This window comes from Zingiber officinale, chromosome 5B (genome assembly GCF_018446385.1).
Source record: "Zingiber officinale cultivar Zhangliang chromosome 5B, Zo_v1.1, whole genome shotgun sequence".
Taxonomy (NCBI): domain Eukaryota; kingdom Viridiplantae; phylum Streptophyta; class Magnoliopsida; order Zingiberales; family Zingiberaceae; genus Zingiber; species Zingiber officinale.
In genome coordinates, this window is record NC_055995.1 from 91,515,110 (window position 1) to 91,658,108 (window position 142,999).

At 39.0% G+C, this 142,999-nt stretch overlaps 10 protein-coding genes and 1 long non-coding RNA gene across 20 annotated transcripts; 6 read left to right on the plus strand and 5 right to left on the minus strand.

The window, feature by feature from the left end:
- The first annotated feature begins 13,449 nt into the window (after window positions 1-13,449).
- On the plus strand, window positions 13,450-20,921 carry LOC121986830 (receptor-like protein EIX2). The gene is made up of 4 exons (XM_042540764.1): window positions 13,450-13,553; window positions 15,748-15,923; window positions 18,370-18,392; window positions 18,491-20,921. Exons 1-4 carry the CDS (start codon window positions 13,450-13,452, stop codon window positions 20,765-20,767), a joined length of 2,580 nt encoding a protein of 859 aa, XP_042396698.1. The 3' UTR covers window positions 20,768-20,921.
- A 763-nt stretch (window positions 20,922-21,684) lies between these two features.
- On the minus strand, window positions 21,685-58,626 carry LOC121984987 (protein PTST homolog 3, chloroplastic-like). 6 transcript variants are annotated; one of them, XM_042538204.1, is made up of 12 exons: window positions 58,408-58,622; window positions 58,194-58,313; window positions 56,263-56,399; window positions 56,027-56,191; window positions 53,935-53,972; window positions 53,800-53,850; window positions 53,671-53,724; window positions 52,613-52,732; window positions 51,997-52,121; window positions 50,116-50,167; window positions 48,904-49,033; window positions 48,504-48,750 (listed from the first exon to the last, which is right to left on the minus strand). In XM_042538204.1, exons 1-11 carry the CDS (start codon window positions 58,539-58,541, stop codon window positions 48,941-48,943), a joined length of 1,089 nt encoding a protein of 362 aa, XP_042394138.1. In that variant the 5' UTR covers window positions 58,542-58,622; the 3' UTR covers window positions 48,504-48,750; window positions 48,904-48,940. The 6 variants fall into 6 exon arrangements, with proteins under 6 accessions (XP_042394139.1, XP_042394138.1, XP_042394140.1 ...); XM_042538205.1 differs by lacking the exons at window positions 48,504-48,750; window positions 48,904-49,033 and adding an exon at window positions 21,685-21,809 and having other exon boundaries at window positions 58,408-58,624; XM_042538206.1 differs by lacking the exon at window positions 48,504-48,750 and having other exon boundaries at window positions 48,903-49,033; window positions 50,058-50,167; window positions 58,408-58,623.
- Window positions 26,027-26,333, minus strand: LOC121984988. The gene is made up of 3 exons (XR_006113047.1): window positions 26,288-26,333; window positions 26,141-26,194; window positions 26,027-26,059 (listed from the first exon to the last, which is right to left on the minus strand). It is a non-coding gene; the product is annotated as an uncharacterized LOC121984988 (long non-coding RNA).
- Window positions 58,627-59,414: 788 nt separating the features above from the next.
- Window positions 59,415-60,426, minus strand: LOC121984992 (cyclin-dependent kinases regulatory subunit 2-like). Of its 2 annotated transcripts, none has more exons than XM_042538213.1 (4): window positions 60,317-60,408; window positions 60,147-60,221; window positions 59,966-60,026; window positions 59,415-59,876 (listed from the first exon to the last, which is right to left on the minus strand). In XM_042538213.1, exons 2-4 carry the CDS (start codon window positions 60,197-60,199, stop codon window positions 59,706-59,708), a joined length of 285 nt encoding a protein of 94 aa, XP_042394147.1. In that variant the 5' UTR covers window positions 60,200-60,221; window positions 60,317-60,408; the 3' UTR covers window positions 59,415-59,705. The 2 variants fall into 2 exon arrangements, with proteins under 2 accessions (XP_042394147.1, XP_042394146.1); XM_042538212.1 differs by having other exon boundaries at window positions 59,419-59,876; window positions 60,344-60,426.
- A 146-nt stretch (window positions 60,427-60,572) lies between these two features.
- LOC121984990 (protein MIS12 homolog) lies at window positions 60,573-65,252 on the plus strand. Its single transcript, XM_042538210.1, has 7 exons — window positions 60,573-60,780; window positions 60,886-60,940; window positions 61,945-62,064; window positions 62,588-62,677; window positions 62,747-62,885; window positions 63,621-63,740; window positions 63,858-65,252. The coding sequence occupies exons 1-7, from the start codon at window positions 60,659-60,661 to the stop codon at window positions 63,917-63,919; spliced, it is 708 nt and encodes a 235-aa protein (XP_042394144.1). The 5' UTR covers window positions 60,573-60,658; the 3' UTR covers window positions 63,920-65,252.
- Window positions 64,473-65,168, plus strand: LOC121984991 (brassinosteroid-responsive RING protein 1-like). Its single transcript, XM_042538211.1, has one exon. The coding sequence runs from the start codon at window positions 64,473-64,475 to the stop codon at window positions 65,031-65,033; it is 561 nt and encodes a 186-aa protein (XP_042394145.1). The 3' UTR covers window positions 65,034-65,168.
- Window positions 65,253-66,437: 1,185 nt separating the features above from the next.
- LOC121984989 (heat stress transcription factor B-2b-like) lies at window positions 66,438-67,894 on the plus strand. Its single transcript, XM_042538208.1, has 2 exons — window positions 66,438-66,901; window positions 67,018-67,894. The coding sequence occupies exons 1-2, from the start codon at window positions 66,620-66,622 to the stop codon at window positions 67,663-67,665; spliced, it is 930 nt and encodes a 309-aa protein (XP_042394142.1). The 5' UTR covers window positions 66,438-66,619; the 3' UTR covers window positions 67,666-67,894.
- Window positions 67,895-73,994: 6,100 nt separating this feature from the next.
- LOC121986831 (AAA-ATPase At2g46620-like) lies at window positions 73,995-75,665 on the plus strand. The gene has a single exon (XM_042540766.1). The coding sequence runs from the start codon at window positions 73,995-73,997 to the stop codon at window positions 75,414-75,416; it is 1,422 nt and encodes a 473-aa protein (XP_042396700.1). The 3' UTR covers window positions 75,417-75,665.
- Window positions 75,666-76,649: 984 nt separating this feature from the next.
- On the minus strand, window positions 76,650-81,804 carry LOC121984995. Its single transcript, XM_042538220.1, has 6 exons — window positions 81,541-81,804; window positions 81,259-81,471; window positions 81,086-81,165; window positions 77,324-77,399; window positions 77,129-77,254; window positions 76,650-77,003 (listed from the first exon to the last, which is right to left on the minus strand). Exons 1-6 carry the CDS (start codon window positions 81,685-81,687, stop codon window positions 76,878-76,880), a joined length of 768 nt encoding a protein of 255 aa, XP_042394154.1. The 5' UTR covers window positions 81,688-81,804; the 3' UTR covers window positions 76,650-76,877.
- Window positions 81,805-81,974: 170 nt separating this feature from the next.
- LOC121984993 (probable metal-nicotianamine transporter YSL9) lies at window positions 81,975-85,893 on the plus strand. Of its 2 annotated transcripts, XM_042538215.1 has the most exons (9): window positions 81,975-82,326; window positions 82,424-82,576; window positions 82,711-83,152; window positions 83,262-83,434; window positions 83,750-83,847; window positions 83,928-84,062; window positions 84,150-84,339; window positions 84,424-84,538; window positions 84,624-85,893. In XM_042538215.1, the coding sequence occupies exons 3-9, from the start codon at window positions 82,729-82,731 to the stop codon at window positions 85,556-85,558; spliced, it is 2,070 nt and encodes a 689-aa protein (XP_042394149.1). In that variant the 5' UTR covers window positions 81,975-82,326; window positions 82,424-82,576; window positions 82,711-82,728; the 3' UTR covers window positions 85,559-85,893. The 2 variants fall into 2 exon arrangements, with proteins under 2 accessions (XP_042394149.1, XP_042394148.1); XM_042538214.1 differs by lacking the exon at window positions 82,424-82,576.
- Window positions 85,894-86,029: 136 nt separating this feature from the next.
- Window positions 86,030-89,095, minus strand: LOC121984994 (probable methyltransferase PMT17). 3 transcript variants are annotated; one of them, XM_042538216.1, is made up of 6 exons: window positions 89,015-89,095; window positions 87,697-88,361; window positions 87,411-87,621; window positions 87,034-87,331; window positions 86,500-86,967; window positions 86,030-86,417 (listed from the first exon to the last, which is right to left on the minus strand). In XM_042538216.1, exons 2-6 carry the CDS (start codon window positions 88,354-88,356, stop codon window positions 86,192-86,194), a joined length of 1,863 nt encoding a protein of 620 aa, XP_042394150.1. In that variant the 5' UTR covers window positions 88,357-88,361; window positions 89,015-89,095; the 3' UTR covers window positions 86,030-86,191. The 3 variants fall into 3 exon arrangements, with proteins under 3 accessions (XP_042394150.1, XP_042394153.1, XP_042394151.1); XM_042538219.1 differs by having other exon boundaries at window positions 88,893-89,029; XM_042538217.1 differs by lacking the exon at window positions 89,015-89,095 and adding an exon at window positions 88,785-88,911.
- Window positions 89,096-142,999: the final 53,904 nt, after the last annotated feature.

A 142,999-nucleotide genomic window follows, 5' to 3' on the forward strand; every position in this document is an offset into this window, starting at 1 on the left:
AAATTTAATTTAAAAGAACACATGGTAGCTAGGAAAAGGTTCAGACCTTTGTACAGTGGAACCTCTAGGTTTTCCGAGTAGCAACCAACACTAACATCCCAGTTAGGACTTTCCCACTGTCTGGCTTCACTCACCAGGACTTTCCACACTGCCTAACATCCCAGTTGGGACTTTCCCACTGCCTGGTTTCACTCACCAGGACTTTCCACCTGCCTAACATCCCAGTTAGGACTTTCCCTCGTGCCAAGCTCCCTGCTTGGACTTCTCCGTGCCAAGTCTCCATACTTGGACTTTTCCAGTGCCAAGTCTCCATACTTGGACTTTTCCCATGCCAAGTCTGCACACTTGGACTTTTCGCGTGCCAAGCTCCCTGCTTGGACTTTTCCAGTGCCAAGTTCCCTGCTTGGACTTTTTCCGTTGCCAAGTCTCCATACTTGGACTCTTTCCCGAATCAGGTCAACCAGGTCAACCTTGACCTACGGTTGCACCAATAATCTCCCAAACATCTATTCTTGTCCCATATCAAGAATACAACTCTTCCACGAGTGTCAAACATCAAAATACAACTCAATTAGGTCAACCTTGACCTAAGGTTGCACCAACAATCTTCCTAAGTCAAACATCAAAATACAACTCGAGTCAGGTCAACTCGAGTCAGGTCAACCAGGTCAACCTTGACCTATGGTTGTACCAACAAGAAGGACTAGAGATTATATGCTAGTTTACCAAGCAGACGATCTGCTCCCTGTGGGTTACACGGATTCAGATTTCCAATCAGATAGGGATAACAGTAAGTCTACATCAGGCTATGTATTTACTTTAGGAGGTGGAGCCATTTCATGGAGGAGTGTTAAGCAGAAATGCGTTTCGGACTCAACCATGGAAGCTGAGTATGTAGCAGCCTCTGAGGTAGCTAAAGAAGCAGTATGGCTCAGGAACTTTCTAATGGACTTAGATGTGATTCCTGGTTTGCCCAAAATCATCACAATTTATTGTGATAATAGTGGTGCAGTTGCAAATTCGAAGGAACCACGAGCTCATAAGGCAAGTAAACATATAGAGCGCAAGTACCACCTGATACGAGATATCGTGAAGCGAGGAGAAGTTGTCATCGCCAAGATTGCATCAGCAGATAACCTGGCAGATCCTTTCACTAAGGCCCTTCCGGCGAAAGCTTTCGATCGGCATGTGGAGGGAATGAGAATAAGATGTATGGTAGAAGATATGGCAGCTTAGTCATTAGTATAAGTGGGAGATTGTTGGAGTGTATACTGAAAGCCTAAGCTTTTGTAAACATTTGTTTTGAATAAAGAATCACATTTGGTCAAATTATCTACATTTGTTTGTAGTTGTTCAATTAATTTATATTGTAGATAACATAGCATGTGGTGTCACATGCAGAAGATAATGTTATCAGTACATTATAAATTATAAATAGTAGCTCACGACCAAAATGGAAAGGAACAAATCATTAGAAGGTCGTAGTGTAATTAGGTATCAGTTTATCTTCACTGTATAATTACACTAGTACACTTAGAGTGTATTGAGTAGGACCATTTGAGGTCGTTTCTTTTATACTGACTTTATAAAGGAACAAAAACCTCAGTTATTATGGAAGTGTGTGCTCTTAATCCTAATATAATAACAAGCATATATATTTGATATTTATTTCTTTAATTTATCAATGGGTGAGATTTAGTTCGATGAATCAATAAGCCCGATAAGTTGGGAAATGATATCACTTATAGTTTGTGTTGTTGATTATAGAAGGAAACTGTGTCCTAGAGATACTAGGTTGATAATGTCCCCAAGAGGAGCTCATAAGGATTGTCATGTTAAACCCTGCAGGTGGACTTAGTCCGACATGACGATAAGGTTGAGTGGTACTATTCTTGGACTTAGATATTAATTAAATGAGTTGTCAGTAACTCACTTAATTAGTGGACATTCGATATCTTAAACACAGGGAGACTAATATGCTCATAATAAGAAGGAACCCAAAAATGTAATTTGGGATTGGTGCGGTAGTTCAATAATAGTTCTCTAGTGGAATGAATTATTATTGATAAAATTAAGTTGTGTGTTCGGGGCGAACACGGGATGCTTAATTTTATCGGGAGACCAAAATCAATTCCTCCTCTCGGTCCCTATCGTAGCCTCTTATTTATAGAGTTCTATACCCACCTATACTCACCTTCTATACCCACCAATAGGGGGCCGGCCAAGCTAGCTTGGGAACCAAGCTAGGGCCGGCCTAGGTGTCGGCCCTAGCTTGAACCCAAGCTAGTGGGGGCCGGCCAAATTAAATTAAAAAGGGATTTTAATTTTAATTTTTATTATGTAGAAGAAATAATTTATTAAAGAGAATTGAAATTAAAATATCTCTCTTGTAAAAGATCTACAAAAGATTAAAGAAAGAGATTAAATCTCTTTCCTTATTTGTAGATTGGTGAGATATTTTATTTTCTCTTTAAAATTATCCACATGTTGATAAAATTAAAATTATAGAAATTTCCTTTTATCAACCATGAAGAGATTTTTAAAGAGAAATTTTATTTTTAAAATTTCCGGAAACAAATTAGGAAGTTTTAATTGTTGATTAAAACTTGTCTAATTTTTTCCTTCATTGATGTGGCCGGCCATAAGATTTCAATTGGGGAAATTTTATTTTATTTTTCTCAATTAAATCATGTCAAGGAAATTGAGGAAATTTTATTGTAATTAAATTTCCTAATTTGCCTAGGCCAAGGAATATAAAAGAAGGGGTAGGGGTGCCTTCATGAGGTACAACCTCTATTATTTTCTCTCCCTCTTTTGTTCCTTGGTGTGGCCGGCCATCCTTTCCCTCTCTTCCTCTTGTGGTGGCCGAACCCCTCTCTTTCCTTGGAGCTCTTGTGGTGGCCGGATACTACTTGGAGAAGAAGAAGAAGAAGAAGAAGAAGAAGGAGAGGAAGCGAGCATCTCTTGGAGCTTGGTTAGTGTTTTTGATTTTCTTCCTTGGTGAAGCTTCTTTCTTTGTGGCCGAACCTAGCTAGGAGGAGAAGAAGGTGGTTGGTGGTTTCTCATCTCGGAAGATCGTTGCCCACACAACGTCTGAGGTTAGAAGAGGATTACGGTAGAAGATCAAGAGGTTTTTCTACAAGGTATAACTAGTAATTTTTTCTTTCCGCATCATACTAGTTATTTATGGAAATAATACCAAATACAAGAGGCTTACGTTCTAGAATTTCGAATATGTTTTTCGATGTTGTGTTCTTTTGTTTTTTCTTTTCCTTGTGATTAGATTGTTCTCTTCGGTTAACCTAAAGTTATTTTAGGAAATTAAATATTAGATTTCTATAAAAGGTTTTGTCTAGTCGGTGGTGGTTGCTCCCATATCCAAGAAGGCCATGTGCCTCGCCACGTCAGTACTGGGAACCGATTATGGAAATTAATATTTAATGGAATTAATAACTTAAGGTGATTTGGGTCGAACGTGTTAAGTTCCGCAGGAGATCCAAGTCAAAACCTAAAAGAACAAATAGATTAAGTTTTGGATCAAACGTGTTAAGTTCCGCAGGCGATCCAAAATTTAATTTAAAAGAACACATGGTAGCTAGGAAAAGGTTCAGACCTTTGTACAAAATTTTGTACAGTGGAACCTCTAGGCTTTCCGAGTAGCAACCAACAACCCTAACCCTAACTTTTCTCCTTGCCTTTGATCCGCCTCTTGACTTGGAAATACTCCAAGATCCTTCAAGAACTGGCGATCTGAGCTTTGAGAGCACTGTCGAGAAGCTGGCGAGAGATCTGAGATGAATCGGGGAAGAACTACTGAAGGAGACGCTCGCCTGCAACTTAAATACGACGCAACGGTCGGATTCTGATCGATTTGAAAAATCCCATCGATCGGGGAGGCTTTGGATCGATTCACGGATCGATCCAGAGCGCCTCTGTGCTCTGGAAAAATGCTTGGATCGATCCACGGATCGATCCAGCGCTTATCGCGCGAAGCAGCAGCGTCCCAATCGATCGGCTGATCGATTGAGACCTCTGGATCGATCCACTGATCGATTCAGAGGCTCTCTGTTCGCTAGGAAAGGCCTGGATCGATCCACTGATCGATCCAGCTCTTGGTTTTTGCCCAAAACCAAGTCCCAAGCCTCTCAAACCAACATCCGGTCAACCTTGACCTGTTGGTACATCATACCTAGCATCTGGTCACTCCCTTGACCTGCCAGAACTCCCCACCAAGTGTCCGGTCAAACACTTTGACCCACTTGGACTTTTCTCTTCGTGCCAAGTATCTGGTCACTCCCTTGACCTTACCTGGACTTCCACCAGATGTCTGGTTAACCTTGACCCATCTGGATTTCCTCGTGCCAAGTATCCAGTCAATCCTTTGACCTACTTGGACTTCCCAACACCAGATGTCCGATCATCCTTGATCCATCTGGATTTTCCCTTGCCTGGCTTCACTCACCAGGGCTTTCACCTAGCTTCACTCACTAGGGTTTTCCATCTGCCTAGCTTCACTCACTAGGGCTTTCACCTGGCTTCACTCACCAGGATTTCCTTCTGCCTACCTTCACTCACTAGGACTTTCCATCTGCCTAGCTTCACTCACTAGGACTTTCACCTGGCTTCACTCACCAGGATTTCCTTCTGCCTAGCTTCACTCACTAGGACTTTCCAGTCAGGTATCCGGTCACTTTTGACCTACTTGACTCTTCTTCATTCATACTGATCAGTCCCTGATCAGAATCTCTCCATATGAACAACTGCACCTGCATTGTTCATGTGTCTACATGTATTGTCAAACATCGAAACTATGACAAACTATGACCAAGACTCAAGCTTGGTCAACTCAGTCAACCTTGACCTAAGGGATATTGCACCAACAATCTCCCCTTTTTGATGTTTGACAATACCTTTAAGTTTGGACCATTCTGAGTTAAGCTAATCTCATAGCCTTAACTCCATTCATGCCAAAGTATGAATGTTGGTTCCCTTCATTCTCCCCCTATGACCTCCCCCATAGGTAATGAATGCCTAACTTAAACCACACATTCTCCCCCTATTGGCACACATCAACCCGTCTTTGAGCACACATCAACCCGTGCCTCAATTCTGGGCACACTCCAACAAATGCCCCATTGTTGAAACCTCTCCCCCTGAAGAGTTGCTCATCGTTGTTCACAACTTCACTCGTTGTGACCAATACGATAATGAAGGACCCATTCCCTTCATTTTCAACCAATGCTCGCCCTGGAGTATTAACATGGTCTAATAACCCAAATGAAGGTCCCATACCCTTCATTTATCCTTAACCCTACATTCTTCCTCAATGTAGGCAAATGTCCATCCTTGAGCATTATCCACTTAACGGAAGGTTAACCACCTTCCAAGGTTCATAAAAAATAATTTTCATGCCTTTAAAGAGTCCCTCCCCCTAAAGACATGGTGGTAACTTCTGTCATTGCACAAACAATGACTTGGAATCCCTAATCCTTTAGGAAACCCAAATTTAGAAGCTTTGAGGTTCAAATATTCAAAATTTGAAACAAACCTCACCCTAGACTTCAATATAGTCTTCCTTAACCAATCCATCCTTGTTTTCAACACGAAAATACCCTTTTTATGTATACAAATGTATTTTGAGGGGTTTGGGATGGTTACCTAGACTAACATAGGTTCAAAATGCTGAAATCAGGCCTTGCCAGCCAAAATCAGCAACTTGGATCGATTGGAGTTGGGTTCCAATCGATTGAACCTTGCTGAATCGATCCACTGATCGATTCAGGAGGGTTGGATCGATCGGTGGATTGATCCAGACGGCTTCTGTTCGCAGAAAGCCTGCTCTCAATCGATCGCCCGATCGATTAAGATCCTTCAATCGATCGGGTGATCGATTGAGGTCTGAAAGTTGCTGAAATTCAATTTCAGTCAACTTCAGAAACCCCTAGAAAATTCTACAAAATTCCAAAAATCGTGAAAATTTGTGTAGACATTGTTTAGAGCATATATTATCATGGAAAAATATATTTCTATGAAAATACTTCATGTTTTTCAAAGATTGACACAAACTTGAAAACTTACAAAAACTTTAGTGTTTTCTTCAAGTTTGTGTCTAACTATTCAATGATGATTACTATCAAAAGATAGCTTTCACCAAGGTTTTCCAAAATTATTTTTAAAAACATTTTCAAAACCAATATCCCACCATGTTCCTTGGGCTTAATGCACATGACTTGTACATTAGCTTTCCCAATGATGGGAAAACACATAACTATGTGTTTTGATGAACCTAAAACTCAAAAGAATGCACTAAATCAACATCTTGAGTTTTGTTCATCTTCCTAACATCTCACTTGTATCTAATGTGCACTAAAACACATACAAGTCACCTTATAGTCCTTGTGAGATGTGAGATTTTGGTTTTGCCCTATTCTAGGGATCATGCATATATATATCTAGGCATTTTAGAGATATTAGGCATCCACCTAGGATGTCACTTGTTAATAAGTATTGTTAAATGTCATTTGTCCTTAATTACAAGGAATTAAGCTTAATGCATGAATATGTTATGGCATACATCAAAAAGAAATAATTTTTCAAACGAAAATATCCTATAACTACATGATGTATTAATGTCATGACATGGTATTTTTTGGATTTTTAATAATAAAACATGAATGCAAAAATAGACATGATGTCATGACATATGATGGGCAAACAATCATGGCAAGGTTTAGCATAAATAAAATATACCTAGATTGCCTATCTAAGTATCCTTAACCACTTAGCTATCTCCACTTGTTTTAACTTAAACCGTTAAACCTAGATTGCCCTAAATGCTTAAAAGAAATGCCAAAACCTAAATTGACATATCTATTTCTCTTGATTTGTTTATGCCATCCTCAAATGTTGGCATATTCCATTTTTCCTCAAGAGTAATCACATAAATCAAGGCCCGGATTGCCTTAAATTTCTAAGAGAATACCAAAATCCCAACTTGGTATTTCTCTAGATTTTCCCAATTTATGTCATTTTAAGATAAAATCAATTTTTCCACCACTAGGCACATTTTACTCTTTCAAGGAGTAAATAATAATTCCATTTTATTTTCAAAGGTTAACAAAAACCTTGAAAATGCTCCTTGAGTGTCAATTTCCTCAAAGTTGGGTTAACTACCCTTCTAATCGGAGTTGACACACTCTAACCCATTTATGGGGTAGAGAAGATGCTCCTAGGAACCCAACACCTATTGGTGCTCCTTGGATGCTCTAGGTACTCACTAGGGATAACTTCCCTAGATACCTTCCTAGTGACCTTGTTGAGTTTATTAGAAGACTTAGTCACATTTTCTAGGTCAACTCTAGGGATAGCCTCCCTTGTGGCCTTGTTAGTGACTTTCTTAGACTTCTTAGAAGTCTTAGTCACTTTGGTTGCAAAGATACTTCTAGGGATATCTTCCCTTGTATCCTTGACTTGACCTCTAGACTTAGGGTTTGTTCCATAACTATATGGAACCCTATGATAACTAGGCACATCCTTTTTTGCTTTGGGTTTGTATCCCAAACCTCTATGGCCATTTGATGGCTTTTGTACCCCTAAACCTAGGTTATGCTCATTTTGCCCTAATAGGATATTTTCCAATCTTTTTAGGGTCTTTTCTAATTTATCAAGTCTTGACCTCAAGACTTGATTTTCCCTCTCTAAGTCCTTAGTATTTAATTTTTCATTTGATCCATGAGCATTTTTATTCTTGGGCTTGTATCTATTATCCTTAGTGTTCTTGCCCAAATGTCTATCTACCTTCCTAACCTTAGGTTGGGTAGTCTTGGCATGTAGGGCCACATGCTTTTCCTTAATGCCCTCATGCTTTCTATTCTTATGGTAAATTGCATTAAAATGATAAAAATTAGAACTATCATGCTTTTTACCATAACGTAAAGGGGTAGACTCAATAAATGTTACCTTCTTCTTTACCTTGGAGGCTCCCCCTTGACTAGTGCCTCCTTGAGCCTTGACCATCTTCTTCCCCTTGGGCCATTGACTTCAGTAATGCCCTTTTTGTTGACACAAGAAGCACACAATGTGCTCCTTGCTCTTCTTTGTCCCGGGGGTGGTCTCCTTGGGCTTCTCCTTGCCCTTTTGTGTCACTTGACCCTTCTTCTTGGCCAAGTTGGGACACTTGCTCTTGTAGTGCCCACTTTCCCTACACTCAAAACATATTATATGATTTTTATTTTTAATTGAAACATTTATACCTTCTTGTGTAGGGATGACACTTGCTCCTCCATTTGATATTTCTTGAATTTTGGAGGTGGCACCATCTTCTTCTTCTTCACTTGACCCGGATGTGGAGGCCTCTTCTTGCTCCGGGTTCATTGATCTACACTCCCCCTCAATCCTAGAGGTGGAGGCTTCATCATCTTGTACATTGAACAAGGAGTATGCTCCCTCCTTGTTCTCTTCATTGCACTCCCTTGAAAATGAGGCTTCTTCTTGGACTTCTTCTTCGGAGGTTGAGCATCTCTCAACCTCAGAGTCCTCCTCTTGGTCTTGCTCCAAAGAGTCACCCTCTCTGGATTCTTCTTGCTCTTGTACAGTGGAGGGGATCTCTTCATGAAGTTTGGCCAACTTACTCCATAATTCCTTTGCATCTTCAAATTCTCCAATTTTGCAAAGGATGGTGCTTGGCAATAAATTGACCAAAAGCTTGGTCACTTTGTCATTGGCCTCACACCTTTGGATTTGCTCTTGGCTCCACTTGCTCCTCTTGAGAACTTTGCCCTTTGAGTTTGTTGGAGTCTTGAAGCCTTCCATAAGAGCAAACCATTGCTCTATCTCCATCATAAGAAAATTTTCGATTCTTGATTTCCAAGAATCGAAGCTCGTGGAAGTGTATGGTGGAGCCACCCTCGTGTCAAATCCGAGCCCATCTCGGAATTCCATTGTAGAAGTTGAGCTTTTGAATTTCTTTGACTTTGACAATTTTGCTTCAACTTCTTCACCCTCTAGCTCTTCTTGTTATACTTGACCCTTCCGGCGATGATTCCGGTGAAGAGCGGTCTCGCTCTGATACCACTTGTTGGGACCGAAAAGTAGCTAGAGGGGGGGGGTGAATAGCTCGTCGCGTGCTAGATGCTCGTCGTTGCTTGTTTCTTCGAAGATGTGCAGCGGAAAATACAGAAACAAATCACACAACGCTAACAAGGTTGGTTTACTTGGTATCCACCTCACAAGAGGTGGCTAGTCCAAGGATCCACACCTACTCACGCACCCTCCACTAATAAAAACCTCCTTTTCGGTAACTACCGGAGGCGGAGAAGCCCTACAAGACTCTCAGTACAAAAGAAAGGGAAGGGATACAAGAATACAAGCACAAGCTTACAATAAGCGTAGAAAACCCTAACCCTAACTTTTCTCCTTGCCTTTGATCCGCCTCTTGACTTGGAAAACCTCCAAGATCCTTCAAGAACTGGCGATCTGAGCTTTGAGAGCGCTGTGGAGAAGCTGGCGAGAGATCTGAGATGAATCGGGGAAGAACTGCTGAAGGAGACGCCCGCCTGCAGCTCAAATACGACGCAACAGTCGGATCCCGATAGATTCGAAAAATTCCAATCGATCGGGGAGGCTTTGGATCGATTCACGGATCGATCCAGAGCGCCTCTGTGCTCTGGAAAAATGCCTGGATCGATCGCGCGAAGCAGCAGCGTCCCAATCGATCGGCTGATCGATTGGGACCTCTGGATCGATCCACTGATCGATTCAGAGGCTCTCTGTTCGCTAGGAAAGGCCTGGATCGATCCACTGATCGATCCAGCTCTTGGTTTTTGCCCAAAACCAAGTCCCAAGCCTCTCAAACCAACATCCGGTCAACCTTGACCTGTTGGTACATCATACCTAGCATCTGGTCACTCCCTTGACCTGCCAGAACTCCCCACCAAGTGTCCGGTCAAACCCTTTGACCCACTTGGACTTTTCTCTTCGTGCCAAGTATCCGGTCACTCCCTTGACCTTACCTAGACTTCCACCAGATGTCTGGTTAACCTTGACCCATATGGATTTACTCGTGCCAAGTATCAAGTCAATCCTTTGACCTACTTGGACTTCCCAATACCAGATGTCCGATCATCCTTGATCCATCTGGATTTTCCCTTGCCTGGCTTCACTCACCAGGGCTTTCACCTAGCTTCACTCACTAGGGTTTTCCATCTGCTAGCTTCACTCACTAGGGCTTTCACCTGGCTTCACTCACCAGGATTTCCTTCTGCCTACCTTTACTCACTAGGACTTTCCATCTGCCTAGCTTCACTCACTAGGACTTTCACCTGGCTTCACTCACCAAGATTTCCTTCTGCCTAGCTTCACTCACTAGGACTTTCCAGTCAGGTATCCGGTCACTTTTGACCTACTTGACTCTTCTTCATTCATATTGATCAGTCCCTGATCAGAATCTCCCCATATGAACAACTGCACCTGCATTGTTCATGTGTCTACATGTATTGTCAAACATCGAAACTATGACAAACTATGACCAAGACTCAAGCTTGGTCAACTCAGTCAACCTTGACCTAAGGGATATTGCACCAACAGGTAGAAGGACAAGAAACTTCACCCTCTGTGGTCTTGGCTCCCAGGCCAAAGTGACATTTGATCGTTTGAGGACTCCTAGAAACCGTGTTGGTTCCTCTTCTTCTAGTGAGATGCAGTCTTTAAGACACAAAAATGAAGAACTACGCACTCAACTGAAGGCAATGGATGAGAGGATGACCTCTCTAGATCAGTGGAGAGCCGCTAATGAGAGGAGGACTGATGAGGAGTAGAGGAGAGTCGAGGAGGATCGTATCAGAGCCGCACATGATGCGGATAATGATGTTCTCTTTGCCCATATGTGAGCGATTGTGGCTAATTTCGCCCACACCCAGACACCACATGGTTTTGAGTCACAGGAGACTCAAGACCCATCAGACCATGGTGATTAGCTTGCTTTGAGGTTTGTTCAACTATAATTTAAATTTTTATTTATCATACAAGTTAAATGCAAAATATTTTTAATTGCTTTATTCTAATTTGCTCATTTCTAAATATTATATTACTATATGTTTCAGGCGTCAAGGTGTACATATTCATCACGATCATCATCTTCTTTTTGTCTAGGTATTTTTTTTTACATGTAAAATTTACTATACATATATGCAATATTTTGAATTATACATCAATTTGATCATAATCTATTGTATTTTACTTTCTGTAGGATTTTATACAATTAGTTGTTTTTGGAGAATTTGTTATCATGGTATGGATTTATATATTTGAGCATGTAAACATTTAGATTTATATATGGATAATAGATTTCTGTTATTGTGTTTGTATTTTGTTTAGGTTATGTTTTGCTTATATTATGTTTGTTTTTATATGTTTTTCTATTCACAATACTATTTGTTTATTTGTGATATATGAATTACCTTAATTGTGATAGTTAGTGTGTATGTATGAATTGTTAAGATTTGTAAACTGTGATTGTATAGATTATTAGTATGTGTAAATTGTGATTGTATGTACCATCGATTGTGATGATTTTATATGGATATGTAAATTGTAAACAGGGTTGATTCTGAATACAAATGGTCTCTTTTATTTTTTTTCTGACGGAATACTGACGGAATTCCTATTCCGTCGGTATTGTGTTCTGATAATTACCTACAGAAATGACAATTTCGTCGGTAATTATCGACGGAAATAGAAATCTCGTTGGTAATTACCGACGGAAAAAGTAATTCCATCAATAATTATCGATAATCACTGACGGAATGGTCGTTTTCGTTAGTAATCCCTGAAACTAATCTCCGACGGAAATACACCTCCTTCGGTGATTACCGACGAAAAAATAATTTCCGTCGGTGAAGCTGGTTGCGACTAACAGTATACCCGGTGGTATTTACCGACAGAATATTTTATTCAGTTGGGAAATATACTGACGGAATTTGAATTCTATCAGAAAATAAGGTTCCGATGAATATTCTCGCAACAGATGTTTTCACGTCGGAATCTGTCGGTATAAGGGTTTACCGATGGATTTCTGATGAAAATATTCATTGATAAACTCGAGAATTTTTGTAGTGCGTGCACGACAGGTCATTTGCTGGACCAGGCCGATCAAAAGAGTAAAAAAGCCTTCAGATGAACAATACCCGAAGGCGTCTTTAATGCTGATGGAAGGCACCTTCGCACTGTTCATGGAAGGCGCCTTCCATGCCTTGAACGGGATCAGATTTCTTGGGTTGGAGGCGCCTTTAATGGTTATGGAAGGTGCCCTCCAAACCCTTTATATGGATGCTCACCCAAAGCTTCAAAAACAACACTTATTCAAGCTTCTACACATCCAAAAGGCTTTCCAACTGCTCCGAGCTCCTGCTACGACTCTACTGCGAAGTTGCTGCACCCGACTACTGCTCTGAGGATTTTGGATCAGGACCGGTAGACCGACACACGAGCTCATTCACATCAAAAGTTTTGGTAATGGAATTATTTATTTGTACTTAATTACTGTAAAAGAACAAGTGCATGTGTTGCACTTGTTCCGGCTTTCTGTACTCGTTTTCCTCTTCCGGAGGTATCGGAAGAGGCTTTTAGTAGATTATCCGTCGATAGGTCCACGAGACCTGGGTCTTGGAGTAGGAGTCATCGAAGGCTCTGAACCAAGTAAACTGACCATGTTTTCTTGTGTTTGTTATTTTCAAATTTGTAAGTACTTTCCACTGCATGTACTCGTGTTTTTAAAACAATAAAAATAAGTTTTTGAAAACCACATGATTCACCCCCTCTCACATGTGTATCGATCCTACAATTAGTATCAGAGTGAGGTTCTACTCTGAATTGGTGCAACTACCAATCAAGCCAGGGGGAATCAGTTCATTTACAGATTTTAGTTTTTCTCGTTGGGTTTTAACTCGAAATTGGTGCAACACCACTCGAGTTCTTCGATATTTCATCTTATTTCTCAAACTCTGTTAATTCAAGACCAAGTCTTAGTACCTTCTTTAGTCTTGTCTTTTCAGTAATCAAATGGCCAAAAATGAAGGGTACAACATCGTTCGTCCCCCACTCTTCAACGGGGATGATTTTTCATATTGGAAGAAATGTATGGAGGTGTACCTAAAGATTGACTTCGACCAATGGTTCAACGCCACTAAAGGATACAAGGCACTAATCGACCACAACACTGGAATTCCAATAGACTCAGAAAATTAGAATTCGGAAATAAAGAAGAAGGCCCAGATCGACTTCAAGACACTCAACACAATCCAATGTGGATTAACAAAGGAGGAGCTAAATCACGTCGGCCCACATGAAAACGCCTAGGAGCTATGGGACAAGCTCATTGAACTACACGAGGGAACCAACGATGCAAAGGTAACTAAAAGGGATTTGTTTTTAAATAAAATATTTAATATTAAAATGCAGGAAGATAAGACTACTAGTCAGCTACACACGAGGATAAAAGATATCCTCAACAGGCTTTACACAATTGGCCATCAGATGAAAAACCGAGACTTGATCAAGTATGTCCTAAATGATTTTCCTTGAAATGCACTGTGGGTATCCATTGTGGATGCCTATCAAATTTCAAGGAATTTATCTAAATTGAAATTAGACAAACTTTTCTGTGAATTAGAGCTACACGAACAGACTAACGCCAAAATCGAGAAAGATATTGCTCTTGTTGCAGGAACGTCAAGAGAAACCAGAACTAAACCAGAACCTGAAGTCGAGTCTGACCTAGATTTAGATAATGAAGAATACCTGGTGAACTTGGTAAGAAAATGTTCACCAGGAGAAAGAAGAACTTCACCAAAAAGAACCTGTAGAAGATAAACTCCTCATCTAAATCCAACAACAAGATAAACATTACATGCTTTGGATGCAACAAGAAGGTGCACTATAAGACCGAATATCAAGAAGAAGAAATCCATTAAGGCAACCTGGGATGAATCGTCCGCCAAGGAATCAGACAACGAAGAACCAAGGCACAACAACTACCTCGCACTGAAAGTTTCGATGAGGTAGAATTTAATTTAAGCAAAAAAAATTTTAAAATCATTGCATGCTTAAATAGGAAATTAACTATTTATGAAAATCAAATAAGCGAACTAAGTAAAGAAAATAAATCACTTAATGAACAACTAAACTCAACAACTAAATCGATTCAACCTGAAATCCTGACTCAAGTTGCAAAACTCGAGGAGGACAATTCTAGGTTGATAAGTGAAGTACTTAAACTAAAACAACTACTAGAGAAATTTATAACAAGATCAAAGTATCTCGACATGATACTTGGATCATAAAGAACTGCGTGCAACAAGTCCAGACTCGGATACAAGTCCAGATCAACCAACAAAATCTTTATATCCATAGTAAACCAAAATAAAAATCAAAATAAAGCTTGGGTTCTGAAAGCGTGTCTAACCACGCAAGTAAGACTCAATCAATTTTATGTACCAAAAAATGAAATCCTCCATCTAAAATCAAATCCAACTAAAACTAAACCTAAAAAAATAATTCAAAACCAAACCAAAATAAAAAGGTAAATTCTAAAATAAAATTAAATAAATCAAACCTAAATTTAAAAGATAAAATAAGGTCAAACTCAAACAAACAAAATGAATTCAAATCAGATAACTTAAATTACCATCAAGTTCACTATAATTATAAAAGTAATTGACACAAATCTAAAACTTAAAACCTAGCCAAATAACTTAGGGGGAGGCTCCAAATTAGTTGGCACATCCAAAATAATAGTTTACCTGTCTGGGTAATTATGATTAGTCAAAAAGGGACCAAAGTTTAACTTGAACAATGGTACTGGTGAAGTTTTAGATGATAGTAGGTTAAGGAAACTCTGTCTATGCATGTCTAGGAAGATATGGCTTCGACTTGATGAATTTAGGTTAGTAGAATTAACTGAAGCTACCCCTTACGAATTCTAACTGGTTAGACCAAAGTTTTGTTATTAAGTTCAGTGGATAGGACTATTTAGAAAACCTCGAAGGCATGGTTCCTCTAATGATATCCAAGTGACTCATCATACCCCAGAAGTTTATCTGAAGAATGTCTACTTGTTAAATCTAAAGCTAAACTTGAATCTAACACAAGTTAATCTAAACTCTGAAATTTAACTTAACTCATCTCACAAAATCATAGGATTTCCTCAGTGAAAACATAGATCGGTGAGATGAATAAGGATTAATTAAATTTAAATTAAATCAAATTTAAATTAAATTAAATCAATTTTAAATTAAATTAAATCAATTTTAAATTAAATCAAATTAAATCAAATTTAAATTAAATCAAAATTAAATAAATTAAATTAAATCAAACTTAAATTAACTAAAATTAAGTTAAATCAAATTTAAATGAAATAAAATTAAATTAAACGAAATAAAAATTAAAAATTAAAACAAATTTACTCAATTTAAATAAAATAAATCAACAATAAACTAAATTAAACTAAATTAAACTAAATTAAAATAAATTAAACTAAATTAAAATAAAAATAAATTAAACTAAATTAAATCAAATAATATTAAAATCAAATCAAATCAAATTTGATGTGAGCGAGTGATAGTTGCTTAACACTATCATTGATTGACAACACTTCATTGCTCATGAACCCATATAAGGGCGTTGTCATGGCCTGCAACTTGCTCCGATCGATTTGTAGTTGATCAAACATCTTCTTAAATATAATGTTCACAGAGCTATTTGTATCTACAAAAGTGAGGTGAATATCATAGTTAGCAATTACCGCTTGGATGATCAAGGCATCGTCGTGAGGGACTTCTATTCTCTCCAAATCTTGAGGGCCAAAACTGATCTCTGGCCCCTCTGCTCTCTCTTTATTACATCCGACAACATGGATTTCCAATCACTAGGTATGTGACTTGCAAGCACAGTTGGAATTACCGTCGGTCGGACCTCCTGTGATCATACTGATGTCGCCCTGACCGACGTTGCTGTGATTCTCTTCTTCCTAAGCTAACGAGCGTGACCACTTGGCTAAGGCTCGGGCAAGCTTCTCGTAATCTCTTTGTTGGGGATATTGCGGATGTTGGTTGGATGTCAGCCTACCCTCATCATGTTATCCTCCCGATCGACAATGATGGTGGCGATCAGGAAACGAAGATCGACGACAGCTTAGAGGAGTCGGTTGTTGTGGTCGTGGTTTAAGATGATAATAATCGTTAGTATTGTGAGTCGTTGAGCGGTGATAAGAGTAGAAGAGTGGCTTCCATGGTTGAGAATCAGAGAACTTCGGTCACTCTGCCTCCGCATGATGGACTGTATGAGCTCTAGGCTCCTAATGTTGCTGAGCGAGGCCCGCTCGGGGCCCCTTTGACGACTACTGCTCAGCTCTCCGTGACCACTGCCAGCTCAAAAATCACTTCTTTCTTCCTTGCTGACTGAGCCTTTTCGACATTAATGTACTTAGTAGCCTATCCGAGCAGCTGGTCAAAGTCTCTTGGGGGCTTTCAGATGAGAGATCGAAAGAAGTTGCCATCTGTAAGTCCCTGGGAAAAGAAACTTACCAAAATCTCCGGGTGGCCGATGGGATGTCCATGGTCACTTGGTTGAATCTCTTGACCTAGGCCCGCAATGCTTCATTGGCCCTTGTTTCACATTGAACAAGTTGTCGTTCGTCTTCTAATAGCGACGACTGCTTGCAAAATGCTATAAGAAGATTGTTCGGAAGTCTTTGAAGCTGTAGATGGATCTGATCGGCAAGCGCCTGAACCACCTCTATGCCAATCCAGAGAGCATGGTGAGGAATACTCGACATTTTACTCCGTCGGTGTATTGATGGAGTGTGGCCACATTATCAAATTTGGTGAGATGGTCTTTCGGGTCTATCACCCCCGTGCACTCTCCGATTGTTGAAGGCCTATAGTGAGGTGGAAATTGATCATCAAAAATTTCTTAGGAGAACTGCTTGTTGACCCGCTTGGGAGAGTCGTCGCATCGACATGCTTTGCCTTTCTACCCATCCCGGATGGGTGCATTCTTCGAAGAGGATCCCTGTGTCCTTTCTGCTCGACCCTGCTCTTCCGAGGGCGTGCGGAATAACGCCCGGTGATATGAGATTGGTGTGTTTGGTGCTTCCCGAAAGGTACCAGTTGGCCTGTTGTTTGGCTTGTAGCTAGCGGGGTCTTTTGCTCGGTCTCTCGAGTCAACTTGTTGGTCTGTCGCCGACATGGCTTGATCGTTCGGCGCTCGGCAGTCAGCTGTTATTTCTTACTGTTGCTGCACCATCTTTACAGCTCGGACACTTATCAACATTTCCAAATCTTCTTGGGTCAACTTCACAATGGTGAGTCATCCAACGTCCTCCATTTTCACGTTGCGACTATAGGTGAAGTTCCCACAGAGGTGCCAAATATGATTCTGTGTGAAAGCGGAGAAGATAGCAAGCTGGGGACCTAGCTGTGGGGTTGACTAAACGGTGACTCTGCGTGGTCTTGCAACATAAAAGACATTAATACCGAGCCAGGAAGGGGTTCTCGGTGTTGACCCTCCGGCGCTCAAGTCAGTTCCCAGCACAGTGGAGAATAATAAGAATATTGTAGCAAAGAATGTGTTGAATTGTAAAGTTGCGCATACCTCCTCCTGTAGATGAGAACCTCCTTTTATAGTGTCACTATAGTGTTTACGCACGTATTTCAAAGTGTATACACATTTTCCAAAGCATCTTAGGAAAAGATAAGTTAAAAAATATCCCTGATACCTTTTCTTAAGCGAGCACACAAATTTCTGATGTGACAGACTGGAAGCTTCTAAAGAATAGTCTGGTTGTTGAACATGTTCTGTTGTTACTGGCACAAGTCTCCAAAAGGGTATAATAAGATACGCAGCTGGGTTTGTTTGACTTTTCTGTTGTCGGAGGGCTGCCTTTCATCCGACCGACCATGACGTTCAGCCGAGATGAGGGTCCGAGGATTTACGTCTTGTCTCTGATCATCGTCGCTGGCTCCCATGGCTGACCGTCCGAGCAACCATGTCCGACTAGCCATGCATCCTGTTCGGTTCACTACGTCCAAACATTGGATCTATGTTTTTATTATTTTTACGTCGATCTTCCCTACTTTGATCCATCATCCATGGAGCCCTTTTTCATGGCACAATATCAAGGACCAAGTCAAGTCTCTCATTTAATGTGAATGAAATGAACTGCCAATGCTCATAAATTGCTGACAAACACCAAGTCAAGTTGCTCATATTTTGATTGCTTTTCCTGTGAATGAAATAGACACCAAGTCAAGTCTCTCCTCTTTTGATTGCTTTTAACGTGACTGAAATGGACTGCCAATGCTCATAAATTGCCAGGCACGCAAGTCTCTCATCTCCGTGTAAGATCATGACTTCCCCTGCTGATGCTACTGCGCCCAATCCTTCTCTGTCTCTCTTCTTGATCATCACTCTTCTGTTTCCCTCTAAATCCATGCAGCTCTGCATCGAGAAGGAGAGGGAGGTCCTCCTCGGCGTGAGAGCTGGCGTCCCCGATGCCGATAAGCAGCTGCCTCCATGGAGGGGCCACGATTGCTGCAGTTGGGAAGGTGTCGGCTGCAACAACATCACAGGTTACGTCGTAACACTTGACCTCTCTGTTTGTCCTGTAACTGAACCCAGAGCTCCTGCCAAACTACACTCTTCATTATTTGATCTGAAGCATTTACATGAGTTGGACTTAAGTTGCAACAACTTCCATGGAGCTCCACTTCCTGGGTTGATTGGATCTTTGACTATGTTGAAATACTTGCATCTCTATTCTACTGCATTTAGTGGAAAAATTCCCCACCAGCTAGGCAATCTCTCCAATCTTCTTTCCTTGGATCTAAGTCATAACTATATCAGGGAAGAGATACCAGAAAGTATTGGAAACCTTAAAAACTTGCAATTTCTGTACATGTCTAATAACAAAATTGTTGGAGCCATACCTGGTGCCTTGGGCAGTCTCTGCAATCTGAGTAGAATCACTCTGTCTCATAACAGAATAACAGGGGAGCTTGTTGATTTTTTTGAACAACTATCTAGATGCAAAAGCAGATTGACTTTCATCGACCTTTGTTCCAATCAATTGAATGGCTCAGTTCCAACATCATTGGGAAAGTTATATGCATTAGAGTACCTAACTTTGTTCTCAAACTATTTCGTCGGAGTCCTCACGGATGCTCACTTCGTCAATCTCACAAGTTTAGATGTATTGGATCTATCTCAGAACAATTTGTCAGTTGAGGTCAGTGAAGATTGGCTCCCTCCATTTCAAGCCAGTGGAATATATATGTTCTCTTGCAACTCGGGACCCAGATTTCCTTCATGGCTGCGAAACCAAACAAAATTTCAAAGCTTGGACATATCGAATAATGGAATATCAGGCGCTTTGCCGGATTGGTTTAGACTTTCTTTAGAAGGTTCCAGGAAATATATAGCATTAAATTTAGGTTACAATAACTTCGAAGGCTTGCTTCCAAACATACAATTCCAACCAACTGTGTTCGATCTCTCTCACAATTCTTTCTCAGGTTCTATTCCAGAAAGCTTGGCAGCTCAGTTTTTCATTGTGTCCCACAACAAACTAAATGGCAGCGTCCCATTCTCCATTTGTGCAGCAAAGATTATGGAAACGGTAGACTTCGCCAATAATGATTTATCCGGAGCACTCCCAGATTGTTGGGACAATTCATCAAGATTGAGCCTCATTGACATTTCTAACAACAAATTATCCGGCGGCATCCCCAAAACATTCAAATTTTTAGCCATGCTTGTATCACTGCGATTAAGCAACAATAGTCTATCTGGTACAATTCCCTCAGCCTTGCAGCACTGTAAAAAAATCAAAGTTATCGATTTTAGCGGGAACCACTTGTCCGGTGCCATACCGAGTTGGATCGGAAGAAGATTGTTGTCCTTACGAGTCCTTTCTCTGAGGTCCAATAAGTTCACTGGTGCAATCCCATTGCGTCTATCATTGATCCCTTCCCTCCAAGTGTTAGATCTTGCTCACAATCTTCTCTCTGGCCCTTTACCTCCTTATTTTGCTAATTTTAGCTCTAGAAACCACGATCTAGCAAAGCTCAATGGCCTTCATTTGGAGAACATCATCTTTAAAATCTTTAACGAGGATAACATTATCTTAATTGCCAAGGATTTAACACTTCATTTCACTTCGCTTGCTCTTGTCACTAGCATTGATCTCTCTAATAACAATCTCTCCGGCCCAATTCCTAGAGAGTTGACAAATCTCCGTGGCCTTCACTTCCTCAACTTGTCCTCAAATCATTTCTCAGGAAATATACCAGAAAACATCGGGTTCATGAGTCAACTAGAATCGCTTGATCTTTCGAAGAACCAGTTGTCAGGACGAATTCCTTCCAACATCTCTGCTTTAAATTTTCTCAGCGTCTTAAATTTATCTTATAACAATCTTGTTGGAGAAGTACCAGCAGGCTCTCAGCTTCGAACCTTTACTAACTGGTCCTACATTGGCAACCCTAAGCTTTGTGGGGAGCCACTGCAGAACAAGTGCCTTGTCATTGATAACGGAGTAACAAAAGAAGAGGGCATGCATGAAGACGATGAGTATGAAAGAATATGGTATTTGATTGGATTTACTCTTGGATTTGTGTTTGGCTTCTGGGGTTTCATGGCTACAGTTATGATTAAGAAGAGCACAAGAATTAAATGCCTTTTGCTTATCGATAGGATTTGTGTCTACTTTGCATGAGCACTTGTAATCGAAACTCAGTCTTAAATAGGTCTGAATTATAGAATCTATGTAATATTTAGCTTTCAAGCCTAATTTGTGTGTGAATTTTGCTTAAAGGTGGTGAGCAAAGATTATTTATTGTAAATGTTAGATACTACATGATTACGCGATAAATTCACATAGAACATGGGTAATATAGGTAAAAATCTATTATCAAGTTTATTAATTCTTTGAAATATTTTTGAGGTTCGATAATATCAAAATGCTTCATATTTGGTTCAGTAAATTATTTAATTAGTAATTTAGTTGAGTACAATAGATATTTTTACCTTAGATAATGGTATTGTGATAATAAAATGCATTTTTTAGAGGTAATATTAACAAATATTTGAGTATTTTTTTTAAAAAAAGTTATTAAATAGCAGGTATTTTGAAAATTACCCAAAATGTCGATATAAGCAAATGAGCGAGTCGGTGAGGGCGTTGAAACGAATGAAGTATCAAATTTGACTCCTCGGAATTTTCTGATCCTAGATCAGAGTAGCAAAGGTCGTTCCAGTTAACATTTTTGTACTTACTACTCAGGAATGTGAATCATCTTTTCTACTCGGCTTTTACAATATATAATTATCTGTCAAAAATATAGATCCAATATATTAACGATCCTCTAATACCGATCTCACGGATATAAAGAGAGATATAAGTACACACATGTTCAACGGAGCATGGACTCCGACCTCTCTGTTTTACGAATCCTCTGTGCCAATTGTAGTCTGCATCCAGCAACCAAAGAAGACATCGAATCTATGAGTTGAAAATAACAAACAAGAATTAATGCAAATATTTTTCTCAAACTAAAAAGATTAAATTCTACTGGCCAACAAGAAAAGGTTTTAGTTTTATGAGAATTTTGGCTTAGCATCAAATTACCTCAGTTTAGTAGCTAGTCGAGCTGCCTCATTGGCCTCTATACCTTAAGCACATTATTGACTATGCCGCCGCTAGTAATGATTTCTCGCTGATAGTCTATTTGCCAATGGTCATCAACAATAAACTTTATCTCAGAAGAAATGATCAAGCTGTTATGACATATACTGATGAGAAGAAGAAGAATGATGCCATTAACTGGATGTTTGTCAAGAAACAACACGCAAATGATATACAAAAAATATACATCATAGCGATATGTGAATTTTCTGTACTTCGAAGATTTGTAACCGAGTAGGTCACAGTTGAAGCACTCCACAAAGAACTTCTTGCTTGTGAGTCCTCTAGATCCCATCTTGGAAGACTTGGAATTCTTCCGCCTCGAGTTTTGATCATACTCCACCATGTTGGCTTTTACAGAAACCTAAGAGAATAGCCTTCTCTCTGATCTCTTATTGTCTTCTTCGATACGAAGTATAACAAAGAGTTCCTCCACATTCATCTTATTCTGCTTGTGCTTCAGGTAGTTCTTGAAATCCTTCCAGTTGGGAAACAACTTCTCAATGATTGCTGTCATTGGAAGGTTTCACTCAGAACCATTGCTTCTAAGTGGATCTTGTGCACGATCACCTGAAGCTTCTAGACTTGATTGATCACAGTCTTGGAGTCAGTCTTGTACTTCTTCTCCAGGGACTTCCATAACTTCTTAGTCGTTCTCTTCGTTTTATACACAACTTATAGCAAGTCAGTAAGTTGATGATGTAGTTTCTGTATAAGTACTTGGAATGAGTCAATTCCTCCATTGCACTGATGGTTTGACCATCAAGATCCTCAGTATGCTTTAGAGGGTCCTCGATCAAGAAGCAAACTAAATTAAGCATAGTAAAGTAAAAGAGTATTTTCTGTTGCCACATCTTGAAGTTCAACCCAGTGAACTTCGCTAGTCTTTCCCCATGATTGATTGGAACATTTCTAATAGGAGAGGGGGCCTTCACATGTTGAGCCTATTGCATCTCAACCATTTCCGTGACTATCTCAACAAAAATGAATATGTTTCAAGATTGTTAAACAATCAGCTAAAGATATTAGGGAATTTTGGTTGAATTGAAATTACACAAAATCAATGTCAACTTATCTGTCGATATGAACTAAACAGATAATCTCAGGTTGTCAGCCTTGAAAGTTAGGTCAAGCTGCTAGGTTATCCGGAAGATGCTTCGTATCTTCGAATCCAAGTCCCAACAAGTCTAAGTGGCAAGTCGAGTCGGTTGAATGTCAAGTCGAGACGCAAGTCGTCGCAGTCGATGTCGAGTGCAGCTAAGTCGGGATGAGTTCTCTCGATTGGTTGTCGAGTGGAAGTGATGTGCTTCAGTCGGGAGGCAAAGACTTCAAGTGCTACCCTCAATCGAGAAGCAAAGTCACTGAGTCAAGAGACGATCAGTAAGTCGGGATGCAAAGTCGTCGAGTCAGGAGTTGATCGACGAGGGAGATGTCGAGGCCTACACTCCATATAGTTTCCTTGAACTAGATTTGCCCCACACTTTCGGCTATGCTTCGAGATTCTCTCGGGTCATTTGTTTCCTACGATACAACGACAGACCGTGATCTCTACCAAGCACTGATGGATTACGGTGAACTAAGATTGTACTTGACTGCTATCACGGGTGAATCTGTCAAGCGGGTGCATGACAAAGGTAATTCGCGAAGTACTCACAGTGGGCAGCTCATTAGCCCAACATTCTTAGGTTAACCACTCATTAAGGAAAATTTGTCTGTTAATTTGCCAAAGTTGAGACTCGATCCTTAGATGTCTAGAAAATTGAGAAGATACCCTGTCGTTGCACTATTGCTCAAGGGCTTGTTAAACATATATTGAAGAATAAGAATTAAGCCATTAAATTGATGTTTGTCAATAAGCAACACCAATAATGCGTTGGGAATACAATCAATGTTCTATATTGGAAATACATGAACATGATAAGTTTAAAAGATGAAAGATATCTTAATTGGTATGAAGCCTTTTAGGTAGAGTCCAAAAATAAATCTATAAGTGTGTAGGCTCAAAGTGGACAATATCGTATCATTGTGGAAATATATGAATTCTTTTGATCATAACAAGTGATATCAAAGTCATGGTTCAGATCAGATGCCATGTGGAGTGACATTAAATGAAGTTGAGGGGAGGCCCGGAACAGGTCAAGAGTGACCGGATACTTGTGGGGAGGTCCGAAGTAGGTCAAGAATGATCGGATGAAGTCAAGAGTGACTGGATATATGAGGGGAGACTCGAAGTAGGTCATGAATGACCAGATGCTCGAGGGGAGGTCTGAACCATAAGAGTAATAGTAGTCCTCGTTTAAAAGAAGGATTGTTAGGAATATAATCAAAATCTCACATTGAAAATAATGAATTTAAAAGAGTAAAAATATATAATGTCTTAATTTTGGGTATAACTTAAAAATAAATTCATAAAACTTAGATCTAAAATAGACAATATGATATCAGAGCCCTATGTAAATCTTTAACCACTACAACAAAAACCCTTATAGACATCGGTTTTCCACCGGTGTCTATTTCATTTTCGACCGATGTCTATGAAGCCGATGTTAAAAGTCTGCCATTTTAGATATCGGGTTAAAACCGGTGTAGTATCACTTAACGACACCGGTCTTCGAATCGGTTATTAACCGGTGTAGTATCACTTAACGACAACGTTTCATCAACGGTGTAAAACCGATGTAATAGTATGTTAATAACACCAGTTTTGGCAACGGTAAATGACCGATGTAATATTAGTTAATAACACCAATTTTGGCAGCGGTAAATGACCGATGTAATATTAGTTAATAACACCGGTTTTGCAGCGGTGGAAAACCGATGTAATATGTATATTTTTTAATAGCACAAATTTGATTTCCGAAACAATGAAAACCCGACAATAATAAAAAAAAAATACACAAATATTCACAAATTATACAAATATTCTTCATTCAATAATATCCATAAAATACACAAATATTCACAGATTATATAAATAATCTTCTTACAACAGTATCCATAAAATACCCAAACATTCTTTTTACATCAAAAGCTAGCTAATAGATATCAAAATCAAGGTAGAACATTCTTTTAACACATCAAGGTAGAACCGCACTTCAAATGTAATCTAGCATACATTCAGCCCACTTGAACCGCACTTCATCAATTTCAACTCTGGAGTACTTGAGATTTGTAAACTGTAAAAACACATAAATAATATATTAGTAAATCAAGACCAAAAATCATAGTTGAAAAAGCAGTAAGAGCACCAGGTAACAAGATGAGTAATTGGAATGCTTAAAAAGAGAAACATTCATCAATTATCTCAACCACAAATAAATAGAAAGAAGAATCATAGATGTAAGATACTGATATAGTCCAACACCGGCACAAATTCAAAGAAGAAATTACCTATCTTTGTAAGCTAAAGCCAAATTTGCATGGGCTTCAGGCATAGTTGGTCTGATATTCACAGCACGTATATAATCCTGAATTGCTTCAGTAACTCTACCAATCTCCTTAAATGTGTTCCCTCTATTGACAAGACCATCAGCAGCAGTCTGCGAAGAACTAGCAGAAAGCAGCAATTCTCATGATTGAATATCCACACAGGAAGCAAAGGTTGAACTAGCAGTGTAGCTGTGTAGGTGCTGCCTAGTATCTACCAAATTAACAAAATTAGCCGAAGTATCTTGCCAATATAAACAGACAAAAATCTCATGATTGAATAAAGAAGAAATAAAAGCGAGAAGTGATTTTTACAAAAATTCCACATAGTAAACTGGAATTCATATCCCTAAGAAAAGTTTGATCCAATAAAATATTTTAAACTATATTTGTCAAAGCCAATGCACATGCTTCCCCGCTAAAATAAGAGGTAGTTGCACTAAATGGTCAATGACCATCCATCACTGATGATCCTTCTCACTTCAATCTCATAGCAGTCTAGATGGCATTCTAACTGTATCCTGTTAAAACATAAACGTGCTGTAGCCAACTTTTTGACAAAAAACCAAGCATGATTGCGAGGGCGTGATGGCAATGAACATGTTGTTAGTACATGATTGCAATGAAAAAGACAGATATAGTACTCTACCTGTTGCTTGTATATAATAGCCAAGTTGTTGAAGGGTGCAGATATCCCTGTTGTAACTGCTAAAGTTGCCTTATACAATGATGCAGGAACACTCATCATGTTGCTGCATGAAGAGAAGTTTCATTAAGGAACAAAAATAAACTATCCGCACAGTTGCCATCAAACATTTCTAAAGCTTACCAATCCATGTATATGCTGCCAAGGCTTGACAATGCTTGTGGATGGTTAGGTTGTAAAGCAAAGCATGACTTGGGAAAAATTATTAAAATGAAGTTATTCAACAAGGAAAAAAAATTAAGAGAATAAAAATCTCCAAATTAAAAAGTCACCCTATAATGTCCAGCGTCTTTGAGAGCATGTCCAGCGTCTTTGAGAGCATTCCCCTTTTAATGTGCAAGAAAGTCGATCATTAACTAACCTGGCTCACCATCAAGAAAGATACCACATTTTGACATATTAGACCATTATCAACTTACCAGATTATTGTAAGCTTCAATAAAGGTAGAATCACAGTTGATAGCTTGCTTGCAATGTTCGAAATTGCGCCCTAGGCGGCCGCCTAGGCGCTGTGCGGCAAGATGCCGCGCCGGAAACCAGCGAGGCGGAATCCCTAGGCGGCTGGGCCGCCTAGGCGGTCCTCGGCGGTCCTCCGCGGGCTTCGGCGAGTTCGGCGGGCTCGGCGGGCTCGGCGGGCCAAGCTTTTTAAGGCATGTTAAATCCGTTTTTAGGTATTTGCCAGGCGTTCGTAGGCGTTCGTTTGTTTCATCGCCCCGGCTGTTCGTCTTCCCTAATCGCTCCCTGATCGCGTTGCTTCCGGTAAGTTTTTGTTTCCGTTCATTTTTGTTTCATCGCCCGTTTTTTGTTTCTCAAATCTTCGTCGCGGCAACACCGGACGCATCGCAGGTGTCAGACGCTGCCGGAAACTTCGGCCGACGTGTCGTACGCGTCCGGCGAAGTCCGGTGTTGCTTCGAGCAACGCCGGTAGAGTCGCGATGCTTTTGGCTGTGCCAAAAGCTTTCCGCGCGACGCTACCGGCGCCGCTGGAAGCAACGCCGGACTTCGCCGGACGCATCGGACTCGTCCGGCGAAGCTTCCGGCAGCGCTGGAGCCCTCCCGCGAACCATCGGTGGCGGCCCGTGGCATCCGCCGTCCGCGCCGTCATGCGAGTCGCGAGACTCGCGAAAGAGACGCGTTTTTAGCATTATTTTTTTATTTTTTATTTTTTTATTTTTTATTTTTTTTAGATTTAATAAATTAAAACAATTCATAACTCCTAATGGGGATAATTTTAATAATAAGGTTGAGTTCATAAACCCTAATAAAATTAAGATCCCAATTAAATATATTTAAAATTTATCTTTTTTATAATAAATATTATTAATTTATATAAAAAAAATTTAAATATATAAAATTATATATAAAATTCTAATAACCATTATTAATTTATATAATCATATTTAAATATATAAATAATATATTTAATTTTTTTTAAATAAATAATATTAAATATTAATTTATATATTAACATATTTAAAAAATTATAATAAATATTATCACTTATCACTTTATCAGATTTAAAAATATAAAAATATTTAAAATTAAAAAACATATAATACATATTAATAAATTAATAAATCATATTTAATTATTTATAAATTATAAATTTTATATATTATAAATTTATATTAATCGGATTTATACATATTAAAATTTTAAAATTTTTAATAAATATTATTAATTTATATAAATCATATTTATAAATTTTATATATTATAAATGTATATTAATCGGATTTATAAATATTAATTATTAAAATTATATTAAAATTTTTAAAATTCTAATAAATATTATTAATTTATATAAATCAGTTTTAAAAATATGAAAATTAAATTAAAATTTTAAAAATTCTAATAAATATTATTAATTTATATATAAGTATATAACAGATTTAATAATATAAAAAATATATTTAAAATTAAATTTATTTAAACAAATATCTAATAAATTTTAATATTAATTAGATTAAGATATATAAAAAAATATTCTCAGACTTGTTAATGACTTAATGTTATATTTCATATTTTCATTATTTTATATTGTATATTTGTATGGTATAATTAAATTTTATTATCATATTATGTCTTGTTATATATAATTTTTTTTCCCTTCAGATTATTTGTTATCAATGGCAAGCAATCCATCTTCGACAGCATCTGTCACTCAACCCGAATCCGGAATTCTTAGAAGAAAATCAAATGACATCGGATGGGAGTTTGGAATATTGATTGATCCTAAGAACCTCGACAAAATTAAATGTAAGTTATGTGGAAAAGCAATGTCAGGAGAAGTGTATAGGATAAAGGAGCACATTGGAAATATACCTGGAAATGTATCGGGTTGTCAAAAAGCATCTCAAGAAGACAAAAATAAGTGCAAACGGGCTATTTTAGAAGGGAGGAACAGAAAGAAGAACAAAATAATGGAAGAACAAAGTTGTAGAGCAGAGGTGGCTATTTCCGTAGATGAAGAAGAAGGTCTTGAAATTGAAGGGATGGATCGAGTTAAAAAACCTCTTCCACTTGGCCCCATGGATAGATATGCATCGGCAATTGCTCCAGAAAATGCAGGCTCTAGTGGAAGTAAAGTACTTCGGCAAAAAAATATAAATGAGGCTCTTTTCAAAGAGAGAACTCAACAAGTTCAAAATATGTTGGGAGATGGGTTTATGAAAATGGAATCTCATTCAACGATGTTGATAATGATAGCTTCAAGCAACTAATGGAGGCAGTGGGTCAATTTGGACCAGGATTCAAGCCTCCAACTCAATATCAACTTAGGGAGCCACTATTGAAAGCCGAAGTTGAAAGAACAAAACAATTGCTGAAGAAACATGAAGAAGAATGGGCAAAGAATGGATGCTTGATCATGACAGATGCATGGAGTGATAGAAAAAGAAGAAGCATCTTAAATTTGTGTATTAATTGCAAGGAGGGTACTACATTTTTAGAGTCTAAGGAGTCTTCAGAAGAGGCACATACAGCTGAACTTATTTTTGAGTATGTTGACAAGTGTGTTGAACAAGTAGGAGCTCAGAATATTGTTCAGATTGTTACAGACAATGCCACCAACAATATGGCCGCAGCTAAATTGATGAGAGAAAAATGACCCGGGATTTTGGAGTTCATGTGCAACTCACACTATTAATCTCATGCTTGAAAGTATTGGCAAACTTCCACGATATAAAAAGGTGATTGAGCAGTCCAAGGCTTTTACCATTTTCATCTATGCTCACCATAAGACTTTATCATTGATGAGAAGTTTCACGAAGAAGAGAGACATAGTCCGACCAGGAGTTACAAGGTTTGCATCAAATTTCCTCACATTGCAAAGTTTGATTGAAAAAAAAACTAGTTTAAGGGCCATGTTTACAAGTGATATGTGGGAGAAATGTAAATGGTCAAAAACAAACAAAGGAAAATTGGCTTACTCTACAGTGATGAGCATGAGTTTTTGGAATGGTGTAACACTTTGTTTGAAAATATTTGCTCCTTTGGTAAGAGTTCTTCGATTGGTAGATGGAGATAGAAAGTCATCGATGGAATTTCTATATGGGGAGCTTCTTCAAGCTAAAGAAGATATCAAGGTGGCTCTGAATAATGTGGAATCAAATTATCAACCTATCATAGTCATTATTGAGTCAAAAATGAAGGATAGATTTGATACATCATTGCATACCACTGCATTTTTGTTGAATCCTTATTTTTACTACAAAGATAGTTCGATTGCTCTTTATGAGGAGGTCGCGATGGGGATTTTTGAATGCATGGAAACTTTGCATGCCAATGAGTTAGATGTACAAGATACAATTATTAACAAGGAATTTCCAAAATATAGAAATAAGACTGGGTTATTTGGAAAAACATTGGCAGCAAAAGCATGTGAAAAAAATGATGATACATTTGATCCATGTGCATGGTGGAGTACATACGGTGCTCACACACCTAACTTGCTAAGGGTGGCATTGAGGATACTTTCATTAACTACAAGTTCATCTGGGTGTGAAAGAAATTGGAGTACATTTGAAGGAGTAAGTTTTAAACTTTCAGTCTACTCTTTAATTAAATTAGTTATAATTTTTAACGTCTATACTGTATATTCAGGTACTAACTATCTATTTTTTTAGATTCACAAAGAAAAGAAATAGGTTGGATGCCAACAGGTTGAACAATCTAGTATTTGTCCAATTTAATGCTAGATTGTTGAACAAACAAAAAAGAGAAAAAGAAAGAAATGTTGATGTCCTTCTTGCAAAAGATGCTTCAAATGCACAAGGTTGGATTGTGGATGGTGGGGAAGATGATGAAGTTGAACTAGGTTCCGGGCTCACTTGGCAAATGGTTGATGAAGCAAGTGGAGCAGATGAAAATCTACAACCCCGAAGAAGCTCCAGAGTGAGAGAACTCCATGAAAATGATTTTGAATCCGAAGAAGAAGACGAGGATCACAATAATGATATTGAGTTTGTGTCCGATGAAGAACAAGTTATTGAAAATTATGGAGAAGAAGAAGCAGAATAAATATGAGTCTATGAGATATTATTAGTTGTGTAATTTTGAACTCATTTTGTTAAGACATGATTTATGTTATTTAACAATTATATTTTGCTTAGTGGTTACTAGTTCACAATGCATTGTAATCTTGAATTGAACTATTGCTACTATTTTCCAATGTTCTACTGTTTACTATATGATTATGATAACTTACTGCATGTTCTTTTTTTGGTATTGAAAAGTATGTATTTATTTCAGCATACATAGTTAGATCTTCATTGCTATAAAATTGTTTAAGACAACATTTAGATTTACAAATAACATTGTCCACAGGCCACATGAAACAAGGGATACCGAGGAATCCGCCTAGCGGCGCCTAGTCCCCGCCTAGGCGGCCTAGGCGCTAGGCACTGGTCTGCCGCCCGATTAGCGCCTAGCGAATTTTAGAACCTTGCTTGCTTGTAATACAGAATTGTCATGTCAAGTTGACTTTGTTCATAATAGATGCCAGCAAGGTTTCCTGTGTCCAGATATCCCCAATGCATAGTTGACATAATAAACTCTCTTCAGAGCATAGTTTGCAGCAAAGTTATCCACAAAATCAAAAAGAGATTAACAGTCCAGTGGAAAAATAGGAGTTATTGAATCACGTAGCATATTCCAGTGAAAGTATTCTGCAACAGTAATGTTATGAAGAACCTGAAATAAATAGAAAATGATTAAGAGTTCACACAAACAAGAACTACACATAGTAAATAAACTTCTCTTCTTTTGTATGCAAGTCAATAACAAATCATCATGTACTTCAAAAATCTACAATATCCACAGTTAACAACAAATTAACCATGCTTTTTTAGCGCATAACTTGTGGTAGAGAATAATACCACACAACATCCTACCAAAAACTATTATATGATTCCTCAAGTCAAAGATGTCACAATAGTTCATATTTATACTCTATCAACCTGCATCCACAAGACCTACTAAAACAATGAAGAATGGCAATAAACCATTTGTCTTCCAAAAAAGAAGCAACTCAATCAAGACTTCAAACATCGAGGCCTTGTTCAGACTCCCAACATCATTAGCAGCTAACCGAATCACAGCAATCAAAGCTAACCGAATCACAGTGTTAATGCTAGTAGAACAATTATCAGCTGGTTCGCAGGAAGTGAAGGCTGTTGCAGCCCGTGAACTCCGATTAATGGCAAAAACAGGGAAGGAGAATAGGTCTTTCATTGCAGAGGGTGGAACAATCCCAGCTCTCTACCGGCTTTTCCAGTCTACAAATCCAGTTGCTCAAGAGAATGCCCTAACTGCAATATTGAACATATCTATTCATGATGAAAACAAGAGAAAGATTATGGAGGAGAATGGTTGTTTGGAATTAATAGTATATGTTCTGAGATATGGGTTAACTACTGAGGCAAGGGAGAATGCAGCTGCTACATTGTTCAGCCTCTCTGCTGTCCATGACTTCAAGAAGATGATTGTGGATGAGCATGGTGCTGTTGCAGCACTAGCTGATTTGTTGATGCAGGGAAGCCCAAGGGGAAAGAAATGGGCTGATTGTCTCAAGCAAGAGAGCAGTGCATCCTAGGTAATTCTCCAACCAAAAGTAAGACTAATTCACAAATTCTGCATAACACACAAAAAAAAAGTATTGCAGAACATCTGGAAGCTCACTACTCTGAAAGTTATGTAGTGTGGTCAATAATAATGAAAATCCAGTGGCATCTCCAAATACTCGTTGTGCTGCATTATTTGCTCCAAGGATACACCAAAGTGAACCTAACATATCACATTTCGCATCATTTTGAAGTTTGTATTGAGATCCAGAAACACTTGTTATCATATCACTCTTGAGAATCTCAATTAGTGTGCCTAGCTCTTCTGGATGAACCTGGTAAGATATAAACTTCAACTTATGAGATGAAAGAATCAATTTGGGTAATATTCCAAACTTATGTAAAGAATAGGGTAATTAAGTTCCACATGGAAACATTCATCCTTTTAAGAAGAATCAGATACTAATACATACCTGAAGAACATCTTCAATGATCAAACAAGATAACAGCCGAAGAACACCAGCTCGGTGGTGATCAGATATCAGGAATGGTAGAATGATGCTGCCCCATTAGATGCTCGAAATGCTTGTTGGTTGGCTTCAGCTTTCCTCAACAAAGAAAAAAGACAATCCCATGCTATCAATATCGTACCCTCATCTTCAAATACAGAATATTTTCCTGAACCAGAACCTACCGGTTTTGGTGAAGAAAGAATAAGATCTTTGTTGTCGACGTGTTTCTTGAAGTTTGCAGTATTTGAGTTGGTCCCTAAGCCACTAGAAACCGTGTTTTGCTGCTCTGGACCAGAAAAATACCTATCCTTGATGAGCTGGATCACGGGGAAGAAGAGGAGGTTCTCGTAGACTCCGTCGAAGATGACGCAGCAGCAGAGGCGCACGTCGCCGCGGACCTTGGAGGCGAGCGAGGCGAGCTCGACCTTGAATCCCATGGGAAACTTGAGGAAGCCGTAGGGGTTGGAGGGGTTGTCGGGAGGGCGAGGGTCCTCCTCCTGCTTTCCGTCGGCGAAGAGAGATCCGTACTCGATGTCGGGGTCCTCTCCGCAGTCGAAGGGGTCGAGCCAAGGGTTCTTCTTCTTCTTCGCGGTGGTGGCGACGAATCGGAGCCGTCCTCGCTGAGGATGGTACGCCGAGGAAGAGGATAGGGCATGGGTGTGGATTGGGGAAGGGAATGTGTGGGAGATGGGGAAGGAAAAGCTACAGAATGAGAAGAAGGTCTCCTCTTCTCACCGGAGTTGGAGGGGATGCGGTGTGGTTGGATGGAGAAGGAAGGGGCGTCGATCTAGGAAGGGGAAGAGGGAGATGAGGTTGAGAGAGATGGTCAGTTTAGGTTTAGGTTTAGGCTGAGAGAGATGGTCAGAGGAAGGGGTGCGATATAAGTTTAGGTTTGGAGGGAACTTTGTGTAGTGTTGCAAATTTTGGCTAGTGGAAAAATTAAAATATTTTATTTTGGTTCATTAACACCGGATTTTAAAAACCGCTGTTAAAACTGGTGTCTATTAACGAAAAAATGACGCTCATAGACATCGGCTAAAAAACCGATGTCTATGAGCGAAAATCTGCGCTCATAGACACCGATTTTTGGAAAAACCGATGTAAAATACTCAAAGACATCGGTTTTTACTTAAAACTGTTGTTGTTCCACCGATGTCTATGAGGGTTTTTCTTGTAGTGAACGTAAGTTTCTAAAATGCAAGTTTACAAAGTAATGCAAGTTTACAAAGATGATGATGATGATTCACTGTAATAATTTTCACAAATATAAAAACTGACGTATAAAAAATTATAAGAATTTTAATTATAAGAACTCTTGTGTAGCTATTATATGCTTAGAATATCATGTTGCAAAGAAAAAATAATCATTGATCCCCATGAACGTCGTAAAATCCAGGATAAAATCATAATACTGCTGTCCATAGAAATGGTTTCCTAGCAATAAAGCAGATAAATAAGATATATATGTTTTAGAAATTCTAGAGCATACAATTGCAGACACGACGAAAGTAGAGAAGTTGAAAAAGATGTTAGTGTATGGACTGATATATATATATATATATATATATATATATATATATATACTATGGATAATTATTTTATAAAGATAAATATTTATTATTAATTATTTATTTATATATATATATATAATTAATGATGAAATTTTATGGATTAATGAAGATATTAATTTAAAAATAGTTCTTGACCGGATAGATATCAAGAGGGAATATGGATATCTAGATCAACAAAAAGTATGACTAAGTCAAGATAGACTGAGGGATGGATATTCAAGTTATACTTGGGGTGCCTTGAGTTTAAAGGTACGTTGGACACGACCTGATTAAGAGACCACATATTAAGCATCATTGGTCATTCCTCTTATAAATGAGGGTAATTGATCTTTTGACTTGAAACATTCATTTATTCTATATGTATAGTTATGTACTTTGGCACCATTAAAAGCAGTCTTTAATCGGATTATAATTAATACGGTAGTTGAGTGTATGACAAAGCATAGAGAAAATAGTGGTGAGTCAATAGAGGATTCATTGCTCTCTTAAATTAGAAGTTAACATCCTAGCCGCTTGGTAGAGATATTAGTAACTCAAAATCCATGGTCATGGGAGGAATGATTTATCATTCAAGAGAAGTCTATTATATCTTAGAAATCAAGTAAAATAATTAATTTGGTGTTCATGCACAGTGCGCCAAATTAATTGGGATGTAGGATAGATGAAGAGATTGAATTATACAGTAATCAGTTCATGGTAATTTATAGTTTATAACTAATATTTTATCACATTGGGTGGCTAAAAATTATTGTTAGACAATTATCTTAGTCTATGTATGGATTTACACTACCTTTGTGTATAAAATCTTGAGGGTCGCACATATAGCACGTAAACATAAATATTATCTATAATTGTTTATTTTAGCGAATACTAAAATTAATCAATTTTACTATTTTTGAATTAGAATTATTAGATTATTAATTAATTCTAAAATATCAAAAGCTATAATAGATCAAGATTAAATATGGATTTATTTGATCCAAGAAGAGAGAATGAAGAATTCGAATAGCCACAATTATGATGATTAATGGAGAATTTGAACAACCATACTATGATGATTAATGGAGAATTTAAACAATCACAATCATGATGATTAATATAGAATTTGAAGAGTCATATCTCTTCATCTTCCTTGGAGGCTATAAGTAGTCATCTTTAGAAAGTTCTTCATGGAACTCTCTCTCTCCACTTCTCATTTGAAGATTTTGGCAACCTACTCCTCGAAGGAAAATCTTCAGATCCATAATGCTTCCAAAAGGTTCTATTGATCCATGAGACTGGCACCTAACGGATCATGTCAAGTTCATGATCTAGTGCATGTTGATACTGCTAAAGGAGTCACACATGAGGCTCTCATTTGCTTGTGATATCATTCACATCTAACGAGGACTATGAGATATATTTTATTTCATATTATTTTGTTTAAAACTATATGTACCATGAAGAGATCCATGATTTAAGGAAAACATTTGACGTTAATATATGTATTCCGTTGCGCTCCGATTCCAATAGTAGTATTAGAGCAAAGTTCGTGGTTAGATCATAAAGTATGAAATCTCTTCTTCAAAAAAACAAATTTTGTGGAATCAATGTTTCAAGAGATTTCAAAGAAATTTTAATTCCTTCATTTCAAGTTATATATCTTAACATTTCATGATAGAAATAAATTTTGTCCAACAATCTGTAAAGAAATGCATGTTGTAATTTAGATATAAATTCCTTATGACATAATTATATTAACATGTTAAAATCTCTAAGGCTTATTTGTCTTAAAATACTATCGAGGATTATTTTGAATAATAAACCAAGAATCAAGACATAATGGAGCTAAGTCTCGTAATGAGATAGTATGAATGCACAATAAGTTAATTTAATGGTGAAACATTTTTTAATAATTATAAAATCTTTTAAGTATATTAAAGTCAAGATTTGTTAAAAGTCCTCCACTAATATAATGATAGTTAGAGTTTTTACATAAGTTGGTACAACTCAGCCGTGGACTTATGTCAAAACATATATAATTTATCATAATTATTAGTGGGTTGGCTTAACTTGAATTCTTTGACTTGTTTAGCTCGGCTAAGATCAATTGATTTGAGAGAAAAGTGTTGAGAATATAAGACTCGATAAGAATATACTAAAAGTTATATAGATTTGTGATTTGCAAGTTAAGGTCTACTTGATGAATATAATGTAGCATGTAGGTACAATTCAAATGTGTGCATACTATATGATTTCGGGTTTCAGTCCTACTAAGAATTGTTACCAACCAATTTTTGATTCTAATAGTGGGGGTTGTTGGACTTGAATAAAATAATAGGAGTCATAAAAAAATTTTATTAAATATTTTCTATAAATACTAAAACTCTATTTTAAATTATTATATTTTATATGGCAAACACAAGTACCTTTTCAATGCGAAATATTCTTGAGAAAGAGAATACCTGTTGGTGTAGTTAGCACTAACAATCAAACTCATGTTTTGATGTATGATAAAAGGTTAAAGTTAGGAGTTGTGTTCTAATCCAATTACCAAATGTATAGGATTAAAAGACTTGATAGGTGTTGGAGCAATCTAGGTGCCCTAGGTTTTGATGTTTGAGCAAAGGTTTAAATTAGATTTATTGTTGTATTTGATATGCATTGTGAGTGTGCAAGATATAAGTATAACAAGGAGAGTCCAAGTGTGATCTTGGCAAAGGAGGAAAGTCCAAAGGTGAGTCTTGACAGTGTAAGTCGAAACATGTAGTCTTGGCAACATAAATCCAAGTGTAACTTGGTAATGTATGAAGTCCTAGAGGCATGATCTCTTGGCAAAGGAAGGCCTGACAATAATGACAAAGCCAATGGAAGCTCCAGAAGATAAGACGCGAAATATGGGGAGACATCCGAGGGACGCGAGACAAATGGAGAAGGCTAGAAAGCCAGGTCTAGGTTGTGTGAGTAAGAACGAATGCATGAGAGACTGTACCCAGGATAAAATTCTAGATCACTATAGCAGTTCCTAGAGCGCTCCTGTATCACTACTGCAATGTTACTATAGCAGTCGACTGGTGTTTTCATCAATCGACTGGTATCGAGCTGTTAGCTGTAATAGTTAAAATTAACGAAGGCTAGTCGACTGTAAGTATAACAACGACTGGTAGCGGAAACATTGCTTGGATGTTTCCATCCGAGCTCTATTTAATGGAGCTTGAGATGCTTGAGCAAGGTGACTAAATAGAGGTGGTTAACCCATATTAGTAGTCTTCCTAGCTCTTGTGTGTAATCTGTGTGCACGTGATCAAGGTCGTGACGAGGTATCTCCACCCATAAGGAGATCATGCTAGCCAAAGGTTTTTTGGGGATTGATTCACTAACGGATTGAGGTTTTGTCCATCTTACAAACACGTCATAGAGTAGGAGCAAGTTATCTCTAAACCACGTAACCAAATGTGTTAAGGTTTGCTTGGTTTTCTTCTTTGTATTATTTAGGGTTTAGCTTTATATTTGTTAGTATTTTGTTTTGTATTTCCGCTGTATACTAACGAGTATAGGAAGCAACGATTTGGATGATGAGCTATTCACCACCCCCCCCTAGCGGAATCAAGGTCCCAATAATTAGTATCAGAGCGGATCGCTCTTCTATGAACTAATCGCCGAGGGAGCAAAGTGCTAGAGGAAAATGAAGTCCGAAGGACCTTTAGGATGGGATATCCGGATCCCACCTCCATACGAGAAGGACTTCAAGTATTGGAGGATGAGGTTGGAGACGTGGTTCTAAATAGAGTGGAACCATTGGATGGCATTGGAAGAGCCATTCAAGACTCCAACAAACAAGAAGGGGAAATGCCTCCGTCCTTGGTATTGGACTGAGGAGCAAAGGGAGCAAGCAGAGGCAAATAAGAAGGTAATCAAAATTTTAGTAAAATTATTACCTCTTAATGTTTTGTGTAGTGTAGGTGAGTACAAGAGTGCTCATGAGCTTTGGAGCAAGGTGATTACACTCCATGAAGATTCTACACAACTCCAAGGAGCGGAGGAACCCAAGAAGAAGAGTTCATTGGTCCAAGGGAATGACCAATCGGACATTGAGGAGCGCTCAACATCCAAGGAGGAGAAGAAAGATGAGGAGGTATCATCCATATCTTCAAAAGAGGAAGAAGTGGAACCGTCCACATCTTCAAGTGAAGAGGAAGAAGAGCAATCTGAGGAAGATGAGATCTTGGAAGCTCAACCCTCCACCTCAACTACCAAGAAAAGCACAAAGGATCACATCAAATGCTTTGAGTGTGGTAAGATATGGTACTATAAGAATAAGTATCTTTCACTCAAAAAGGTAACGGAGGTAATCCCTAAATTCGGTAAAATTACTTTAAGAACTAATGTGGGTTGTAGGAATAGAGTCAAGGAGAAGAAGTATTGGTTGCTACTCGGAAAGCCTAGAGGTTCCACTGTACAAAAATTTTGTACAAAGGTCTGAACCTTTTCCTAGCTACCATGTGTTCTTTTAAATTAAATTTTGGATCGCCTGCGGAACTTAACACGTTTGATCCAAAACTTAATCTATTTGTTCTTTTAGGTTTTGACTTGGATCTCCTGCGGAACTTAACACGTTCGACCCAAATCACCTTAAGTTATTAATTTCATTAAATATTAATTTCCATAATTGGTTCCCAGTACTGACGTGGCGAGGCACATGGCCTTCTTGGATATGAGAGCAACCACCACCGACTAGACAAAACCTTTTATAGAAATCTAATATTTAATTTCCTAAAATAACTTTAGGTTAACCAAAAAGAACAATCAAATCACAAGGAAAAATAAAACAAAAGAACACTACTTCGAAAAACATATTCGAAATACTAGAATCGTAAGCCTCTTGTATTTGGTATTATTTTCAAAAATAACTAGTATGATGCGGAAAGAAAAAATACTAGTTATACCTTTTAGAAAGACCTCTTGATCTTCTACCGTATTCCTCTTCTAACCTCGGACGTTGTGTGGGCAACGATCTTCTGAGATGAGAATCCACCAAAGTACCTTCTTCTCCTTTCTTCAAGTTTCGGCCAAGCACAAAGCTTCCAAAAGATGAAGATCTTTTTCCACCAACCAAGCTCCAAGGGATACAAGCTTTCTCTCCTTCTTCTTCTTCTTCTCCAAGTAGTATCCGGCCACCACAAGAGCTCCAAGCAATTTTTGAAGGTTCGGCCACCACCAAGAGGAAGAAAGAAAGAGAGGTTGGCCGGCCACAACACCAAGGAAAAGAGGGAGAGAAATAATAGAGGTTGTTCACCATGAAGCCTTCTCTACCCCCTCTTTTATAATCCTTGGTCTTAGCGAATAAGGAAAATTTAATAAAAATTTCCTTAATTCTTTTTCCATTGAAAAGGAAAAATTATTTAATTAAAAACAATTTTCTTTCTCAATTCTATTTGGCCGGCCACACCAAAGCTACAAACAAGGAGAGTTTTAATTAATTAAAACTTCCTAATTTGTCTCCAGAAATTTATAAAATTTCTCTAATAATTTAATCCCTTCATGATTGGTTTAAAAAGGAAATTTAATAAATTAAAATCTTTCTTATAAATATGTGGATAAAAAGAAAGTTATCTCTAAAAATTAAAATCTCTTTTAATCTATAAATAAGGAAAGATATCAAATCTTTTCTCAATCTTTTGTAGAAACTAATAAAAGAGAATTATTAATTTTTAAACTTTTTTTTAAATCATGAACATGGTTAAAAAGGAAAGTTTTCTTAAAATTTAAAATCCTCCTTTAATCAACAAATAAGGAAAGATTTCAAATTTTAAACTCTCTTTTAAACATGTAGATGATTTACAAATAAGGAAAGTTTTTACCAAAAATTAAAACCATCCTTTTAAACTACAAATAAGGAAAGAGATTAATCTCTTCTCTTAATCTTTTGTAGAAAGCTATAAAAGGAAATTTTTAATTTTTAAACTCTCTTTTAAAATCATGATATCCACATAAGAAATAATTTTAATAAAAATCCTTTTAAATATTCTAGTGGTCGGCCACCTAAGCTTGGGACCCAAGCTTTGGCCGGCCACCTACATGACTCATCCACTTGATCTTGGCCGGCCCTAGCTTGGGTTCCAAGCTAGCTTGGCCGGCCCCATTGGATGGGTAAGAAGGTGGGTATGCGGTGGGTATAAATCTCTATATACTAGAGGCTACAATAGGGACCGAGAGGAGGAATTGGTTTTGGTCTCCCGATGAAATTAAGCATCCCGTGTTCGCCCCGAACACACAACTTAATTTCATCAATAATAATTCATTCTACTAAAGAACTATTATTGAACTACCGCACCAATCCCAAATTACATTTTGGGCTCCTTCTTATTATGAGCGTGTTAGTCTCCCTGTGTTTAAGATATCGAATGTCCACTAATTAAGTGAGTTACTGACAACTCATTTAATTAATATCTAAGTCCAAGAGTAGTACCACTCAACCTTATTATCATGTCGGACTAAGTCCACCTGCGGGGTTTAACATGACAATCCTTATGAGCTCCTCTTGAGGACATTATCAACCTAGTATCTCTAGGACACAGTATCCTTCTATAATCAACAACACACACTATAAGTGATACCATTTCCCAACTTATCGGGTTTATTGATTTATCGAACTAAATCCCACCCATTGATAAATTAAAGAAATAAATATCAAATATATGTGTTTGTTATTATATTAGGATTAAGAGCATACACTTCCATAATAACTGAGGTCTTTATTCTTTTATAAAGTCAGTATAAAAGGAACGACCTCAAATGGTCCTACTCAATACACTCTAAGTGTACTAGTGTAATCATATAGTTAAGATAAACTAATACCTAATTACACTACGACCTTCCAATGGTTTGTTCCTTTCCATCTTGGTCGTGAGCTACTGTTTATAATTTATAAGGAACCGATAACATGATCTTCTGTATGTGACACCACACACCATGTTATCTACAATATAAATTAATTGAGCAACTATATTTATCATAAATGTAGACATTTGACCAATGCGATTCTTATTTCTAGATTAATGTTTATACCAAAAGTTAGGCTTTTAGTATATACTCTAACAAGAAGTACATTAGGGGTTTCACATGTGATGAGTGGGGGCACTACCACACGAAATGCCCAAGGAGAGGAGAGCTCAAGAAATTGGCGCACTTGAAGAAATTGGAAAAGAAGAGGAGCTTAAGTCAAATAAGAGCTTCAAAGGTAAAAGGGAAGGTAATCCCTATTTTGAAGTTTAATTTAAGTTCAAATTCTTTCATACTTGTTAGGAATATTAAAAATTATGTGTCCATGCATAATTATGGATCTAGGTACAATGATAAGAATAGGGTTAACACGGTAGATAACTCTAGGAAATCATGTAAGGTTAGACCTAACAAGAAATAACCTATCTTGCCTAAGGAGAGGAAAGTGATTGAAAACCTAGGCATTAATCCCAAGAAGGAGAGACATATGCTTAGAAGGTCGGTAGGTCTAGGAATGTCCAAAGTGGATGAGTTAACTCTAGGGTTAGAACCCTAGAGTTGAAAAATCAAGCCTTGAAGTCAAGGCTTGAGGAAATAGAGAAAATCCTAGACAAGTTCATTATTGGACCTAAAGGAGTTTACATATGTTTGGGTGGTCAAAGACCCAAAAATATCAAATTGGGTCCCTCCAAGGCCAAGAGGATATCAAGTGTTAGGGTGGCACATGACAATGGCAAGGGAGGAGTATCAAAGGCAAGGGTGAATCATCCAAGGTCCATGATAAAATATTTGCAAGGGTCACATATGATTATGGAAAGGATGAGGTGCCCAAGGTTAAAAAAAAAAGTCTACTAAGGTACACCATGTGGGTGTAGTCATGGTAGATGAGTCACCTAAGGAGGTGATTAAGATTAATATTACTAAAGTTAGGAAGAGCCTCTAGGACCCATGGTAGATGGGTTATCAAATGTGTCAAATGGTTAGGAAACAGACTTAAGTCTTTAACCTAGTGGGTTGGCACAATTAGGATGATATCATGCATGAGTAGATATGCATGTTTATTTACATTGTTATTTTATTTATGTTTCCCTAACTTAAAGGGGTTACCAAACATCAAAAAGGTGGAAGATTATTGGAGCAATCTAGGTGCCTTAGGTTTTGATGTTTGGACAAAGGTTTAAGTTGGGTTTATTATTGTATTTGATATGCATTGTGAGTATACAAGATACAGGTACAACAAGGAGAGTCCAAGTGTGATCTTGGCAAAGAAGGAAATTCCAAGGGTGAGTCTTGGCGGTATAAGTCGAAACATGTAATCTTGGCAACGTAAGTCCAAGTATGACTTGACAATGGATGAAGTCTTGGAGGCATGGCCTCTTGGCAAAGGAAGACCTGACAATAATGACAAGGTCGATGGAAGCTCTAGAAGGTAAGGCATGAAGGATGGGGAGGCATCTGAGGGGCGCGAGGTTGATGGAGGAGACTAGAAGACTCGGTCTAAGTTGTGCGAGCAAGGACGAGTGCATAAGAGACTATACTCAGGGTAAAATTCCAGGTATTGTAGTATTATTGTAGCGCTACTATAGCATTACTATAGCGTTATTGTAGCAGTCGACTGATATTTTCATCAGTCGACTGGTATCGATTCGTTGGCCTGTAACGATCGAAATCCATGAAAGCCAGTTGACTGGTAAGTATGATAGTCGACTGGTGGTGGAAACATTACTTGGATATTTCCATCCAAGCTCTATTTAATGGAGCTCAGGATGCTTGAGCAAGGTGATAAAATAGAGGTGGTTAACCCCTATTAGTATTCTTTCTAGATCTTGTGTGTGATCTGTGTGTGCATAATCAAGGTTGTGGCTAGGTTTCTCCACCCACAAGGAGATAATGTTGGCCGGAGGTTTTCTAGGGATTGATCCACCGATGGATTGAGGTTTCGTCCACCTTACAGACACGTCGTGGATAGGAGCAAGTTATCGCCGAACTACATAACCAAACATGTTAAGGTTAACTTTATATTTGTCAGTATTTTTATTTTGTATTTTTACTGCATACTAACGAGTAAGAAGCGACGATTTAGGTGACGAGCTATTAACCCATCCCCATTCCCCCCCCCCCCCCCCCAGCTTTAGCCGCGTTAAGGTCCCAATAATAGGGACCAAACACTAGGTTGAATTTATTAGATTGGTTTCATCATTATTTTTAAGATTTAAATTTTTATTAATTAAATTATCTTTATTTTAGATAGAAACTATAGATTATAAGTTGACATTATCTAGATTATCAAATATTTTATTAAGATATTTATTAATTTTAGCTAGATCTATTTCTTTATTTTTAAGTTTTAAATTCAAATTTATCTTAATGTTTGAATTAATTAATTTATTTGAATTGATTTGGTCATTGTTCTATTTGACCTAGTCAAGGTTGATGTTGATTTGGTCAAGGTCTTAATTGACTTGATCAAAATCTAGATTATTTTGTAATTTTTAATTTTTAATTAAATTTGAATCATGCAAATCTAGATTATCATGAAAATTTGAATCATGCAGCTCGTCAACGAAACTCTATCTCTGAAAGTTTATCCTTCTCCAGGCGCAAGGTAGCTTACTTGCTTTCGATCTTCTGTGTCCGATTCTTCGGAGGAAGAATTGTCTCAGGTGGCTTGGAGTGCCTTCTTTCTCTTTGTTTTCTTGGATTTATCTTCCTTTCGATTCGGCCATTCATGCTTGAAATGATCCTTCTTGATGCACCAAAAGCACATGATCTTTGCCTTTGCGTCGTTGGATGTTGATTTGATTTATTTTTTCTTCTAGTGAATATTTTTCTTACCATATTCACTAGTTGTTCTTCTTCGTCTGTTTCTGAGTCAGATTCATCTTTTGACTTAGACTTGACTCTAGTTCTAGTCTACGTTTCCTTTGATGAACCTGTAAGAAAAGTCACATCTTTCTTGACCTGTTTTGAATTAGTCTGTTCGTAGAGTTCAAGTTCACAAAACAACTCATTTAATTTTAATTTATTTAAATTCCTCGAAACTTTATTGGCATCTACTATAGATGTCTATAGTGCATTTTGAGGGAAAGAATTCAAGGTATACCTTTTTACATCCCTATTCTCTAATTGGTGACCAATTAGGTGGAGCTCATTCAAAATGTTCTTAATTCTTACATGTAGGTGAGTTGTTGTTTCTCCATCATATATCTTAATATTAAACAGAGTATTTAACAATAAGTCACGCTTCATTACCTTTGCATCACTTGTGCCTTCATGTAAGTCGATCAATTTTTTCCAGAATTCCTTAGTGTTTTCGAACTGTCCAACCTGGTTAAGTTCTTCCTTGGTTAGTTTGCATTGAAGAGTGTTTTAGTTTTTGAGTCAATTTGGGTCTTCTTGTCTTTTGGATTCCATCTCTCAGGATCGAAAAGTACTTTAGTTGGTTCGTCTATTGATGCTTTGTATTCTCGTCGAATGATAAACCATTGATAGATATCATTTTTTAGGTATACCTACATATTTTTCCCTCCAGTAGGAAAAATCATCCACGCTGAAGAGTAGAGGACGAGCAGTGATGTAACCTTAGTTTTAAGCTATTAGAAAGAGAACCTTGCACATAAAAAATAAACTAATAAAGAAATCCCAAGACTAGGTCTTGGATTAGTAGTGTGAGAGATGATAAAAATAAGAAGACTCGATGGTATTGCAACAATTCAGAGTATTTTGCAATGAGAAAACTTGTCCAAAAGAGGTGATTGAGCCAATATCAACTAGATTGAAAAGCTTAAAATTGAACGAGGCTTAAAGAAAAAGAAAATAAAAGAACCCCCTGCTCGATTGGTGGTTGCACCAATTCAAAGTGTATCTTGCTCTGATACCATTTGTAGAATTATTGCATATGAGACGGGGGGTGAATCACATATATTTTAAAAAAAATAATCTTTTTCGATTTTATAAAACAAGTGCACAGCGAAAGAAAATAAAACACGAGAAAAAGACAAGACACAGGCAGTTATTTGGTTCGGAGCCTTCGGTGACTCCTACTCCAAAACTCATGATCCCTAAACTGTATCGATGGGCGATTTATTATACATCTCTTCTAAAACTGTCAGAAGATAAAATCAAGTACACAACAAAGAATAGGATAGTGTAATAAACCTACACTGCCTAAGCAATAAAATAACCAACTATAATTAAATGGTAACCGATACTTGGAAGTCGAAGTGGAATGCTCATGTGTCGGCGTTCGGTTTGTTGGCAACAGTCAGATATAGCGGAGCAGTAGCACGGTAGCAGCACAGCATAGTTGGGGTCGCAAACTGATCCTAGTAGCTCATAGAAGAAATATGTCCTTATTACTAGTTGAATAGGCCTTTTAAGTAGTGTTGAGGGTGCCTCCAACTTCCTTGAAGGTGCCTTCAATCACAAAATTGATCGCCAAAACTTCGGTTGCGATAAGTCGGGCAAATTAGGACTTCTATCCACTCGAGGGTGCCTTCCAGGCGCTCCAAGGCACCTCCAAAGCACTCTGAGGTGCCTCCAGCGCACTCTAGGGTGCATCCCCACCGCGAGAACTTTATCCTCAAAGTTCATCCACGCGAGGGCACCTCCGCTAGATCCGAGGCACCTCTGCGCCACTCCGAGGTGCCTCTGAGCACCTCTGAGGTGCCTCAGATACTATTCATTCGAGATTGATTTTGCACACTAACTCATGCAATGCATGTTAGTCCAAATAACAAAAAATAACTTGCAAAACAAAGTTAGCATAATAAAATAAAATGATTATTTATTAGATCATGTATTCCTAAAACTAAGATCTAATCATGGTCTCGGCTTAGACTTCTAAAATGGATCTAAGCTAGACAGACGCCTACAGTCCCACTAGGACTCATCCTCACTGGATCACTCTCCTCTAATGTTTACCTTACTTACCATTGCAAACTTATTTGACACTTAACCCACAAGGACTTCATGCCAAATGCCCTATTTGGACTTCAACCAATTATCAAGTCCCGTGGACCCAACTGGACTTCCTGTCATATATCAACCTATCTGGTCTTCCCGTGACAATTATCAAGTCCTCCAGATCTAACTGGACTTCAGCATGGTATTAGGTCTCATCAAGTCTTTCAGTCCTGTACACTTAATAAACAGGTTAGAAAATACAACATCTAACTTTAATTCAATTGTCATTTATAAAAACCTGAGTTTGATCATTGGTTCTAACTGCACCAACAAATGATTCTATCCAACTATCATAAACACTCGGCTGACTCCCAATAAAGATAACATATGTTTTCTTCTATATTAAATTGATCATTTAAAATCGGATTAGAGAAAATTACAACTTAAAATAAAACGACTCATCATTGGTTATGAAATATGGGAAATAATGTTTGGCAAATTTTTTGTAAATTTTATAACTAAAAAAATTAAGATTCTTACTTTATTATAAGAAAAGGTTTTTTAGATTGTCCAAATAGCTATTACACATTGTAGTAACTAGAGCTCGTACTATAGCTGCTTCACATTGAAATAACTAATTGTCCAAATAGATGCTACACAACTAGCTTGTATGTTGTAGTACAAATTTTAATTAAAAAAATATTATACATAGCTGAAAAACGGACAGTGGAGTATAAAGGCTTACAGTCGAGAATAGAGAGGGGTTCTAAGTAAAACAACGTGAACTTTATTTGTAGTGGTAGTTTAGGGAGCTTTCAGTCAGTTTAAGAATAAGCATGTGACTGTAAATTATGCTTAGCTTGCAGTGTCTTTATTTTATTTTACTTGCTAATAAGAGTGGATGATGATGATGATGATGATGATGATGATGATGATTATTGATGATGAGCGCGGAACAGGACACACATTTTAAATAGAGGAAGGAGGGTGGGAGAATTAAAAAAAAAGAATACTAATAATAATTATCACATGGCCTACTTTCACATGAACGAGGTCAGATCCTTTAGACCGTAAAGTACGATCCAGAGGATAGACCACTTCATTTATAGGTAAAAATTCATGAACCTTACTTATTATATAGATAGGGTCCAAAAAATTTCACCTATCAATAACCCCTAATTCAAGAACCGATCAAAGGTTGTGGTCCAAAGGATCCCATCCCACGTGAACGCCTCTGTCAGTCACGAATGTTGGGCGTGTAGTATTCATGCGCAGCATAATATTATAATATTTTACTCCGAAACTCGTGTTCTAATAAAACACAGCTGTACATGTACAATATTTTAGCCAAATATATTTCTAAAATTAAAATTGAAATTTATTTTGGCATCGGTAGAGGAAAAAAAATTCTAACAAAAAAATATTTAGACAATTTATAATCTGGAGCCTTAGGATGACAATGTTGGAATAAGGATGATTTTAAGCTGTGTTTGATTTAAGAGCCTAGAGATGGGAGGATGAATTTATTTTAAATTTTTATATTTAATTGGTGAGAATAGAATTAAAATTTTAAAATTTAGGTATTAATAAAATTTATCTTTTTTCTTAGATTTTGATGGGAATGAGAATGATAATTAAATTTTGGATGAAAATACCCTTAATATATTTATTCCATTTTTTTATATCACTCTCTCTATTTATTTTTTTCATCATATTTTTTCTTTCCTTATTCTATTATTATTTTTTCTTTCTCATCGTACTTTCTTTTTCCTTAATCTCTATCATCATATACTAACATTTTCTTTCTTTATTTTCTCCCATCACACTTTCTCTCTTATTATACCTTCTCTTTCCTCATCCTCTCTTACCATGTTTTCCCTCCTATCAGTACTCTCGGGGCGGTCTAGTGGCTAGCGCATAAGGTATCACCATGAGGTATGAGGTTCAAATCTCGACAAAGTCAAAGTAAATACTTTCCTTATGTGTTATTCGTTATTCCAAAGGCTAGTACCGCCCATGATTTACCTCCTCCGTGTTGACCCTGGACGGGTTGGCGGGGGCACTGGGGACAAACGTATTCACCTTTTGCCACCATGTTTTCTCTCCTATCACTCTCATTCCTTATTTTTTTTATCACACTTTCTTTCTTATCATACTTTCTCTCTCCTCAATCTCTCTCATCACACACTCTCTTCATTCTCTCCCATCATACTTTCTCTCTCATCAAATTTTCTCTCATCCTCTCTCATCATGCACTCTTCCATCACACTTTTTTTTCTAATTTTCTTTAATCACACTTTCCCTCTCTTTATTTTTTTCCCATTATATTCTCTCTCATTACACTTTCGCTCTTATCATATTTTTCTCTCACATTCAACTTTCTCTCGTATCTAATTTTTTTTCTTATTTTCTCTAATTATAAAAAAAATAAATTTTTAATTTTTTTCAATAAAAATATTCAACTAATCAAATATTATTTTTAAAAATAATATTCATACTCATATCTATTTTTATTCTACAATATTAAGATTCTTATTCCCATTCCGATTTCAAGAAGAATCAAACACTATCTTAATGTCATTGTGAATTTAAGTGGAGAACAGGATTAGAAAATCAATTCTTTAGACAATTAAATTCAAAAATATGAAATGTGTGCTTGTTTGAACCGTCTATTGCGTTGGCCAGTTAACATTTTTGTACTTACTACTCGGGAAAATGCATCATCTTTTCTACTGGGCTTCTACAATATACAATTATACTTCAAAATCCTCTACAAATTACTGCCTCTAAAGACAGCAAGGAGCATGGGCTCTCTGATCTCTTTTTTACTAATCCTCTATGCAAATTGCAGCCTGCATTCAGCAACAAAGGAAGACATGGAATCAATGAGTTGGAAGGTAACAAACAAGAATACAATGATTTTTTTTTAACTAAAAAGATTAAATTCTATTGGCCAACAAGAACGGTTTTAGTTTTATGAGAATTTTGGCTTAGTATCAAATTACCTCAGCTTAGTAGCTAGTTGAGCTGCCTCATTGGCCTCTATACCTTAAGCACATTATTGACTATGCCGCCACTGGTAATGATCTCTCGCTGATAGTCTATTTGCCAATGGCCATCAACAATAAACTTTATCTGAGAAGAAATGATCAAGCTGTTACAACATATACTGAAGAAGAAGAATGATGCCATTAAATTGACGTTTGTCAAGAAACAACACAAATGATATACAAAAAATATACATCATAGCGATATGTGAATCTTTAACATAAGTTTCTGAAATGCAAGTTCACAAAGATGATGATGATGATGATGATGATGATGATTCACTGTAATAATTTTCACAAAGTGGAGCCTAAATGTGCATTTAGAAATAACCACAGCTTCTACTGATAGAATAGGCAAGAACGAATGCTTAAGTAGGTGACTAACAAGTACCTGAGTTGCAATGCTGCTGTAATGAAATCCTAAAAAACAATACCGAAACAATTGCAAGATTCCAAACAATAAATGATTTTGTAACTTGATTAAAATAAGCAACATTAATGGAAAAGGCTCCTTACTGCCAATTTTCAATACAAGCGTCTGTCAACCCAGAAGTGCAACAGCCATTTCAAAGTCATTTTAAACATGATGATAGGGTTCTGTGAAAAGGTATCAAGTCTCTTAAATTCCAACCAATACCAATGCATAGACTGGTTCGTCTCAAACAACTTATCTGTATTCCCAGCATCAACATAACCTGTGTTTTTACAACCCCACGTGAATTCACTCAGGAACTCAACCTCATATTAACTACTATAGCACATCACTCAAGCTCCACTCAAAATCAGGGGCTGGGCACTAGCCCATCTTCATTCTTGTTCCAAATGTCGCCTTGTTTTGTTGTACTATGTTATAAAAACTAAGCTCTGCTTACCAATCCATACAAAAATGAAGAATATCTAATTGACAAAAGGAGCGTGAGTTAATAGATGATAAAAGGGCAGCCCGGTGCACAAAGCTCCTGTTATGCGGGGTCTCGAGGAATAATCCATTGTAGGCAGTCTTACCTTGCAAGGCTGTTTCCAGGATTCGAACATGAGTTAATAGATGATAGCGGGAAAAAAAACTGAAGTATAAAAAATGTAAAAGAATTTTAATAAGAACACTTGTCCACCTATTCTATGCTTGGAATATCATGTTGCAAAGAAAAAAAATCATTGATCCCCATGCACCTCATAAACTCCAGGATAAAGCCACAACACTGCTGTCCATAGAAATCGTCTCCTGCACAATAAAGCAGATAAATAAGATGTATATGTTTTAGAAATCCCAAAGCATGCAATTGCAGACACGACTAAAGCAGAGAAGTTGAAAAAAGTATGACACTCTACACATGGGTAGAAATTTCATGTCCTCGGGTGGCACAATGGAAATTTACTAGGTCCAGATAAATTACCAAAAAAGTATCTAACTAAGTAGAAGGGATTAGAGGAGTTAAAATGTAAAATCAATACTAATTCATCTAGGCATGCTTTGGCAAGTGCCCAAATGAGTCAACTATTGGTTCAATACTGTATTTAAATCTACCATTTTTACTCGAAACCCCAACACAAAATGATATAAGGTACTTAGTCCAAGTTATCAAAGGAGTAGACAAGTTTAATAGTAGAGACGCCAAACATATTCAACTGAGGTGGATTTTAGGTGATTTAACTTGAGATAAATAATTAAATTTAGAGGCATGAACTGAAAACCACTTGATTTTTTCCAATAGCTTAACTAGAGCTGTCTCCTATGGACAAATTAATAAGTGTTCCCGAAGATGATCATACCACTTCACAAAGAAAAAAACATTTTGCAATAATTTGAAAAACAATCATCTAAGCACATTTAGACTATGTTTTTTCTAGGAAAAATTATAATAATTAAAATAACACCATAAGTAAAACATTATATTTTTCAAAAAAAAGCAAAATTTAAGGCTGAAAATATATCACTGAGATATACATAAAAGTATTACTTCAAAAACACCATGAGACACACTTATGATTGCTCACTTCATTGCTTTCCTTGTCAGTGTATAGAGAAATAGAGAAATTAATATTTAGTTTTACACATTATTTGAATAAGCACAGCTTTAATATTGCGGATAAACAAGGTTCAAAATTTTGAAATATGCTGGAGATTTGGCTGTGTTTCGATCACATATTGACATTTTGATGTGTGGTGCATGTGGTGAATTGGAAGTGAAAGGATGAAGGTGTTGAAGAAGAAAAAGGATAAGATAACACAACTATATAATTTGAACTTTGTATAAAATTTTAACATAATCCTCTATGTGCAGAAGCTAAAAAAAAATAAAATCACCTTAATTTATCTTGACCTGTCTTATATCATACCAAGGGATGTAAGTGTTGCCACAATACAATACTCATCAACATGGTTGGCACAAAGGTACAAGAGAGAGAAATTGTTTGTGTACCAAGCAATATCAAATTTTGATAATTTTTCAATCGATATATTTCAACTATGCCGCTTGGAACGGTATGAGATTTCAAACCATACAATAAACACAATATTTTTATTGTAGAAAAACACACTCTTCAAATTTGCAAGTTCAAAATATACCTGAATCAAAACAAGCTATTTTGAAGTGCTTTTTTTGTAAAACAAAGCTCACCCTCTCTTTCTATTTCATGTATGTGCATAAAGTAGGAAACTATTGTTTCTTTGATCAGGAATGTCAATAAATTATCGCATACCAGATACCCAATTCACTTTTTAAAAAAATTGTCTCGAGGGCCTTGTACATTGAAGAGTCAACATCAAATTCTACTGAGAATTTCTAAGCTGTTTCCATTCACCTAAAATAAGCTGCTTGGACACAGGCATCTGTCACCTTACTTCATGAGAATTGAAGAAAAAAAATCTGATTAAAAAAGATAAAGCCTAAAGAAGTACGCTACAACAGCATATCGAAAGAATGTCACTAAACTGACAAGAACACATTAATATGAACAAATTCACAAGGTTGGCCTCATCAAAAAAAAAAACAGCATATCTAAGAATGTAACATCTTATTTAAAGAGCTCATAATAATGCTGATTACCAACCTGGATCCATGTGGGTTTATGTGTTCAGATGAAGGATGAGGATTCATTCTGACTCTGTGCTGCCAACCATTGAAACTACCAGCAACTTCTATAATTTCACCATCTGTCCAGTAATCTATATGAACCTATGTTAATAAAACTATGTTATAGCATATCAAATATGTATTATAAGAGAAAAACTGCTTCTTTCTTCTAAGAGAATGTAGTTCATGCTTATCAAGCTTCTCAGAAGGGCTTAACCTATTGTGGCATGAATTAACAAATTAACAGTAACATAAACAAATCTTAGCACATTCATCACATTTGAAGATAAAGAATATAATCAAATAGGCACACACCATGCTGCTGGTCACTTAGAGCACCGAGGAACATTTGTAGTATCATCAAATAATGAAAAGTTTGAAGTTAGTAATTACATTTGCATTCTATGATGGGTTTGGGCAAATTACATTCCAATTGAAGCAATGCACTGTTGCATTTGAAAAAAGGATATGGATACCTGAACAATTGAAAGAGTAAAACATGCGTGCTTATGTGGCTTTTCATTATTTCCATTATGGCTAAGGATACATGTAAGGTAAATGAGAGAAATAGAAGAAAGATACAAGGCAGAGACCTCAATTAGTTCACTTAAATTTTCCTCAGCCATATGGAGCTCCATATCTTTCTCAGCTATCTTTCTCTTCATATCACCAAGCTCAGTTGTTCCCTTCGCATAGAGATTATTTAATGCAATCTGATAAAAATAAATGAAATTCCTCTATATCATGATTTAAAAATCTCCAAAGGAAATGGAAATTGCAATTGGATTGTCAATAAAAAACTGGAACTGAACTTTGGAATAAAGCCATATTGTGTGCATGTATAATCACAAAGTATCTTAAAACCACACTGATACTGTAATAGTTCCATATTTGAAAGAGATTTTATTTGCTATATACTAATAAATTGGGTTCACTGGATTTTGTTGATGGCACAAATGATGTGCTTGGAATATGAGAATGTTTTATTTGAAGTTGTATTGCTTTACGCAATCCTTTGAAGGGATATATCGGCAAGCCAAAGAAGTTGCTAGCTGGCTTGACAGTTATGATAGGACCAAATAGATCAGTGTCTGAGTTTTACGGAGTGATAACTGGGACTGGCCATCTGGAATGGCCAACTTTTCTATCTTGGATCTTCTAGAACTCTAATTGAACACTCTTGAGTTAACATTTGACACTCCTATTGACTTGGATACTTGTATCAGAGCTTCCAACATAGGTCTGCATAGTGTATGTACTTAATCTGGGATTTATAGTTTTTTTAAAGGAAACAAATTGTAATAAACTGTGATGATATTCACTATAGGAAATTCATTCCAGTAGATACACCTAGCATATTAGTTGCTGATATTCCCTAACAAATTTGTTTAAAAAACTCTCATCTCCTAAAGAAATGTGATGCCTCTGACTAAATAAATATTCTGCTCACATATTCTTGATATCCTTAACAAGTAATTATTCTTTGAAGTGATTTTCTGAAGCTTTACCAAACTAATCTTTTAATAACAAAGTTTCTGTGAAAAGGTAAACTAGGTTCACCGGCAGGAATGAATTTCATTTAGTGTGGAAGATATGAACTAGGAAGACTGGAAGAGTATTAACAGAATACTTTACTGAAGTATTTTAGTACATTTTCATCTTCAACTTGTTGCTTTATTTGTGAAAGCTCCACTTCATTTTGCTCCTGAAAAAATTTCAGCAGAGTGATCAATATTGCAAAATCAATAATTCAAGAGAAAAAAATGGTAAATGATCTTACCATTAAATTTTTTAGATGATTAATTTCATTCTGAAAGTCTTGTTCATAAGCCTACAGATTAGAACAAAAGCAATTACACGGTTAAACATCAATTAGCTACGTCAACATCAAATCAATAGATGTAATTGAAACAACCTTGAAAGTCAAATTCTGACATAACTCACTGTCTTCACCTGTGGAATCATAGGTAAGAAATTGAAATTAACTCTGAAACACACAGAAAGGCCAAATAAATGGAAATTTATTATATTTTCAACTTTTTCATAGTGACAGTTTCAAATTTATTGGGGAAAAACTTCCACGTTAAAAGAATAACTTTTTATAACAAAAGTCGCAGCTATTCAGTAGTTCAGGTCTCACCAGTTATAATTCCAAGCATATTTCAGTCAGTCCTTTAATCGATGAAAGTTAATTGCAGCAAAGGAACATCTAGAACTGCATAGCATATTAAGAGATGCATAATTCTTGAAGAAAAAGGTCTACATATCTGAGGTTGATAACCACAGACAAAGCAGACTCTGCATAAAAGTTCCAGCTTACAGATTCCTGTTCTTTGTTTGGAACAAAAAAAATTATATCATATTGTTGATATGTCATCCGACAAGGATGTTTGTCATGTATAATAGTGTGCCTGACATAGAATTAATCATGAGCATGAAGGTTTAAAATGCACCAAAAAAACACATTATAACTTATGATCATGGTGACCAACAATGAGCCAATTACCATGTCATACGTTATGGTATGAGAGCCTTGAGCCTACTATTATCTTTGTCGACTAAACTATCACCCAACTGACCATTAAAGACATCATCTTCTCCATCTCCACCTACATCATTTGGCCCACCCTCATAATTTGATATCAAGGCCTCCTACACGACCAATGTCAAGTTATTGAGTACTCTATATAATCGATAGCAATGCATGTTATTGTTGCCTCCTCTTAGTGAAGTCAATTATGTCACACATCACAAATGGGAGATGTGCACATGCCATGAGCTGAGGGCAGTAACTGAAAGAAGTAAGGAATGACACTCTCATATCATTTGTTTATCAATAGCTCTTATCAACCTCAATGTAATCACCTTAAGCAAAGGTTTCTTTAGCCCTCTAAGCTCCTTTGGTGGATCTGTCGTCGCAGATCTAGTGACATCCCTATACTTAGATCAATCTTTTCTGCATATCTTCTCTGCAATCAACTCAGCATATCTTGAAGAGGTTGTGAATGTCTTTTCAATGAAAATAGATATTGGAAAGAAGTGAGAGTGATATGAGATGTTATCTACTGATTCTAATCTTGATGGTAGCCTTAATTGATTCAAAGTTCTAATGGTTATGGTTGTTACTTCCATGCCATAGTGCCTCGAACTTTGACATGGCTTGAGGCATTTCAACTACTCCTTTTTATCCTAAAAAGCAAGGTCGCCTTGCATCCTTGAACTAATAACTATTCTTTAGCTAACCTATGTCTCAAGTGAGATCACAGCAAGTAACAAGCCAACCAACTGATTTAGGTTGTTATTCACTTCCTTTGCGGTGAGTAATCTCCATAGGAAATGGCAATCATAGACTCACAGGTGTTTATCCTTCCTTTAGGTAGTGGATCCTTAGTGTTCTAATAGGATCATAGGATCCTAAAGGTCTGGATAGAAATCTTAACATTGATGTACTGAATCCCTAAGGCAGCTAAGAATAAGTTGAGTTCCAATCGTACAAATCTTAGACAATAGGATATATCATCCGTCTAGGAGTGTTGATTAATTAACATAGGTATAGTACCGACTCAAATGTAATACTCATTAGTACACATCATTAATTGCAAAATTCTCTTTAAGTATATTAAGTATATAGCGTTTGGTGTAATGAAGGTTGAGTTGTAATGAAATTAAGCATGACAAACACCAATAACACATGTAGCCATTCCATGTCATTGTCAATGTGTTAAATTCAGAAAACAGAGAAGGTTTGAATTTATTGATTACTTATAAGTTCAAATACTATTGTTATAATCTTTTGTGGAGTGAGTAATGAACATGAAACTTTGCGAGTATTTCATTTGTTTATATTTTTCTATCAAGGTTGAGGCCCAAAAAAATCCATTTGAAAAGGCTTGAAATAGTAAGTGTGAAAAAAGAAAAAGAAAGAACAATTTCAGACAACACCCTAAACCAAAGATATCGAACTCTCAATTGACCTCTTGAATAGAGACTACAAGCCTGATGCATACCTCCTATTTTGTCCAAATCTCCAATTTGAACAAACTTCGCTGCTTTTGGTAACAAAGATTCTTCTGAAACATCAAGAATTACCCCATTTGAATCAATCATGTCTTTCTCCAAAGTGTTTGATGAGTACGTGCAATCAATAGACGAGTTTGTGTCCTCTAGATCTCCTAAGGTTTCAGGTTAATATGAGTGACGAAAAGAAAATTAGAAAAAATAACCAAAATGGATAGAGAAAGACCTGCAGTTTTGCAAATCTTTGCAGTCAAAGAATCTTTAAGTGAACTTTTTTCTGAGTGGTTCTTCCCATTTGAATTCAATAGAAGCTCTGTGATTACCTTATATCCTCTACGCCTCACAATATTTGCAAGATCCGTCCTATTGGAATTACAAGGCATTTACTTTGACATAATTATCTTCAACAGAAACTTCTCTTCTACAGCAAGCTTCTTAAGAATGAACAGAGACCACCAAATAATGCATGGGAGCTATGTAAGTATAGAAATGCAAGGAACTTCTTAGATAAGTAGGCATTTATTTTCACATCAAAGTAATAAAAAAATGATATATTAATTTGAATATTACTAGTGATACAACCCTGCATAGAACATAAAGAAGGGTTAAGATTCATGTAGCCAGCCCAAATACTTAGGACAAATATGGCTTGATAATGATTTACATCTGAACATGCATGAAATAAGTTTTTCGCTTCTAGTTAATACAATGCTTACAGTACAAAGGGGAAGTTTGTTTGTTTAACTAAATTCACTTGCATCAGGTAAGATAAATTCAATCATACGACTGATTGGTACAGGTGAGAAATTAATCCCGACAAAGTTCAAAATCTCAAATACCCATCCTTGGTTGAACTAGTACATACCTATAGCACTTGGTGTGCAAAGGTGGTTGCAGCACAGAGAGTCAATTACATGTCTCATTTATATATATATATATAAATAATAATAAAATGAAACAAAATAAATTACTAGTTGTTTTCTTGTTTCACTAACTTATATAAGTACAGATATTTTGAGCTTATAGTTAAAATATATTGTATTATTTTTTGTTCTAACTTGCAATTTAATAGTCTGCTTTTATTTTCCTTGCCGGAAGAGTCATTTATGGTTTCTCATTCTTTGCCCAATTGTTCCTAGTTTTTACCCACTCTCGACAAAATTTAAGTATTTTAGTTTACTCTATAACAAAAATGTATGGAAACTCATAAGTTTTACTATTCTCATATGATAGTTATATAGACTAAGTTTTAAGTGTGTGGATCAGAGATTATTGGGTGTGATGGGGTGGGTTATAGAAATGGGTTGCTAGGGTGTGAGTGCAACATCCTTACTACTGGAACAAATTTGAGAATTTTAACTCAACTACTCAAGTGACTATATTTTAATATTAGAGCTTTATGATCTCTTATGATAGTGCTTGTAAAATTTTTACATACAACATATTTATATTATTATACAGATCGTGAAGAAGTAAAAAAGGTAACATAGGCATTTTTACAGTTGGATCTAGGGACAGAATGCCCATTCTTGATGGCATACCAATACACACATGTACTGCCAACAATTGGATGCTATATGTGCCAATATTAGATAGGAATGGTGTGTAATACATATTCTGCTCAATATGGTACTAGATCTAAACTATGTCACAAATTACATCAACAAGAATGATGCTAATAATAAACATCTACAACTCATGTTGATCCATGTAGCATTATATAATCATTAATACTCAATCTATATAAATCACTCTTAATTTAGCTAACAAAGTTTCTTTGAATCCATTTATTGCTTCCATTTTCAACTTTAATCGATCTAAATTATCTAACTATAAAATATATAGATCATCTTTGAACATGTACATATATGTTAGCTTAATGTGCATACCATCTTACTGATTTTTCTCATTTTATCATATCTTAAAGCTACAAAATTAATAAAAATCATAAGTGAGATTTAAGCACACGCCCTCTTTCAATGAGGGTAAAGCCAACAACAAATCATCAACAAAAAACTAATATGAGACAAAAACTACAGTAATCAATGCTAAAAGTGTTCACTAAAAGCACGTTCTAAAGGATCAATTGACGACAACCATAAACCAGTTAAAACAAAGAGAAGCAAGCGAAGGGGAAGAAGAATAATGACACCGAACCTTCCATTCTCCCTAAGCTTGCTCATCGATGGCGCGCGATCCTCAGGTAGTCCAACAGAGGAGTTGAACTCCCGCAGCTCATCGCAGAGCTCCTCGTTGCTCTTGATCGCCCTGCTCCTCCTGCGAAACCAGGTGAGAAAACCCATCTTCTGCTAAAATGACGCGGTCCGAGAAAGGTAAATTACTTGAAAAAAAATAGAGGAAAACTGAATACCTAGATCTTTTGGCAAAGCAACAGTGCGCGAGGGTCCTGCGAGCTAGGTTCGGCGCGATCGTAGGGAGATAGAGTTGTCGGCATCTGGGGAGGGAAGGGAAGGAGAGGGCGGACGGCAACGGCGCGATTGCCATGGGAGCAGGTGAAGCATTTGGCGGAACTGATAAGTAGAAGGGTTCGGGTTTTGGAGCGCATAAAATGAGTCGGTGGGCGCAGCATCGAATTCGGAGGAGGTTACGATGGTGGGGACGGCCGCAGGGAGAGAAAGGCAAGTGTCTTTCTTTTTTTCTCCTAAAGCCAACCAACCGCAGTGTTAGTTACTTTGTTTGCTAAGTTTTTTTTTATTAGGAGTGGGGACTCGTTTTGGCATTGCAGTGCCAAAAGCAAAGAATCGCCAAATTCGGTTGAAAAGCCGATCCCATATACCAATTGAATCCGTTACCTTTTTTGGCATTGCTACTTTCAGATGGCCTGGCCCGTGACAGAACGGGTCGGTGCGTCAAAAATCTATCATTCGATGGGATTGCGGATTATTTATTTAGGTCAGTCTGTTAAAATTTAAAAAATAAAAATAATGAAAAATCTTTAGTAAATAATAATTTCCAAAATATATATACATCTGTAATCCGTGTAGACTCGCCGATTTAGATTCCTCTTTCAATAGATTAATAAAATTTTAACAAGTCGGGAAAGTTAGTCGGTCCAAATAGGTCATTGAGCCAATTAGTTTAGGCGACCCAAGAGACTAGGTGCATTAGTCAATTCGAGTAAGCTCATCAATTATAGTGATTTAAATAGTTTAGTTCAGATGAGTAGGCAAATTCAATCAATTAAGTTGGTCCACTTGAGCAATCTAGTTAGTTAGTCCCAATGATACTATCAATTTGAATAGCTTAGTCATTATGTTCGACTACTCAAATGGGAATATCAATAACTAATTAAGAAAATTACATATTTCATAAACCAAATTAACAGTTGCTTAATTGTATTCTCTTATTTTTGTCAAATTTTTTTCTGTCTTTTCCATTCTATAGAAATAGTTATTATGCATCATAACACATATAAACAACAAGGAATGCAACAGCTAAAGCATGATGATAGAAAGGATGTAGTGCAAAACTAAAGTTGGTTTAGACTCAGTTTGCAGGTATCAGCAGTCACCTTTTCCAACTCACAAACAGATACTAGAAAGTAACGCGAGAGATTACTCGCAATGAGTTCGAGGACCAGTTTAGAAAACCCTCAAAAGTAAAGAGAGCTTCTCGGTCTATTGTTTACCATCGGAAGCACGGACGCCGTCACTTGGGAACGAATTGGGTGGGGTAAGCGATGGGCGCAGCCTGGGTGCTCTGCTGCTGCTGCTGGTAGTTGAGCGGGCGCCGGAAGAGCATGATGTGCGGCTCCGGGCGGTGGATCGCGTAGTGCACCCATCCCCTGCTCTGCTGCACTCCGATCGCCCGCCACTCGTTCTAATCACCGATCATAAGTCAAGTGCACCCCAAAAAAAAAAAATTTGATTTGACAGATAGGTCTAGCGTTCAAACAGCGTTTGACTAACCTCAGACAGGAGGCGGCTCTTCGGCAGCATTTTGGCAATCTCGGGTGGTAGAACCACATGCCTGCAGGCGACAAGGAACAACCCGTGAGAAAGGAACAAAATCCACAATTATTCGCGAAGGAATAAAACAATCAGATTATAGGTGAGTAAGATAACTAAAAGAGGGAAAATAGATGGCTACCTGTACTCGTAGATGTCGTCGAAGTACTTCTCGGAGTACTGGATCTGCCTCATCTCGATCTCCCTCTGCGATATACTGCTCGATTCGATTGGAGAACAAGAGAAAAGAAATCCGATCAACGATTAGAATTTTTTTTAAAAAAAAAAACTGATTAAATGATCGATATCTACGGGAAAATGAGAGCAGTTGAAGCAAACCCTAGCAATGAAGCGAAGAGTGATAACCGGATCGGAGAGGGATGAGCACGGGGGGAAGGAGAGGAATTGAGTTCTAGGGTAGTAGGGTTTATATGGAATTCCGATGAGGAATTCAACGGTTGTGATTTGATCAGGGAGCCTCATTTGGAATTCGAAGAGCAACGGCCTCATTAGGCGTCAAACAAAACCGGTTCGATGAACCGGTTGCAGCCATGGTTCGGTTTTTAAATCACTGATTTTGAAACCGTATCGTATTGGCCAAGTCAGTTCCCTCGATTTGCCCGACAGAGACGAGGGTTTGAAGAAGGGAGATCCATGGAGGGAAGCGAGAGCGAGGTGGTGTTCGGAGCCTTCGACCTCAATCCTCAGCTATTCCTCAACGAAGTACTCAACGCCGTCGACGGCAAGTCCGATTCCGCCTTCGATTTGTGTCTCCAGTTCTGTCTCCTGCCCTTCGCTCCCCCTCTCGTTTTCCCCATTTCCCGATCCGTCGCGTTTCACTTCTTCCGATCTTGAAAGCTCGCTTCTTTATTTCCTTCCAGGCAAGCAACAGAAATCGTCCGCGGTGGCGCCGATCGGTCCGAAGAGTTGGTCAGGGTAAGTGTGTTGAGTGCCTGCTTAACCGTAAGTCTCGTGTTTTTTTTCTATGGTGCCGGATTGCTTTACGTTTTCAGCCGTTCGTGAGCAAGGTTAAATTTTGTGCAATTAGAAAACCTGCTACCTTATGCGGTAAATAACCTTGCTCGTTGGGATTTATGAAATGAAAATCAATGCACTGCTTGGAATTATCTGGGTTAATCTTCTTTCAGTTCAGAAGTTTGACTTCATCGACGTGTCTGCTTGAGTAATTAGGAGCCTTCTTGTAAAACTTATGCTTTCTTGATATAGTTGATACAAATTTAAGAACTAACAAGTTGTATTTACTTTGATTGGCTTTGATTTTATTCACTAGTTTTTTGTGTGATTCTTTTCTCTGTATCTAACGATTCTAAACATGTTTTTGTGTGATTGCAACTGTTAGTATGCCATTTGAACAGTAAGTGCCTATAGGCTTGATGGTACTAGAAGCTATATGATCTGATCTACCAAAGGCTAAGATTGTTTCTAATAAATGTCCATTAATCTGACAGTTAACTTTTCCTAGGATCACACAAGAAATGAAGTTGGTTCCTGCGGTTTGTGTCATTCTTTGCACTTCAATGATGTTCATGTTTAAAATAGTTTCTACTAAGATTGCTTTGCAGCATCTACCTGATCATGTTGTTTTATATTTTGATTATAATAACTTATACAACAATGGTGGAGGTTTAGGGGAATTTATGATTCAGAACAAAGTATCCACACTCCATTCTGGAAATACCAAATTCAATCTCCAAGCCTATGAAAATAAAGTGGTATTAAAGCAATCTTATCCTCACTACTTCCTGTTAGAGTGACTTCAAATGTCCAACTAATAATCAACTGAATAATAGGATGTGGTAATACATACCTGGTAATACTTTTGAAAAGCAAAGTAAGAAACTAGATGAATTCAATATCTTCAGCAGGAAGTTTGTGATGATGTTATTGTTAATTTTTATGTATTTTCATTTTATTGATAGGGTGTTTCTTCCCTTCAATACTTGATGAAAGGAGTTTTAGACAAGCGTATGAGCATGTGGGAGAAGTACTGCCTTCAAACTTGTTTTTCTGTTCCAGATGGATTTGTGTTGCCCAATTCTGTAAGTCTTCGAATTTTATGTTAATCAAAGTTGAGGAACTAAACTCTGTTATGTCAAGTGTCTTTTCTTCAATCGATATCCACAGTAATCAATAACTTAGATCCTTTTCTTGGTACTATTTATGCTTTGTTGTCATTTATGCACAAGTATCATTTCTTACAAAGGGCTTGTTTGTGCTTCAGCATGTCTTAGACACGACATTTCATATATCAGCTATTCTATTTCTAACACAAATCCCAAGCTTATCATGTTGTCTTCTTAATTACTATTGCAATTATGTGCCTATTATTTATGATCTTTGTATAGTTGCTGTCCTATCGGCAGGAACTCATATGTCCATTAAGATCTTAACAATAGCCATGAAATAAAGTAATGGGATTGTCATTGATACCCTTTCTTTCAGGATTATACACAAACCATTGGATCATAAATCAGATGCATTTGCTTCTGAATTTTATTTTGAATTTTGTCAAATAAAAATTTGATATAGTTAATCTGTGTCTACTATTTGATCTAATTACAGAAAGAATCGGTTGTCACGCTGCTTCGGGAATGCTGCCCTGACGATGAGCTTGATTCTGAAATATACTCTTTAAGAAACAAACTTGCAGCTGTAAAGAACGTGCCATCTTTTTTTTTCTTATTTTCTTTTGTTTCAAAGTGCTAAAATTGACTTCATCAGGCTGGGAGGGAATTCAATGGACTTGGTAGAGAGATGAGTTTGTTGGAGCAGAAGTCAACTGCTAGCAAAAATTTCAATGCTACTGTGGCTGAAGTGCAACACATGCTTGAGGAACCCTCTGTGCATCACATGTTTCAAGGTTTTTACCCAACTCATTTAGATTCTTTTCACCAAATTGCTTTTGCTTGCTACCACTTCATCCTCTCTCTTCTTGTATCAATGCTCTCATCTTTGCCTATATTCTTTCTTTAACTTTTAAATGTTTTGTTACGGAAAGGAAAACAATATATAAATTCTATGAATGATCAAGAAAGACTTGTAAGAAATTTTGACAGATTACTCGTATCTTTTATGATTGTCATACTAATGACACCAGAAACCTTGTATTCCTGATTGTAGATTCTTTCTTGTTGTCGCCTGTGTCAAAAGGAAATGTGTTGCATTAGATCTGAACTTAAATTTTTTCCTTCAATTAGATCTCGTGAAATCACCCTAGGGGAGAACAGTGGCAGAATCTAGCATTTGGATTATAGCGAGAATTGCTTAACTTAGGCATTTCGATTAATATTTATCATATGTGATATTAATGTCTGAAATTTAACAAATATCTATTCATTTGGAAGTTGAATATACTTGATCGTGTGCACTTGCATTGCAACTTCTTGGTTAGGAGTGGGACTAAACAACCATTACATTCACTTCAATTTGCAAATAGTCACAAAATTAATATAGTGAGAAATGGTGTGGCATGTAATGACTGATACCTTTTCCATCAGTGTGCTTCTTTAGTGTGTGGAGAGCTACCTTGCATTACTTGGCTTTTGATTCTTTTACTCTCTTCTTATATCCGACAATCTATTTGCCATTCTTACAGAGTTAGCAGAAACTGCATCCAAACTGCAAAAAAAAGTGGCAGAAATGCATCGTGAGAGGTCCAACAACATGAAGATGCCAAGTTTTTCCAGCCAAGAGAATCATATGGTTCCTTACAAAGGTAATTTAATAGCCCTGTTTTTAAACCGGACTTAACCAGCCAGTTCAAGGTTAATTCGATCCAACTTAAACAGACCTTGCAAAATTCACTGAGGCACTAATTTGCATGGTTTTGCAGGGCTGCCTGCAAAAATTGAAGATATTCAAGAGATCGTAAGCATTCTAAACACTCAGTCATAGATTTCCTGATGTACCTGTTTGAACCTAATATATGCATCCTAATGCTTGTTTTAGATTTTGCAACATCTCAGAAAGTGATCTAACGTGTTACTGACCTATTATCTCAAGCAGTTATTATTGTTCCTAGTCGGTCATTAGACTTGATGATTATGAGAAAATCTCATTGTATCATTTTCTTTCCTAATTCTCTGTTAAAAAGTTGATATATTCATGGTGTATACTGGTAACCATCAAAGCAAGCTTAAATCATCAAAACACTAACAAGAAGCAGACACAAACAAAAAGATGAATTGTAAAGAAACCTTGATTCCTGGATCTGGTTTCTTTTCCTAGGGACACCTTTCCTCCTCCTCAGGCTTTAAAGCATCATCAATGGCACCAACTCATGTCTTTTGATTATCCTAATCAAAAACATTCTTCGGTTTAAAAACATGTAACATTCATTACGTCATGCATTCTCATTGGATTACTACAAATCTACCCATAAAATCTATTTATAAGTCAAACCACAGCTCGCCAGCAAGCGGAAAACGTAGAGGACGAAGAAAGAGACATGGGGTTCCCCGTCGGCGGCTACTCCGAGCTGCTCCTCCCTCGGACGCTCCTCGGCCTCACCCTCCTGCTGGGCTACCTGCGCCGCCTCGTCTCGGACGCCTTCAGCGCCTGCCTCGGCGTCCTCCTCCTCGACGACGGCTTGCGCGTCCGCCGCCGTCAATCCACAGCGCTGGCCGTCGACCGGGCGCTCCCCGCGACGCGATACGACGGTGACTGCGACGGCCGCGGCAGCGGCTGCGCCATCTGTCTGTGCGAGTTCGAGCAGGGGGAGGCGGTGCGGAAACTGAGCGATTGTCGCCACGTGTTCCACCGCGGCTGCCTCGACCGCTGGGTGGAGCATGGCCGGAGCACCTGCCCCCTCTGCCGTGCTCCGCTGTTCAGCGACCTCGCTTGGGACGCCGCGCCTCACGCTTACCATGACGACGACTGCGACGACTTCGCTCCCACAACTCGGGCCATGCTTCTCCTTGATCAACTCTTTTCCGCCTCGTGGTTCAATTCCGCAGCCGACTATGCTTTGGACAGAGATTTGCTCGAACCCACAAATCTAAGCCTTTAATTCCAATTAAATTCAACAAAACATAACAAATAAAATTCGTTCAAAAAATAGAAAAAAGCTTTGGAAATAAGTCATATTTCAACCTGCAAGTTCTCTCCAGTCTGGAGTAAAATAAGGAATCGGTGTGTATTTTCATATCGATCTTCTAGAAGCTCCAATAAACTGTTGCAAATCGTACTTGTACCCGATTTGTCTAATAAACAGGTTTTTAGAAAATAATTAGGGAATTACAAGCCAAGACAAACGCAGCAGCAGCAGATCCGCCCGTCCCTCTCGAGATCTGCTGCAGGCGACGGGCCACCAACCGCCAGGCGGCGTGCACCGACGCGTTCCATTCGCTGGACAAAACCTGTTTCCTGTTGGAAACCACGCGGATGGTCCCTGGACGGCGCGCTTCGGCGTGGAAAGCTTCTAGATCTCGCGCCCCCTTCCATACTTGTTGACCCTGACGGGCCACGTGAACCGACGGGTCGGCACGGCAGACAATTCCACTATGCCCCCTAGATTTATGGATTTTTTCATTTCACTCTGAGAATTTAAGAAAATAGCAATTTTTGCCTTACAAACTTTAGATAATTTATCCAAAGTCTTTACTATCAACATAATATAAAAAATTTGGGTGCAGCGGCGAAGGCATAAGATCGTGGTTCAATTCTCTCCTGGATTCGATTCTTTGTTGGGATATATGCTTGGATTTGGCGGAAAACTCAAATCGGTCTATGGACCGAAAAAAACACTTGAATTTATTTTCACAAACAAAGTATTTGATTCGGCTTTGAAATAGTTTTATAGGGATGATGAAACTACGTAAGTCAACTGTCGGCATACTTCCTGAGACATTTTCAAAATTTATCTTTAAGAACGGATGAGAAATTTCCGTACAGACGGAACCTTGATTATAAAAATAATAGAATTTGAAAATAAATGAAATTATTTATTGTAATAATAAATTTGTAGTATATTTTTAAAAATACAATAAAAAGTCATAGAAAAATATTTATTACTTTATTCACATTAATAATAGATTTATAAATTTAATCTTTAAATGGGCATACATTAACATATTATTTATTATTTTTTATAAGATTAACCAGCTTAGTACATTAATAATTATTTAAATTTTTTATTTGATTATAAATAAGTTTATTTAAGAAAGTGTATTTCATTTATAGCATTATTTAGATTGCAGATCAATATTTCTAAATTATGAGGATTAAATGAAAATTTTAATAAATTTTGAGGAGCAAAAAGATGGTACGTTGGTACAACGGCACCACCGTAAGGCGTAAGTATCAGAATAAAGTAACCTTATTCCGTTTGACTGACACGTGTTCGTTAGAGCTGCGGTTACTAGAAGGGAACCTTCTCGAAACGTAACTTTCCTTTACGCCTCTTTCCCTCGGTTTCGTCGACTCCTTCTCTTCCCTTCCATTCCAATTACCATCCTTATCTGATTTCCCTTTCCCTCTTCCTCCTCCTCGTTCTTTCGTTCTTTCTTTCTTTTATACGCGCTTTATAGTTTCTCCCCTTTGCGAAGCTTCTAGAATCTTGGGTTTCCGATCCAGCAGTTCCAGTGCGGCGATCCCATGAATCACCGGGCGGAGTCATCGCCGACGGCAGCGGCAGAGGAGGAGTCTCCGCCTCCTCAACCGCCGGCACTCGAAGGGCAGCAGCGCTCCATTCCGACGCCTTTCCTCACTAAGACGTACCAGCTGGTGGACGATCCCTCCATGGACGACGTCATCTCGTGGAACGACGACGGCTCCACCTTCGTCGTCTGGCGGCCAGCGGAGTTCGCCCGCGACGTCCTCCCCAAATACTTCAAGCACAATAACTTCTCCAGCTTCGTCCGGCAGCTCAACACCTACGTGCGTCACGGATCTCATCCCCTGTTTCGATTTGATTTGATTTTTCTCGATCGTCTCTCCTCCGATGGATCGGTTTGAGATTTGATTCTGATGGTGGGTCGATTTTTTTATTTTAGGGTTTTCGGAAGATCGTACCAGATCGATGGGAATTCGCCAACGAGTGTTTCCGCCGCGGCGAGAAGCGGTTGCTCTGCGAGATTCACCGTCGGAAAATCTCGCCGACGCCTCCAACGACCGCGGCGACTCCGCCGTCGGCGCCGCCCCCCATGAACCCCGTCGGATCGCCGGTCAACTCCGGGGACGAGCCGATTATCTCCTCGACCTCCTCTCCCAGCGGCGTGCATGTTCCCGCCGCCGAGCCGACCGAGCTCAAGGAGGAGAACGACAGGCTTCGGCTCGAGAACAAGAGCCTGTGCCGGGAGCTGTGCCAGATGAAGAGTCTGTGCAACAGCATCTTGCAGCTCATGTCCAGGTACGCTCCCAGCTGTCGGCACAACGCGGCGACGAGCAGCGGGGGCGGAGATGGATCAACCTCGGCGGCAGCAGAGGAGCTGGACCTGGCGTTGCGGGGATCGCCGATGGAGGAGGACGGGGAGGAAGAGACGGCGGAGTCGGAAGCAGCGGCGAAGAAGAAGATGAAGGCGGAGGTGTGCTCGACGAGCACGAGGCTCTTCGGCGTCTCGATCGGGTTCAAGAGGAACCGCGTCGAAGGAGGCGCGAATTCGAAATCGTCGCCGGACACGAAGAAGCTCGGAGATCAGTAACGGCATTGGACGGTCGCCGTTAAACGCCGACTAGTCAAACGGCAACAGCACGTGCCCGAAATGTCCAGGTCACGTGCACGCCGAAGGCACTTACGGGAGTTTTAAGATTTCTATAAAAAAAAGTTAAATTAAGAGTAATTTGCGAGGAAAGTGATTTTGCGAGGAATTAGTTAATTGTTCTGATGGACAACATTTGTCATAGAATGATTGTGTGTTTATTGTATGTAAATTGCACTGACGTGATCGTAGTTTCGCAGGTCTAAGTTTAGAACATTTGAGTGGAGAATCTAATAAAGTGGATTCTTCGAAGGACTATTTAGAATATCTATAAATATGATTAAACAGTAAGTATACTCAGTATGTTTGGAGCTAGATTGCTTGACCCTGCTACATTTAGTCGTTTTTGGTTGAGTATTTACAGAATGGTTATGTTTGTGGTACAAAGCATTGGATGAGGCTGATGGGATCGAAGTGGCTTGGAATCAGGTGAGAATTGATGGGAGATCGAACATTTGTATTCTGAAAGATTATCTGCTAATGTCATTAAAGCATATGAATTTTCTCTCTTGACTTGTTTTGTTATGATTCATTTTTCAATTGCTAAAGTAATTTATCGAGAACGGTGATATGGAAAACATTGGGGGTCATCCCTGTGTAGTCGTCAAGTCTCGAGTTGAGGTAGAGGTCAAAGTTTGTAAAGATTAAGATTTGTGAAGAACATTGGGGTGGACTACAGATTGGTCCATCTGAGAGACTCCTAATCGGATCCTCTGAGTCATTGGATCGTACTTCTTTAAGACTCCTGATCGGATTGTTCGAGTTATCAGGCTCTACTCCCTTAAAGGTAGATCTTCTACCTTAACAGTCCTCTTAATGTATGTCCCACAAATAGGGAGGAAGATAAATATAGGTACACAAATATTAGGCGTATAGTAGAATAAACCTCAGGTTATTGATTCTTGAGAATCAACTTCTGGCTATTACGTTAGATATATCAAGCGTTCACCGTCTACGCTATGTCCTGGGGGCTCTACTCCTTTAAAACTTTCAATCGGGACATGCTAACTCGTTAATCGAAACTGGGCTCCTTTATTGATCCACCATTCCCTTAGATGGGTCAAGCCCTAGAGAGCCCAATGCTATAATTAATGCTCCACGTGTTGTTGGAAGCGTGTGGAACAATATATTGATATAGATATGGAATACTTGTAATATATGAGCGATGTGATTGCTCAATACTATAAAAATACAATGATAAGATATGTTCCTTACTTTGATATGATATTAAATCATGACATTTATTTAATGTGAAGATTACAAAGTGTTATAAAAAAGTTTCATCCCGGCTTACACATTTTCTTCCACCTCGTTAAATTGAGCGTCGGAGTGATTGTGCCAGGATTCTCATAGTTTGTTTGCTAACGTTTCTTCTTCCTTCCCCTTTAGTGTTCTCTGTAGCCTCCACCTTCGCAAGGTCTCCTTCTTCCAGTCAACACTCCGACCAACTCATTGATGTTTTAACCAAAGGCGGAGGCACACTAGGACTCGGGGGGCCATGGCCCCCCGGCCCCCGCCCCGTCTTCGTCTATGTCCATCTATGTTCTCCTTCGTCCATATCTGTCTATGTCTGTGGTTGAGCATGCCTTTCTTTATGCCTTAACTACTGCACTAATGGTTAGTAGTCATCCGTGATTTATTTCCTCTATGTTAGTCTAGGAACGAGTTGACGAGAGTGATGGGTGAACGAATTACCTTTTTTCACATATAATTTATTTTTTTTACAGAACTTTTTACTTATCATGTGATGTTTATTCAATTACATATATTTAATGACATTATATTACACATTAAGAACGGTATAAACATTATATTTTATTATATTAATGATTATTGTCATAAATTATTTTTAGCTCATGAAGTTAGAAAATAATTAAAAGATATTATAGAAGAACTTAGGATAGTTTTCTTAAAAGAGAATACAAATCCTTATGAGAATTTTAAGAGGGTAAACTATGAGAATAATTTCATTGAAATAATTTGCCTAAAACCAAATGATACAAGAAAGAGTTTTGTTCAATACTTATAAGAAATATGAAACTTCTTAAGTAAATTAATGAAAAATGAGTATCACATTTATTTCATAGAACTTTGGTTCCAAAAAAAAATTCTTATGTTAGACGAGCAATCAAAATAAGTTTATATAAATTCATAGCACTTACTTCGCGCATAAAGAAGACTTTTGAAGGTTTTCACGTGTTCATAGATTTTGATCAAATTGAGATGATTTTTTCCTCATTAGGTGGATTGTGGGTCGTTCACTCTATTTTTATGTGAGTTTTACTCCTTTGGCACTTGGTTGTGTCCATCGAGTTCTACGTACTCCTTTGGTGGCTGAAACCTCTCCAGGACCCTAACTCCGTCATTAGCTCCGTCCGTTTGCTTGTAGGCACCTTCCGTCTCCTCTCTCATCGTCTTAACCATGCGGCATTTAAATACAACATATAATAATTATTTTCGTCACTTAGGATGTGGCCCCCTCAAATCTAATATCCTAGATCCGTCCTTGATTTTAACCTTCAACGATTTCAGACGGGATCAAAATATTATATTACTTGAGCTCTTGAAAGATCCATTATGTGATGATACCATGAAAAAAACTTTAGGAAATCATGTTCATGCTTCCAAATCTACCTTCAAGGCCCTTGTCTGTGGATGTTAACAATAGAATCAGAATTGGGGAAAACTAATAGAAACAATGAATTCAGGCTGAAAGGAGAGTCAAATAATAACACACTTCAATGTCGCTAAGATTGCTCACTACAAAGACACATGATATGAAAATTTTAGGCTTGTTAATTTTCTTTTGAATTGTTGTATTTTCAAATAAGTTTCGATCATCTCCAATGGTGTAACAGTAAGGAGCTCAAGAAATTTCTCAAATATTCATAGTTCAAATCTCAACTATGATGTATTATAGGAAATTATCTTCGAGTAGGATGAAAAATTTAGGACATTGGTTGTTAGACGAGGAGTCACACGTACTTCCAGATTTACTTGGTAGTCGGTCTATGGGATCGGGTCATCCACCTCTAAAATTAATTCGACCAAAGGCTCATATACCTGAATTATCACATTGATGATTATCATGACTAGACATGTTCCAACGGTTGAAAATGTGAATGAAAAAAGGTAGAAAAAAATGAGATCTCATTGTGTGGGGGGAGTTTAAGTACATATTGAGAGTTTTATGGTATTATGGTTGATTTATAATGTATTACAAGCATTGAAGTTATGAACATATATATTAGGAGAGACTCTCATGCGCATCCGTGCAAGGGGTACAAATGCAGGTCCAGAACTCCATATTATACTTAACCAAAGGTGACTTATGTGCGAGTATGAGCTGTGTGTGTCGAATGTCAAATTGGTTAAAGTAAAATTTACCTAAGCGAATCAATCAATATTTTGCTACTTGAATCATTTTTTTTCTTGTTGTTCAAATGTAATTGATGCATTAATTTGTGATCAATGCAGAATCTGTAATTGTCGACTGAAACAACTTACCAAATGCAGGCGTCTCAAAATGACCTTTATGCGACTATTTACTTCAAGGCCATGAGATATAGAAAATAATTAGTAGACGCAAGAGCAAAGATATTCTTTCACCTTTGTTCCCTCAATTTTTTCTCTCTGTCCTGCATTTAGTTCAATAGAATCTCCGTAATAACATTTGGGTATACACTTAGTTTGTCATTACCAACTAGTGTTTGTTTGTCCATGTAGTCTTCCTGTTGTATGTTATTCGAAAAAATCTTCATAATAGCGTTCGAGTACACACTCCGTTCGTCACAACCAACTAGCACTTGGCTATTCACGTGGTCTCTGTGGTATCCAGAGAAATAGACGTCTAACGTAATCTCGAAGCACAACCAAAGCGGTCGAATCTGTTTTAAAGAAATTGCATCAAATGTAGGTCTCAACATCTACCTTTTCCGACTCGGCGCTCAGGCAACAACAACTCATTCAGACTTGGCAATCGGATGATTCGATTTCTCGACTCGACGACTTACTCAAACTCAACTGACTCAATAGTCAAGTGATACTACGATTCAAGTGCTCAACACTTGGTTGATTTGGCACTTAGCCTACTCAGTACTCAAGAGTGCTCGACATCTCACTCGAGCTAAGGAAGCACTCAGGGCATTCGAACCTGGCAGCGATGACCCACATGGACAATTTCACTCAATAGTTTGGTCAATGGCTAGGAGATCAACTTAAGCACTCGACAACAATAAACATATCTTTTTTTTACTGATAATTTAAGTCATCTGGATAGATAAATCTAAATTATTTTTCTTGTAATTTCAATTAAGAAAAATTTTGTAACTCGGGCAATATTTCCAACACTAACAATTTTTATTATGAAAATTTATAAAATTATCAAACGCTTTTCGTTAGAATTTTAGATTCATGCATCTCTTTTGCTCTTACCCGTAGGGCTATAAACGAGCCGAGCCGAGTTGAACTTTGGGATGTTCAAGCTTATTTGATAAGATAACCGAGTCGAGCCGAACCGAGCTTAAAATGAACCAAACTTTTGAAATGAGTGTTCAAGTTTGGCTTGATTTATTTTTTATGAGCTTGAGCTTGTTTGAAGTTTGACTTGAGCTTGGTTCGAGCTTGGTTCGTTTAGATATTTTCAAGCTCTCAATTCAAGCTTGTTTGATTATTTGAAACTTTTAATTGTTTGATTGGTTATTAAAATTGATAATTTAATTTTTTTTTATTTTATTGTTTATTTAGGATATTGAAAAGAGTTTTTTTTTTTTTATAAATATGGTTCTTGAACATTGTTCACGAACAATGTTCACGAACGTTGTTCACGAACGTTAACGAGTTGAACACATATGTGTTTAAGCTTGTTTGTTTACATTAACAAACTGTTCAAGCTTGTTTGTTTAATTAATCTTATGTATATTGAACGGACATAAACAAGATCTTACCAAACCGAACACCAAGTTTATTCATAAATATTTGATTCATTTACAACCCTACTTACCCACGTAATTGGATTTAGATTGAGGTGCTGACTTGGCTCCAACTCCAATTGCAATTTTTGACTAGTAGAAGACGAGTCAACGGTTTTGACATTAAAAAAATTAAAAGAGAAGAACAATAAGAGTCCGATTAATGGTTTGGTGGTATTGACTTAGTCTAGTTGAACAGGATCAACAACCCGCCAAACTCCTCTCATCAAGTTCCTTAATTGGCCACCTGATTTTCGAAACACTGCTTACTTTTTTTTTAAAATCAAATTGAATAAAAAATATTACGTTTCTATTTTCAATTTTTTAAGTAGAGTTCAAAAAACAAAATATTATGTTAAGTATATAAACTTGCCTAAACCAAGTTCTAACTTCACATTTGGGAAATTTTTAATCCCAAATGAGATCAAATAGCCCAACTCCCTTACCCACCCTCCGCGAGGTTTATCTCTAATATAACTCATAATTGTCCCCAGGGCGTAGCGCAGACGGTGGGCATATGATATCTCTGACGTAATGACTAGAATCGATTCTCAGGAACTGACGATCTGAGATTTACCCTGCCATACGTCTATGGTAACGAATCTATCTTTTTTCTAATACAACTCATAATTAATAGCATGAGATCGTGATCGAATCCTCGCCTTACCTGTTGGCACTGATGTGGGATTGGCTACATGTTATTCCATACTTAGCAGGCAAAATTAAAAATAATAAATTTTGTCCAAATAAACACATCCAAATCTTAGAATAAATATTTTATTTATTTAATAAACTCATTAACACCTACTTGTTTTATTTTATATGGAGAAATATTGGCAAATAAATAATATGCGTGTATAGCAGCGAGTTGGTCGATTTCTCTATCAACTCAACCGTGATAAACACCATCATTAACAATTTAACATACGTTACGTTACGTGCCACCAGAAGTAAACAACCAGGTGGCCTCTCCTCCCATATAAACACCATCATTAACGTACGTGCCACCAGAAGTAAACAGCCAGGTGGCCTCTCACTCTCCTGCCTTGTAATTCCTCATCCGCCACCGCCATCGCCATCGCCATATCCACACTACGATTACGGAATGGAAATGTGTTCGAACCGGACTGGTGGTCTATAATTAAATAGAGAGGGTTCGGTTCGGTTCGGTTCGGTTCGGTTGATTTGACCCGGTTCAATTGGGGGAAGCGAAAATGTCGGTCCCGCAGGTCCTGTTTAAAGCCTTGCACTGATTACCAAAACGAGAAAAAAAAATCCTCCAATCTGCCAACAGCCGCCGCGATGATTCCGCGCGATGCCCTCCTCGTCGCCGCATTCTTCTTCGCCGGCTTCCTCCTCCTCCTCCGAGCGTTGCTCTCGTTCAAGTCGCTTTTGTACTGGTTCTTCCGGTGCCGGAGGTGGGTCGACGAGCGCACGCATGACTACCAGAATTTTCGAATCCCTCGCTTCGACGACCGGGGGCTGGAGAATCCGCTCCACCGCCACGCCGCCGCCTACGTCGCCTCGCTGCCCTCCGTCGAACGCGCACCCGCTGCGGCTGTCTTCTCCGACGCCAACAAGGGCAACGAGTTTTCCTTTGTACCGGTAACGGGATACGCGGTCGGTGACTCCTTCCGCGGCTTCCGCCTCTCCTGGACCGTCGACGACGCCGGCGGCCTCCTCCTCCGCCTCCGCCGCCAGGACCGCGCCAGCGTCTTCCGTCCCTACCTCGGCCACGTCGAGTCCGTCGCCGAGGAAATCCACTTCCGCCGGCGCGAGGCCATGATCTTTACAAATTTTGGTCCGAACTGGAAGTCGGCGTCGCTGTTCAACCATCCGGCGACGCTTGATGCGGTGGCCATGGACGCGGAGCAGAAGGCCCGGGTGCGCGCCGACCTAGAAGCCTTCCTCAAGGGCCGGGACTACTACCACCGCCTCTGCCGCGTCTGGCGGCGGAGCTACCTGCTTCACGGCCCGTCGGGGACCGGTAAGTCTACCTTCGCGGCCGCCATGGCCAATTTCCTCGGCTACGACATCTACGACCTCGACCTGGCGGCCGTATCAAGCGCCGGCGAGCTGAAGGCGCTCCTCGCCGCCACGAGACCCCGGTCGATGATCCTCGTCGAGCATGTCGAACGCCACATCCATGTGAATAGCGGCGGAGAAGGAATGTTAAGATTCACAGACAGGATCGGCGAGGAACGGGTGGTGGTGTACACTCTGACCGGCGAGGGAGTCGCGGCGGCGCTGGAGCCGGAGTTGACGGTCGACGTCCGCGTCCACTTCCCTTTGTGCGACTTCCCGGCGTTTAAGGCCCTAGCGAGCGGCTATCTGGGTCTCGAAGACCACAAGATGTATCCGAAGGTGGAGGAGATGTTCAAGGGCGGCGCGACGATGAGCCCAGCAGAGGTCAGCGAGGTAATGATGGAGAACCGAGGATCGCCGAACCGAGCGCTGAAGTCGTTGATCGGCGCTCTGCAGCAGCAGCGCCCATTGCCACCGTTGAAATCCATAGACTCCGACAGCAACGTCAACAGAGGGAACAGCGCCGGTGCAATAAAGTTGGAGAAAGACACACCAACAGCAATGAAGGAGCTGAAGAAACTGTATAGCTTAGTGAAGACAAAGAGCAAGAAGAACGGGGTGATGCCGGTGGAGGTGGCGGCTGCAGCCGCAGCGGCGGGGACGCCGTTGGATGAACTGGGAAAGGAATACTGCTACTGAATTGGAAGCTTTGTACGTTTAGCATATTAGGATGTCATTAGTTGACTAATTCCTTATGTTAATTTCAATCTTGACTGAAGGTGAAATCACCAAATCAATATGTAGATACTTATTTGACATCTGTGAGTTCATCTCTGTCACGTAACAGGGCTGCCAAGTGAGCAACAGGAAGAAACGTAAGATCATCAAATATGCCATGAAAAATTAAGTATATACCAATGCTGAAACGAAAAGGATCAAATAATGACATGATCAATTATATCCATCTCAATAATAAAACAGAAGTAGGTTGCAGGACTCAATCAAACATTAAGGTCCACCAAATCAAATGGTTAAATAAGTAGAGTGAACAACAATTGGTGTCACTTCAAGGATAGCAGATCCTCTAAATCGTAAAGTGCGATCCAAAGGATGAATCACTATACTGATTGGTTGATTTACATAGATTGTTAAATGGGTGAGATCCATTCAAATCAACCAATAAACTTTTGTACTTCATTCTCTAATCCACAAAGTGCGGACCAACAGATCCTGCCATTCAAATCAATCAATAAATTTGTGTACTCCAATCTCCGGTCCACAAAGTGCGGACCAACGGATCTTGCCTGCACTTCAAGAAAGCAAATTGTTTTTTTTCCATCTTAAATCTCAAGCACCCGTTCAAGTTACAAAGAGAAGACAATAAGGAAGCTAAGTGCAAAGTTAGGATTGGATCTCACAAAGATCATGAAGAAACAAGTTGCTCCATTCAAATTTGTAGCTGTTTCTTGCTTTGGCTAAATAGTGATTTGTTGTCTCAGAATAACTGATGAAAGCATCAATAACCACAGAATAAGCATTCATGTTAGGATGCAGATGATATTATGAGTAACAGAGAAGGCATGCATTTCTTGCACTTAGCATCATTGGAACTAGTTATTTAGATTCACATTCAAATATTTCCACACTTCAGAATGGATAATAATATGTGGTAGTTATATTTCAGAGTATTAACTTAGTATTCGAATATTTAGCAACTTAAGAAAACTCTTCCCTTTATTTTAGTCCACCTAAGTCGCTAACAGATAGCAGAATAGGCAACACACAAGGCTATGATCAAGTTCAGTATGGATTTGTGAAGTATTTAGCATAGATACTACTTCAGGCTCAAATATCTCAGAAAGAAATATGATAGTTTTTAATTAGCAAATCGTTATATTAGATGACCAATGCCATTTTGGGATTGCCACAATGTAAATTTTAAACCTAGTGCAATTGTGATGGTATTAGCTTTCAACAAAACTTTTTAATGTGCTAGAGCGATACATAAGGGAGATAAAGAGCATAATCCAAGGTTTCATCGAGCATTTCATTTGCTATATGAAACGCTATTTTAAAAGTGAATCTGTGCGAGCTACAAACAAAATCAAGTCGCTTCAAGAAGAATGGAACTCGCAGTAGTTAATTCACTGCCACCTTGTTTTAACCTTGTTTGTCTTTCCTTTCATCCTCTAACTCTTCATTTTCTTTCCTAGAGTTGTCCCACTCCTTGAGCTTTTCTCTCAATCCATGCGAAGAAGGTAATTTCATGTGTTTGGAGTCATCTTCCTGAAGAAGGTGGAAGAGAAACCAAGATTTCAGAATTCTAAATGCATAATCCGACTCACTTAAATATGTAGAAAAGGATCTCTTTACAATTGGCAGATAAAACATTGCGGCCGGCAGTAGGTTACCTTGGGGCGGTGTTGGTGTCTTTTGGATTCAATGTCTCTCTTCTTTATCATTTGCGAAAATGGTTTTAGTGCTTCATCAAAGAACTTGATGCTTTGAACATCTCCATTTTTAATACTTACTTCTAGCTGAAAATAAGAACCTTGGTACCAAAGAGGAGCTTCGAGGCATTGAGTAAAGAAAGCTCACTAATTTACCTGAATGTGAAGAATGCAAACAAATATGCTAGCAATTGGCAACCAGCTTTCTTCAGGTGATAATGATAAATTCGATCTGCATAATCACATCAAACAAATGATATGAAAATATATGGATACCACAATTCATTGCAAAATTTCTGCTCCTACAGCCTGAAGATTTAAACTTATTCAAACCCAAAAGTGAAAATAATAATAATAATAATAACAATAATAATAATAATAATAATAATAATAATAATAATAAAGTGTTGCTGATATATGTATGCCACTACCAGATACATTATAAAGGACAGAAACATTTTCTTCAGGGAACTCCCTTCTCAATTCTATCGAGTTTTTAGCTTCACAATAGAAAAGCAAATGGGCTGTGAATTATGATGGTGCAATATCCCTTGGGTCAAGGTTGACCAAATTGACTAAGCTTGAGTTGACTCAAGTTTGAGTTCTGATGTTTGGGTTTCAATGTTTGACAATATATGAATATTGTTTTGACAATCTATGGAAATTGCAAAAGCAATCGTCCGTTTGGGAGATTGGTCAAGGTTGACCAGGTTGATAAGAAGAAAAGTCAAGTAGGTCAAGAAGTCCTAACTGGAGGTCAGGCAAGGATAAGTCCAACGGAAAGGTTAGCAGAAGAGGGAAATCCAAGTGGATCATTGTTGACCGAACACTTGGTGTTGAAAGTTCTGATGAGTAAAGCCAGGCAGAAGGAAAATCCTAGTGAGTAAAGCTAGGTAAAAATCCTAGTGAGTGAAGTAGGCAGAAGGAAAATCCTGGTGAGTGAAGCCAGGTAGTGAGAAAATCCTGGTGAGTGAAGTCAAGTAAAATACCTAGTGAGTGAAGCTAGGTAGATGAAAATCCTAGTGAGTGAAGCCAGGTGAAAGACCTAGTGAGTGAAGCTAGGTAGATAGAAATCTTGGTGAGTGAAGCTAGGTGAAAGCCCTAGTGAATGAAACTAGGTAGATAGAAATCTTGGTGAGTGAAGCTAGATGAAAGCCCTAGTGAGTGAAGCTAGGCAGTAAAAATATCCTGGTGAGTGAAGTCGGGCAATAGAAATCCAGGTGGGTCAAGGATGACCAAACATCTGGTGATTGGAAGTCCAAGTAGGTCAAAAGATCGACCGGATACTTGGCACAAGGAGAAAAGTCCAAGTGGGTCAAGGGATTGACCGGACACTTGGTGAAGAAGTCCCAGGTCAATGTTGACCGGATGCTAGGCAATGAGGAGTCCCAACATGTCAAGATTGACTGAATGTTGGGACCCTAGACTTGAGTTAGGCAAGTTAGGGTTGGTCAATCGATCAGGTGATCGATTGAACCAGAGTCCGATCGATTAGCCGATCGATTGGGAGTCTGCTGCGAGTGAAGGCAACCCAATCGATCAGAAAGGTTCTCAATCGATCAGTTGATTGATTGGGCAACTTCAATCGATCGGTCGATCGGGACTGAATTTCTCGCAAGGATGTGAGAAAGGCTGAATCTATCGATCACTCGATTCAGGCCTTTTCCAGCGAGAGCACAGAGGCGCTCTAAATCGATCAGTCGATCGATTCAAACCTGTCCAATCGATTGGTCAATGGATTGGGATATGACCGTTGCACAAGATGCAGGTTTTGGATGGCTGCGAGTGAAGGCAGCCCAATCGATCAGCCGATCGATTGGGGAGACCTTCTCGCGAGCACAGAAAAATTCTCAATTGATCAACCGATTGATTGGGCAACTCCAATCGATCGGTTGATTAATTGGGGCTGGATTTCTCGCAAGGATGTGAGAGGTTGAATCGATCGGTCAATCGATTCAGATCTTTTCCAGCAAGAGCACAGACGCGCTCTAAATCGATCGATCGATCGATTCAACTCTCTCAAATCGATTGGGATATGACCGTTGCACAAGATGCATGTTTTGGACGACTGGGATCATTGGGATCTGACGTGCCAATCGATTTGGAGGAAGCTCAATCGATTGGGAGCCCTAGATCGTGGAATATAAAGGCGACAACGAGTTCAAATGAAATAGTGCTTACATGAAAGTCTTCTTCCCGATCTTCACACGATTTTCTCCACCACTCTCCGCTAATTCTTGGAAGCTCTTAGGGACAAGTGTTGTTGCACTTCCAAGGTTCAAGAGGCGATCTACATCAATAAGATCAAGCAAGAGAAGGTTTTTAGTTTATACACTTATGTATTTCTTCTTGTTTGAGTGCATCTTGTTGTTAGGAGATTGTACGAGATTTCTCCACATCCGGTAGTTACCGAGAAGGAGTTTCTTTCTTAGTGGAGAGTGCTCGTGTATGTGGATCATTGGATTAGTCACCTCTTCTTGAGGTGGATATCAAGTAAATCCTGGTGTTAGCGTTGTGAGCTTGCTGTGAGGTTTTCCGCTGCATCATCATCATCTTCAAAACAAGCGAACGAGCGCGACGAGCTATTCACCCCCCTTAGCTCCCGAAGTGACCCAATAAATTGAAGTAAGAAATTGGCCATTAAAGCCTCAGTAATAGAGAGCTAATAGCCTAACATTCAACAAGGTTTAGAACTTCTATGTAATTAGTTAATAATGAAATACTAAAATTGGATAACACTTTGCTTGCCAAATTTTTATTCAACCCAGCTGCCAAAACTTTTTTCTTCTCATGGCTTGGGAAAATGAGAAACAACCTTGATCAAACTCCTTTAACTTCCTACAACAAAGAATCAAGATATATTATCAAACCTTATCTGGACCACCATATTTGCCTTCCACCTAGATTATAATACAAAATGCATGCCATTCTCTAACTATGGTTCTAGGCCATCAACTCAACTAAAATCATAAGTGTGTTGTCTATATCTCAATACGCTTAAATGGTAAAATTAACAGACTAATGTTTTTTTACACCTTGACTGCCAAGCTTATCAAGAATCAAGTACTACGATAATTTTGATTGAAGAAGATTCTAAACTAAGTGATATGAAAGTTGAAATTCTTCAATATGTTAAAAAGAATAAAAATAAATCTAAAGGAATCTATACACATTATTCTGAAATTCCCTAGAACCTTACCTTCTTTTCTAAACTTCCTTATCTCCAAAGCTATAGAAACCCAAATTACAAACATCTAAACTACTACACTTGTACATTTCTAACCTTAGGTTGATTGAAACCTTCGACATTTCAGCTATGCTACTAGCAACCTACAATTTTATCTCTTTGCCATTCCTGGAAATTGAATTTTAAAGATGATTCAAGATATCTTTACACAAACATTTACTTTCTCTCTCTATATATATCATATTGTACCACAATGAAGTTAAGATTGAAGCAAATTTTAGCACCACTCTCTATGACTAGTCCTGAAACTCAGTTCTTTTACTCTACATACAGTGCACTGTCTGGAAACATATTTGGATAGTTGAGCTAAATATTAAGAGGTGTTATTAGCTTCTTGTTGCTTTGAATAAGCATTTATTCGAGCAACAGATATTATAGGGGTGTGAGCTGATACTCAGAATGCCAACGAATCTCAAACTAGAATCAGGATTCTAAAACAATTTTGTGTTTAGCTGGAAGTAAGTGATATTACCTCTTTCCATTTGATTTGAAACTAAACAAGATGAATAAAATAGTGCGGAAGTATAAAAATTATCATTTTCTTTTTATTTTCCATCACTGGAACTATTTCGTTCTCCTCCTGCTTCCTCTAAAATTTTGGCACTTCCATGCAACTCAGACAACACAATTTTGGCACCTTCATCACTTTGAAAGTTTCAAGGAGCACTAACCTCAAGTAAGGAGCCAAGTAGACGATAGAGTAGACCAGATATCGTTGTCTTCCGCTATCCATCCAAGCAAACACCCAACTCTGCGACGAGGAAAGAGAAAAGGAGAAAAAAAAATTCAGCAGGATCATTTCAGGCATAACAAAGGAACCAAGAACAATGTCCAACAGTTTCACCAGCCAATTGAAGTACGGGATGAAGCTGATGATTCCCATCACGGCGAACCTCGTATCCGTCGAATCAATTCCTCCACCTCCTTCCTCGTCTTCCGACTCGCCGGCCGGGACCGGGAATATAAGCGAATTAAGCACACAGGCGCCGATAGCGAAGGCGAAAGGGGCATCATGGAGGAGCTCCGCCCTGCAAACGCCGCTTCTCCTCCTCCCTCCCTGCGCAATCCTTTTCTTCAGCTAAAAGAGAAACAAAAAGGGGGAACTTGGCAGAATTAGGTCGAGTACAGTCTCGCGGCGACTCCTTTCCAGTGTCCTCGATGTCGGCTTCTTTGCTTTCCGGCCCACGACCTTGAGCGAAGGAAGCGAGCGAGGGCAGTGAGCAGTGGAGGAGAAGGATGGCGCAGGGCAGCAGAAGGCGACGGAGGCGATCATCTCGTCGCCTGCGACTGAGACAAGACGCCGTCGCTCGCTTTCCTTCGAGGGCTTTTTCAGATCGGACAAGTTCACAAGTGACGAACAGAAATTTCTTCGTGTGAGTTGTGATTGGATAAAACAAGCAATCGGGTAAAAAAATGGGTAATCGTCCTTCTTGAGTAGAATTTAATAATAAAATATTAAAAGTAAATATTTATAAAAAGAGAATATTTTCAAAACTGAGATCAGCTTTTTGAGTTTAGTAAAGAACAAAAAAAAAAAAAGTGGAAAAGGAACTAAAATTGGAAGTTCGTAGCAAAATTTGGAAAGCGAGTGACTGAGGAAGTTGCCCTCGGTACATACGTTGGCGTATGATACACAATGACATGACATTTAATCGATTTCTATGATTGAATTTGATATTCGTACCCAATTGCAATTTCTCGTCCATAATTGCTAAGAGATGTGATGAAGACGTTTGTGATCGAGAGATGCCGTCTTCGACATCGAGCAGGGAGGTCAGCTCGCTCTCTTATTTCAACTCGATTCATAGCGGCTCCAAGCGAAAGCACCGGACAAGGGAATGCTGTTTTGATGCGGACAATGGGCGTCAGCCACCTTCCATAAGCATCCAAGCGATCAGACTGGCATGCGCAAGTATGATTCTTTCATATTGATATGCGATCGTTATTTTGATTTGATTTGATTTTACTTTATTTTTTTTCCCCCGATCGATCGCGCATCGCTTGATTAGGAAAGTTGCGGTCCTCTCGATTTGTACTGCATGATTTGGTTGGTTGTACTACTGGTACTTGCATCATCATGACACCATAACACTGTATATGTTTCTCCTTGTCTCTCGATCGAGATGATGAAACCTTCGATTTTGAGGTTTTCTTCCGCGTGGGTGAGATCTCTTGTTCTCGCTGCTTAAGTATTTTTGATCCGTTTGCTTTGATGGGTTTGTGGAAACCCTACGATGTGATATCGCCATGACTATTGCCCTACCATCAAAATGCCCCTTTGACGACGTTGTTCCAGGTCGAATCTCGTCGTTGAATGGAGGAACGGAGAAGGAACAAGAAGGGAATGCCTGCGACTGGCCGATTCGAGATCGCGCAAATGGGGGAGCTTGAAGAGCTGCAAGAGATCGAGAAAGTTGAGGACCTGGAGGAGGCAATGGAGGCGCCGGTCCTCGGGCCCAACGGGACGATTCCTCCATGGTCGAAGCAAATAACCGTCCGCGGGATCGCCGCCAGCCTCGCGATCGGGATCATCTACAGCTTCGTGGTGATGAAGCTCAATCTCACTACCGGCCTCGTCCCCACTCTCAACGTCTCCGCCGCCCTCCTCGCCTTCGTTGTCCTAAAGTCTTGGACCAAACTGCTCCACAAGATTGGCGTCGCGACGACCCCCTTCACGCGGCAGGAGAACACCGTGGTGCAGACCTGCGCCGTGGCTTGCTATAGCATTGCAGTTGGAGGTGCCAAAGCTCCGATTTTGAGTCAATTTTTCATGATTTTTTTTTTTTTTGCTATTGTTTATGCGTTTTGGTGTTGGTTTGATTCGTGCTGATGTTTATGAGGTTGCAGGTGGATTTGGATCTTATCTTTTGGGGCTGAACAGGAAGACCTACGAGCAAGCAGGGGTGGATACACCAGGGAATTCTCCAGGAAACTATAAAGAACCTGGGATTGGCTGGATGACTGCATTTCTTTTTACTGTTAGTTTTGTTGGACTCTTGGCCTTGGTTCCTCTAAGGAAGGTAATCCTTCTATTTGCTCTACACTGGCTCTTAATTTGCAATTGAGCAACAGAATTGATTTTGCACGACTAGTTTTCTCGATCAGGCTGAAAGGAATTGATCTTCCAATTATCACTCAATGATTGATGCTTAGTTGGTAGAATTAATCCTAATCCTTGTTTCACATTAGTGGTGGCATATTGCATATATCTTATGAAGTTTAACATAGGTTTGGGCAAGAAAGTTTGTTTAGATATATGCATCTTTTTCAACACTTTAAAGATCTTGATTATTGGTTAGATGCTCAATCAATTGTAAGTTTCAGCTATCATGCAGATCATGATCATTGATTATAAGTTGGCATATCCAAGCGGGACGGCAACTGCTGTGCTTATCAATGGTTTCCATACTCCTCGAGGAGACAAATTGGCTAAGTATATATCCATCCATCCCGGAAACTAAGATCTAGATTGACACAGCGTAATGAGCCTTGTGTTTCCTATTTCATTGACAGGAAGCAGGTCTATGGATTTGCGAAGTATTTCACAGTGAGTTTCCTGTGGAGCTTTTTCCAGTGGTTCTTCACAGGTGGAGTTGCCTGTGGATTCTCACAATTTCCGACCTTCGGTCTAAAAGCATGGGAACAGACGTATAATTAAGCTGCTATTAGTTTACTCGTTCATTTTATCATCACGATCAGTTTACACAAGATCATAAACTTTTCATCATGTTGCAGGTTTTTCTTTGATTTTAGCCTGACATATGTTGGAGCTGGCATGATTTGCTCGCACATCGTAAATCTCTCACTCCTTCTTGGAGCAGTTATGTCCTGGGGAATAATGTGGCCACTATTAAGCAGACTTAAAGGTGATTGGTATTCCGATAGCTTGCCGGCGAGTAGCATGAGAAGCTTACAAGGATACAAGGTAAATTACTGATGAAACAAGAAAATTCCTTGTGAAAAGAAAAGATTCATGAGAGACCATTTGCTCATGTACATTCTTTTACAGGTGTTCATATCGATTGCACTGATCCTTGGAGATGGTCTCTATAATTTCTTAAAAGTTTTAGCTTTCACTGTGAGAAGCATGCATTCTAGAGCAGTATGCAACAATCCTAACAAAGGTAAAATTGACTATTCTATTCACACAAGGAGCCTTGTTTTCCTACTTTCCTATTGTAGAATTCAAATATGCTGTGGTTCATCCAGTGGCAGACTTAGACCGTGACAATAAAATCCTTGATGATAAGCTGCACAATGAGTTATTCGTAAAAGAACACATACCGGTGTGGCTGGTCTACTCTGGATATGTCCTTTTCGCTGTGATTTCCATTATCTCGATACCTCTCATGTTCCCAGAGTTGAAATGGTACTATGTGGTCGTAGCTTACATTCTTGCACCAGCTCTTGGTTTCTGTAACGCTTACGGCACTGGCCTGACGGACATGAACATGGCCTACAACTATGGCAAAGTGTCGCTCTTCATACTCGCTGCATGTGCTGGGAAGGAGTCCGGTGTAGTTGCCGGCCTTATTGGCTGTGGGCTAATAAAGTCGGTCGTGTACATTTGTGCTGATCTGATGCATGATTTCAAGACTGGGCATCTCACACTGACATCCCCGAGATCAATGCTTCTCAGTCAGGCCATCGGAACGGCCATGGGCTGTGTCATTGCCCCCTTGACCTTCTTCCTCTTCTACAAGGCCTTCGACGTGGGGAATCCAGATGGGAATTGGAAGGCTCCTTACGCATTAATTTACAGAAACATGGCTATACTTGGCGTGGAGGGCTTCTCAGCCCTCCCTCGTCATTGCCTACTGCTCTGTTACGCTTTCTTCGGGTTTGCACTGACAGCCAACATACTGAGAGATGCTTTGCCAGCAAAGTATGGATCCTGGGTACCTCTCCCAATGGCCATGGCAGTGCCATTTCTCGTCGGTGCTAGCTTCGCCATCGACATGTTTGTTGGAAGTGTGATAGTTTTCGTCTGGCATAAGCTTAACAGCAAAATTGCCACTTTGATGGTGCCTGCTGTTGCATCTGGTTTGATCTGTGGAGACGGATTGTGGATTCTGCCATCATCTTTGCTTGCCTTGGCTAAGATCAATCCTCCTATTTGCATGAAGTTTGTAGCTGGTTCATAGAGACGAGCAAACCGGCTGGAGATACACCACACACCATGCTTTTGCACATGAAACCATTTACGATATGAATTCATCTCCTTCGAAATATAGATTATGCCATAAGCAAGAATAAGGCATCAGCTTTTCCTCAGAGATCAAGGGAAACAGAAATGGAAAAATAGGAGCTAATTTTGCTTTTTTGTTCTATGGAAACAAGAGAATCAAGTCTTCTCTGTTGTTTCTCTATTGTAGACTATGTTTTATCTTCATCCGTGTGCTGTGAGACCTTCAAGTATGTGTGTATTTAGTGGAAAGGGTTTGTAACTCTTCACATTGGTTAAACTTTTTAAGTTTCATCTTTGTTTTATTTACATTATTGAGACGGAGCAAGACGCCTGCAACTAGGATGAATTGACGATCTGCGTTAATTCATTAAAGTGGAAAAGGAGAAACCGAATGTACAATGTCATAGTGCACACTGGAAGTAGCAAGTTGATCAAATCCACAAAAAGTTCCATCTTTACTGATATTATACAAAATTTAACATACAGGTTCTGCATCAATAGAATACAGTGAGAACTGAGATAGCAACAGAGCACCTGCATCATAACCTATCTGCACTAGGCAAACTAAGGTACACTCAAAATAGTCTCATCATTGTCGCGTAGAGGTGTCCGCGGTCCAGTATGTCTTAACAGCCACCAGGAGTTTCTCAGGGTTGAACGGTCCAGTTTCGTGATCCATGATCTGACTCTTCCATCTCATATGATTTGTTATCGACTGAACTTTTATAAGGACCTCTATGACGTCCCGTATGATCACTGTTCCTTCTGGTCTTAGTATCCTGTCCATCTCCAACAGAATGTATGTGAAGTTACCCCTGCAAATAGAAATTATGAACGATACACCTTCTGCAACAACGCGAACGCTACATTTTTCTTAAACGAAAAACTAAATGTTACCTGCCCTGATAAGTGCTGAAAATTCCATTAGCATGGATCAGATCATAAGTTCTAGGATAAGTGGAGAAGGCTTCATGCCAGTCATGATATGTTCCGATAAGCCCCCTTTCATAGATCACACCGAGAGTATCAAGTTTTGAATTTGCAGGTACCACATTCATCACCCACACAGGATACTTCGTCAAAACTGCTGCAAATCCACCCAGATACGCGTTCATGTCCATCACATTTCTGTATTGACCTTTAGACAATCCTGGAATGATTCTTTTGTAGTGAGCTACCCGTTCTTGCCACAATTGAGTGTCGTCTTCAAATGTCTTAGCGGTTAATCCAGGAATGGAATCGCTGCTTATCCTTGGTGGAACAGCAAATGCCCTCTCAGGCCATTTTTTGAGCTTACCACCTGCAACCTCATCCTGATTACTCACTTCTGGTAGAGGGGTTATGCAAGCCTCCATTTTCTTATACCTGAAAAGATCATGAATCAAGCGAAATCAATATGTAGGATCTCTTTAAGGGTTTAGTTGTTCTTACCAAGCAGCATCAGCATTTCCATTCTTGCAAATGCGAGGTGTTTTATAGATCCTTCGGCTTTCTTTGCATTCAATATGATTGATTGGCTTTTGCCAAACCGCAAGATCATCTTTCTCAACTAGTTTCTTCCAGCATAGACGCTTAGCGACATCCTCTATTGAATCTTGCTCTTTCTTTAAGTTTTCTTGAGTTCTTTCCCAGCCTCTATAGTGCTTCTTCCAATTGATTGGAGGACCCGAAAGAATCCAATAACCACCCGGTCTCAGAACTCGATCAACTTCAGTTAGATATAAACCATCTGATACATAGATAGATTCACGCATATGTTATTTGATCCAGTAAGAACGGGTTGTTGGATTTGTTTGGTGTTGAATTACCATAAGCTTGCCAGGGTATAAGACATCGGGAACAATGAGCCATATCAAAAGCTCGAGCTGGGTAAGGCAGTCTCTGTGTTGCCATCACCCCGATCATGGCAGGAACTCCTCGCTCCAAAGCAAACTGAACTTGAGCTTCGTGCGTATCTCTTGGAGCAAATGACATTGTAATGATATCCCTCTTCAGAAGATAAGCACCCCAACTTGCAACCTACAATAACCTCTCGGTAATCAGATTGATTCAAGAGCAAGTAACACCAAAGACTCAAATAAGAAATCGACTTACTCCACAGCCTGTGTCAATGGCAGTCCTAATGTTACCATCAGTTAACGAGATGAGAGCATTGATGTCATCAATGTAAACATCAGCTCCATGTGGAAACATTGTTCCACCACCGGGGAACCTGAAACGATCACCTTCTACTTGGATCCAATTTTGAACAGCCTTCTCGATGCTGAGTTCTTTGTGAGGAATGTTGTCATACCAAGCATAGTCCCTGCACTGAGGCCACTTGAAGGGCGATTTATATTTCGGTGGAGCAGGGATTAGGCACTGGATGAGCTCATCTTCTCCAGGGCAATGTCGCTCTCGGTATGCAAGCATTTCCCTCGAGAACCTCCTTCCCCTAGTTCGGTCTTGGCAAGGAGTGTACTCGCTAAAGTTTAGGTTGCATGGAGGGAATTTCATGCCCACCATGGATGTTTCATCGAGGCCCAATGCATGGTGAGAGTCAAAATCAAGAGTAGCAAGCGAGGAAGATGAGGTGTCGCATCCCACTTTCATATCCAAATCCGATTTAGGATTGACCGTGGTCGAGGAGTTTTGCCAAGCACCAAGTATGTAGAAGATCATACAAAGGCCAGTTACAACCAAGATGTTAGTTATGCGTCGCTTCTTCATTTCCATCTGAAAAATGCTCAAAGATCCAGAGCTGTCTTTGGCCATCAGAACTGTAACATATCGCAAAATGATTCATCATATTTCGAACCAAAGTCCTAACTCTTAGATCAAAACAAACAACTCAAAAGATCAAGCACAAAGGGTAACTGCCCTATGATTTGGGTATGGTGATGAAGAAGAAAAACAAAATAATCTTGCAAGAACAGTAATGGTGGCAATGATAGTTTTCCAGAGAAAAAGGCGCTGGTTCATATCCAAGAAGCATAAGACGAGACTTGATGAACCCTAATTTGGTTAAGAGAAGAAACGAATCCATCATCAGTAGACCCTTCAATTATCAAACTAAGAAACCATGTAGACAATTAAACAAACACGTCCAGGGCGAGCAGAAACAAGCATGCTCAGCAATGAAAAGAAACCAACACCAAGACAGCAAGAAGAAACCCTAAACACACTTGCATCGTATGACCAACCTTTCCCTGTAAGTGGAAGAACGAAGAAGAAGAGAAAGCTACCAAATATCCATAATACACATCCCCAAGTTGATCCAAGAAGGCCACAATAGATAGATAGATAGATACCTTCCTGAGGATTTTAATGAACACAGCATATGCAAAAGGACCAGAGGTCAGAGACCAAAGTCCTCACATGGGCCAGCCATTAGAAAACCCTGAAATCACGTTAAAGACATGGCCATACATACCTGAACAAGCTTCTGCCTTTCTGCTTTTTCTCTGATCGATGGCAAGAGAAAGTGACCCACTGGAACTCTTGAGCCTTCAAGTTGCAAAAAGGCGGGTCCCGCCGCCCAGCGGCCCCCTCACCCCTGCCCCACGAGTATGAGAGGGAGTAAATCACGGTGAATACGGACCCGGCGATGACAAACTCTTGAGCCTTCAAGAACAAATGATTGATGGTTCTTTATTATGCTGTAGATCTCTAGCTCATTGTGTTGCTAAGCTTCATTTGATTTGGTCATTTCCATGGAATAGAACTGTGAGGGTCAAGTTTAAGAGAGATTTTCCAGCCTGAAAATGCTCTGGTTTTATCACTTTGTAGACCTGTTTTGTCCTTTTTTTTTTTTTTTTGGTCAAGATTTCTTTTTTTGCTTTGTGACAAAAGACATGTTACTTTGACTTTCGGCAACCCTTTTGAATTAAGAAAGGAATCTTGGTCTCAGCCATGCATGGTGCAATCTTGCCATAAATGACTGCGAGTGAGTTTAGGGTCGCAATAAATGATTCAGGGAAGCTGCAGATCAGATGCAGTGGCCGATATAAATGAACATTAATGACTAGTGTATTTATTTTTTATTTTTTTTACTATGATATAATATCGGTATACGTTATTGATATGACAGATAATAATGATGATATATGATAAAAAATTAAAATAAGAAATAAAAATAATAATGAGAAGTTAAAAAGATATGATAATTAAAAGTCAAGAATACATGATAGTTAGAAGTTAAAAAAATATTAATAATTAATAATTAATAATTAAAAGGATGTGATAGTTAACAGTCAGGAGGATGGGATAATTAGTAGTTGGGAAAAGAAGATATAGGATCGTCTGGTGCCATCAGCCGTATGATGCCGGGGTGAGCGATTACAGATCAGGATCCCAGACCTCAATCAGGATGTACAACTAGAGTGATGCCCGACCTGCTCCGACTGGTCGGGGTTTCACAACGCAGTCATATTCAGGCATGATTTTCTCAGTAAACCAACTCCCGATCAGCTCTTGGGTGATCTCGCCATAGCTCTTCATGCTCCTTAAGACTTAGGCTAGGTGTTATACCTGACAGATCACCCCGAGCTGCCCCTAGTTATACCTATGTGGGACAGAAGATGTTACGCGACAACAAGGTCAGGGAATTGTAACCATCTGTCCGAGAATAACTGTTGTATGTCAGAGAATATTCCAATGGTCTACGGTCATTTGAGAATGGAACCTTCTTCCAGTCCACGAGAGGGTGGCATGCGTCCTCCATCACTAAATAGGTCCTGATACTCGACATTCCCTGGCATCGGTCATACTCTAGAGGTACGCATTGTCATATAAAAAGGGAGATCCTTTCCCTTGAGCAAGTACGCTCTTTCGCACATTTGCACTTGTCTTCTATTTTTCTTTCTCCTTCGTACATTATTCTTCCAGGGGAAAAGCACTTGACTTGAGTGTCGGAGGGTCTGTGTCAGAGACTTTTTCCCTGGTGTCTGGTTTCTAACATTCCGTGTGCTTGTATAAGTGTGCGCAGAGCTCCAAGTACTGAAGTACCACCGCTTCAGTGACCGCTGTTCGTCAGCGCCGCGTGAGGGCCCATTCTCTTGGGTACGTGCGATAAGGGCGTCCTAGTCATCTCTTCGTCAACCCCAGCAACAGCTCATCCTGCCTTCGTCTGACTCAGATTTTGGACAGGATTAATTTGTATTCGTCTATGGGAATCTCCTTCACCTGTTCTGGAATGTGAAGATGAAGGATACCGGAAGAATCAATATCACCATGACAGCAGCAGAATATGAACTGTTCAAGGAGGCCAAGAGGCGAGCGGCTTTCGAAAAACAAACCATTGCTTCATGACCGTACAAGATGCCTGCGATTTCCAAGGACCCGATGTTAGAATGTATACTAAAAGCCTAGCTTTTGGTATAAACATTTATCTAGAAATAAGAATCACATTGGTCAAATGTCTACATTTATGATAAATGTAGTTGTTCAATTAATATTGTAAAAAAAAAAAAAGGTAGATCCGCTACCTTAGCGGCCCCCCTAGTGCCGGCCCCACGGATATGGAGGGAGGTTCATGCAGGTACACAGGCCATAGGCGCTGTTCAATTAATATTGTAGATAACATGGTGTGTGGTGTCACACATAGAAGATCATGTTATTAGTACCTTATAAATTATAAACAGTAGCTCACGACCAAGATGGAAAGGAACAAACCATTGGAAGGTCGTAGTGTAATTAGGTATTAGTTTATCTTAACTATATAATTACACTAGTACACTTAGAGTGTATTGAGTAGGACCATTAGATGTCGTTTCTTTTATACTGACTTTATAAAGGAACAAATACCTCAGTTATTATGGAAGTGTGTGCTCTTAATCCCAATATAATAACAAACACATATATTTGATATTTATTTCTTTAATTTATCAATGGGTGAGATTTAGTTCGATAAATCAATAATCCCGATAAGTTGGGAAATGATATCACTTATAGTGTGTGTTGTTGATTATAGAAGGAAACTGTGTCCTAGTAATCTAGGTTGAGAATGTCCCCAAGAGGAGCTCATAAGGATTGTCATGTTAAACCTTGCAGGTGGACTTAGTCCGACATGACGATGAGGTTGAGTGGTACTACTCTTGGACTAAGATATTAATTAAATGAGTTGTCAGTAACTCACTTAATTAGTGGACATTCGACATCTTAAACACAGGGAGACTAACACACTCATAATAAGAAGGAGCCCAAAAATGTAATTTGGGATTGGTGCGGTAGTTCAATAATAATTCTTTAGTGGAATGAATTATTATTGATGAAGCTAAGTTGTGTGTTCGGGGCGAACACAGGATGCTTAATTTCATCGGGAGACCAAAACTAATTCCTCCTCTCAGTCCCTATCGTAGCCTCTTGTATATAGAGATTTATACCCACCACATACCCACCTTCTTACCCATCCTATAGGGGCTGGCCAAGCTAGCTTGGAGACCAAGCTAGGGCCGGCCATGGTTTGATTCATGGGTGAATTCATGTGGCCGGCCCTAACTTGAACTCAAGCTTAGGTGGCCGACCCTATTAAAATAAAAAAGAATTTTAATTTTAAAAATTTTTCTTATGTGGATAACATGATTTAAAAGAGAGTTTAAAAAATTTAAATCTTTCCTTTTATAAGATTCCACAAAAGATTAAGAGAAGAGCTAAATCTCTTTCCTTATTTGTAGATTAAAAGGTTGATTTTAATTTTGGTAAAAACTTTCCTATTAATCATGTTTATTATTTAAAAGAAAGTTTAAAAATTAAAAATTCTCTTTTATTAGTTTCTACGAAAGATTAAGAAAAGATTTAATATCTTTCCTTATTTGTAGATTAAAAGATATTTTAATTTTTAGAGATAACTTTCTTTTTATCCACATGTTAAAAGAAAGATTTTAATTTATAAAATTTCTTTTTTATTAACCAATCATGAAGGGAAAAATTATTGGAGAAATTTTTTATAAATTTCCGGAAGCAAATAAGGAAGTTTTAATTTGTGTTTAAAATTTTATTTGCTTGGAAATTTTATGGTGTGGCCGACCATTGTAAATTGAAAAGAAAAATTGTTTTTAATTAAATAAATTTTCCTTTTAAATGGAAAAAGAATTAAGGAAGTTTTTATTAAATTTTTCTTATTTGCCAAGACCAAGGATTATAAAAGAGGGGGTAGAGAAGGCTTTATTGTGAACAACTCTATTCTATTTTCTCCCTCTTTTTCTTCCTTGGTGTGGCCGGCCATCCTCTCCTCCTTTCTTCTCTTTGATCGCCGAACCTCATCCTTCTTGTGGAGATTCATATGGTGGCCGGATCAAGTTTAGAGAAGAAGAAGAAGAAGAAGGAGAAAAAGAAAGTTTTGTTTCTAGCATCCCTTGGAGCATGGTGGTGGTGGCCGAACCTCTTCATCCTAGGAGAAGTTTTGATGGCCGAAACTCGTAAGGAAGAAGAAGGTGCTTGGTGGTTCTCATCTCGGAAGATCGTTGCCCACACAACGTCCGAGGTTAGAAGAGGAATACGGTAGAAGATCAAGAGGTCTTTCTAAAAGGTATAACTAGTATTTTTCCTTTCCGCATCATACTAGTTATTTTTGGAAATAATACCAAATACAAGAGGCATGCGATTCTAGTATTTCGGATTTGTTTTCGATGTTATGTTCTTTTGTTTTTTTTTTCTTTTCCTTGTGATTTGATTGTTCTTTTCGGTTGACCTAAAGTTATTTAAGGAAATTAAATATTAACTTTCCTTAAAAGGCTTTGTCTAGTCGGTGGTGGTTGTTCCCATATCCAAGAAGGTCATGTGCCTCGCCACGTCAGTACTGGAAGCCAATTTTGGAAATTAATATTTAATGAAATTAATAACCTAGGTGATTTGGATCGAACGTGTTAAGTTCCGCAGGAGATCCGAGTCTAAACCTAAAAGAACAAATATATTAAACTTTGGATCAAACGTGTTAAGTTCCGCAGGCGATCCAAGTTTAATTTAAAAGAACACATGGTAGCTAGGAAAAGGTTCAGACCTTTGTACAAAATTTTTGTACAGTGGAACCATTAAGTTTTTCGAGTAGTAACCAACACCCTACTCGCGTCTCGAATAGGGGGTCTAAGAGGAAACGACCTGAGGATTTCCCTCCAACCTTCTATCAGGAGTCTGGCCCGAACTATTACCACAAGGGCCCAGACTGTTACAATAAGAAAGAGCAACCACAAGCCTCTATCGCGAAGAACTCCTCGTCCAGAGATTCGAAGAAGGGGAAAGTCATAGTCCTCAGGGAGGAGCCCCGGGGAGAGCCTGAGGAGCAAGTGTCCTTCTCTCTAAGGATACTCGAGGAGAAGCTATCGAAGGGGTACAAGCCCCCAGCTATTAGAGAGTATGACGGTAGCAAGGACAAGGAGGATCATCTTCGGAAGTTTCGGAATGCTGCGCTGCTATACCAATACAGCGACGTCATCAAGTGCCGAGTGTTCCTAAACACTCTGTCTAGCTCGCCACAAAAATGGTTTGATGGGCTGCTGAATGGGCCCATCACCTGCTTCCATGATTTTAAAACTATTTTCCTGCGTCATTTCGCTAATAGCAGGAAGTACCAGAAGATAGATCATTGTCTCTTTGCCCTCAAGCAAGGGTCTACTGTGCTCTTAAGAAGTTATATCAAACGCTTCAACCAGGTAGCGTAGGATGTCCTATTCGCTACCTCTGAAATACTGATGAGTACCTTCTCTCATGGTCTGGTAGAAGGGGAGTTCTTCCAAGCCCTCATTCGAGAGCCTGTGAAGAACTTCGATGAGATGCTAGGGAAGGTCGCCAATTATATCAATGTAGAGGAAGCCCAGGTAGCTCGACGGGAAGCGGATAAGGCGCCTGCCCCTGCCAACAAACCGAAGAAAAGGTCGCCCCAAGCGCCAGCTCAGCTTCTTCCGCGCGCAAGGGATTCCCGACCAGGATTCCCACCCCAGCAGGACTCTCAGATGACACAAAGGGTAGAAGTTGTCCAAGCCCCAAGACCCGGTCAGTGGGGACCTCGCTATTGCACTTACCACATGTCTCACACTCATGCCACTTGGGATTGTGTTCAGTTCGCCCGTGATTCCCGGCACGTAAATGAACTGGGCCTGCCTCGACCAGAGATCGCGCCTCAACTTCAAAGGTTGTTGACCGACCAGCAGGCCACGACAAGTCAGTCAGGTAAATCCCCGCTCGACAACGCAGGTCAAGGGATCCAGCAGGCATGCCCTGGCAAGGAGCCACGAGAATCCCGGGAGGAGGAGAACAGGGAAAATGTAGTCATCCGAGAGATCGACATGATTCTGGAGGGCCCACAAATGGAGTTTCTACTAGGGCTCGGAAATCTCATGAGCGTCATCTGGAGATACACGCTGTAGGATGCAGCCAGGAGCAAGCTGTCAGTCCCACAATCAGTTTTGGGTCGCAAGACCTGGGGGGTTGGAGCTCCCACATGATGATGTCCTAATATTCAAAGTCATCAAAGCTAATAGTCATGTGGCCATGATTTCCATTGATACCGGAAGCTCTGTCAATGTGTTGTTCAGGAATGCATTCGAGAGCATGCAAATTGATGCCAGTGAGCTCCAGCCCGTTGCCACTTCATTATACGGCTTCACCGGCAATGAAGTAAGTGTTAGTTGCTACTCGGAAAACCTATAAGTTCCACTGTACAAAAATTTTGTACAAAGGTCTGAACCTTTTCCTAGCTACCATGTGTTCTTTTAAATTAAATTTTGGATCGCCTGCGGAACTTAACACGTTTGATCCAAAACTTAATCTATTTGTTCTTTTAGGTTTTGACTTGGATCTCCTGCGGAACTTAACACGTTTGATCCAAGTCTCCTTAAGTTATTAATTCCATTAAATATTAATTTCCATAATTTGTTCCCAGTACTGACGTGGCGAGGCACATGGCCTTCTTGGATATGGGAGCAACCACCACCGACTAGACAAAACCTTTTATAGAAAGATAATATTTAATTTCCTAAAATAACTTTAGGTTAACCAAAGAGAACAATCAAATCACAAGGAAAAGAAAAACCAAAAGAACACAACTTCGAAAAACATATTCGAAATTCTAGAACGTAAGCCTCTTGTATTTGGTATTATTTCCATAAATAACTAGCATGATGCGGAAAGAAAAATTACTAGTTATACCTTGTAGAAAAACCTCTTGATCTTCTACCGTATTCCTCTTCTAACCTCGGACGTTGTGTGGGCAACGATCTACCGAGATGAGAAACCACCAACCACCTTCTTCTCCTCCAAGCAAGGTTCGGCCACAAAGGAAAACTTCACCAAGGAGAAAAACCAAAATACTAACCAAGCTCCAAGAGATGCGAGCTTCCTCTCCTTCTTCTTCTTCTTCTCCTAGTAGTATCCGGCCACCACAAGAGCTCCAAGGGAATAGAGATGTTCGGCCACCACAAGAGGAAGAGAGGGAAAGGATGTTGGCCGGCCACACCAAAGAATAAAAGAGGGAGAGAAAACAATAGAGGTTGTGTCTTGTGAAGGCACCCTCACCCCTTCTTTTATATTCCTTGGCCTAGGCAAATTAGGAAATTTAATTACAATAAAATTTCCTTAATTCCCTTGACATGATTTAATTGAGAAAAATAAAATAATATTTCCCCAATTAATCTCTAATGACCGGCCACATCAATGGGAAGCAAATTGGACAAGTTTCAATCAACAATTAAAACTTTCCTTATTTGTTTCCAAAAATTTTAAAAATAAAATTTCTCTTCAAAAATCTCTCCATGGTTAATAAAAAGAAATTTCCATAATTTTAATTTTACAACATGTGAATAATTTTTAAAGAGAAAATAAAATATCTCACCAATCTACAAATAAGGAAAGAGATCTAATCTCTTTCTTTAATCTTTTGTAAATTTTACAAGAGAGATAATTTTATTCAAATTCTCTTTAATAAATTATTTCTTCCACATAATAAAAATAAAAATAAAAATTCTTTTTAATTTATTTTGGCCGGCCCTACTAGCTTGGGTTTAAGCTAGGCCAAATTCATACCTAGGCCGGCCCTAGCTTGTTCCCAAGCTAACTTGGCCGGCCCCTATTGGGTGGGTATAGAAGGTGGGTATAGGTGGGTATAGAACTCTATAAATAAGAGGCTACGATAGGGACCGAGAGGAGGAATTGGTTTTGGTCTCCCGATAAAATTAAGCATCCCGTCCCGCACACACAACTTAATTTTATCAATGATAATTCATTCCACTAGAGAACTATCATTGAACTACCGCACCAATCCCAAATTACATTTTTGGGCTCCTTCTTATTATGAGTGTGTTAGTCTCCCTGTGTTTAAGATATCGAATGTCCACTAATTAAGTGAGTTACTGACAACTCATTTAATTAATATCTAAGTCCAAGAGTAGTACCACTCAACCTTATTATCATGTCGGACTAAGTCCACCTGCAGGGTTTAACATGACAATCTTTATGAGCTCCTCTTGAGGACATTATCAACCTAGTATCTCTAGGACACAGTTTCCTTCTATAATCAACAACACACACTATAAGTGATACCATTTCCCAACTTATCGAGTTTATTGATTCATCGAACTAAATCTCACCCATTGATAAATTAAAGAAATAAATATCAAACATATGTGCTTGTTATTATATAAGGATTAAGAGCACACACTTCCATAATAACTGAGGTCTTTGTTCCTTTATAAAGTCAGTATAAAAGAAACGACCTCTAATGGTCCTACTCAATACACTCTGAGTGTACTAGTATAATTATATAGTCAAGATAAACTAATACTTAATTACACTACGACCTTCTAATGGTTTGTTCCTTTCCATTTTAGTCGTGAGCTACTGTTTATAATTTATAAGGTACTGATAACATCATCTTCTATATGTGACACCACATACTATGTTATCTACAATATAAATTAAATGAACAACTACAAACAAATGTAGACAATTTGACCAAATGTGATTCTTTATTCATAATGAATGTTTACAAAGCTTAGGCTTTCAGTATACACTCCAACAATCTCCCACTTATACTAATGACTAAGCTGACATATCTTCTACCATACATCTGATTCCCATTCCCTCCACATGCCGATCGAAAGCTTTCGCCGGAAGGGCCTTAGTGAAAGGATCTGCCAGGTTATCCGCTGATGCAATCTTGGCGATGACAACTTCTCCTCGCTTCATGATATCTCGTATCAGGTGGTACTTGCGCTCTATATGTTTACTTGCCTTATGGGCTCATGGTTCCTTCGAGTTTGCAACTGCACCACTATTATCACAATAAATTATGATGATTTTGGGCAAACCAGGAATCACATCTAAGTCCATTAGAAAGTTCCTGAGCCATACTGCTTCTTTAGCTGCCTCAGAGGCTGCTACATACTCAGCTTCCATGGTTGAGTCCGAAACGCATTTCTGCTTAACACTCCTCCATGAAATGAATCCACCTCCTAAAGTAAACACATAGCCTGATGTAGACTTACTGTTATCCCTATCTGAAACACATACCGTAAATCGTGTGCTTGGTAAACTAGCATATAATCTCTAGTCCTTCTCGGTACTTTAATATATGCTTTACCGCGATCCAATGTCCTTGTCCAGGTTACTCTGCTAACCATGACCACGGCAAAATGGATATCGGGTCTCACATATAGCATTGCATACATTAGGCTTCCCTACCGAAGCATAAGGAACTGCTTTCATGTCCTCTATCTCTTTCGATGTCTTTGGAGACATCTCTTTAGATAGAGCTACTCCATGTCTAAAAGGTAAGAAACCTTTCTTGGAATCCTGCATGCTAAAACGAGCAAGGATTGTATCTATATAGGAAGCTTGGGATAGACATAACATTCTTTTCTTACGATCCCTTATAACTTTGATCCCAAGAATGTGTGCACAATCTCCTAAGTCCTTCATATCAAATTGTTTGGACAACCATACCCTTACGTCTGATAATACCTTGACATTGTTGCCAATTAACAAAATATCATCTACGTATAGTACAAGAAATACCACCACGTTAACGTTACACTTCTTATATACACAAGACTCATCCGGACTTTGAATAAATCCATATGACTGGATTACTTCATTAAACCGGATGTTCCAAGATCTTGAAGCTTGCTTTAATCCATAAATGGACCGATTGAGCTTGCACACTAGATGCTCTTTGCCTTTTTCAATAAATCCTTCTGGTTGCTTCATATGGATGTTCTCTTCAAGACTTCCATTAAGGAAAGCTGTCTTGACATCTATTTGCCAAATCTCATAATCCATATGAGCAAGAATGGATAAGAGTATCCGGATAGACTTAAGCATGGCTACCGGTGAAAAGGTTTCCTCATAATCGATTCCCTCTTTCAGAGTGTACCCTTTTGCAACAAGCCTAGCTTTGAAGGTTTCTACCTTCCGTCATCCCTCTTTTCCTTTTGTAGATCCACTTGCATCCAACGGCTTTTACACCATCGGTGGTTCTACAAGCTCCGCACCTTATTAGAGTACATAGACTCTATTTCGAATTCATTGCCTTTTGCCAAGATCTGCATCTATATCTTGGAGTGCTTTCACATGTTCGTGGATCGGGTTCATGTTTACCCGGATCAAGTCCAAGACTCTCCCAAAATATGAATCTTTCAGGCCTTACAACCCTCCCACTCTGACGAGGCACTCCGTGGTTGTGTATCATGTGTGACACGTGTTGCGGTCTCTTGTGGTACTTCATCTTGTCATGTTTGTACTCAAGTAGACATGTCCTCTCTAAGTTCTTCTAAAACAACTTTACTACTGGGCTTGTGATCCATTATATAGTCTTCTTCTAAAAACTGGGCATTGGTGCTAACAATGACCTTCTGGTCTTTAGGACTATAAAATAAACCACCTTTCGTTCCTTTGGGATATCCTACAAACACGCGAACTTCTGACGAGATTCTAACTTATCAAGATCTGGTTTCAGCACATGTGCTGGACTACCCCAAATCCAATATGTCTTAGACTGGGTTTTCGCCTATTCCACAATTCTATGGGAGTAGAAGAAACTGATTTAGAAGGTACTAAGTTCAGAACGTACACTGTTGTTTCCAGAGCATATCCCCAAAATGAATTTGGTAATTCTGAATAACTCATCATCGATCTAACCATCTCCATAAGAGTCATATTCCTTCGTTCTGCTACACCATTCTGTAGGTGCGGACAATTGGGATTGAATCCCGACCTCTGATAAGTAATTCCTAAACTCTCCTAAGAGGTATTCGCCACCACGATCAGATCGTAGTGTCTTGATACTTTTACCTAATCGTTTTCCACATCAGCCTTGTATTCTTTGAACTTATCAAAGCACTCGGACTTGCGGTGCATTAGGTAAATATATCCGTATCTTGAATAATCGTCTATGAAAGAGACAAAATATTCAAAACCTCCTCTTGCCTGGACAGACATAGGACCACACAAATCAGAGTGAACCAATTCTAACACTTCTTTGGCTCTATACCCCTTGGCCTTAAAAGGCCTCTTGGTCATTTTACCTTCCAAGCAAGATTCACAAGTTGGAAAATTTTCCAACTCTAATGAACCCAAAAGTCCATCGGCTATAAGCCTCTGAATCCTACTTAAGTTAATATGACCAAGCCTTAGATGCCAAAGATATGCTTGGTTCATTTCTGAAGGTTCTTTTCTCTTATTTGAGTTAGAAGATGAATTATAAATTTCCATGTTTTGCTTTGTGGAAGAAATTGGATTTAAAGTATACAAATTGCCAACTAATGCACCAGAACAGATAATCACTTTATTTCTTTTAATAACTACATCGTTACTGAAAGAAACTGAATATCCATCTAAAAATAGTTTAGAAACTGAAATTAAATTCTTTCTAAAACTGGGTACATAAAGACAATTTCTTAAAACCAAATTTTTATTTCTACTAAAAGATAAGTAGACGTCTCCCACTGCAACAGCTGCCACCTTAGTAGCATTGCCCATGTAGACGGTAATTTCTCCTTCAGATAGTCGTCGGGTTTCCTGGAACCCCTGCAAGGAATTGCAGACATGATCAGTGGCTCCTGTATCTACACACCAGGTGCTGGTAGATAACACCGCTAAACATGTTTCAACAACTAGAGCATGAGATATACCTTTGTTTTGGTTCTTACGAGGACAGTCGCCCTTCCAATGTCCTGCCTGCTTGCAGATGAAGCACTTGCCCTTCGGCTTCTTCACTCCAGCTTTAAATCCCGTACTCTGAGACTTATTCACTTTCTTTGCTGAGCCAGCTTGTTTCTTCTTCTTCTTTCCTCTCGGTTTAGAAGTAGAACCATTTTCAGCATAGTGAATTTGAGAATTGTGACGAAATAATCCTTCTGCCGCTTGAAGTTCTGTCAGTAGTTCCCCTAATGAATAAATCCTCTTATTCATATTATAGTTCAGGCGGAACTGCTCAAAACTTCTAGGTAGCGTTTGGAGGATCATATCGATCTGGGTTTCCCATCAATTTCTCCTCCAAGGATCTGTATCTCGTTCAGATAAGCCATCATCTTTAGGATATGATCCCTTACAGGAGTACCCTCTTGCATGGTGGCTGTCATTATCTTTCTCATAGCTTCTTGTCTAGAAGCCCTATCCTGATGACCAAAGAGTTCCTTGAGATTGTTCATAATATCATAAGGTAAAATCTTGATGTTGCAATACATTTGACATTGAAGCCAAAATGTAACAGCGCCATCTCATCCGCCTTTACCCATCTCTTATGATATTCAATCTCCTCTTGGGTAGATTCACCATGGGTGCATCGGGACAAGGTTCAGTCAGTACAAATTTATAGCTTTCGGCAGTAACAATGTCCGTGTTCCTTTTCCAATCTATGTAATTAGGTCCAGTAAGTCTATTTTGTTGAAGTATGATGGACGATGGGTTGAAAGTCATCCTAAGAATCACAAATAACTTTTGGTCAGAACTCTAAATTTAGAATAATATTGATTCCTCAAACAATACTATTTTAAATTAACCAACACCTCATATCACCGTGAATTTTGTATGCCACGTTAGTGTGGACGTATACAAATTCAACATTTGTAAAGGAGGGTTTTAACCCATTAATTTTATTATCTTGTCAACCTAACTTTTTGACAAATAAAATTAATAGTTGGTATTATTTGGTCACACAAATAATAGTAGTGACTCCGTTGGGGAGGATACTATTAGATGTGTCTAAGTGTATATCATTACTTGACACTAAGTCCATTAATAAGATTATGCCCCTTCCGTTGGGGAAGATCACACGCTCTTAATTAATTTCCTATAGTCATCCATAAATGAAAGTCTGTTCTAGTGATCCACAAACAAGCTCATCCGTTATGGAGGAAGGCACTCAGAGCCAACGCGCAAACTTGTTTGTATCACTTACAAACCAGTAATGGAGACCATGGGATTTATTTAAAATCCCTCTCCCACTTAGTTATTTATAAATGAGGAATTTTAACTATGCTAGCCTACTAAACTTGTAAACTAACATGCACACACAGCACAATATAAAAGCAATAAATAGAAAATTAATTTTCAACTATTATGGCTTTTATTTCTAGTTGTTCTCCGTGTGTTGTCATCCCAAGCTGCTGCCATATTTGGCCACCGCCACCGGGTCTAGCTGTCGCATCCATCTTGCCCTTAGTTCCGCTGCGCCTCTGGTTCCTAGAAGGTTCCACGCTTTGCAAGATTCGATCCGCGACATAAATAGAATTTTACATTTTGATCCTATATTCCATAAAAGGAATGTACATGTATCTAGATCAAAAATAAAATCCTAATAAAACTAAATACAGCTCCTGCTGTATTTTAATACAATCATGCACACACATATAAATGCCCTTGACATGTCCAAGGGTCCAATCACACACATAATAACTAAAAGCCATAATAGTTGGATCCTGCATCCACAAAGTTAGCACATCCTACTATTAACCTGCTTAAATTATGTATGACATGTGCATAATTAAACTAAATATCAAATACACAGAGGCAAAACCCTAGCTCTGATACCAATTGTTAGTTGCTACTCGGAAAACCTATAGGTTCCACTGTACAAAAATTTTGTACAAAGGTCTGAACCTTTTCCTAGCTACCATGTGTTCTTTTAAATTAAATTTTGGATCGCCTGCGGAACTTAACACGTTTGATCCAAAACTTAATCTATTTGTTCTTTTAGGTTTTGACTTGGATCTCCTGCGGAACTTAACACGTTTGATCCAAGTCTCCTTAAGTTATTAATTCCATTAAATATTAATTTCCATAATTGGTTCCCAGTACTGACGTGGCGAGGCACATGGCCTTCTTGGATATGGGAGCAACCACCACCGACTAGACAAAACCTTTTATAGAAAGATAATATTTAATTTCCTAAAATAACTTTAGGTTAACCAAAGAGAACAATCAAATCACAATGAAAAGAAAAAACCAAAAGAACACAACTTCGAAAAAACATATTTGAAATTCTAGAACGTAAGCCTCTTGTATTTGGTATTATTTCCATAAATAACTAGCATGATGCGGAAAGAAAAATTACTAGTTATACCTTGTAGAAAAACCTCTTGATCTTCTACCGTATTCCTCTTCTAACCTCGGACGTTGTGTGGGCAACGATCTACCGAGATGAGAAACCACCAACCACCTTCTTCTCATCCAAGCAAGGTTCGGCCACAAAGGAAAACTTCACCAAGGAGAAAAACCAAAATACTAACCAAGCTCCAAGAGATGCTAGCTTCCTCTCCTTCTTCTTCTTCTTCTCCTAGTAGTATCCGGCCACCACAAGAGCTCCAAGGGAATAGAGATGTTCGGCCACCACAAGAGGAAGAGAGGGAAAGGATGTTGGCCGGCCACACCAAAGAATAAAAGAGGGAGAGAAAACAATAGAGGTTGTGTCTTGTGAAGGCACCCTCACCCCTTCTTTTATATTCCTTGGCCTAGGCAAATTAGGAAATTTAATTACAATAAAATTTCCTTAATTCCCTTGACATGATTTAATTGAGAAAAATAAAATAATATTTCCCCAATTAATCTCTAATGACCGGCCACATCAATGGGAAGCAAATTGGACAAGTTTCAATCAACAATTAAAACTTTCCTTATTTGTTTCCGGAAATTTTAAAAATAAAATTTCTCTTCAAAAATCTCTTCATGGTTAATAAAAAGAAATTTCCATAATTTTAATTTTACAACATGTGAATAATTTTTAAAGAGAAAATAAAATATCTCACCAATCTACAAATAAGGAAAGAGATCTAATCTCTTTTTTTAATCTTTTGTAAATTTTACAAGAGAGATAATTTTATTCAAATTCTCTTTAATAAATTATTTCTTCCACATAATAAAAATAAAAATAAAAATAAAAATTCTTTTTAATTTATTTTGGCCGGCCCTACTAGCTTGGGTTCAAGCTAGGGCCGGCCACCCAATCTTATACCTAGGCCGGCCCTAGCTTGTTCCCAAGCTAGCTTGGCCGGCCCCTATTGGGTGGGTATAGAAGGTGGGTATAGGTGGGTATAGAACTCTATAAATAAGAGGCTACGATAGGGACCGAGAGGAGGAATTGGTTTTGGTCTCCCGATAAAATTAAGCATCCGTGTTCGCCGACACACAACTTAATTTTATCAATGATAATTCATTCCACTAGAGAACTATCATTGAACTACCGCACCAATCCCAAATTACATTTTTGGGCTCCTTCTTATTATGAGTGTGTTAGTCTCCCTGTGTTTAAGATATCGAATGTCCACTAATTAAGTGAGTTACTGACAACTCATTTAATTAATATCTAAGTCCAAGAGTAGTACCACTCAACCTTATTATCATGTCGGACTAAGTCCACTGCGGGGTTTAACATGACAATCTTTATGAGCTCCTCTTGAGGACATTATCAACCTAGTATCTCTAGGACACAGTTTCCTTCTATAATCAACAACACACACTATAAGTGATACCATTTCCCAACTTATCGAGTTTATTGATTCATCGAACTAAATCTCACCCATTGATAAATTAAAGAAATAAATATCAAACATATGTGCTTGTTATTATATAAGGATTAAGAGCACACACTTCCATAATAACTGAGGTCTTTGTTCCTTTATAAAGTCAGTATAAAAGAAACGACCTCTAATGGTCCTACTCAATACACTCTGAGTGTACTAGTATAATTATATAGTCAAGATAAACTAATACTTAATTACACTACGACCTTCTAATGGTTTGTTCCTTTCCATTTTAGTCGTGAGCTACTGTTTATAATTTATAAGATACTGATAACATTATCTTCTGTATGTGACACCACATACTATGTTATCTACAATATAAATTAAATGAACAACTACAAACAAATGTAGACAATTTGACCAAATGTGATTCTTTATTCATAATGAATGTTTACAAAGCTTAGGCTTTCAGTATACACTCCAACAGTAAGACCCATGGGCCAAATCAAGCTAACTATATTTTTGGATAGCGAGCCCCTAGTGAGGACACGGAGAAGCACTTTCATAGTTGTGGATTTGTCGTCCTCGTACAACGTTATCCTGGGGAGACGAGCACTATATGAGTTCCGGGCGACATTATCCACCTTCCATCAGAAGATTAAATTCCTTATAGGAGACCAGGTTAGGGAAGTCAAGGGTGAGCAATTGGTCTCTCGCAGGTGTTACATCGGCATGGTGAAAGTGAAGGCCCGCAAGGCTCAAAGAACTCAGGATGGCAAAATCCATGTCATCCAAGAGGAACCTCTACCTATAGCAGAGGAACTCATACCTTGGGAGGAGGTCTAGCTCTATCTCAAGCATTCGAAAAGTCTCACCCGCATATCTAGCGACCTGCCGATCGAGATCAAGACAGATCTTGTCAAATGCTAGACACGCAATAGGGATGTCTTCGTTTGGTCCCCCGAAGAGCTACCCAGAGTCAAGCTTGAAGTAGTTGAGCACAAGCTACATCTTCTACCCGATTCCCCTATTGTCAAGCAGAAGAAGCGGAACTTCTCGGCCGAACAAAATAAGATCATCCGAGTTGAGATGGATCAACTCTTGAAGGCAAGGCACATTAGAGAAGTACAATTCTCGCTCTGTCTATCTAATGTGGTCCTGGTGTCAAAACCCAATAACAAGTGGAGAGTCTGCATCGACTTCCGAGACTTCAACCGTGCTAGCACTAAGGATTGTTACCCGCTACCCAGGATTGATCAAATAGAAGACTAAACCTCGGGTTGTGAAAGGATCTGCGTGCTCGATGCTTACCAGGGATACCACCAAATCCCTCTAGCGCTGGAAGATCAAGAGAATGTCAGCTTCATCATGGCAGATAGTACTTTTTGTTACACTACCATGCCTTTCGGATTGCGAAATGCAAGAGCTACCTACCAGAGAATGATGGATAAGATATTCCGAAAACAGATAGGATGGAACGTGGAGGTCTATGCAGACGACATCCTCATCAAATCCACCTTATCCATAAATTTGATTTCTGACATTGAGGAGACTTGTAGTACCCTACGACAATATGAGCTCAAGTTAAATCCATTGAAGTGTTTGTTTGGAACTGGGGGGGATTCCTGGGATACCTCGTTACTGAGCGTGGAATTGAGGATAACCCTGAGAAGGTTCATACACTTTGAGACATGAAAGCGCCTCAAAATCTGAAAGAAGCCCAGAAGTTGGTGGGCAAAATAATTGCATTGTTCAGGTTTATATCTCGGTCTGCAGATCGAGCGCTGTCATTCTTCAAGGTACTCAGGAGAGCGACCAAGTTTCAATGGGACGAGGAATGCAACCAAGCTTTCGAAGAGTTGAAGATGCACCTGGAGACCTTGCCTTCACTTTTTAAACCTATTGCGGGGGAGCCGTTGTGGGTCTATCTGTCAGCTACCCCTGAGGTTGTGGGGGCGGTGTTGATGAAAGAACAGGATAATGTACAACGACCAGTGTACTTCTTCAGCCACTTATTGAAAAGGGTCGAGTCCCAATACATGGCCCTGGAAAATTTGGTTTATGGATTGGTGCTCATAGCTCGCTGCTTAAAACCTTACTTTCTAGCACACCCATTACAGTCCTGACCAATAGTACCATGGGAAAAACTCTTACTAATATGGATGATCCTATCCGAAATCTGAGTCAGACAGACCGCCATGTGAGATAGATGGAATGTTGACCAAATCGCAATGTCCTGAAAGGGGGTATGCTGAGATGGCTTCTATGTTGACCAAGTTGTCAGAAGTCCTTTGGTCAACGCTACCTGCAACCAATGATCAAGTCGCCCCAGTTCCTAATACCCCGATACTCGAGGCAAATCCAACGAGTATATAAGTAACAGACTAAGACATAAAATAATGAAATGCATATAGAACATGAATTAAGAGCGTACCCTGGCCTAGGGGGCGCCCTCGGATGGGACGCTGCTCGAGTTGTCATGACCCGGAAGAGCAGGTGAATGGGAGTCGGATGTGGAGCTGTATCTGGCGGCATGGAGCTGAATGCGACCTGGATCCAAAAGACGACACATGACCGGGAGATAATAGTGACATACAGGCTGGGTGATAATAACGACACATAAATCGGGAGATAATAGCGACACGCAGACCGGGATATAATAGTGACACATAGGCCAGGATATGATATCGGCACGCGGGCCGGAAGAATAATAACGACACGAATGCCGAAACACTACATTGGCACGGAACTTCCACACACTAGTGAGGTGCTCGATGGCAGTAGTCCGGGGGAGGTGGTATTGCATCAACAGCACATGACTATGCGGATTGGGGGGTTGGATCAGTGTTGGACCTAAGGGCAAGGGCGTTGGATGATCGGATCTGACGATGGGGATGCCGGAAGCAACAGTGACACTGTGAGGTTGCCCAAAGCCATGGGTTCGCCTGTGGCTGCTAGAGGTGGCAGCCACGAGGGAACGAAACTAGTGAAGGGGCTATGGCACTGGATATTGTCCACGCTAGGAGACGGCGATAGCATCCCCAACGCTGAATACTACGTCGACACTGGGTTGCTCGCTCAAGCTGCTGGCAAAAGGAAAGGGAAGAGGAGGCTGTTGGTGCAATATCCCTTAGGTCAAGGTTGACTGGTTTGACCAAGCTTGAGTCTTGGTCATAGTTTCGATGTTTGACAATACATGTAGACACAATGGACAATGCAGGTGTAGTTGTTCATATGGGGAGATTCTGATCAGGGACTGATCAGGGTAAATGAAGAAGAGTCAAGTAGGTCAAAAGTGACCGGATACCTGACTGGGAAGTCCTAACTGGAAGGTTAGGCAGATGGAAAGTCCTAGTGAGTGAAGTTAGGCAAAAGGAAATCCTGGTGAGTGAAGCCAGGTGAAAGTCCTAGTGAGTGAAGCTAGGAAGATGGAAAGTCCTAGTGAGTGAAGCTAGGCAAAAGGAAATCCTGGTGAGTGAAGCCAGGTGAAAGTCCTAGTGAGTGAAGCTAGGCAGATGGAAAACCCTAGTAAGTGAAGCTAGGTGAAAGCCCTGGTGAGGGAAGTCAGGCAAGGGAAAATTCAGATGGATCAAGGATGATCGGACATCTGGTGTTGGGAAGTCCAAGTAGGTCAAAGGATTGACTGGATACTTGGCACGAGGAAATCCAGATGGGTCAAGGTTGACCAGACATCTGGTGGAAGTCCAAGTAAGGTCAAGGGGAGGACACTTGGCACGAAGAGAAAAGTCCAAGTGGGTCAAAGGATTGACTAGACACTTGGTGGGAAGTTCTGGCGGTCAAGGGTGACGGATGCTGGTTATGATGTACCAACGGTCAAGGTTGACGGATGTTGGTTTGAGAGGCATGGGACTTGGTTTGGGCAAAACCAAGAGTCGGATCGATCGGTGGATCGATCCGGGCCTTTCCTAGCGAAGACTCTCCAGATCGATCGGTGGATCGATCGAGGTACCAATCGATCACCGATCGATTGGGACGCCGCTTCCGCTAAAAGCTGGATCGATCCGTGGATCGATCGGCATTCCGCAGAGGCACTCTGGATCGATCCGTGAATCGATCCAAAGCCTCCCCGATCGATTGGGAGTTTTCGAATCGATCGGGATCCGACCGTTGCGTCGTATTTGAGCTGCAGGCGGGCGTCTCCTTCAGTAGCTCTTCACCGATTCATTTCAGATCTTCACAAGCTTCTCCACAGCTCTTCTCAAACTCGAGATCGTCAGTTCTTGAAGGCTCTTGGAGGTTCTTCCAAGTCAAGAGGCGGATCAAAGCAAGAAGAAGAAACTAGGGTTAGGGTCTTTGCTCTCATTGTAAGCTTGTAAGTTTGTATTTTATTACCTTTCCCTTTCTTCTTGTATTGAGTCTTGTAGGGCTTCTCCACCCTTGGTAGTTACCATAAAGGAGAGTTTTATTTAGTGGAGGGTGTGTGTGTAGGTGTGGATCCTTGGACTAGTCACCTCTTGTGAGGTGGATACCAAGTAAACCAACCTTGTTAGCGTTGTGTGGTTTGTTTCTGTATTTTCCGCTGCACATCTTGAAGAAACAAGCAACGACGAGCATCTAGCACGCGACGAGCTATTCACCCCCCCCTCTAGCTACTTTTCGGTCCCAACAGAGGCTACTCGCGAGGGTGTCGACACGGAGAAAGGGAGACGGACGCAGCGACATCCTAGGTGGAGAAGCGATGACTACGACATCGCGAGAGGAAGCGGCAACGACATTCGTGACGGGGGTCGCGTGGGTGAGGAGAAGGGTCGACCGGAAGTGCTCACCGGCGAGAGGTGAGGGAGAGAGGAGAAGGAGGCTGGCGATGACGACTCCGAGAAGAAGGCAGCATCGAGCGTCGAGAGAGATAGAGAGGGAAAAAGGGGGGAGGTGGCTACTGGCGTCGACGATGGCTGGAGGCAGACGAGTGGAGGGGTGCGTGAGGTTGTCGCGTGGAGAGGAAAACAACAATGGCAGTGTCGATCGTTGGTGGCGGCGAGACGTAGAAAACCCTCCTTCCCTATTCGTGGTGGTGTCTCCCCACCCCCCCCCCCTCTTCCTTCTCATGAACAATAACCTTAAAGGGGTGCTACCAACAAATGACCAAAGTGCCCCTCCCTTTTCCCTTAATTCCTCCTAGCTCCTTAACATATATCCACATCAGTGGAGATAGTCGGTCGTCTCATCAAATGGGCAACTGAACTGGGAGAATATGACATACAATATTAGCCCCTAACGATGATTAAAGCGCAGACTCTAGCAGATTTTCTGAAGGAGGTCCATCAAACTGATTCTAAAAAAAACGTGGAAGGTCTACATAGGCGGGTCGTCCACCCAACAGGGAAGTGAAGTAGGGATACTTATGATATCCCCTCAGGAAGATATCATGCAACTGGCCGTTAGGCTAAATTTCAGTGCTACTAATAATGAGGCGGAGTATGAAGCGTTATTGGCAGGGCTGCAAGCGGCTCGACATGTTGGATCCGCCCGAGTAGTCATTTATTCAGATTTTCAACTGATAGCTCAGCAAGTAGTGGGCAACTTTGAGGTTAACAGTGACAAGCTGCAGTTATACAAGGAAGCATATGAGAAAATGAAGGAGGATTTCAAGGAAGTCACAGTGACTAAGATTCCCCGCATATATAACCAAAGGGCTGATGACCTAGCTAAAATAGCCAGCTCTTTGACCATTTGGGTGCCGGATAGGTCGATAGCTCAAAGCTTTCTAATAGCTCAGATAGACCTACAGAACAATATAGAAGAATCGATCGACTGGAGAGCCCCAATGATCATTTATCTTCAACAGGGCATCTTGCCTGTCGATCCCGAAGAAGTTAGATTGATCAGGAGAAAAGTTCACGTCTATACTCTGATCGGGGATCAGCTATACAAGCGGACATTTTTCAGATCACTGCTCAAATGTTTAGGTGCGGATGAAGCGGAGTATGTCTTGCAAGAAGTACATCAGGGGTGCTGCGGTAACCACGTTGGAGGTAGGATATTGGTCCGAAAAGTATTACTGGTCAGGTATTTTTGGCCCACTCTGCAGAAAGATGCCCAGCGATTGGTAAACACTTGCTTATCTTGTCAAAAGCATCAGAACATGACCCATCGGCTGACCGATACGATGAAAATCTCAATAGTCTCATGCTCTTTTGATCAATGGGGCATGGACATTGTAAGACCGTTCCTAATGGCACCAGGTCAGAAACGATTCTTTCTTGTAGTAGTAGACTACTTTTCCAAATGAGTGGAAGTAAAAGCCCTGGCTAGGATTACTGAGGGAGCCATTATTTAATTTCTATGGAAGAACATCCTATGCCGATTTGGAATACCGCACAAGTTGGTCTCAGCTAATGGAAGATAGTTCCAAGAACGCAAGATCCAAGAGTGACGTCGGGGATTCAGAATAACCTAGGCCTTCATGTTTGTGGCTTATCCTCAGAGTAATGAGCAGACGGAGGTCACCAACAGAGAGATAGTTCGAGGTTTAAAGGTCAAGCTGGATCATATAGGCGATGATTGGGTGGAAGAGCTGCCTAGCATCCTCTGGGCATACCGCACTACTCCATGAGAAAGCACTGGGCTCACTCTATTTCACCTGGTCTACGGTAGTGAGACAGTTGTACCCATAGAAGTTGGGGTGTCATCCGTCAGAAGGCTGCTGTATGATGCAGAAAATGCTGAGTGGTGACTTTCAGAACTTGACTTTATCAGTAAAACACGAGAACGAGCAGCTTGCCGGTTAACTGCATATCGACAGTGGATGCGTCAAAATTATGATAGGAGGGTGATTTCCCAGTTCTTTGGAGAAGAGAACTTAGTGTTGAAAAGGATGAAGCATGTAGGAGAAGTAACCAAGTTAGCACCTCAGTGGGACGGACCGTATAAAGTTGTTAAAAGGTTAGCGTCAGGTGCCTACTACCTGCAGGATGATCGGGGTAGGAGGCTGAACCATCCATGGAGTGCTAACTACCTCCAACCTTATCGTACTTGAATAGATCATTCCTTTGTAAGACTTGAGATCGAGACAGCATAACTGGTCGGGGTGTGAAATACTCAATCGGGATAACTCGGTCTAGAATACGCGTGAATCTTCTTTAAGACCCGCTCAGGTCCCCGTGCTAGTGCTAAACAACTCGAGCTCCATGAAGTAAGGGTTAAGGAAAAGACATAAAATCCAAAAAGGAAGTAGTAGTGAGGATAGTGATAATTAATTTTTATAAAGTACAGACGATGATCCAAGAAGTCCTCAGGAGGGTCGGGGGGCAGATACCCTCCCTCCTTAAGTTGTTGGACCACTCCTACTGCACCATAGGCCACAGACCGGATGAAGTGATCCCCCACTTGAGAGCCAAACTCTGACGAGCGTAAGTATTCTTCCCGGCTCGCTTGTAGACGATCGCTCTCCCCGACCTTATAAGTCTCTAAGGCAATAACGAAGCTAGATAGGGCAGACTGGGCTTGAGATAGCTCTGCCTGCAAGGATACTAGCTCTGTTGCTTGAGACTCTAAATCCCTTCTATAGTCTATAAGGAGCATATCCTTGGAGTTCAGCTCCTAGGTCAGGCGATCCGTCTTGTGTCTATGCATAAGTTTGAAGTCCTCCAGGGCTACAGTTTGCTGAATCAACTCTGATTGTGCCTTCTCCTTCAAGGTTAGCTCCTCTTGGTACTTATCTTCAAATATCTGGTGGAACGCTTTTAGTCTCTTTTTGTCATCTCAGAGTCGGTCAATCTCTAGTTGAGCCTCACCCAGGGTCTGTTCCCGAGAGGCATTCACCTTCCTTAAGGTCTCCACCTCTGCCTTTAGTTGGAACACGATGGAAGAAGGGTCAGAGAGTTGAGACTTTAGGTCAGCAACTCGATCCTTTAAGATCTTATTCAACCAATATATATGAAGAAACGTCTGATTTAAGCGGAGCGACTGGGAAAACATCTATTCATAAGAACATAAAGTTAGAATAGGAGGAGGGGAGTCGTAGAGAGTAAACTTACTATGGTGGCAGTTTCAGATGACATGTCCACCTGGGCGAGTAGTGAGAAGGTATCCATCACCTTCATGGTCTGCTCCCATTGAGTTGCTAGCCGACCCTGCAGTAGGGCGGAGCGAGCAGGGGCGGTAGGATAGCGACGTAATCCCCACTTTGAGGGTAGAGTAGCCCAGAAACGAGAATAGCGAGACCGGGATGAATTGGGAGCGGTCCCGCTAGGGCCGGGCTGAGAGGAAGTAGGCCCCGACTGAGTAGAAGGACCAGGTTGGGAAGAGGTAGGTCTAGGTTGAGTAGCAGGGCCATGTCGAGAAGAAGTGGTCGGGTGAGGGGGAGAGGGTCCGACCAAGGTGTTGGGTATAGATTGCCGCTTCGAAGCGATCTCTTCTTTAACGATCGGGACTTTCCCTCGATCAACTCCTGCTCAGACTTTTGGTGACATGATAGGGTCGTTCTGGAGTTGTGGATTGGAAGTCGAAGCTGGGGTTGGTCGAGATGATAGAGTAGCAGTATGGGCCTCGGGTACTAGGCCTGGTCCAGTGGGTCTGCGTCTTCACCTACGCGAGAGCGGTTAGTCATCTGAGTCTAACTCCTTTGATGGAGTCCGGGGTCAACGAGCGAGAGGAGTTGGAGGAGCACGCCTTATAGATCTAGGAACATGTCGAGCATGCGTCGTTGCCTGAGCGACAGGACGAGAAACAGTTGGGGCAGCCGCCCCTAGGGCGGGCAGAGCAGAATGCGAAAGACCCCACCTATCCAAAATTATACGTCCTTAGCGGTTTATTTCCAAATAGCTTAGTGGGAGAGGCCTGGTCTGGGATGCTCGTGTCAAAGTATTCGTTGCAAGAGAGTGCCAGAATCAGAATAAGATGGCAAAGGCAAGATAGGACAGGGTAACCCTTACCTAAAGAATGTGGTAGCTCTGAAGGCATACGACTCAACCTGAACAGAAACAGTACGTCTTCCATAAGAAGCATGAGCAAGTCAAAGCGCCAACCTGCCAGTTGTGCAGACGCCTCTATGAAGTTAGGGTTTATCTGAAAATTCCCTAAATAGGGCACCAAAGGAAGAGCTGATCGTCACTGGGTAGGTCATTCCACAACGATGGAGAAACGTAGGAAAAAATATTTATCTTTTCATTCTAATTCTGAGGATGAGAGGGGAGCGAAGAAGTTAGTATGAGTACGAGCTTGGAGACGGAAGAGACTCTCACTATGGCGACGAGGGGTGAAGAAGCAGTGGAATAGACAGGGAGTCCAGGGGACTTCACACATTTCGTAAAGGAGAACAAACCCACACAAGATCCGCATGAAATTGGGAGTAAGTTGACAAAGAGTAATACGGAAGTAGCGACTCACGTCAAAAAAGAAAGGGTGGATGGGAAAATGGAGGCTAGAGACAAACTGTTCTTTGAAAAAAGTCACATAACCCGCCGGAGGGGAGGAGACCCTATGAACCTCAGAGGGTATGATAATATGCATGGCCATGGGGACTTCATATGTAAAGCGGAGATCATCCAGATCCACACCGGTGAAGGTTGAGACTCCAAGAGCATATGTAGGTGCAGGAGAGTCCATGAGAGATTGCAAACATAAAGCGAAAGGGTCAGAACGAAGAGAGTAGCAGAAACAAGAGAAAGACTTAAGTTAGAGGCGAAAGGTTCAGTGAAGCGGAAGGAGAAGGATATTTATAGTTGTCAAGGGGGGCGCAGAGGGCCTCGTCATCAGCGCCCATTATATGATCCATACACAAGGTAGTTGCCGTCATCCACAGGCTTAAAAGCAACGTGAGCCGTAGGATCGTCTTAGAAAATCATGCTAGAATGTCATGTCAGAAGGGAGCTGTCGTGGCTTCGGGAATAAGCAAGACTACAATAACTCCCCCTCGGACCCGCAAGGGGACTCTTAAGTATCATGGCTCGCGACTAGTCGAGTGACTAGATCACAAAACTTGGTCGGGGTTCCAAGAGTATGGGGGCTCGCGATTAATCGAGCGGCTAACTCACTCAACCCAGTCGAGGATTGAATCAGCCAACCAGGATAGATGCCCGGTCAAGTAAAGTGATCTTCTCGGGCGCATGCCCTGATGCCTGCAGAAGTGTTAAGCGGACCAGGCTTGACCATGCAAAGCCCCTGAACTAAAGCCTGCTTAGATGTCAAACGGGCAGGCCGCTGACGCTTAACTGAGCCTTAAATTGACTAAGCACCTGAAAAATGGATAGATACTTAACAAACTACTCAAGTATATAAACACTTAACAAACTACTTAAACATATAAAGTGAAAGGAGCATAGGCCTGGGGCGGGCATAAGAAGTAAATAGTAGGAATAGTATGCCCGATCATATGTCTTCCATAATTTTCAAGATTACAGAGAGAGGCGAGGCCTCACACCCTTGTCAAAAGAAAGAAGAAAATTACAAGGTGGACATAGACTAGTCAATAGAAGGGAAGGTTTCATCAGGAAGCTCTTTTAGGATGCGGGACCTGTCTAGGAAGGTGTCTGGGGGAATTGACCAGAGAAAGCCTTGTTCTTGCAGTTGCAACAAGGCCCCTGCGCCACCATAGCAAATCATCTGGTCGATGAGGTTGCCTATCTTCGCCTCAAACTCTTTGGAGGTTAGGTAGGAAGTCTTGTAAGTTGCCAGATGAGAACTCTCGCCTTTCTGATATTCTTTCAACTCTTCCCCAGCTTTGAGGGTTGTAACCTATGCCTCAGTTAATTCTAGGCCGGTGGTCGTGGTCTCTGCCTTAGCCGCTGAGAGTTTGTCTCGCGGAGACTTGAAAGCAGCCTCAGATGCCTCCCACTGCTTCCAAAGGGTAGCTTCCTGATCAGCGCCAGCTGACAGATCTATCTTTTTGGCCAACAGGTCCCTCTCCAGAGCGTTGTGCGCCTCTTGAAGCTCCTGCAACCATGAATAGAGGGTGGTCACTTCTACTTCCCTCTCTTCTAGATCGGCTAAGATCTGAGCATACCGCAATCCCTTAGACTTAAGTTTGTACTCACTAGTCCTCAGGAAGGTCTGCAGGGACTGTACTTTCTCTGACTCTACATGAGCCAGGCCTCTGGCGGCTTAGGTCTTCTCCTCCACAGTCTGTAGATAGGACTGAATCGAGCTGTCGATAGTGGTCAGGTCAAAAATGTGGTCGACGGTCATAGGAGATGTCATCTCTTGAAGACGAGCCCTCAAGACCTCGTTCTCTCGATATAGACCGGCCATATACTATGATAGGCTTAGCCCCATGACACAGGTCTATCAAAAGCAGAAGAAGGATTAGTAGTATTTCAAAGGCACGAAAAGGAAGCAGATAAAACTCACCGACACCGGTCGTTGAGAAAACATGTCAGCCAACTCCAGCTGAGGGCATTCCAAAACTTAGTCGGCGGTGCTTTTCCACAAGTCAGTTGGAGCCCCATGGAGTTGCACCTGACTGCAGTTGGGAGACATGCTAGCGGAAGGAATGGAGCCCAACACTTGTAAGGAGGGCAATTGGAAGGTAGAGGTGAAGGCGTATCAGCTCTTGAAGCGCTCCTTACGACGAGAAGGAGTAGGAGCCGAAGTGGGTAGCTGGCTCGATGATGGTAGAGCGGAAGGCGTAGAAGCCTTGGGCTAGTCTCTCCCTCGGGAGGTGGTCTATTCCTGGGCGGGGACTTGAGCAGGGGAGGAGGCCGCAACCTCTGTGGTAAGAGGAGTGTTTGCCCGGGCAGGGGTTTTAGCTTTGGAGGAAGCTCGGGACACAGGCAGCCTCTGAGGTGATGACTAGACTGATGGGGTAGCGCACCGCCTTTTGTGTTGAAGGCGTAATCGCTGCTCGGGAGCTGGAGAAGGAGCCCTCTCACCAACAGCAGCCTCGGTGGGGAGGGATTCAGTGCCAGGGGCCTCGAGGTCCCTAGATTGTTGAGAGGAAGCCTCCGCTAAGGTGCTGGCATGAGGAACTTCCTGGCCTACCAAAATCTCTCGGCCCTTCTTCCGTAAGATGTCGCTGGGCATCATGGAAGAGTCAAGAGCGAAGGCTCGAAACATGACGACTTCTACAAGCAAAAAAGAATACGTCAGTTAGTGGAGATGTACAAAGAGAGTCAAGTAATCTTACCAAAAGGTGCGCTCAAGGGTGTTTGGATAGGGCTTAACCCAAAGGTATATAGCACACTCTCCCATAGCAAAGAAGGGAGCCGCAATTACACTCCTAGTTTTTCGGAGGCGATCAAGCAAACAGATTGATGTTGATGATCCCGCAACTCAAAGGGAGAAGGAAGACGGAGGCTCCATTCGACAGGTTAAGTCACGATGTCAGGCAATTGGACGTAGAAAAAGTGGGACTTCCAGCCTTTATTGAAAGAATGCATGTCCTCAAAAAACTTATACCCAGTCCTAGATTGCACCATGAATACGCTGGGTTCAGAACGCTTGAGGGAATAAAAGTGGTGGAAAAGTTGAGGGGAGTCAAAGGAACTTGATATAAGCGACAAAGAATCACCATTCCACACATGGCGCGGAAGGCGTTGGGAGCAATTGGGACATAGGGATACCAAAATACTAACTCAAGGATGAGAAGAAGGAGGGAATGCGAAATCGCAGACCACCAAGAAGCTGATATTTGAAGAAGGTCACGAGGCCGGTGGGGGGAGGATATGGATGGTCATCAGGCCCAGGGAGACGTAGTTGATATGCTTCAGACAGCCTCAAGCTGGATCATACAGCTTTAAGGTCACTCATGTCCAAATATGAACCAAATAGGCATACCAGAGCACTATCGTATCTCTGGCCATTATCTAATCAACAAACGAAGGTGTAATGAAGGAAGAAGGAGAAGTACTTACACGAAAGGGAAGGTTAGCAAGCAGAAATGAGTAAGGGAAGAGAGATGGGAGGAAGACGATGTGCTTGTGAGCCACTACGAGAGGCCTTTAAGGCTTTTAAACTAAAACCCTTAAGGAGCATCAGGAGTCAAACTGGACAATTGAAACGGCGGAGCATACTATGACCGTCAGATCAAGGGACAAAAGTGCCCTGGGGTGTGCAGAAAGCGTGCGTTAGACATCATCACAAGTAAAGTTCAGGGGGCACGTGTCAGCTCCATATGAAAGGGCATTTATGATGGACATGATAGGGAAATCATGGAGATGATATGCAAACAGGAGCACCCTACCTCATGAAGACCATGCATCGAGGATCGAAAATTCCAAGCGACGACCTCAGGAAATGAAGCAAGAGACGGCGGGAAATGTTGATCAAAATTTGGCACCTCCACCCATTCTCAGAATCAGAGTAAGATTCAAAATTTGACTAAAGCCTTATGTAATGCACTTTGTGATCGCTTGAGCATTAGGCTAAGTCCGCGAGCACAACTCTTTCAAGCCACAAATGCTGCCCTTCCAACCTAATTCTCGGTCGGACTTCCAGGCCAACCCTATTAGAATGTATACTAAAAGCCTAGCTTTTGATATAAAATATTTATTTAGAAATAAGAATCACATTAGTCAAATGTCTACATTTGTGATAAATGTAGTTGTTCAATTAATTTATATTGTAGATAACATGGTGTGTGGTGTCACACACAGAAGATCATGTTATCAGTACCTTATAAATTATAAACAATAGCTCACGACCATGATGGAAAGGAACAAAGCATTGGAAGGTCGTAGTGTAATTAGGTGTTAGTTTATCTTACCTATATAATTACACTAGTACACAAAGAGTGTATTGAGTAGGACCATTAGAGGTCATTTCTTTTATACTGACTTTATAAAGGAACAAAGACCTCAGTTATTATGGAAGTGTGTGCTTTTAATCTTAATATAATAACAAGCACATATATTTGATATTTATTTCTTTAATTTATCAATGGGTGAGATTTAGTTCGATGAATCAATAAGCCCGATAAGTTGGGAAATGATATCACTTATAGTGTGTGTTGTTGATTATAGAAGGAAACTGTGTCCTAGTAATCTAAGTTGAGAATGTCCCCAAGAGGAGCTCATAAGGATTGTCATGTTAAACCCTGCAGGTGGACTTAGTCCGACATGACGATGAAGTTGAGTGGTACTACTCTTGGAGCTATATATTAATTAAGTGAGTTGTCAGTAACTTACTTAATTAGTGGACATTTGTTATCTTAAACACAGGGAGACTAACATACTCATGATAAGAAGGAGCCCAAAATGTAATTTGGGATTGGTGCGGTAGTTCAATAATAGTTCTCTAGTGGAATGAATTATTATTGATAAAATTAAGTTGTGTGTTAGGGGCAGCACGGGATGCTATTTTATCGGGAGACCAAACCAATTCCTCCTCTCGGTCCCTATCGTAGCCTCTAGTATATAGAGATTTATACCCACCATACCACCTTCTTACCCATCCAATGGGGCCAAGCTAGCTTGGAACCCAAGCTAGGGCCGCCAAGACCAAGTGGATGAGTTAAGTTGGCAGGCCAAAGCTTGGGTCCCAAGCTTAGGTGGCCGCCACTAGAATATTAAAAAGATTTTATTAAAATTATTTCTTATGTGGATATCATGTTTTTAAAGAGAGTTTAAAATTAAAATTCCCTTTATAGCTTTCTACAAAGATTAAGAGAAGAGATTAATCTCTTTCCTTATTTGTAGTTTAAAAGGATGGTTTTAATTTTTGGTAAAACTTTCCTTATTTGTAAATCATCTACATGTTTAAAGAGAGTTTAAAATTTGAAATCTTTCCTTATTTGTTGATTAAAGGAGGATTTTAAATTTTAAGAAAACTTTCCTTTTTAATCATGTTCATGATTTAAAAGAGAGTTTAAAATTAAATATTCTCTTTTATAAGTTTCTACAAAAGATTAAGAAAAGATTTGATATCTTTCCTTATTTGTAGATTAAAAGAGATTTTAATTTATAGAGATAACTTTATTTTTATCCACATGTTTAAAAGAAAGATTTTAATTTATTAAATTTCCTTTTTATAAACTAATCATGAAGGGATAAAAATTATTGGAGAAATTTTTATAAATTTCCGGAAGCAAATAAGGAAGTTTTAATTGGTGTTTAAAATTTTATTTGCTTGGAGATTTTATTTGTTATGGCCGGCCATTGTAATTTGAAAAGAGAAAATTGTTTTAATTAAATAAATTTTCCTTTTCAATGGCAAAAGAATTAAGGAAGTTTTTATTAAATTTTCCTTATTTGCCAAGACCAAGGATTATAAAAGAGGGGGTAGAGGAGGCTTCAAGGCTAAGAACTCTATTATATTTTTCTCCCTCTTTTCCTTGGTGTGGTGGTCGGCCCTTCCCTTTCTCTTCTCTCCTCTTGTTGTGGCCGAAATCTATCATCTCTTGGAGCTTGGAGGATGTGGCCGGATCAAGGAAGGAGAAGAAGGAGAGAAAGCATGCATCCCTTGGAGCTTGGTTGGTGGAAAATTCTTCATCCTTTGGAAGTTCTTGTGCTTGGCCGAAACTTGAAGGAAGAAGGAAGAAGGAAGAAGGAAGAAGGTGCCTAGGTGGTTCTCATCTTGGAAGATCGTTGCCCACACAACGTCCGAGGTTAGAAGAGGAATACGGTAGAAGATCAAGAGGTCTTTCTAAAAGGTATAACTAGTAATTTTTCTTTCCGCATCATACTAGTTATTTTTGGAAATAATACTAAATACAAGAGGCATATGATTCTAGTGTTTCGAATTTGTTTTCGATATAGTGTTCTTTTGTTTTTCTTTTCCTTGTGATTTGATTGTTCTTTTCGGTTGACCTAAAGTTATTTTAGAAAATTAAATATTAGCTTTCCTTAAAAGGTTTTGTCTAGTCGGTGGTGGTTGCTCCCATATCCAAGAAGGTCATGGCCTCGCCATGTCAGTACTGGGAACCAATTTTGGAAATTAATATTTAATGGAATTAATAACTTAAGTGATTTGGATCAAACGTGTTAAGTTCCGCAGGAGATCCAAGTCAAAACCTAAAAGAACAAATAGATTAAGTTTTGGATCAAACGTGTTAAGTTCCGCAGGCGATCCAAAATTTAATTTAAAAGAACACATGGTAGCTAGGAAAAGGTTCAGACCTTTGTACAAAATTTTTGTACAGTGGAACCTCTAGGTTTTCCGAGTAGCAACCAACAAACCCCATGTCGGGATTCCAGACTCTCGCCCCAGCGCGAGTTATAAGTGAGTATGCACTTGTTGGTGCAATATCCCTCAGGTCAAGGTTGACCTGGTTAACCAAGCTGAGTCTTGGTTTGGGTTTAGATGTTTGACAATAAGATACTGATTGAAGGAGAGTCAAGTAGGTCAAGGTTGACCGGATACTTGACTGGGAAGTCCTGACTGGGATGTTAGGCAGAAGAAAATCCTGGTGAGTGAAGCCTGGTGAAAGTCCTGACTGGGATGTTAGGCAGATGAAAATCCTAGTGAGTGAAGCTAGGTGAAAGTCCTAGTGAGTGAAGCTAGGCAGATGGAAAGTCCTAGTGAGTAAAGCTAGGCAGATGGAAAACCCTAGTGAGTGAAACTAGGTGGAAGTCCTAGTGAGTGAAGCTAGGCAGATGGAAAGTCCTAGTGAGTGAAACTAGGCAGATGGAAAACCCTAGTAAGTGAAACTAGGTGAAAGTCCTGGTGAGTGAAGCCAGGCAAGGGAAAATTCAGATGGATCAAGGATGATCGGACATCTGGTGTTGGGAAGTCCAAGTAGGTCAAAGGATTGACTGGATACTTGGCATGAGGAAATCCAGATGGGTCAAGGTTGACCAGACATCTGGTGGAAGTCCAAGTAGGTCAAGGGAGTGACCGGATACTTGGCACGACTAGAAAAGTCCAAGTGGGTCAAAGGGATTGACCAGACACTTGGTGGGAAGTCCTAGCAGGTCAAAGGAGTGACCAGATGCTAGGCATGATGTACCAACGGGTCAAGGTTGACCGGATGTTGGTTTGGGAGTCTTGGAACTTGGTTTTGGGCAAAAACCAAGTGCTGGATCGATCAGTGGATCGATCCAGATCTTTCCCAGCGAACAGAGAGCCTCTGGATCGATCGGTGGATCGATCCAGAGGTCCCAATCGATCAGCCGATCGATTGGGACGCTGCTGCTTCGCGCGATAAACGCTGGATCGATCCGTGGATCGATCCAGGCGTTTTCCCAGAGCACAGAGACGCTCTGGATCGATCCGTGGATCGATCCAAAGTCTCCCCGATCGATTGGGAACATTCGAATCGATCGGGATCCGACCGTTACGTCGGGTTTATAGCCGCAGGCGGACGTTGTCTTCGGCATCTTTTCTCCGATTTACTCCAGATCTTTCGCCAACTTCTCCACAGCGCTCTCAAAGATCAGATCGCCAGTTCTTGAAGGATCTTGGAAGCTTTCCAAGTCAAGAGGCGGATCAAAGACAAGAAGAGAAGCTAGGGTTAGGGTTTTCTGTACTCATTGTAAGCTTTGCGCTTGTATTTAGTTTCCCTTTCCTTTCTTCTTGTACTGAGAGTCTTGTAGGGCTTCTCCGCCCTCGGTAGTTACCGAAAAGGAGTGTTTTCATAGTGGAGGGTGCGTGCGTGGTGTGGATCCTTGGACTAGTCACCTCTTGTGAGGTGGATACCAAGTAAACCAACCTTGTTAGCGTTGTGTGTTTGTTTCTGTTATTTTCCGCTGCATATCCTTGAAGAAACAAGCCACGCCGAGCGACGAGCACGCGACGAGCTATTCACCCCCCCCCCTCTAGCTACTTTTGGTCCTAACAAGTGGTATCAGAGCAAGGCCGCTCTTCACCGGAATCATCGCCGGAAGGGTCAAGCATAACAAGAAAAGCTAGAGGGTGAAGAAGTTGCAGCAAATTCTTCAAGTTCAAGACTTTATCAAGCTCAACTTAAAGATGCAATTCCAAGATGGACTTGGTTTTGACACAAGGGTGGCTCCACCATACACTTCTACGAGTTTCGATTCTTGGAAATCAAGAATCGAAAATTTTCTTATGATGGAGATAGAGCAATGGTTTGCTCTAATGGAAGGCTTCAAGGCTCCAAGAAATTCAAAGGGCAAAGTTCTCAAGAGGAGCAAGTGGAGCCAAGAGCAAGTCCAAAGGTGCGAGGCTAATGACAAAGTGACCAAGCTTTTGGTCAATTTATTGCCAAGCACCATCCTTTGCAAAATTGGAGAATTTGAAGATGCAAAGGAATTATGGAGCAAATTGGACAAGCTTCATAAAGAGATCCCTTCCACTGTACAAGATCATGAAGAATCCAGAGAGGGTGACTCTTTGGAGCAAGACCAAGAGGAGGACTCCGAGGTTGAGAGATGCTCAACCTCCGAAGAAGAGGAAATCCAAGAAGCTTCATCCTCAAGGGAATGCAATGAAAGGAACAAGGAGGGAGCATACTCCTTGTTTCATGTTCAAGATGATGAAGCCTCCACCTCTAGGATTGAGGGGGAGCAATCCTTGGTGACGCCGGATCAAGAAGAAGGAGAAGCTTCTACATCCGGGTCAAGTGAAGAAGAAGAAGATGGTGCCATCTCCGAAATTCAAGAAATAGCAAATGGAGGAGCAAGTGCCATCCCTACACAAGAAGGTATAAATGTTTCAATTAAAAATAAAAATCATATAATATGTTTTGAGTGTAGGGAAAATGGGCACTACAAGAGCAAGTGTCCCAACTTGGCCAAGAAGAAGGACCAAGTGGCACAAAAGGGCAAGGAGAAGCCCAAGGAGACCATCCCCGGAACAAAAAGGAGCAAGGAGCACATTGTGTGCTTTTCTTGCAACCAAAAAGGGCATTACCGAAGTCAATGCCCCAAAGGGAAGAAGATGGTCAAGGCTCAAGGAGGCATTAGTCAAGGGAGAGCCTCCAAGGTAAAGAAGAAGGTAACATTTATTGAGCCTACCCCTTTACATTATGGTAAAAAGCATGATAGTTCTAACTTTTATCATTTTAATGCAATTTACCATAAGAATAGGAAGCATGAGGGCTTTAAGGAAAAGCATGTGGCCCTACATGCCAAAACTACTACACCTAAGGCTAGGAATGTAGGTAAAAGTCTAGGCAAGAACTCTAAGGATTGTAGCTACAAGTCTAGAAACAAAAATGCTCATGAACTTAATGGAAAAACAAAAACTAAGGACTTAGTGAAGGAAAATCAAGTCTTGAGGTCAAGACTTGATAAAATGGAAAAGACCCTAAAAAGGATGGAAAATATCCTATTAGGGCAAAAAGAGCATAACCTAGGTTTAGGGGTACAAAAGCCATCCAATGGCCATAGAGGTTTGGGATACAAACCAAAGGCTAAGAAGGATGTGCCCACTTACCATAGAGTTCCATATAGTTATGGAACAAACCCTAAGTCTAGTGGTCAAGCCAAAAATACTAGGGAAGTCATCCCTAAGAGTATTTTTGCAATAAATGTGACTAAGGCTTCTAAGAAGTCTAAGAAAGTCACAAACAAGGTCACAAGGGAGGCTATCCCTAGAGTTGACCTAGAAAGTGTGACCAAGGCCTCCAAGAAGCCAAACAAGGTCACTAGGAAGGTATCTAGGGAAGTTATCCCTAGTAAATACCTAGAGCATCCAAGGAGCACCAATAGGTGTTGGGTTCCTAGGAGCATCTTCTCTACCCCATAGATGGGTTAGAGAGTGTCAACTCCGATTAGAAGGGTAGTTAACCCAACTTTGAGGAAATTGACACTCAAGGAGCATTTTCAAGGTTTTTGTTAACCTTTGAAAATGAAATGGAAGTATTATTTACTCCTTGAAAGAGTAAAATGTGCCTAATGGTGGAAAATTGATTTTATCTTAAAAAGGCATAAATTGGGAAAACCTAGAGAAATACCAAGTTGGGATTTTGGTATTCTCTTATAAATTTTAAGGCACTCCGGGCCTTGATTTATGTGATTACTCTTGAGGAAAAATGGAATATGCCAACATTTGAGGATAAGCTTAATTTCAATTGGCATAAATTAATCAAGAGAATTAGAAATGCCCATTTAGGTTTTGGCACTCTCTTGAAGCACTTTGGGCAATCTAGGGTTTAAGTCTTAGGATTAGCTAAGATTAACGATACTTAGATAGGTAATCTAGGTATATCTTATTTATGCTAAACCTTGCCATGATTGTTTGCTCATAATATGCCATGACATCATATTTTATCTTATGTGTATTTTGCATTCATGACTTATCATGAAAAATACAAAAATACCATGTCATGCCATACATACATCATGTAGTTATAGGAATCTTTCTTTTGAAAGCTATTTTATTTTGATGTATGCCATAACATTATCATGCATTATGTTTATTTCCTTAAAAATTAAGGACATATGGCATTAGTTAAACAAGTGGCATTTGTTTACAACAAGTGGAATAAACAAGTGACATTTGTTTAACAAGTAAATCAACAAATAACATCCTTTGTGGATGTCTACCTCTCAAAATGCCTAGATAGATATGCATGATCCCTAGAATAGGGCAAAACCAAAATCTTACATCTCACAAAGACCTATAAGATGACTTGTATGTGTTTCAGTGTACATTAGATACAAGTGAGATGTTAGGATGATGAACAAAACTCAAGATGTTGATTTAGTGCATTCTTTTGAGTTTTAAGTTCATCAAAACACATAGTTATGTGTTTTCCCATCGTTGGGAAAGCTAATGTACAAGTCATGTGCATTATGCCCAAGGAACATGATGGGATATTGGTTTTGAAAATGTTTTTTAAAATGTTTTTGGAAAACCTTGGTGAATACTATCTTTTGATAGTAATCACCATTGAATAGTTAGACACAAACTTGAAGAAAACGCTAAAGTTTTTGCAAGTTTTCAAGTTTGTGTCAATATTTGAAAATATAAAGTATTTTCATAGAAAGCTATTTTTCCATGATTAAGTATGCCCTAAATAATGTCTACACGAAATTTCATGATTTTTGGATTTTTGTAGAATTTTCTAGGGGTTTCTGAAGTTGACTGAAATAGAATTTCAGCAACTATCAGAACTCCGATCGATCCATGGATCGATTGGAGTTCCTGAATCGATCCGTAGATCGATTCAGAAGGTAAATCTTGCGAGCAGAAGCTCGCTGGATCGATCAGTGGATCGATCCACACATACTGAATCGATCAGTGGATCGATTCGGATGGTTCAATCGATTGGATCCCAACTCTAATCGATCCAAGGTGCTGATTTTGGCTGGGAAGGCCTGACTTCAGCATCCTTGAACCATGGTTAGTCTATGTAACCATTCCAAACCCTTAAAATACATTTGTATACATAAAAAGGGTGTTTTCGTGTTGAAAATAAGGATGGAATGGTAAAGGAAGGCTAAGTTGAAGTTTAGGTTGAGGTTTGTTTCAAATTTTGAACATTTGAACCTCAAAACTTCTAAATTTGGGTTTCCTAAAGGTTTAGGGATTCCAAGTCATTGTTGGTGCAATGACAGAAGTTACCACCATGTCTTTAGGGGGAGGGACTCTTTAAAGGCATGAAAATTATTTTTCATGAACCTTGGAAGGTGGTTAACCTTCTTTAAAGAAAATGCTCATGGACGAGCTTTTGAACTTGAAATGGGGAGTGGATATCCTCATTATTTCAAGTGGAAACTCAAGTGGTTAGAAAATGCTCAAGGTTGGGTATTTGTCTACATTGAGGGTGAAGTTAAGGATAAATGAAGGGTATGGGACCTTCATTGTCGTGTTGATCACAACGAGTGATGTTGTGAACAACGATGAGCAACTCTTCAGGGGGAGAGTTGTCAACAAATGGATTTGTTGATGTATACCCAAAATTGGGGCATGGGTTGATGTGTGCCCAAAGATGGGTTGATGTGTTTTATCAGTAGGGGGTTGATGTGTGCCAATAGGGGGAGAATGAAAGGAAGTAAGGTAGGTTTTCATTACCTAGAGGGAGTTTGCCCTCTTAGGGGGAGAATGAAAAGCTTAACTTATGTGTTCATTACCTAGTGGCATGAAGAAGGAGGCTATAGGATTAGCCTAACTTACATGTGGGATTGTAAGTGTTATTGTGGTATTGTCAAACATCAAAAAGGGGGAGATTGTTGGTGCAATATCCCTCAGGTCAAGGTTGACCTGGTTAACCAAGCTGAGTCTTGGTTTGGGTTTAGATGTTTGACAATAAGATACTGATTGAAGGAGAGTCAAGTAGGTCAAGGTTGACCGGATACTTGACTGGGAAGTCCTGACTGGGATGTTAGGCAGAAGAAAATCCTGGTGAGTGAAGCCTGGTGAAAGTCCTGACTGGGATGTTAGGCAGATGAAAATCCTAGTGAGTGAAGCTAGGTGAAAGTCCTAGTGAGTGAAGCTAGGCAGATGGAAAGTCCTAGTGAGTAAAGCTAGGCAGATGGAAAACCCTAGTGAGTGAAACTAGGTGGAAGTCCTAGTGAGTGAAGCTAGGCAGATGGAAAGTCCTAGTGAGTGAAACTAGGCAGATGGAAAACCCTAGTAAGTGAAACTAGGTGAAAGTCCTGGTGAGTGAAGCCAGGCAAGAGAAAATTCAGATGGATCAAGGATGATCGGACATCTGGTGTTGGGAAGTCCAAGTAGGTCAAAGGATTGACTGGATACTTGGCATGAGGAAATCCAGATGGGTCAAGGTTGACCAGACATCTGGTGGAAGTCCAAGTAGGTCAAGGGGACCGGACATCTGGTGTTGAAAAGTCCAAGTGGGTCAAAGGGATTGACCAGACACTTGGTGGGAAGTCCTAGCAGGTCAAAGGAGTGACCAGATGCTAGGCATGATGTACCAACGGGTCAAGGTTGACCGGATGTTGGTTTGCGAGTCTTGGAACTTGGTTTTGGGCAAAAACCAAGTGCTGGATCGATCAGTGGATCGATCCAGATCTTTCCCAGCGAACAGAGAGCCTCTGGATCGATCGGTGGATCGATCCAGAGGTCCCAATCGATCACCGATCGATTGGGAAGCCGCCCTGGATAAGCGCCTGGATCGATCCGTGGATCGATCCGGGATCGCTTAGCAGGCCGGATCGATCCGTGGATCGATCCAAAGTCTCCCGATCGATTGGGAACATTCGAATCGATCGGGATCCGACCGTTGCGTCGGGTTTATAGCCGCAGGCGGACGTTATCGGCATCTTTTCTCCGATTTACTCCAGATCTTTCGCCAACTTCTCCACAGCGCTCTCAAAGATCAGATCGCCAGTTCTTGAAGGATCTTGGAAGCTTTCCAAGTCAAGAGGCGGATCAAAGACAAGAAGAGAAGCTAGGGTTAGGGTTTTCTGTACTCACTTGTATTTAGTTTCCTTTCCTTTCTTCTTGTACTGAGAGTCTTGTAGGGCTTCTCCGCCCTCGGTAGTTACCGAAAAGGAGTGTTTTCATAGTGGAGGGTGCGTGCGTGGTGTGGATCCTTGGACTAGTCACCTCTTGTGAGGTGGATACCAAGTAAACCAACCTTGTTAGCGTTGTGTGTTTGTTTCTGTTATTTTCCGCTGCATATCCTTGAAGAAACAAGCCACGCCGAGCGACGAGCACGCGACGAGCTATTCACCCCCCCCCCCCCCCCTCTAGCTACTTTTGGTCCTAACAGCACTCACGACCAACGACCTCCCTGTCGGGATTCTAGACTCTCGCCCCAGCACGAGTTATAAGTGAGCATACTCTCATGACCAACGGTCTCTCGGTCGGGATTCCAAACTCTCGTCCCAGCGCGAGTTATAAGTGCATAACCTTACTTATCTAAAATTATAATTTAAATTTAAAAATGATTTTATTAAATTTATATATAGATTTTTTACACTATAAATTATATAGTGTAAAAAAATAAATGTATGAACATGTGAATATGAAATATTATGCATAATATAAAATATATAATGTAAATTTTATAGTATTTAAAAAGGTAAGAACGTGTAACAAATAAATATTATGTATAATATAAAATATATTATATAAATTATTTTGTGTAAATAAAGATTAAACAAGTATGAAATTAAAACATGTGGATAAAACTTAGTATATAGGAATTAATGGACTTAGCACTTAGGGATAAAATTTAGTATCTATAAATTTATAGTGATTATTCATCTAATTAACATAGAAATAAAATATATATAATATATTATATGAAATGTATAATATAAATTATAAGGGATAAATAAGGAAAAAAATATATAAGAAACACAACGTGTAACATACTATTTCTATAAATAATATATTATATATAATATAAAATATATAATTAAATAAGAATAAGAAAAAAATAAGATTTAATATATTATGTATATAATGTGTAACATATATGAAAATAAAGTATATATATTAAAAAAAGAGATAAATAAATTATATGACTTGAAGGATAAAATTTAGACCAAGTCTTAATCTCCATCTCTTTAAAAACCCTACCTCCAAAAGCCCCATCCGCTTGATGTGCCACCGGCCCTAAGGAGCTCCTCTCCTTCCCATTGTTCTCCACCAGTTCTAGAGCCCCAAAGGAAAACGAGAAGTGGGAGTTGGTAGAAGGCATGTTCCTAACCTTGTTATTGTCGTAGTTAGCCTCTATAGTCTTGTGTAGTTTGGGTGTTTCCTTTTTATGATATCATGCTTCGATTTCAATGAATGGTGAATGTTTCTATAACGTTAATGCTCTTAATTAGTTTCTATAATTATTTGAAGTTTCGAAATAGGTAGCTTGTAAGGCTAGGTTTGTTTCCTTATTATGATGTCATGTTTTGGTTTCATATGAATGGTGCATGTTTCCAATTATGTTAATGTTGTTAATTAGTTTCTATAATCTTACGAAGGTTGGAAATTTTATAGCTTGTAAGGTTAGCTTGCTTCCTGGTTATGATATCATGTTTAAGTTAAATGAATTGTGCATGTTTTTAATTATGTTAATGCTCTTAATTAGTGTCTATAATTTTGTGAAGTTATTAATTTTATAGCTTATAAGGTTGGCTTGTTTTCTTATCATGATATCATATTTTGGTTCTATATAAATTGTACATGTTCTAAACCAATTTATACAATATTCAGTTCATATAATGATGTTTAGGAATAATAAACACAACCATGTTTAAGAGATAATTTAGTATGTTATGTTAATTTTGGTTCTATGCTTTTGCATGCTACAAAATTCAATGCATGTTTTATTGGTAATGATTATGTTTTTCTTTTCTTGTTCATGTGATGATTCGATGAAGTTCTAATGACTTTTTGGTAGGGACCATGTGGTTTAATTAACTAAAATTATGATTTATTTCTTTAATTAACCGTAAGATTTATTCTATTTATTTGATTCTAATTGTTAGTTAAATCTAATATCTTAACGAATAGATGAATAGGTCTACTATATAATTTATATATGGTATGATAATCTAATCTTGATTAGAGATTTAATGAATTGAATTATTTGTAATTTATTATTCATAGATTGATTAAATGGTTGGTGATATAATAGATATTCATTAATTGGTTAAGGTTGATTAGTATGTGATTAACTACATTAACTATTAATCTGATTAAATACATATTTAATGGGTCGATCAAGTAATATTAACCGAGTTATTAGTGTAGTTTGATTATTGAAGAAATAGTCGATTAATTAAGTCATTTGATTAATACGATTAATTAATGTAATCAAAAAATTAATTAGAGGGGTTGCATAATTAAGATTATTAATTGAAAAGTTGGTTAAGTAATTTAATCAACTTAATTGATTAATTTAATTTGATAGATTAATTAATTAATAAGGATGATTGAGAGATTAATTAAGGAATTAATTAAGGTAAGTTAATTAATCTATGATTTAGTTAATGGAATTGGTTAAGCAATTTTATAACGGTTTAATTGATAATCTGAACTTTAATTCTAGTTTTAGTAAAATAGTATTAACGCATTAATTAACAAGAGGCTAATGAGATTCAATGAAGATATCGTGAGGGGAAAGGCCGCAGAGGGAGCCTGTTTACGGGAGAAGACCCCAGAGGGAGCCCGTTTATAGGAGAAGGCCCCAGAGGGAGCCCGTTGACAGGAGAAGGCCCCAGAGGGAGCCCGATATCGGGTAAATTAATTAATAAAAATTTAATGAAGATATCGTACGGGAGAAGGCCCCAGAGGGAGCTCGTTTACGGGAGAAGGCCCCAGAGGGAGCCCGTCTACAGGAGAAGGCCCTAGAGGGAGCCCAATATCGGTAAGTCTACTACGACAACATGATGAGGTTTGATGGGAATACTGTGATGGAAAAGGCCCCGGAGGGAGCCCATTTATGGAAAAAGGCCCCAGAGGGAGTCCGTTTACGGGAAAAGACCCTAGAGGAAGCCCGTTTATGGGATAAGGCCCCAGAGGGAGCCCAATATCAGTTTCCATAATATGTTATGAATAAGTTAGGTTCAGGATAAGCTAAATTCGGATTCATGTTATGCTATGAATACGTTAAGTCCATAATATGTTATAATAATGTTAAGTTCATGATATGCTATGTTCGTGGCCACGATTAAGTCTATTCATATGCTTATATTATGCTTATGTTCATGCTCATGATTATGGTTGTTAATATGCACACTCATATTTATTCTCTCTTGCTTATATCGATGCTTATGCTTACGTTCACAGTATGCTAGTAGAGAGACCCCAAGTTATCTTGTATGTGATTCCCCTTAGTACACTAGATTATATTCGCTAATTAATACATAATACTGTTTCGAATATGCTGAGTCTCTCGACTCACAGATTATACTTTTTTTTTCAGATAATGAGACAAATGAGACAGGAGGCATTGACCAGAGAGCCAGCTCGGAACAAGGGCAGTACAACCCGAAGACCATCCAGATTAAATTCTGTATTTTGTTATGTTTATCTTTGAACCGTCTATGTAATTTGAACTAAGAAACCTTTATGGAAGTAAGAATAGGTGACACCCGCAATTTATATTTTATTATGTGAAAAAAAAACTAGGGGCGTTACAATTCAATCAAAAGATTGAATGACTTTTATTCATTTTTTTTTTAATGATAGACTTTTGTGAAGTTGATAGATTTTTATTGACTTTTATAGAAACTAAAAAAAATTCCACGGAGTTCTAAAAGCTTTTTTGCAAAACTTTTACGGATATTTATAAATTTCATAAAAACTTGTGGATTTAATGGGGTGTATTCAACCCTGGAAAAGTGTAGGCGATCATGGTCTCGCACAATATTTATTTTCAAAGAAAACTTAAAATACCTAATTAAATTTATTTTTTTAATAAAATAATAAATAACATACTTGTCCAAAAAAACTTTTTTAACTTTTTAGCGGTCATGGTCTCACACAATATTTATTTTCAATGAAAACTTAAAATACCTAATTAAATTTATTTTTTTAATAAAATAATAAATAACATACTTGTCCATAAAAAAACTTTTTCAACTTTTTATACTTTTATCTTGTTTTGGTTAAAAACAAAGAGAAGATAACATCTCACTTAAAAAAAACTTTAATAATATAATTTTAAATACAACAATATTATAATAATTTTAAATATTTTTATTTATAATTTTGATCTAAAATGTTGATCAACCCTTTAATTTGATCAAACTTTTAATAAAATATTGAATTGATAAATTTGATAAGTAATAATATTATTTAAATAAATAAATATAAATATATAAAATTTATTTAGGAATTTTAATAAATTTTATAGAATATTTTTAGGTCGAATTTCATTATATTTTATTAAATTATCTATTAATTAAATTGAGAATTAATTTGATTTATTAATATATTTTTTATATTAAAACCTAATGTCTCAACTTTTTCTTCTCTTTACACACGCCACTGTCCAAATCGACTTTGACTTCAACCTGCTCGCAAGTAGCCAACGAAAGTATCACCGATCACCTCAAACAATTTTTCTATTTATTTTCCTCCATTTCGGCGCACCATAGGCTTCATCTGATGACACTCATTGTTTCTTATCACGAGCAATCGGAGAAGAAATCTCCGCTTGCAGCTTGCCGCCGTGAGGTGCCACAGTGAGTCGCTGCCGAAGAAAAGGCTGCAAATGGTTGTTCCAGCCGTTCTGATCCATTCTTTTGTAGCTATAACGTCGGAGAATGACATTTCAGAGGACTCTCAACTTCGCATGAAATGCATGCTGAGAGATTGATGTTGGCCGCCGAGAGGTTGAACAAGGACAGGGCCTTTAAGATCAAATAAATAATCAAAATCGAGGAGCGGAAAGAAAAATGACTTATTTGTAAAAAAATTAAAGCGATTTGAAGTCTATAGAAATCTCAAAGGTGAGGAGAAGACTTTTTATTTTATTTTTAAAATTGTACCAAGTGTTTTGAAGAGCTCTTATTGGTTAACATTTATATTTAAGGATTTCTAAAAGAATCCATGAAAATCGATTAAAATTTTGTATACCAAAAGATTTTCAGAGTTTTAAAAAGTCAAGTTTAGTACTACATGACTTTTTAAAATTCTATAAAAATCTAATTTGGATATCATTAGATTTATATAAAGTTTATAAAAGTCTAAATTGGATACACCTAGACTTTTAAAATCCACAAAATTTATTTAAAGTAATTAAAAGTCCAACATTAATTCTATAGTTTATATAGCATCAAAATTATATTAATTTTTGAAATATAATATCATTAAGGTATTGATCCTTAAAAATCAACATCATAATGATGTTAATTTTTAAAATATATATTATAGTAATGTTATTGACGAGTAATTATAATGAATGAAACATTCATGAATAAATTTGGTATTTAACTTGGTAAGAGTTTGTTTATGTTCATTCAATAGCAACAAGATCAATTAAATAAAGAAGTTTGAACATATCATTAAACTAAAGAAACAAACTTGAACACATATATGTTCAACTCGTTAATATTCGTGAACAATATTCACAAACCATGTTCATTCATAAAACTGTTATCAATATGTTAAATATATAAAACATAAAATAAAATAAAAAAGTTTAAATTATCAAACACAATAATCAATGAAACAAGTAAAAGTTTCAAACAATCAAATAAGTTTGAATTGAGAACTCGATAACATGTAAATGAATCATGCTCGAACCAAGTTCAAGTTAAGCTTGAATTGAGAGTTTAATGACATCTAAATGAACCAAGCTCAAGTCGAGCTTCAAACAAACTCAAGTTCATAAAAAATAAACCAAACTAAACTTGAACAGCCATTTCAAAGGTTTGATTCATTTTAAGTTCGGCTTGACTTGGATCGGTTGCCTTATCAAATAAATTTGAATACCCTCAATATCGACTCAGCTTACATTCCTATTGACAAGAAGAAGTCCTTACTAAATTTGAAAGTTAAATATGTTTTTTTTTTAATTTCATAATTTTACATTGTGTTTTTTTACTAAACTATTATCATCCATGTGTTTTCCCCTAGATAGTTTAATTTATATGAATTTTATTTTACATTATTTTTTTATCCCTTAAGAGGTTCAAAAATTAAAATCTTATTATAATTCACACTTATGCTTTTTAATATTTCTAGGGTTTAGTTTGTTTTCAATTAGTTTTCATTGTTATTTTTTTATTCGTTCAAATGACGTGTGTAAGTACCCGGGTTGGTTTTAATATAATCAATCAAGTTAAGTTAGGCTCTGCGTATTTGATGTATTGTGTCTAAGTGTGTAGAAACTTAGGAATACAAGAAGTTGAGCGGAAGACACAGTTAGCAAAAAAGATGGTACGGAAAGCGAATTGACGGGCTTAGTACATCCGAGGGACGAGGAGCTGTGAAAGAGTACATCGACAGATAAGAAGGATGTGTGTGGAACTTCCGAGGGAAGAGAAGTCAGAGAGAAAAACTACTCAAGGAGAAGGTCGGAGTTGGGTTCGAGTGAGCTTAATTCTGGATAGCCGAAGAATCACCCAAAAGACCAGAACAACCGAACAAGTCAACACAAGTTGACTTGTTCAGGCACCCAGACTCTAGGCGCCCGGACTAGGTCTAGGCACTCGGACCACCTTGGGCCAACACAGGCGCCCCGTCGAGAAGTTGCTGTGAGGATGACATTCGGAGTCCATGTCAACAAAACTTTAGACATCTGGGAGAAGTTTCTGGAGTTATATGAAGAAACCTTGGAGGTCAAATACGCAAGAAGAGATCTACTCCGAAACCAACTTAGCAACCTCCAACTTAAAGAAGGGGAAACGGTTGCTCAGCTACATGCCGGACTCAAAGAACTAATCACTCAAATCACCAACCTCGAATAAGCAGTAATAAATCGGAATTCTCTTTGATATGCTCTCAATGCATTCCCAAGAACCCCAGACTGAACATCCATAGTAGATTCTTTCTATATCTCTAAGGATCTTAAGGTAAGTATATTAGAAAGTCTGTTTTCAACTTTAGAATTACATTAAACTCGATGTGCCTGTCTAAGAAATAAAAAGGAGTCAACTCTGTACCTAGCTTTCAAAGCTAAGAAGATCGAGCAAGAATTAGACTAATCACTCGACGTGGAACAAGAAGTGTATATAGTAAGGAAGTTCAAAAAGTTTTTTAGATCTAACAAGTTTCTAACAAGTTTAATGAGTTTCAAAGCAAGAAACATCTAAGAGGTAAAAGATGGATTAGATGTTACAACTGTGATGAAGAGAGGCATTTAAAGGACAACTGCCCAAGACTGAAAAATAAAGGGTCAAACAAGTCCAAACACAAAAACCTCAAGGCCACGCGGGACAAAGCATTATCATCTGAGTCCAAAAAAGAATAATATGCAGGACTAGCACTGATGACTAGTCACCAAAAATCAGATGACGTAGCAACCACGGAAGAAAGCATCGATGAAGGGGGATCTACGTCAGAGGAAAACAACGATGAAGGGGAAGAGTCAAACTTCGAGACTGACATAGTAAGTAAGGTATGTCTTCTTCCTCCTAACTAACTTTATGAAGGTATAAAATTAACGTCTAAATATTTATGTAAGCTTAAAACTAAAAATATCGAATTGAAAAGGGAAAATGTAAATTTGAAAATATCTTAGGAAAAACATATCCACTAGAAAAATTTGATAAAATTAAAAATGAATATGCAAAATTTAAAAAACAAATAGAATGTTTTAAAAATTCTGCATGCTCAAATTCTCATCTTCCAAATTTTAAAAACTATAAAAGGTTTAACCAGTATTTATGAAGCCATAGGGGCTAAATTACAAAAGTGGAAAGAAAATATATTCATATGAAAATTTTTGACAAACAAGTAGGTAAGGAACTTATTTTGGATTCCTAAATCATGATTAATCTAAATTAAATTAATTTTTATGCATGCTTTAGTTTTTTAACTTTGTTTATCAAATTAATTATTTTGCATGCCTCCTGTTAAAGATTTGTATTGATTTTTTTGTGTGTGTAAAATAAAGACATCATCTACTCATAGAAATATTTTCAATTTTTTTTTGTTATATTTATTTTTAAAATTCTTCTTTCAAAAAATAAGTTTTTGATGATTAAAAATATTTGAAAATTTTATTTTTCAAAAACATAATTTTTCAATGATCATGAGTTATGTTTTTTATTAAAGTAAAATTTTTTAGAATTGTTCTACAATTATGTGATTTTTTATGAATTTTTGATCAAAAAAATGTAATTTAAAACTTATTTTTTTCAGAAACTAATTTTAAAAAACCTAATTTTTCGGGAAGTTGTCATTGTATTTTGGATGGTGAGAAAAATCAACAAGGTTGTTAGGATTTGAAAACTATTTTTATAAATTCTTTTCAAAATAATTCTATCTATTCAAAAAGATTTATAACAATTAAAATAAATATCAATTTTTTTGTAAAATAATTTATCCTGGTCTAAACACTTCTACTTACTTTGACAAAAAAAAATTTAGGATTTTTCAAATCTAATTTTTTTTTTTGTCAAAATAGGAAAATAATTGGTAAAACTAGACCATTTTCTTTATTTAATTTCATAAAATTAGCTTGCTACGGATTCTATTCAACACGTCTAGAAAATTTTTCAACGTTTTTCTAACCATTTTTTCAATTTTTTCCCCTAACTTGATTTTTTTATGTGATCAAAGGAGGAGAAAAGTTAATGATAAGTTTAAGGGGAGGTTTAATTATTTATTACTTAGAAAAATTGCAAACTTGTGGTTGTAAATTGCAAGATCAGTATTTCCTTATTTTCTTATTTGTTTTTAAACCCTAACTTAATTGGCATTGATGCACATCAAAAAAGAGAAGATTGTAAGTATCCCAGATGGTTTTGATGTGATTAATCAAATTAAGTTAGGTTATGCGTATTTGATGTCTTGTGTCTAAGTGTATAGGAACTTTTGAACATAGTAGGTCGAGCAGAAGAGCCAGCAAGTGAGAAGGATGACACAGAAAATTAGTCGGCGGACTCGATGCATCTGAGAGACGAGGAGTTACGGAAAAGTACACCGACAAATGAGAAGGACGTCGCAACGCTTCCGAGGGACGAGAAGCCAGAGCGGAAGACTGCTCAAGGAGAAGGTCAGAGTTGGATTCAGGTGAGTTCAACTCTAGATGGCCGGAGAATCACCCAAGCGATCGGAACAACCAGACAAGTCAACACAGAGTTGACTTATCCAGGCTCTCGAATCACCTTGGGCCAGCACAGGTGCCCCATCAAGACGTTGCTACGAGGATGATGTTCAGAGACCACGTCAGCAAAACTCCAGGCACCCAGACTGTGTCCAGGTGCCCGGGTACAAAGAAAATCCTATCACAAAGTCGTTGCGAAGCAGATAAGATGCCATGGTGGAGGTGCCCAGACCTGGTCCAGCTGCCATGAGCCACCACGTCAGCCAAATGCTAAACTCGACCAGTAGGCTATAAATAGAGTTCTAGTTCTCGTAGTTCAGAACAACACTTGTTAACGAACTCTATGCTTTTAATTCTAATTCTGTTTTTACATTTTTATGCTTTTAATGTTGTAAGAGACTACTCCACCTTCATCAAAAGGAGATCTTTCTATTAGAGATTTTACTGTCTTAGATTAACAACCTCCTCGATTGTAAACCAAGTAAATTCTGCCTGGTCTTTTAATTTATGTTTATTATTTCTTGTTCAACTAACTTGTGTTCATCTTTGCTACATTTGGAAAGCAAAATAGCTTTGTAATCTAACTTGCAAGTTATTTACCCCCTTTAGTCGGCCTCAACAAGACCAACATCTTAAGCTTGTACACAAAGATAACACAAGCCAATTAAGTCACTTCTTATCTTGGGTAGAAGTGGAGATCACCCTAGGGCATAGTCTAGCCGGTAACTATGTGATAAATTTACAGAATTAGGTAGAAGTGAAGATCAATTAGTGTCCCATTTGATTCATCCCAAATCGACTTTGTTTAGATTCAACTTAGACTAGAGTTATAAATGAATCAAACATTTGTAAATAAGTTTAGTATTATGTGTTCATGCAACTTAGACTCGCTTCATGAGAAGCACGCTACCCAATAACAATTGTTGGAGGGTCGCTTCAAGTTATCTGACGACCAGTATAGGGAGGTATAGGACCATTTTCAGTTTACTAGAGACTTTCATAGCCAGGTGACAGGATTTGTTCAGGATTATGAGGTTGACCAGGAAAGAATGAGGAATTTCATGGATGATATGGATATTACTAGACAACAAGTAGATGCTCTTTACCAATATCACCAGCACATTTGCTGTCTCCCTGGTATGCCTAGATTTCCCTCTGGCACACGACGAGGACCCCCTTATCCCCCTCCCCCGCCATCGTTTTGATTTCATCGAGACGTTGAAAAGTCTAAGTCGAGAGGGGGGGTGTTGTGTTTGCACAACCTGAGTCGAGTCTTTTTCCTTGTCTTTCTGCATATTTATTTATTTTGCTTTATCTACTTGCATTTCATTTTATTTTTCAGTTTTATATTGCACTTTCTTTTCCCACTTGTAGTTTTCCATCGTGTTTATTTTGAAAAAATAATAATAAAAAAAATAGTTTTGAGGCATATTTGAGAGCATCGAACCTTCTACTTCTTTTGCTGACTTGTCCAATAGTAAAATCGTTGGATCGTAAGCGTTCGATAAAGGGGGGGTGAATATCGATTAAAAAAATTATCGAGAATACGCAGTGGAAAATAATAAAGTGAATGAAAGAGCGAGACAAGTAGTTTTACTTGGTTTTGAGCCTGTGTCGACTCCTACTCCAAGCCCGCACGCAAGGGTGCTTTCGATGGGCAATTTACTAGTAATTCGGAATAGTTGTTTACAAATGAAGTACAAGAATGCTAATAAAAAGAAATAATATTGACAAAAAGAAGGAATTAAAGAAACAACACTTTGTCAGAATATCTTCATAGCGTCACAGGAGCACAAGAGAGCGAATCGTGAGTTGTTGTTTTAGCTTTAGCCTTGACTCTCCTTATATAGGAGGTTCGGGGCACTTGGAACCTCCAGGGCACCTTGAGTATGACGTAGCCGAACCAATCAGAGCACTCCGCATGGCGAGATGACGTTGTGGATAAAAGTTCACCTCCAGGCGCCCGGACCTCCGGGCTCTCAGACCCTCATTTTCTAGCAGATTCCTTCTTGCAAGAAAACGTTAGTCCGAAGGCAAATATAAGATATATCCTGCAACACAGAGTATTAGCGCAGTTTAAAATTAAGCAGAATATTAATTAGATTCCGTCTTTCCGAGATCGAAATCTAGTCAGGATCTCGACTTAGAGTTCCGAAATGGTTCTAAGTCGGATCAGCGCCTAAGTTCCCTTCCCGTGAACGCGTCCTCACAGTCACTCCCCTCCAGTGACTTACCTTCACTTACCTGCCAGACGTCCGATCAACCCTTTGACCCGTCTGGGCTTCGTGCCAGCTATCCGGTCAACTCGTCGACCTAGCTAGATTTCGTGCCAAACGTCCGGTCGGCCCATCTACCCATTTGGACTTCGTGCCAGCTATCCGGTTGGCCCGTCGACCTAGCTGGGCTTCGTGTCAGACATCAGGTCAGCCTGTCGATCTGTCTGAACTTCTCCTGCACACTCGATCAGAGTGTTAGATAATAACGAAACTAACTTAACCTATTTTATCATTCATCAAAACTTGAGTTAGACAGTTAGTGCTAACCGCACCAACAATCTCCCCCTTTTTAATGCAATGACAACCTGGTTAAGTTAGTGAAAAAATATGCAAGTAAAGAACAAGCATAAGGTTGTTAAGTTAGCTTTTAAATTTTGTTCTCTTTGTTTAACTAACTAACTTAACCACCTAACCCTCCCCCTTTGGCATTCATCAAAAAAACACAGAACAACAAGGTACCTTAAAAAAATGCAAGGAAAAATATTTAGAAATGTAAGTCAGATCATCTTGGGGGAGTTTAAGCTAAAAACATAGAAAAATAATTTAAGCTTTTAATTTTATCTTTTTCAAAAAATAGCTACGTTTAACTTTAGAAAGATAATTGTAATTTGAATTTAATCTTGAAGTTTTGGAAACATAATTTGCAAAGATAGTAAAAAAAATATTAGGGTTAAGTTCAATATACAAGTCAAGTTTTTAAAACTAAGCAAAGTCAAGTTTGAGTTTATAAAAACTTAACTAAGTAAAATTTATTTTCAACTCTGAGTCTGCAACCTCCAATTTTCAAAAATATGTTTTTAAATCTAAGTAGAATACAATTTACAAAAATACCATAATGAAGAATCCAATTTTCAAAAATCAACTTTTTACCTAAGTTTGGAGGGTTTAAATCAAAAATTAAGTTTAGAAGTTGTCATTTTCAAAATTGAATTTGAAGAGTTTAAAATTTGAAAATAAAGCTAATTTTCAAAAATGATTTTAACTTTCAAACCTAATTTTGAAAAATCCAAAGAAATTTTTAAAACACTTAGGTTTGACTTGATTTAAAAAGAGGTATTTTTCAAAAATTAATTTTAAAATAAGTATAAAACTAATTAACCTCCCCCTGAACCTGATATTACAAAAATATTCGGATTCGGGTAACCCAGCACATATGCAGAAGAGAGACAATGATAAGTTGGACAGGAATTCACTTGTTTGTGGGTTATCCTAGTAAAATGAAAGTAGGTTTATAGTCTTAAAAATCAGAAGGTCATTGTTAGCATCAATGACCGATTTTTAGAAAATGACTATGTAATAAACCATGTGCCCATAAGAAAATTTGTTCTTAAGGAAATAATAAAAGGCATGTCTAATCTAGTACCAACTGTACAAGATGAGATACCACAAGGAAACTGCAACAAGTATCACAAATGATACACAATTGCAGAAAGTGCCTTGTCGTAGTGGGAGGGTTGTTAGGCAACCTAAAAAGATTCATGTTTTGGGAGAGTTTTTGGACTCGATCCCTGGAGGACATGAACCTGATCTCCGGACATATGACGAAACACTCCAAGATAAAGATGCAACATCTTGGCAAAGAGTAATGAATAACAGAATTAGAATATATGTATTCTAATAAAATCTGGAAGCTTGTAGAACCATCAAATGGTGTAAAAGCCTTAGGGTGTAAAAAGGTCTATAATAGGAAAAGAGGGATAGAAAGGAAGGTAGTAACTTTCAAAGCAAGGCTTGATGAAAAAGGAAACTTTTTCACTGGTAGCCATGCTTAAGTCTATCCGGATTCTTTCATCTATTTGGTAAGTGGATGTCAAGACAACATTCCTTAATGGAAGTCTTGAAGAAAGCATCCATATAAAACAACCAGAAGGGTTCATTGCAAAGGGCTAAGAGCATCTTGTGTGCAAGATCAATCAGTCTATGGACTGATGCAAAGCTTTAAGGTCTTGGAACATCCAGTTTATCAAAGTAATCCAGACCTATGGATTTATTGAGTAAACGGATAAGTCTTGTGTATACAAAAGGTGTGATGGAAACGTGGTGGTATTTCTTGTACTATACGTAGATAACATTTTTGGTAGTTGGAAATAATATCAAAATGTTGTCAGAAGTAAGGGTATGGTTGTCCAAATAATTCGATATAAAGGACTTGGGAGAATGTATATTTTTTTGAGATCAAAGTAATAAGGGATCGAAAGAAAAAATATATTTTACTTATCCCAAGCTTGATACATCGGAAAATCCTTGCTCGTTTTAAGCATGCAAAACTCCTCGAAAGGTTTCTTACCTTTTAAGCATGGAGTGTCTTTATCTAAAGAGATGTCTCCGATGACATCAAAGGAGATTGAGGACATGTAGGCAGTTCTTTATGCTTCGGCAGTTAGACAACCTAATGTATGCTATGCACGAGATCAGAAATCTGTTTTGCCAAGGGCATAGTTAGCAGATATCAAAGTAACCCTAGACAAGGACATTGGACTGTAGTAAAGCATATATTAAAGTACCTTAGAGGCGCTAGAGATTATATGCTAGCTTACAAGGCAGTTAATTTGGTCCCTGTGGGTTACACAGATTTTGACTTCCAATCGGATAGGGACAATAATAAGTCAACCTCGGGGTTTTGTGTTTACTTTAGGAGGAAAAGTCATAACTATGGAAGAGTGATAAACATAGGTGTTTTTCTGGACTCCACCATAGAAGCTGAGTCTATGGCAAGCCTCTGAGGTAGCCATAAAAGCTGAATGACTTAATTACCTCAAGATAGACTTAGATATGATTTCTAGTTTATCCAAAGATTATTACAATTTATTGTAATAATAATGGTGCAGTAACAAACTCGAAGAAACCATGAGCCTATAAGGCAAGTAAACACAATAGAGCGCAAGTACTACCCAATACGAGAAATTGTATAACGAGGAGAAGTTGTTGCCGCCTAGATTGCATCAGATGATAACCGAAGGTCCTTAAGGCAAGAGCTTTTTGAAAGGCATGAGAATCAGATGTATGACAGCAGATATGGCAGCTTAGTCTTTTAGTATAAGTGGGAGATTGTTAGAGTATATACTAAAAGCCTAGCTTTTGGTATAAATATATTTATCTAGAAATAAGAATCACATTGGTCAAATGTCTACATTTATGATAAATGTAGTTGCTCAATTAATTTATATTATAGATAACATGGTGTGTGGTGTCACACACAGAAGATCATGTTATTGGTTCCTTATAAATTATAAACAGTAGCTCACGACCAAGATGGAAAGGAACAAACCATTGGAAGGTCGTAGTGTAATTAGGTATTAGTTTATCTTAACTATATAATTACACTAGTACACTTAGAGTGTATTGAGTAGGACCATTTGAGGTCGTTCCTTTTATACTGACTTTATGAAGGAACAAAGACCTCAGTTATTATGGAAGTGTGTGCTCTTAATCCTAATATAATAACAAGCACATATATTTGATATTTATTTCTTTAATTTATCAATAGGTGAGATTTAGTTCGATGAATCAATAAGCCCGATAAGTTGGGAAATGATATCACTTATAGTGTGTGTTGTTGATTATAGAAGGAAACTGTGTCCTAGTAATCTAGGTTGAGAATGTCCCCAAGAGGAGCTCATAAGGATTGTCATGTTAAACCCTGCAGGTGGACTTAGTCCGACATGATGATGAAGTTGAGTGGTACTACTCTTGGAGCTAGATATTAATTAAGTGAGTTGTCAGTAACTTACTTAATTAGTGGACATTTGTTATCTTAAACACAG

Excerpts from the sequence above, each read along its gene's own strand:
- LOC121984990 (XM_042538210.1), top strand. The coding sequence starts at position 60,659 with ATGGAGGGAAGCGAGAGCGAGGTGGTGTTCGGAGCCTTCGACCTCAAT. Across the intron at positions 62,065-62,587 it reads GATTTGTGTTGCCCAATTCT|AAAGAATCGGTTGTCACGCT; the intron begins GTAAGTCTTCGA and ends ATCTAATTACAG. Across the intron at positions 62,886-63,620 it reads TGTGCATCACATGTTTCAAG|AGTTAGCAGAAACTGCATCC; the intron begins GTTTTTACCCAA and ends CCATTCTTACAG.
- LOC121984991 (XM_042538211.1), top strand. The coding sequence starts at position 64,473 with ATGGGGTTCCCCGTCGGCGGCTACTCCGAGCTGCTCCTCCCTCGGACG.
- LOC121986831 (XM_042540766.1), top strand. The coding sequence starts at position 73,995 with ATGATTCCGCGCGATGCCCTCCTCGTCGCCGCATTCTTCTTCGCCGGC.
- LOC121986830 (XM_042540764.1), top strand. The coding sequence starts at position 13,450 with ATGCAGGAAGATAAGACTACTAGTCAGCTACACACGAGGATAAAAGAT. Across the intron at positions 15,924-18,369 it reads CATGGATTTCCAATCACTAG|GCACGCAAGTCTCTCATCTC; the intron begins GTATGTGACTTG and ends ATAAATTGCCAG. Across the intron at positions 18,393-18,490 it reads CGCAAGTCTCTCATCTCCGT|CTCTGCATCGAGAAGGAGAG; the intron begins GTAAGATCATGA and ends AAATCCATGCAG.
- LOC121984992 (XM_042538213.1), bottom strand. The coding sequence starts at position 60,199 with ATGAGGCAGATCCAGTACTCCGAGAAGTACTTCGACGACATCTACGAG. Across the intron at positions 60,027-60,146 it reads GACGACATCTACGAGTACAG|GCATGTGGTTCTACCACCCG; the intron begins GTAGCCATCTAT and ends TGTCGCCTGCAG. Across the intron at positions 59,877-59,965 it reads AGAGCCGCCTCCTGTCTGAG|AACGAGTGGCGGGCGATCGG; the intron begins GTTAGTCAAACG and ends ATCGGTGATTAG.
- LOC121984994 (XM_042538216.1), bottom strand. The coding sequence starts at position 88,356 with ATGGCCAAAGACAGCTCTGGATCTTTGAGCATTTTTCAGATGGAAATG. Across the intron at positions 87,622-87,696 it reads CCATTGACACAGGCTGTGGA|GTTGCAAGTTGGGGTGCTTA; the intron begins GTAAGTCGATTT and ends AGGTTATTGTAG. Across the intron at positions 87,332-87,410 it reads TATACCCTGGCAAGCTTATG|ATGGTTTATATCTAACTGAA; the intron begins GTAATTCAACAC and ends TCTATGTATCAG.
- LOC121984993 (XM_042538215.1), top strand. The coding sequence starts at position 82,729 with ATGGAGGAACGGAGAAGGAACAAGAAGGGAATGCCTGCGACTGGCCGA. Across the intron at positions 83,435-83,749 it reads CCTTGGTTCCTCTAAGGAAG|ATCATGATCATTGATTATAA; the intron begins GTAATCCTTCTA and ends GCTATCATGCAG. Across the intron at positions 84,063-84,149 it reads CTAAAAGCATGGGAACAGAC|GTTTTTCTTTGATTTTAGCC; the intron begins GTATAATTAAGC and ends ATCATGTTGCAG.
- LOC121984989 (XM_042538208.1), top strand. The coding sequence starts at position 66,620 with ATGAATCACCGGGCGGAGTCATCGCCGACGGCAGCGGCAGAGGAGGAG. Across the intron at positions 66,902-67,017 it reads TCCGGCAGCTCAACACCTAC|GGTTTTCGGAAGATCGTACC; the intron begins GTGCGTCACGGA and ends TTTTTATTTTAG.
- LOC121984987 (XM_042538202.1), bottom strand. The coding sequence starts at position 58,541 with ATGGCAATCGCGCCGTTGCCGTCCGCCCTCTCCTTCCCTTCCCTCCCC. Across the intron at positions 52,122-52,612 it reads ATTTAAGTGAACTAATTGAG|GTTCATATAGATTACTGGAC; the intron begins GTCTCTGCCTTG and ends TTATTAACATAG. Across the intron at positions 49,960-50,115 it reads TTTATCCTGGAGTTTATGAG|CCTTGCAAGGTAAGACTGCC; the intron begins GTGCATGGGGAT and ends TCCTGGAAACAG.
- LOC121984995 (XM_042538220.1), bottom strand. The coding sequence starts at position 81,687 with ATGATCGCCTCCGTCGCCTTCTGCTGCCCTGCGCCATCCTTCTCCTCC. Across the intron at positions 81,166-81,258 it reads TCCCGTACTTCAATTGGCTG|AGTTGGGTGTTTGCTTGGAT; the intron begins GTGAAACTGTTG and ends TCCTCGTCGCAG. Across the intron at positions 77,004-77,128 it reads GACACCAACACCGCCCCAAG|GAAGATGACTCCAAACACAT; the intron begins GTAACCTACTGC and ends CACCTTCTTCAG.